The 144179-nt window shown below is 33.9% G+C and overlaps 10 protein-coding genes, 1 non-coding gene and 2 pseudogenes across 13 annotated transcripts; 8 read left to right on the forward strand and 5 right to left on the reverse strand.

Annotated features, from left to right (window-relative positions):
* Positions 1–227, forward strand: part of LOC148202201 (uncharacterized) — a 3402-nt pseudogene extending 3175 nt beyond the window's left edge.
* A 13929-nt stretch (positions 228–14156) lies between these two features.
* On the forward strand, positions 14157–14510 carry LOC124823865 (bZIP transcription factor 44-like). Its single transcript, XM_047296172.2, has one exon. It carries the CDS (start codon positions 14172–14174, stop codon positions 14508–14510), a length of 339 nt encoding a protein of 112 aa, XP_047152128.1. The 5' UTR covers positions 14157–14171.
* Positions 14511–16380: 1870 nt separating this feature from the next.
* Positions 16381–18648, forward strand: LOC124823867 (CASP-like protein 4B1). Its single transcript, XM_047296176.2, has 3 exons — positions 16381–16763; positions 17495–17630; positions 18252–18648. Exons 1-3 carry the CDS (start codon positions 16492–16494, stop codon positions 18441–18443), a joined length of 600 nt encoding a protein of 199 aa, XP_047152132.1. The 5' UTR covers positions 16381–16491; the 3' UTR covers positions 18444–18648.
* Positions 18649–19019: 371 nt separating this feature from the next.
* LOC124823866 (putative WRKY transcription factor 26) lies at positions 19020–22079 on the reverse strand. Of its 2 annotated transcripts, none has more exons than XM_047296175.2 (5): positions 21639–22079; positions 21382–21543; positions 20232–20860; positions 19958–20119; positions 19020–19860 (listed from the first exon to the last, which is right to left on the reverse strand). In XM_047296175.2, the coding sequence occupies exons 1-5, from the start codon at positions 21846–21848 to the stop codon at positions 19407–19409; spliced, it is 1617 nt and encodes a 538-aa protein (XP_047152131.1). In that variant the 5' UTR covers positions 21849–22079; the 3' UTR covers positions 19020–19406. The 2 variants fall into 2 exon arrangements, with proteins under 2 accessions (XP_047152131.1, XP_047152129.1); XM_047296173.2 differs by having other exon boundaries at positions 20232–20863; positions 21639–22074.
* Positions 22080–22909: 830 nt separating this feature from the next.
* On the forward strand, positions 22910–22981 carry TRNAQ-UUG (transfer RNA glutamine (anticodon UUG)). The gene has a single exon. It is a non-coding gene; the product is annotated as a tRNA-Gln (tRNA).
* A 7875-nt stretch (positions 22982–30856) lies between these two features.
* Positions 30857–31357, reverse strand: LOC148202202 (uncharacterized). The gene has a single exon (XM_088109556.1). The coding sequence runs from the start codon at positions 31355–31357 to the stop codon at positions 30857–30859; it is 501 nt and encodes a 166-aa protein (XP_087965682.1).
* A 5706-nt stretch (positions 31358–37063) lies between these two features.
* Positions 37064–39079, forward strand: LOC124848763 (putative GDP-L-fucose synthase 2). Of its 2 annotated transcripts, none has more exons than XM_047326539.2 (3): positions 37064–37274; positions 37427–37512; positions 37959–39079. In XM_047326539.2, the coding sequence occupies exons 2-3, from the start codon at positions 37491–37493 to the stop codon at positions 38915–38917; spliced, it is 981 nt and encodes a 326-aa protein (XP_047182495.1). In that variant the 5' UTR covers positions 37064–37274; positions 37427–37490; the 3' UTR covers positions 38918–39079. The 2 variants fall into 2 exon arrangements, with proteins under 2 accessions (XP_047182495.1, XP_047182497.1); XM_047326541.2 differs by having other exon boundaries at positions 37962–39079.
* Positions 39080–41963: 2884 nt separating this feature from the next.
* Positions 41964–44926, reverse strand: LOC124848764 (uncharacterized). Its single transcript, XM_047326543.2, has 5 exons — positions 44768–44926; positions 44408–44612; positions 43753–43822; positions 43570–43657; positions 41964–42253 (listed from the first exon to the last, which is right to left on the reverse strand). Exons 2-4 carry the CDS (start codon positions 44570–44572, stop codon positions 43608–43610), a joined length of 285 nt encoding a protein of 94 aa, XP_047182499.1. The 5' UTR covers positions 44573–44612; positions 44768–44926; the 3' UTR covers positions 41964–42253; positions 43570–43607.
* Positions 44927–46665: 1739 nt separating this feature from the next.
* Positions 46666–53499, reverse strand: SCAR2 (SCAR homolog 2). Its single transcript, XM_047326538.2, has 9 exons — positions 53192–53499; positions 51601–51764; positions 51370–51493; positions 51122–51251; positions 50918–50979; positions 47650–50803; positions 47476–47562; positions 47273–47380; positions 46666–47177 (listed from the first exon to the last, which is right to left on the reverse strand). Exons 1-9 carry the CDS (start codon positions 53344–53346, stop codon positions 47124–47126), a joined length of 4038 nt encoding a protein of 1345 aa, XP_047182494.1. The 5' UTR covers positions 53347–53499; the 3' UTR covers positions 46666–47123.
* A 5037-nt stretch (positions 53500–58536) lies between these two features.
* LOC148202203 (uncharacterized) lies at positions 58537–70409 on the reverse strand. The gene is made up of 9 exons (XM_088109557.1): positions 70266–70409; positions 60252–60324; positions 59850–59928; positions 59471–59554; positions 59229–59390; positions 59047–59151; positions 58902–58977; positions 58717–58811; positions 58537–58633 (listed from the first exon to the last, which is right to left on the reverse strand). Exons 1-9 carry the CDS (start codon positions 70407–70409, stop codon positions 58537–58539), a joined length of 915 nt encoding a protein of 304 aa, XP_087965683.1.
* Positions 70410–98552: 28143 nt separating this feature from the next.
* Positions 98553–100113, forward strand: SDR2 (NAD(P)-binding Rossmann-fold superfamily protein). The gene is made up of 2 exons (XM_047320512.2): positions 98553–98692; positions 99081–100113. The coding sequence occupies exons 1-2, from the start codon at positions 98613–98615 to the stop codon at positions 99898–99900; spliced, it is 900 nt and encodes a 299-aa protein (XP_047176468.1). The 5' UTR covers positions 98553–98612; the 3' UTR covers positions 99901–100113.
* A 6382-nt stretch (positions 100114–106495) lies between these two features.
* On the forward strand, positions 106496–107400 carry LOC148202204 (uncharacterized; annotated as a pseudogene).
* Positions 107401–120279: 12879 nt separating this feature from the next.
* LOC148202205 (uncharacterized) lies at positions 120280–121431 on the forward strand. The gene has a single exon (XM_088109145.1). The coding sequence runs from the start codon at positions 120280–120282 to the stop codon at positions 121429–121431; it is 1152 nt and encodes a 383-aa protein (XP_087965271.1).
* Positions 121432–144179: the final 22748 nt, after the last annotated feature.

Here is a 144179-nt window from a genome sequence, read left to right on the forward strand (position 1 = left end):
TACTGTTGTTCAATTCCAGATTCAAACTGTTTCGAGGTAAGTTAAAATCTAAATGGTCTGGTCCTTTTGTTATTAAGGCAGTCAAGCCTTATGGTGCTGTAGAATTGATGGATCCAACTTCTGAGGATCAAAATAGAAGTTGGATTGTGAATGGTCAAAGATTGAAACATTATTTGGGTGGTGAGGTTGAACACCTCACCACAGTTATTCATTTATCTGAACCATGAATTTTCTGGATCAAGCTAGTGACGTTAAAGAAGCGCTTGCTAGGAGGAACCCTAACAAATGTATGTTTTTGTGTTTGTTTGTTTGTTTTTGTTTCTGTCATATTAAGTTTGAGTGTGGAGAGGAATGTTGATGCAGCTTGATAATTGATCTCTAACGCTCCAGTCGCACAGTGCACAGCTGAGGTGCGCTTAGCGACCAGAGTAGTTTAAAAATCAGTGATTTGCTCGCACAGCGCATTCCATGTCATAAACATAGAGAAAAAGATATTCGCACAGCGCACCACATGCACTTAGCTTCCAAAAATTCAATTTTATCTCTGTAATGTAATTCGCATAGCGCATTGAAAAAGCAAAGCAAGCAAAATCATTGGAGCAAATTGGGAGAAATTGAGCCATTAATTCGCATAGCAAACACCTTGCGCTATGCTAGCAAAAGTTTGAAAGAGCTCTCTGTCAAAATATTTTTTGCGAAATTTTCTGCAGAGCGAGCCAAAATATAAGAGGGGCTTTTATATCCTTATTCGCACAGAGCACAACTAAGGTGCACACTGCGAAAGGAGTTGGAAAAAAATATTAAAATAAGGAGGACTGGTCAGAAAAAGAAATAATAGAATAATAAACATGGTCATTCGCACAACACACAATTGAGGTGCGCTTAGCGACTGACCTCCAAAATTCAAAAAAATTACAAAAAATTCAAAATGATTCTTGCAAACTTGGTTTCCCAGCTCTGGTGACAGCTTTGTGTAAAGCGAGTGGCGTAGCTGGGGTGTCAGATATCACTCTTAAACTACAACCCCTCCCCCCCTCAACAAGAAATTTTTTTATCGTAATTGCACCAACATGGTGGAGTTGTCTGCTATGCATGCCCCTCCTCCAATTCCCCCTCCACGCAGAAATATTAAAGCAGCCAGACCTCCCTCAACTCCCTTCGTACATTCAGCAGACATGTTCACTAGCTACATGCAGTAGATTCTAGCTAGATAGGAAGACATCCGGGACTGGTGCACCAGTATGAGGCAGGGCCAGGTGTCCTTACAGGACAACATGTATCACCTTTCACTTGGCATACCTAATTTACCTGAAGATTCACTGATGATTGGAGCCTAGTTTGCAACGCATACTCCATGGCCTGAGGGTAGGCCAGAGTCTAGGTGGGGGAGTGCTTACCCAACAGCACCAGAGCCAGAGCAGAAGGAGGATATGATGGTAGGTGATGGTGATGAGGAGGAAGAGAAGCCTGATCTGAGATGGACATAACCTAGTCACCAGACACAGGAGAGCCAATGGAGATCAAGACGAGATGGGTCTTGGTAGTTGATGGACAGAGAGTCATGCTGATTTATGTTTATTGTGATTTTGTTATTTCAGTTCATTTGTTCTATGTGGGAACTATGCTTAGTTGAATTATGTTTAATGTGTTAGTTGTGAAGAAATGTGACTTTGTGATTTAATGGTTATGCATTATTGGATTAAATGATGTGATTCTTGAAGATGATGACATGTTTGTTTGTGGTTGCTATGTGCTTCAGAATTTTTATCTGTGTGTATGAATATGACCAGATCTGCGAGTGTTGAGAGCATGTGTTGATTGAGAGATTATGAGTTGTCTAGATATGGAATTGACTTTTGCAGGATTTTGATTCTATGTACTTACACACACACTTTTTGGTTAAGGATGAGAAAGGCATTGTTGTTATTATTGTACAGCTACTTAGCCAGATAGCCAACCTTGATACATTATGCTACATTTGTGAACCCTCTTTGAGCCTTGATTTCTTTCTTCCACCTTGATCCTATTATGTTATCCTACCTTACACCTAAGAAGAGAACATGTATTATGCTTTAAAAGAGGTTAATGTTGAATTCAAGTTTGAGGGAAGAAAAGATGAGATAGAAAAAAAAATTTAAGTGTAATTGAACTGAAAAAAGAAGGTTGAGTTGTGAAAGAAAATGGTATGGAATGAATGGTATATATTGGTATTTGATGACTGCTTTGGAAAGTGAAGCATGTACAGATGTTCTCTACGCAAAGTGGTGTCTTTGAATCCAAGAAAAACCATGATTCTTTTTCTACCTAAGCCAAGCCATAACCTAAAAAGACCTTTTGACTTAAACAATAGTGTGTGAAGTGTGTGAATTAAATGAAATGCAAAAGTTGATGAAGTTCTATGACAACTCTACTGTCATGTGAGGACAAACACTTGAGTGGTGAGTAATGTTAAATGTTGATCTGGTCGTTCATATTCTATCAACAGGTGATTTTTTGAGTGATGCACCATGTCATACTTGTTTGAAATCTTTGGGAATGCATGTGATTTTTTCTTATGTGCAAAGTCATTTTATCAAAATGTCAAATGTCTGTTGTGATGTTCGTTTTCTTTTGTGATTTCATGAGGGCATGAAATAGTTCAAGTTTAGGGGAGTTGATAAGTGTGAAAAAAGAGTTGTTTTTAAACTTATAAATGAGCTCAATCTTGTAATTATTCATGTTGTTTCTCATTGAAAAGTTGTAATAGGTAGTAGAACGTTATGTTAAACATTGTACAGGAAAGGTTGCATTATTTGGACTGTTGTTAGCTAATTCTTGCAAAGCGCAAGCCATAACTTGCACAGCCAGAAGAAAGACATTCGCACAACGCACCAGCACTATGCGCTAGCGAATAGCATCAGTTAAAGAACCAACAATTAAGAAATTCACACAGCGCATACATACATGTGCGCTGCGCGAATTAATTAAGTTAGGTTGCCTTAAAAGATGTGGCAGAAAGACAGAAACGATCTTCTGACACAACTAAAGCACGAAAAATTTTGGAGACGTTTAGAAGACTCTTCAAGGCATCAAGACTTCACTTTCTGCAAGGAATTGTTGTAAAGAGTACGTTTAGATGTCTAGGAGAGGCTAGTTTTTCTGTTCATTGGAATTGGTTTATGACAATACATTAATATAATTTTCCTGTGCAATATATGTGATTGTTCTTGTGCTTTTCTTGACTTGCTTATAATTATACGGAAGTATAATTATCATTAAACGTTCTTTTTTACTGGACAGTATTTTTAGAACAGAAACGTAAGAAAAGTAACTAAAAGGAACTATGCTAGGAATAGCTTCTATGATTTTGGTCATTCTCAACATCTGAAATTAATGCAAAGTTATTTGTTAAATTAATTAAGGAATTAATAATTTAATAGATAATTTTAAAACTTGTTTTAAGGAATTAAATCAAGATATGCTTGTGTGAATTCTTGAATAGAAAACGTATTTTGTTCAGGATATTACTGTAATGTTAGTCAAAGACCAATTCCAGTGATCTCTATTCTAATTTTACAATCTTAAATTTTTACATTGTTAATTTCATGCTATTTTCCATAGTTGAAATCAAATGTTGTTATCAGTAATTGAGTTTGATAAATAAACATGAAAGAATAACATGACTCAAATTCCCTTGGAAGAACGATACTTTACTTATTTGTTGAGATTGTTCATAGGGGAGCACTGGTTTAGTTGAACCTACAATCTTAGAGATTATTGTTTTTTATGATGACAACATAATTAATAACACATGTACTGTTTATGCGTTACATGTTCTATTGCTTACATGCTATATGTTTTAATCAATGTGTAAATCTGTTTAAAGCATTGAGAACATGATTGTGTTGATACATTGCATTTCACTACTATATAATTGATTTTATTGGTGAATGCATGTCTGATGTTTTATAGAAGGAAAACCACAAGCACTTATTTTGAACTTTTAATTGTGTGGCAAAATAGCAGTTTTACGTCGACTTCATTATGAAGTGAGTCGATTAAAACTTGTGGCTTTGCAAAAACCATTTTCAAAGTGTGCTGTGAGATTTTCAAAGTGAAAGGTTTTCAGAACTGTATTTAACTGTGTTACATAGTCAATTACATGCAACGTGCATTCGACTAGTTTTGAAATTCTGTTAATGTTTATATTAAATGGTACAACGGCTATACTTTTAAATAGGCTTAATTACCTACTTAGTCCCCATGTTAGGAGGTAATTTTCTGTTTAGTACCCGGTTTTAAAAATGTAGGCATTTGGTACCTATGTTTTGAAATTTGTATCAATTCAATCCTATCCGTTATATTATAAGTAACGACGTTAACTGTTTAGTACCCGGTTTTAAAAATGTAGGCATTTGGTACCTATGTTTTGAAATTTGTATCAATTCAATCCTATCCGTTATATTGTAAGTGAAGATAATGTTGATGAAAGGGATACTACAATTGGGTGGCAAAGGAGAAAGATTATGAGATTGTGCTTCTAATGCCATTGTATTTAATGAAGAAGATGGTTATATTAGAATGTAATTTTCATCCGCATTACAATTAGAGGTTTACGACAACTACAGGGTCAAGCTCCATCAACACTTCAACAAAATTAAAACATAACACATACAAAGACGATATTAATCAACCCCATCAAACATAACATCCAGATTAAGACCTTTTCCCTTCTCTGACAAACCAAAAGTGATTTTTCCAAATTCATAATCTTTCTCCTTTGCCACCCAATTGTAGTATCCCTTTCATCAACATTATCTTCACTTACAATATAACGGATAGGATTGAATTGATACAAATTTCAAAACATAGGTACCAAATGCCTACATTTTTAAAACCGGGTACTAAACAGTTAACGCCGTTACTTACAATATAACGGATAGGATTGAATTGATACAAATTTCAAAACATAGGTACCAAATGCCTACATTTTTAAAACCGGGTACTAAATAGAAAATTACCTCCTAACATGGGGACTAAGTAGGTAATTAAGCCCTTTTAAATATGTTGACCAAGCATTAAATGTGATTCGACTGCATTAATTGTACATTCAATTAACTGCATTAATTGCTGCTAACTGCTATAACAGAATTGTTATATTTGACTACATTAGTAGCTAAGTCGATTAAAATGCGTCTTAATTGTGAAAATCTATAAATTGACGTGAACTCTATAAGAACTTTTATGAATCTAACAGTATGTGATATCTTTTGCAGAAAGTGTGTTCTTACAGAAAGAGAGAAAGAGCTCCAAGAAACAACAAGTGACCGTGGTGATTATCTACTTGTGGATTCTTGAAGAGCAAGTTAACTGCACTCACAAAGGCTGATCATATCCGCACATTGGGTGTAATTGAGAGATCAGAGGCTACAATCTTGTAAAGATTGGATTGAGGTTCCCTGTTGTGATTACAGGAAGAAGAGCGTGTTGCGTTCTTGACTTTGAGGGTGGCTCAAAGAGTTTAGACTGCAGTTGAGGGGATTCTTGCTGCTAGTCTGTTTATATATGCCTATATTTTGATTAGAGGGTTAGAGAAGTGTTTTATATTTTTGATGTGAGGTCGCTATAAAAATCTTGTTGTAAAACCCTTGATCATTATAGTGCACTGGCTTCCTGTGGTTGGAAGGACACTGGATGTAAGCTTGGCCGAACCAATATAAAAAATCAGCGTTTAATCTTTCTATCCCTACACTCTTTTATTCAGTCGACTTCATACTGTACTAAATCGATTTAATTTCCGCTGTATAAACAAATCTTTCTGTTTGCGTTTCAAGAAACCTTTTAAAGGCATCCACTTTGTGAAAAAGATTTAAAGAAAACATTGTTTTTACATTTCACCAATTCACCCCTCTCTTGGTGTGAGAAATTAAGTCATTCTATTTTCAACAATTGGCACCAGAGCTGGTTTTCATAAGATATTTGAAAAAGAAGTTGATTATCTTTTTCCTTAAATCGACTGATCCTGCCTGAAAAATTGCTTTAAATTTTCAAACCTTTGGTGAAGGTGCATCCACAAATAGACCACCACTATTTGCTGGAGAAAAATATGCTTTCTGGAAAATTAGGATGTAAATCTTTCTTGAATCCGTGGATAAAGGAGTTTAGGATGCAACTCTAAACGGTCCATTTGAGCCAACTCATGTTGTCAATGGAAAAAGTGTTTTGAAAAACTTTTTTGAGTGGACTCAAGATGAGAACCAAAGAGCTCAATATGATGTTAAGGGTAGAAATGTTATTGCTTCTGCACTAACCATGGATTAATTTTTCAGGATATCAATATGCAAGACTGCCAAGGAAACGTGGGAGGTTCTTGAGGTGACACATGAAGGAACAGATGAAGTAAAAAGGGCCAGAAAGAATTCTCTTGTACAAGGGTATGAGTTATTCAGAATGAAGGTTAGTGAGACGATCTATGAGGTAGAGAAACGATTCACACACATAGTCAATCACCCCATGGCTCTCGAGAAAGTGTTTGATAAAGAAGAAATCAACATAAAGATCTTGAAAAGCCTCAATAGAAGCTGGCAATAGAAAGTCACTGCTATATCTGAATCAAGAGATCTTACAAGCATGAATATGGCAACCTTGTTCGGCAAGTTGAGAGAACATGAATTGGAGCTTGGAAGGCTAAAGGAGGAAGAAGAAATTGAAGAGAAGAAATCAATTGCTCTAAAAGCCACAAGCAAGAAAGCTTCAAAAATTCATGAATCTGAAACTGATTCAGATGCAAATATACCAGAAAAAGAAATGATGAATATAATGGTAAGAAAATTTGGCAGATTCATGAAAAATAAAAATTCTACAACTAACAATGCAGGTTTCTCAAGAGGAGGAAAGAAGAATTCAAGAAGCAACACTGTTCAATGTTATGAATGTGGAAAGGATGGTCATATCAAGCCTGACTGTCCAGACTTGAAGAACAAGCAGAAAGAATTCTCCAAGTATCCTCAAGACAAGAACAGGAAGAAAAGGAAAGCTTATATTGCTTGGGAAAGTAGTGATGAAAATTCTTCCAGTGATGAAGATTGTGATTGTGAAGAAGAATCAAATATATGCTTCATGGCAGGCTCTGCACAATCAGACTATGATAGTGATGAAGAATTTGAAAATGAACCAATAGAAGTCAAGTACCACATGCTACTGGATGCATTTCAAGAGGTTCATGCATAGGCCATGCGACTTCAGCACAAGGTCAATCGATTATCATCTGAGAGAAGAGATTATGAATACAGAATTGATAATCTTGTGCAAGACAATGAAAAGCTTGAAAAAGATCTTGAAGAAGCTCTAAAATCTGTAAAGACTGAAGTACAAGTTATTGAGAAAGAGTGTGATAGTTGTTCTCTACATGTTGAGAAAATTGAGTACTTAACCAGCACATTGGAAAAATTCACTCAAGGTAAAGAAAATATTGATGTTGTGTTGAGATCATCTGGAAGAGCTATATACAGACAAGGTATTGGTTATAAGGCTAAAAGTAATAGGATAAACTCAAAGAAATTTATTTATCAGAGTAAACCTACTACTAATGCATGTTTTTACTGTAATACACTTGGTCACACAGTAAGAAACTGCTATTTTAGAAATGTTGGTGTTCCAAAGGGAAAGTACAAATGGGTTCCCAAGGAACAACTTCCTGCTACTAACAAGACAGGACCCAAATTCAAATGGGTACCAGCGTCAAAACCTTTTAACTATTGTACAGGAAAGGAGAAGTAGTTGTTGTAGCAGTGCACAACTCAAGGATGAGCTAACTTGATGATATAAAATTTGTTGAGTATCTACAAGCGGTAACAATCACTTTCACATTGCATCATGCATAATATTTGTTTGAATGATTGGTTGATGAATGTATGATTGTTGATTGATTGATTAGATTGTTTTCTGTAAAAATAAATTTTACGACTTTTAATCGATTTGATTAAGTATTAAATCGATTACATTTTGTTGTATGAATGTTTCTGTTTTGTGAAAACCTTTTGTCATACAGTAGTCAACTTTGTAAATAATGAAATCGATTAGATATTTCTGTTAAATGGGCTTTCTCTATTTTGAAAATTTAAATGGGTTTGAGGTGTAATTGTGTCTTTCGTGCCTATATATATGCATACCATGACTATAGTTGTAATATGCAAAATCCTTGCTTCTGTCAAAGAGTCTCTACATTATTTACCAAGTTTTGGCAAGATGGCCGCCTCATCTTCTCACCCAAGGAAGCGCTCTGCATCTTCTAGAAGAGAAGCTGATCTTTTTGGGTGGTTCAGCGATGACGATTAATGCACTGATTTCATATGCTAGTGGGGGTACAAGGAAGTGATCAGGCACAAATGCATGAGTATTCTATATTTTCGTAATGAAGGTTTCGTGTTTCAAGAATGGTTGGAGAAAGCTGGTCTAACCAAATTTGTTGAACTCCAAGGGGATTGCTATCCAAACCTAGTGAAGGTTTTCTATTCAAATCTGAAAAAGGAAGGTAATTGTCTCACGTCTAGAGTAAAGGGTGTGGAGATAAGTACTGATTATTCCATCTGGAAGTATGTAGCTAGATTTCAACAAGGACGACTGAATGCACATCGGGGATACCAAGATTCTACAAAACTGATATCTACAACAACTTCTTGAATAATCCTGACATGGTAGGGAAATATGAATCCTTTGATATTAAGAATTTATGCAAAGATGAATGCATATGTGCATGCATGATCAACTGGATTCTACTTCCAAGGGGTGAGGATCGTTCCATACTGAATGGTGAAGATGTGTATCTACTTTACGCATTGCAAACTAGTACTCAAACGGATTGGTCTTTAGTAATAAGTGATTATATGTTAAAGTGTGAAAAACAAAAGGAGTATCATCTACCATATGGTGTCTTTATCAGCAGAATCTTAAGAATGCAGAATGTGGATATCACAAATGAAAAGACTATTTGTTGCAACAAGAAGAACATTTTGGAAAGATTGTTCTTAGATTATGTGGGATTCAGAAAAGTTAAAGAAGGTTGGGTTTTCAAGGATGAATATATTCCCAGCACTGAAGAAATGAATCCTCAAAATGTTGACTTGTCAAGATATAAGTTCAAGCCTGAAACAAAATTTGAAGAATTTGTGGATGAAAGATTGAAAATATTGGATGAGAAAATGTTGATGCTTCAAAGATCATTCACTGAGCTGCATCGGAAGATGGACTATGCACTGAGAATAAATGCTTTTGGAGATACTTATGTAGATGATTCTGACAGTGCGAAGAACAATGTTGATAAAAAGATTGGGGAGTCCTCTAAAACAGAATAGGGGTCTTGTGTTTACAGTCTAGTGTCATGTGTTTTAGTTTGTTTGCTTAAATGTTTTGAGTATGTCTTTTGTAGTAGGCTTTATAAGTCGTTATCTTTGTTGTGTTCATCTGATTGTAATCATATTTCATATCAATGAAATTAGAATTATTTCTATATTGAGTACCTGATCATGTCTGATTTAAGTCGATTGTGTGGTGTATGAAGTTGATTGATTTACTATGTATCATTGTACTCATACATTTACATACAAAGAATTTACCTGTAATAATTCATGTATTAAAATGATTCTAAAATGCTTGATCTGGAAAGATCTTGAAAGGTTTTGCAGGAACATTGCTTCTGGATTAACTACTGGAGATACAATTCAAATGGAATGCAATGAAGTCGATTGCAACAGTGGATCAATCGATTACTGATTAACAGGGGTTATAAATTCCATGATTTGGAATTTGGTTATTCTGCTTATTGATCATAGACTGTTGATTGTTCCATTTTCAATATATCTTTGTTTTATTATTGATTGAAATTACTTGAGATAATATTGAGATTGTTGATTGATATTGTATATATGCTACATTGATGTGTTTGAACTATTTCTAATTTGATACAATACTGCCACTTGCCCATACATGTTATGAAATTTTCTGTGAAAACTGCATTGTGCATTTGGATTTTGATTATAAAACATGCATAATGGTAGGGGGAGCATTGCATAGGATTTTAGATAATTTCACATGCCTACACTCTAGGGGGAGATTATATCTTTATCATGTGATTATCTGTGACAAGGGGAGCAACATTGTTTGATTAATATGATTTACTGATGCATCTCTGAATAACTGTTTGTCAGCATATCATTATCATAAGGCATACCTTTTTTGCTAATGCACAAAGGGGGAGAATGCTGGGAGAATACTCTGATAATGTTGGGAGAATACTCTGATATACTCTGATATATTTTGATATATTACTCTGATATACTCTGATATATTTTCTTTGCTCTGATATGTTCTGATATGAATTTATATATATTTTTTGAGCTGAATCAAATGAGTATATCTCAAAATGTTTGCTCTGATACATTTTGATCATTTGTTAATCATTTGCATTGATACATTTTGACATTATATGATTTGATTTGTACAACATGGTTGTTTATTAATCATGGTTGTGCATCATCAAAAAAGGGGGAGATTGTTGAGATTGTTGATAGGGGAGCACTGGTTTAGTTGAACCTACAATCTCAGAGATTATTGTTTTTTATGATGACAACATAATTAATAACACATGTACTGTTTATGCGTTACATGTTCTATTGCTTACATGCTATATGTTTTAATCAATGTGTAAATCTGTTTAAAGCATTGAGAACGTGATTGTGTTGATACATTGCATTTCACTGTGCTATATAATTGATTTTATTGGTGAATGCATGTCTGATGTTTTATAGAAGGAAAACCACAAGCACTTATTTTGAACTTTTAATTGTGTGGCAAAATAGCAGTTTTAAGTCGACTTCATTATGAAGTGAGTCGATTAAAACTCGTGGCTTTGCACAAACCATTTTCAAAGTGTGCTGTGAGATTTTCAAAGTGAAAGGTTTTCAGAACTGTGTTTAACTGTGTTACATAGTCGATTACATGCAACGTGCATTCGACTAGTTTTGAAATTTTGTTAATGTTTGTATTAAATGGTACAACAGCTATATTTTTAAATATGCTGACCAAGCATTAAATGTCATTCGACTGCATTAATTGTACATTCAATTAACTGCATTGATTGCTCCTAACTGTTATAACAGAATTGTTATATTCGACTGCATTAGTAGCTAACTCAATTAAAATGCGTCTTAATTGTGAAAATCTATAAATTAATGCGAACTTGATTTCTGTAAGAACTTTTGTGAATCTAACCGTTTGTGATATCTTTTGCAGAAAGTGTATTCTTACAGAAAAAGAGAAAGAGCTCTAAGAAATGAATGTGGTGATCATCTACTTGTGGATTCTTGAAGAGCAAGTTAACTACACTCACAAAGGCTGATCATATCTACACATTGGGTGTAACTGAGAGATCAGAGGCTACAATCATGTAAAGATTGGATTGAGGTTCCCTGTTGTGATTACAAGAAGAAGAGTGTGTTGCGTTCTTGACTTTGAGGGTGGCTCAAAGGGTTTAGACTATAGGAGAGGGGATTCTTACTGCTAGTATGTTTGTATATGCCTATATTTTGATTAGATGGTTAGAGAGGTGTTTTATATTTTTGACCTGAGGTCGCTATAAAAACCTTGTTGTAAAAACTTTGATCATTATAGTGCATTGGCTTCTTGTGGTTGGAAGGACAATGGATGTAGGCTTGGCCGAACCAGTATAAAAACTCAGCCTTTGATCTTTCTATCCCTACACTCGTTTATTCAATCGACTCCATACTGTACTAAATCGATTTAATTTCCACTGCATAAACAAATCTTTTTCTTTGCGTTTCAAGAAAGCTTTTAAAGGCATCCACTTTGCAAAAAAGATTTAAAGAAAACATTGTTTTTACATTTCACCAATTCACCCCCCTTCTTGGTGTGAGAAATTAAGCCATTCTATTTTCAACATTATTCACTATATTACTTGTAACGATTTGGTATAGTTTCCAAAAAGTTATCATTCATCATTTTCTTCTAAGACCGAATTAATTGTTCATGTAATGTAAATTTTACCATAATGGATAATAGTATAAGAGTGAAGTTGTATTTGATACTCTGCATTCACTTTAACTTATTTTTTGGTATATTAACATGTGGATGTATTTAAATGAGTTTATACCTTTTTCATGTTAAAAAAAGAAAGTCCATGAGTTGGCCTTAATCCATAGGACTTTGCAGATATTTGGCCTATGGGCTTTTTTAATAAAAGATTTTTTTAATCCTGTGAATTTTTTTGACTTCAATCCATGTGAGTTAGAACCAAATCCTATGAGAGCTTATTTAACACGTCTAGCTACTTGTTACCATCCTTGTTCCATTATAACACAATTATTGGATGATTTTGTATAAGAAATAACTATATGGATTAAGATTATTTTTATCTTTAATCATTTTTACCTCAAGATATATTACTATCATAACCACTTTGTGATCTCAAATACAAATAAAATTATTCATATTCAGTAAACTTAAAAAAGAGTAAAGTTTTTAGCTTTGAAAGTTAAACAGAATTTTGTAAAAAGGGTTAGTAAATCTGAATAGTTGGGAGAAAATTGGTGAGTCAAATAGCAGACAAAAAGATTTTACTTTTATTGAGGGAACGGCGGCTTGTAAAAATAGGACCCGTTATTGGATTGTGTTGGTGTGTGATTATTTGGTGCAAATGTCAGAAATCTAATGTTATGAAACAACCTAAATATTCAATGTCTATCTTCAATTATTTATTAGACCGTTTTGTTTGAGGAGCTTTAGGTTGTTTTTCACTTCTGAAATTGGTTAAATAATTATAGACGTTTCTTTTTTATTTGTTTATATGCCTAAAGATTTCTTGTTGGCTTGAGTTACCTAAAGAGATAAGTTAAGGGAGAATACATCACTTTAATTAATAATAGAAAATATTTGGCTAAAATATTGTGAGTAGTTTAGCATTAAATATATATATATATATATATATATAAACTGTCATTTAATTTATGTTCTTCCATGTATGTTTAAGATCAAAGTTTTAGTTATTTTAGTAAAGTGTATCTTCATAAGCAAAAAGGGTTCTATGGTGTATTTAATTTAGTTATTTTACCCTTCTCATGTTTTCATTTCCTTCATTGGACAGATAACAACAAATATCATTTGTTAATAGAAAATCTTAATTTAAAGAAATTATAATTTCTCATTGAAGCTATATAAGTAATATTATTATCATACTCAATGCTTTAACATCATGAAATGTTATTTAATGAATACTTGTATTTTAATGTTAAAATAATGCTAAAATTATTTTTTATTTAAGGTTTAATGTCTCTGTAGGTCCTTATTTTGACCCAGAATCTCAATTAAGTCCATTTTCTTTTTGCCGTCTCAATTGGGTCCCCATTTTTGTAAAATTGTAACAATTAAAGGCCTACTGTCAAATTGGACAAACGGCCGTTTAATTGTTCGTTACGTGGCATGGGCAGTGTTTTCAGTAATCACAGGTGGAATTAAAAAAAGAGTTTTGTATTAAAAAGTACGAGGTTAAATGAGCTTTAGGGAAAGGGCACAGTGGAAAAACTCATTATGATTCCCATCTCACACTGACTTTCTATCAAACACCTTCTCTTCAACCTCGCCATGTTTATCATCCCAAACCCCACATAACAAATCTCACCCCTTTCTATTTTTCAGCACCAAAGCTTGAAACTTTACGAAATTAGGTTGGAGAATTTTGACTCATTTTTTTCCTTCTTCTCTCCAGGAAGTAGATATTAGAAGCGCAAATTAAATGTCCAACATCTTGTTGTTGATGTTTGAGATTCATGTATTTGATTCTCAGTGAGCTCTTCTTTTCCGGGTGTATGATCAATTCCACTGTTAGGCGCAGGACCCATTTAGTTCAATCCTTCTCAGTTGCCTTCCTCTATTGGTTGTACTACGTTTCATGATTTCTACCTCTTTCTCGCTATATCACTTATTATATATCATATAAATCTATAATGTCTACTGCTATATTTCTATTTTCATTATCATCATCGTCGCCGTCGTCGTCATAAAGTAATAATTTTTCGAGTCTGTTCGTGTCTAGTGTTTGGGTCCTGCGAACTGTGTTAACTAAGAAGGGTTGTGTTGTATTGTATTGTAATATTGTGTTGTGTTTTCATGTGTCTCATACCATGACTTCCTCAAGCGGAACATGTTCGGGTTCATCCTCTCTGCTTCAGAACTCGAGTTCTGAGGAGGACTTGCAAGCGGTAATGGATCAGAGAAAGAGGAAGAGAATGACATCGAATTGCGAATCTGCACGGCGATCTCGCATGAGGAAGCAGAAGCACTTGGACGATCTGGTTACCCAAGTGGCTCAGCTGAGAAAGGAGAATCAGCAGATACTCACCACCGTCAACATCACCACGCAGCAGTTCTTGAGCGTTGAGGCTGAGAACTCGGTGCTCCGGGCTCAGGTGGGTGAGCTGAGCCATCGGTTAGAGTCTCTGAATAAGATCATCGAACTCTAGTTGTGTGTGAGAAAGAGAAGGGAAGACCAATTACTGAAGTGGGAATCATAATGAGTTTTCCCACTATGCCCTTTCCCTAAAGCTGATTTAACTTCATACTTTTTTAATTTTTAATTCCACCTGTGATTACTGAAAACACTGCCCATGCCACGTAATAAACAATTAAACGGTCGTTTGTCCAATTTGATGGTAGGCCTTTAATTGTTACAATTTTACAAAAATTGGGACCCAATTGAGACGGCAAAAAGAAAAGGGACTTAATTAAGATTCTGGGCCAAAATAAGGACCTGAGACATTAAACATTTATTTAAATACTTTCTTCTTCTTTCTCTTTTAGCTTTCACATGTTATATGTGTCGAATTGAAAAACCTCAATGAATTAAAAGATAATTTATTAATATTTTCGTTAATATATATATATATATATATATATATATATATATATATATATATATATATATATATATATATATATATTAAATATTCTCATTTTCAACCTTTCATCTGATTTTACATTAACAACCGAATATTCGTGCATATTGATTATCCCTAAACAAATCTTTCTTTTATGAGATGTGTCTCTAACTATTCCAATTCTTTCTCTTTTAATTAATATACTAAAAACAAAGATTAAAGGTAAAGAAAAGTAAAACAATGTTATCAAACTCACTATCTATTTTTCTTTATTCCCTTCTATTATTATGAATACGTAAGATAATTAAAGTATTCAAAATATTGTATTTTTAAAATATAATTGAGTGTAAAAAATGAATATAAAAAAGAAGAAATAAGAAAATTTATACGTTATAATTTATTATTATTTTAATTTAAATAATTAATTATATTTTGTAAATATTTGTTTGGCTTAACATTTATGGAAAATGGAGATAATACATTCTTTTTTATTTCACTTTTTTTCCATAGAAAGAATAAATTAAAAAATAATTTGTTTAAACAAAGATTGAAAAATGATGATATGCGTAGTTATACGAGTCATACATTTTAAACGTGAAAAAAATAAACCATAGTCAATTAAAATAATTGTATTCATTACATTGTTAATTTATTATTATTTTGATTTTAATAATTAATTATATTTTGTAAATATTTTTTTGGCTTAACATTTGTGGAAAATGGAGATAATACATTCTTTTTTATTTAACTTTTTTGCCATAAAAAGAATAAAGTAAAAAATAATTTGTTTAAACAAAGATTGAAAATGATGATTGTAAGAGATTATGCGTAGTTATAGGAGTCATACATTAATTTTAAACGTGAAAAAATAAATCATAGTCAATTAAAATAATTATATTCATTACATTGTTACAAATTATGATTCTTATTTTGATAACAGATCTATTTTTTTATGATAAGAAAGAGAGATAATCATTTACATATATTAATAAAGAGAAGTGAGAATTTAATACTTTTTAACATAACTATTTTCAATTGAGAAATTATTAATCTTTTGAGTTCTTAATATAGAATAAATGAAAGATTAAGATCGAGAATAATTCATAAATTGATCTCATAAGCTGTTTTTTTCATATAATTTATTAATTAAGCAAAAGTGAGACACAATTTGTATTTAAATAAACTAAATTTAATTCATGATGAATTAGAGTGTATTTAGATGAATAAAAAATTATATAGAAATTAACTTTCCAATGTAGTTATCTCATTGCCACGCTGGCACTCCCAATCATGCATCATTGCCATCATCGCAACATTGCTGTGGCAGCTATATCATTCCTTTTTTTGGATACTCTCGCTCCTTCAACCAATGCCATCACGCCACGTCATCTTCGCTACTAATAACGCGCGCGTGAGCTCAGACCACTCTGTTCCCCCGAAACTTCGATAACTTCCATAACGATTTTACCAACATTGCCACCTTACATTAGCAAACACAAAAACACCAGACCACGCTGTTTTCTTTCACTTCAATTCTTTCAAATCCCAATCCAAAACCAAACACAAGATGTCAAATCCCGACGGAAATTCGTCGCCAAAGATACATGTTCAGTCTCCCCCTGTGGCGCCTTCTGCGCCCACTGAGAGCCAACGGACGTCGGCTACCGGCGGCGGTGGAATAGCCGGAATCCTGCGGCGGTGGAAGAGGGAGGACTTGATGAAGAGAGGGTCATTAGCACTGCGAGGGATCGCTCTGTTTCTCTCTTTGATTTCATTCATTGTCATGGCCAGCAATAAACACGGCGATTGGAGAGATTTCGACAAATATGAAGAGTACAGGTAGAAATCTGACACCCGGTTTTTGGAATTTTGGATTAAGAACCATTGGTATTGGTCAAGATTTGTTTTTTTTTTTTAATGTTGATCTGAGAATTGAGATGTGAGATAAAACTATTCGTTGGTCTGAGTTGTTAGGATAGTTTATTGGTTTTGAGACAGATAAATGTTAGAAATATAATGTGTTAAATAAACAAGAAGGGTTGGTCTAACCAAAATGACTGGTCTCTCGTGGAGTGAAACAAACCAAGGCTCGAATTTCCACTGATAGAGGTTTTCACATCTTGTGTGTGAATTGTTATCTCCTAAAGGGAAAAACATTGAGAAACCAACAAAATTATGAGTTTAATTTTATTTAACACCAGGAATCAATACACTTTAGAGAGCATTGAATATGTGAATTAGCTGTCAGAACTTGTTCTAGCTTAATGTATTGTCTCAGATTCAAACTCTAAATGTGCAGTTATGTTAAAAAGTTTCAAAACCCTTGTCACTCCTAATAATGAATTTTGTCACAACAACTCAAGCAAGGTTATTTCTCACAACCACAAGGATATAATACATGTGGTTTCTTCTTTTTTAAATTACACTTTAAATAAATTCTATATAAAATGTGTGATCTTTATCATGACAATTATAATTGATTGAATCACAATACAAAACTTCAGTTTTAGATACATAGATAGTGGATTCACGATAGTGATGAAGTTGAATTGTGATTTGGAGAATGACAGGTACTTGCTAGCTATAGCGATTTTGTCTAGTTTGTACACTGGAGGCCAAGCGTTCCGTCAAATTCATGAACTTTCCACTGCAAAACAATTGCTTAAGCCAAAAATGGCAGCTATCATTGACTTTTCTGGTGATCAGGTTTGATATCATTTTTCTCTAATTTCGTCGATCCAGCTTTTTTTATTATCGTATGTCTGGTTCTATGGCTTGTGAGGAGTCACTAATCAAAGTCGGTGTGTTTAAGTTTAAGTTGAATCAAAATTTGTTGCGTCCTTTGAGGCTGAATGGCTGAGAGCTATCACCAGTTTTAAAAGATTGGGTTGGAAACTTTTTACTTCTTTCAGAAGTTACCTCTACGGAAATCGTGAAAATGAAAGAATATCTGATAGGACTCCTAATAAGGATGGGCTGTTAATCAACATGAAACAATTATAGAGGGAGCAAGGCCCAAAATATGGAATGTTTAAAATGAAATGTTTTTATAAGAATGCAGTGACGTTTTAAATGCTTCAATAATGCAATCACATGGGAGATTTTTATTGGCCTTAGTTTTGGACAAGTTAATGAGTCCAACTGATGGCAACACCATATAATATTCAGATGATCTATCAGTTGGTAGAGGCTTCAGTTTGAATGACTCAAAGCTTTAAAGTATATTTGTTTATTCAAAATCACAACCTTTATGATTGGCTATGATATGCGAAATATTTGCCCTTTGAAGGACTACAAATCTTAATTGCATAACGTTTTTTGTTGCAGATTGTTGCATATCTTTTGATGTCATCTGCTTCTTCAGCAGTTCCATTGACAAATAGAATGAGGGAAGGGTCTGACAATATATTTACAGATGCTTCAGCTGCAGCCATTAGCATGTCTATTTTTGCCTTTTTGTCTCTAGCAGCATCAGCCCTTATTTCTGGCTACAAACTATCAACTCAACCTTATATCTGAAGGCGGAACTGTGCAAAACTCTCCCTATTATTGTTTCACACTTTCATACTTCTATACAAATCACATTTTTCTGTAAAGATGAGAAAGGAACTCAGACCTCACCTCTCTGGCTCTGTTCACATGTTAAACAGTGAGATCTGATATTGATTTAATATACCAATACATGTAATGTTTAATCTCTTTTGTATTGGAGACTGTTTATTGACCAGTTTGGCCAAAAAAGGAAAAACCAATGTGGGGAATGCATTATTCTTGCCTGAGTCTGAGACACAGGCAATAGAAGTCAGAACTGAAGTGCATTTTGTTTCCATAGCAATAAAAGACTTGACTTGCTAAAATGTTAGATTTCAACTTTCAAAATTTGGACACTAGTTTAATACAAAATTCTCTGCCGTGAAAATTTTCTGAACTGCCTCTTCTTTTCTACTTAAATAAGAAGTTACTAAACATTTCATTATCATCAAAATTTGCATCAAGGACTATGTTTTGTTTTGAGGGCAATAAGGACTTTGAATTGAATATTTATCAAAGTCTGAGATGGCGTTGTAAAATATGGAAATTCTGGACCTCCTGATATTCATCAGTCATCACAAATCATTTAATATAAACAAGAAGTAGAGACTGCATAGTGGAAATTGCCAGCACAAGCATTCTTACAAGATTAATTAAAGAAGATTCTTCCAAGAAAACCTTTTCCCCTAAAATACAACAAAAGAATAATAGAATTCATTCGTCAAATCATATGATAAAGATCAAAGTTTCTATTGGGAGATGAACTTGGTAGACAGGTAGTATAGCAACAATTTGCTGTCACTATGGCTGTAGTTCCACTCACTAATCTAAATGAGGTAACCAAGAAAACAATTGGGAATTCTTTGTCCATATTCTGCTGTGATGAGTAACTAAAATCCTACATGCTATACAATAACATATCCAGGATAATATTAATAAGTAGGGCAAAATTCAGAAGTCCTTTGACAGAAATGACTGAAGGAAGGAGTCATCCTTTCTCTCATCCTTGGCATTTGAGTATGTAGCATGTGAGTACGGTGCATGATCCGTGTATGAACTCATTGATTTGTTGAGAGCCGATTGGCCAAAATTTCCAGGGTTCTGGAACTTGTCCAGTGCAAAAGATTCCTGATTTCTGGTTGCTGGAAGTTTGGTATTATTGTAGAGAGAATTTTTGAAACCTGATGAGTTGGAATAACAGTTCACTGCAGAGGGTCTTATAGGAGCCGATATGCTGCTGTTCACAGGATTTCTGTTCATGTTATAACTTGCGCTACCACGTGCAGCAGGCACATCATGGTTGTGTTTCCCTTCATAGGTTGTGATCACAGCTTTGATATCATGCGCAGCTCTCTCAACATGTTTTCTCACTGAACAACCAGGGGCAGTGCATTTGTAATAGCTCCTGCACATGGAATGTGAACAAGTTATGGTATTGATGACAATGAACTGTAACGCATAGAAGCATTGACTAAAGGTCTTTGTTCTCTTCAGTTAATTACCTTGCATTTGGATTTCCTTTCACTACTTTCTGTCCATATTTCCTCCACCTAAAGCCATCATCAAGTATATCAATTTCGCTTGTGGTTTGAACTACAACTCTAGGCTCTCTCACAGTTCTACTCCCTGAGGCGGAATAGTCATCATTTTCATTATCTCCTTTCCTGAAACAAAGTGAATCAGAATTAGTTATATTATATTTCAGACCAAGTAAACTCTGCATTTTCATTCTAAAGTAGTGAATCAGGCCATTAGATTGTCGTTTATCGATCTTACCATCTTTTTGCCTCTGGTCCAAGGTTATCTTCATCTCCCCCAGAATAACTGGTTTGGGATGTTTGTTCAAACTCCTCCTCTCCTACAGAAGCTGAAGAATCTTCCTTCATGGAGAAATGATCCATTTGTGGATTGCCTAGGGTCACCACTGATTGATCAGAAATCCCAGAGTTTGTGCAAGATGAAGAAGGTTGATGAATTGATTGAGAGCTTGTTCTTCTAGTAGACTGTGGTTTTGGGTGGTTATGATGGCCCTTGTACACTATTTCAGTAATTTGGCCATCCAAAGACTTCTCAACTTTCTTCTTCACAGAGCAATTTGGATGTGTGCATTTGTAATAACTACGAGGATTTTCACTCCCTTTCACTTGTTTCTGTCCATATTTTCTCCAGTTGAATCCGTCTTCCGATCTCTTTTGTTCTCTAACAGACTGAGATGCATTGGCGTAATTAAAACGACCAGACCCAGGAACTGAATTGCTTTGTAATTCTGATTTGTGCGATGCCATTTCTGCGGAAAAGCTCTGAATCGGAGGGTATTCAGATTTTGTTGCTGTCCTCTCAGATGAATAATCAGTTTGCTTTGAAGGTTCATTGAATTTCCACATATCTTGCTTCTTAAGAGGTTCCTGCTGCTCAAGTAAAACAGGTAGTTAGAATACAAATCCAAATACACGACAAGAATAACATGTTTCAAGTCATCAATAAATCAAATATTGTTTACTGTGATTATGCAGCTTGATTATATCATTACTATGGAGTTTATTGTTTGTCAAAACATAGAAACATACATTGACATACTTTTGGCTTAGAATTTTTCAACTTGGAATATGCTATGCAAGTTCTTTTTTAACCGTTCAAACCGTGTTTATGCCAACAAAAATAAAATAGGGAGATAAGATTAACAAAGAAGAAGAATATAATACAAAGGACCATTAAAAACAAGTAAACAATAAACTGACCCCACAAAGCGATCCGAGACAAAAAGAAAAACTATGAAGCTAACATTAGAAACGAGTCCAAATGTCTAAACAGAAAAGAGAACAACAACCAGCCTGCAAGTGTATTTGATGATCAAAGATTAACCAAAAAGACACAGAAAATAACACTTGTTTAAGTGAAATAGTGACAAAAAGACAACAGTGCTCACCACTTGAAGCATGCCTGAGGAAGATTGAATTTGGGTTTGGAAAGAGAAGTCCGAGTAGTTTTTCTCATCCTCTTTGTCACGTTGTTGTTCTTCTTCTCCTGAACCGTTCCTCCAGTTGAAGGTCTGCGCAGCCAAAGCCTCAGTAGTAGGAGATGCAAAAATCTAAAAACCACACACATAACACCAAAGAAAACCCCACAATTAGTGATGAAACCAAACCAGAGCAGATTATTTACATGAGAAAGCTTGTAACTTACATTTGGAGAAGGCAAAAACAAAGAAGAGTTGAAGAACTCGGATGGGCTGAAAGCAGATGAAAAGGGCAAGTAAGAAGAAGGGGAAGGGGGAGAGGGAGAGAGAGGTAGAGAAGGAGGTTGAGCAGACTTGAATTTTGGAACATCAAGTCCAAGTTGATGATGTTTAAATTCAGAAGTTCCCCAGTTACTATTATGATCACCCATGGTCATGTTACTATAGTATTGTTGTTTGTTACAATTGTTGGAAAGAAGGTGAGTGAAAGATATCTTCTTGAGGGAAGAAAAGGTTGGTAGGTTTTTAGTTTGTATTGGAAAAACAGAAAGTGGTGTGTGGCATGATATAAGGAGAGGAGACAGAAGTTAATAGTGATAATATAGGAGGGAATTGGTGCAAGATTTTTTGGCAAAGCTTGAAATCACCAGAAAAAAGTCTTGGAAGGTGCTTCTAGGAAGGTGAAGAAATGTTTGACCGTGGAAAGCTCAATTGGGTCAAGACTTGTGGGTTTGACTGGGTTGCCTCAGCCTGCCAGCTACTTGCTACCACCCTTGTTCCATTATAACACAATTATTGGATGATTTTGTATATATAAGAAGAAATAACTATATGGATTAAGATTATTTTTATCTTTAATCATTTTTATCTCAAGATATATTACTATCATAACCACTTTCTGATCTCAAATACACATAAAAATATTCATATTCAGGAAACTTAAACAAGAGTAAAGTTTTTAGCTTTGAAAGTTAAACAGATTTTTGTAAAAAGGGTTAGTAAATCTTAATAGTTGGGAGAAAATTAGTGAGTCAAATAGCAGACAAAAAGATTTTACTTTTATTGAGGGAACGGCGGCTTGTAAAAATAGGATCTGTTATTGGATTGTGTTGGTGTGTGATTATTTGGTGCAAATGTCAGAAATCTAATGTTATGAAACAACCTAAATATTCAATGTCTATCTTCAATTATTTATTGGACCGTTTTGTTTGAGGAGCCTTAGGTTGTTTTTCACTTCCGAAATTGGTTAAATAATTATAGACGTTTCTTTTTTAGTTGTTTATATGCCTAAAGATTTCTTGTTGGCTTGAGTTACCCAAAGAGATAAGGGAGAATACATCACTTTAATTAATAATAGAAAATATTTGGCTAAAATATTGTAAGTAGTTCAGCATTAAAATATATATATATAAACTGTCATTTAATTTATGTTCTTTCATGTATGTTTAAGATCGAAGTTTAAGTTATTTTAGTAAAGTGTATCTTCATAAGCAAAAATGGTTCTATGGTGTAGTGGTTAGCACTCTGGACTTTGAATCCAGCGACCTGGGTTCGACTCCCGGTAGGACCTTTTTGTTTCTCATCATTAAAATTTTGACAATCTTAATGTGTAATTTTCTACATCCCAAAAAGTTAGAATTAAACACCATTCTCTCTTAGATGGTGTTGTCCATTAAAATATTAACAAAAACTTCAAAATTAAATCATATATATCTCATATGAACAGTCATCCAAAATATAATGAAAATAATTTTTTTTCTAAGTTTATCTTCTAAACTTATAGAAAAATTTGTCTGTGTGATCGTTGTATAGATTTATATAGGATATTTTATAAAGAATATCTATGATATTTTTCTAAAAAATATGTATTAAGTATGTCTGTCATATTAATACTAATACTTAACATATCTCAAATCACTTCTTCAGTCCATATTCAGTCTTTACATGTTAGAATAAGTTTATCAAAATACTTCAATAATAAAAGTATTATAATATTTTAATTTTAATTAATAAAAAAAAGTAATATAAAATAATATCTTAATTACTTATTTTAATTAAAATCACATATTGTATTGTCTTGCATAAATGACAGTCCAACTGCTCATGCTGGTATACATCAAAGAGATTAATTGATTGAGATAAATGGTATTGATCATGTATATATATTTTTCTTCTTGTTATCATCTAATTTTCTGTAGTTTATCATTGAAAACCATTTATTATATGATTTTTTCAAAGGTGCTAGTAATGTTAATACTGAATAGATTAAATTGAGGTAGAAAAAGGTATTATGGAAAATATCATATCTTAGTTTGAGGCATAATATAACACTATCCCGAGTCTCTTCCTAAAGTCCTCAAAACAGTTTTCTGGTTTGCATGCTTCATAATTTTTCAGCTGCTGTCACTGTCAGACTTAATCAGGAGATAGAGATGCAATCTCTCAGGTGAAGCAGGTGTGATTTTCTTTGTTTGAAAATATTTGGATTGTGCAGGTGAGAGGCTTGTTGGCATTGACAGTGAAACTGCAGCACAAAGGCTTAAAGGGAATATTAATACTGTTACAGTAAAGGTTCATCGTGTAACTGTCATACTTCCTTAATATAAGCTTTATTTGTAACAGTGAGCTAGGCCTTGGAATCGGATACTCCGTGAGGCTGTAATCGGTTACTCAAAATTTAGATTAAACTAAATTCTTTTTTTCAGCAGAAAAGATTAAAATATAAGAAGCACATGGGATTGTTTCATATGGTAATTAACTGGTAATAGTTTATTTCTCGTGTGAAATTGACTTTCCCTTAAAGTAATGACTTGAGAAGGGTTGAAAAAGCCCAAAGACTATAAAGACTTAGATCAATAACTAAAAGAAACCAAATTTTAGTCAAAAAGTCAACCTAGCAGAAAAATTATTTTTCTGAGCTAATCAAAATAATACTGAATTTAAAAATAAATAAAAATCATAAACCTTAAAAACCAGTCTGAATTGAAAGAAAAAGTTTATAGTAGAAAGAATTAATGAGGTAGAAAAAAAAAGCTTTTTTTTTAATAATGGAAAGAAGAAAGCAATAGAAAAAGGAGAGTAGAGTGGAAGGAAGAAGAATAAATAAGAGTTGCTGCATCCTACCGTCTCACATGTAATACTTTTCTTTCCACTTTCTTACTTTTTTTAATTTCTTTTTCTACGAACACATCACCAATTAATGAAAATCCGAGGCCACATAAACAAAAATAACCATGAGTTTTTCATCCGCTATCTTACACAGTTTCAAGCATATAGGAAAACAGTCTTTTAAATAAATTAGTTCTCTGAAATATGAAATCACTCAAAAGTTTATTTTGAAAAAGATATAAGCGTGACAATTTTATTATATATTTTAAGAAATGAAGAAACCATAAAATAACTAAATATGACCTAGTTAAAACACAAAACATCCTAACATAAAAGATAAAAGAGTTAAATATATTTTTAGTCCTTAAAATGTAATAATTTAGAAAATTTAGTTTTAAAGAGTTGGTATAGTGTTTAAATAATGAGACCATGTTATTTTAAATATTAAAATTATAAATAAAAATTTCTTTAAAGGTCTCATTACTTAAAACACAAATTATTTTTCTAAAATTTATTCTCTAAGTCTCCATTACTTTCTCTCTTAAAGTTCTAACCACTAAATCATTGTTTTGAAGATTAAGAAATGTCAAGGTGATCACAACAGCAAGATCTTTATTTCTATCTGATTATTTTTCTCAAAAGAGTAAGTTAGTTTCTACTCTTCTTTTTTGAACTATATCTTTTTTCTTGCATGTGAGCAATCTTTTGTCCCATGTGTCTTTCTATCATTCTAGTATGTTCCCAACTGATAACTGATTTTAACTAGGTACTCGATCATGATTATGTGGTGTGTAGGTGTAGATAGAACTTTTTAAGTTGGGGATGGAGTTTTAGGTCCTTTCGAGCTGTTTTAGCTTCTATTATCTAAGGGAAGCTAATGTTTTTTCTCTAAAGTCTTTTTAAGTTTGATAATTTGTTGTTATGTGTTTTAATTGAAGTAAAATTGATTTGGTATGGTTTATAGCTTGCGAAAATACAATTGTATGGTAGTATGAGTACTTGAAAATAAATTATATGTGTTATTTGAGTTGGAAGAGTATTACTAAGAATGATGGTTAATTGCTACTTATTTTGGTCACTTGAGATAATATGTTAAGGTTATAATTAGTTTGAATCTGCTATTGCATCTTGATGTAGTCAGTAGGTAGAGTTTTATGTATTTTAGAGATTTTGACAAGTGAAAATATGTCTGACAGGTAGATGAAAAGTTCTTTTTTTCCACCTTATAGACGTCTGATCCCGTCACCCCGACGTCTGTATACGATTATAGACGTCGGTGCCCCTCCTAACGGACGTGTATATGTCTGACAAGTAGATGAAAAGTTCTTTTTTTCCACCATATAGACGTCGGATCCCGCCATCTGACGTCTAAATGGCTTGATAGGGTAGGTGAAAAGTTGTTTTGGACGTCATATTAGTGAGGGTCTCGACGTCTAGGCGAGAATAGACGTCGGTTCCCTAGGTGCCCGACGTCTTGTTTGCTGTTAAATCAAAAATCAAACTTGCGGTTGCGCGCACTTCATCAACTTGTTTCTCGCCTTTTCTCTCCGCAGCATTGCATTTTTCAGGTGCGTTTTTGTCTCTTTTGAATCTTTTAAACATACTTTTACTCCGATTAAATTAGTCTTTGATTGATTATCTTCCATTTGAACCGATTAAAATGAGTTTTTGTTGTGTTTTGGTGCAGTTTTTCTCGTGTCTTTGGGTAGCGTAGTAGCATATTCTCCCTTTGCTAGTTTCCTCGTAAGAAAAGCTTGCGTCTTTTGGATGTCTTATAGCGTTTCAACCCAACACCGAACCTGGGTCCTTGCCTAGTTCTCAAGTCACCGTATTCATTTTCATTGTCGGTTGGAATGGAACTAGGCGGACACAGATTCGGTTTTCGATTGAAATGCCATAAGAGGTCCAAAAGACGCAACATTTTCTATGACAAAACTAGCAAAGGAAGAAGGTGTTACTACGCTACCTAAAGACACGAGCTGCAGTAGACATCGGTTAATGCTATATCCGACGTCTATAGAGCCCTTAGACGTCGGTTAATGCTATATCCAACGTCTATAGAGCCCTTAGACGTTGGTTAATGCATGTCTGACGTCTATAAAGACGTCGTGTAATCAATTCTTTAATTTTCAATTGAATGAAAAACACACACAGGATCTTGAATTTTCATGATACTCACTATTCTCTCATACACAATGGAAAAGAACTTACCTGGATCCATTGTATAGTTTCTTCCTGTCAACGTTCTCCCTTCTCTTACTCCTCTTTAATGCTTTCTTGATGATATAGAAATTTTGAGGGATGTCACAGTTTCTTTTCTTTTCAGAGAACGTAACATTTCTTTCTCTCTTTCCAGAAACTTAATCTGTCAACCGTAGTCCAACTTTTTCCCTCTTTTATGATATTTAATCAATTTAATAAAATACCAAAATGTCCTTTTTGAAGTGAGAAGAGAGGGATTAATTTTAATAACTCTAAAATAATCCCTATAACTTTAATACATTATATTCTAATAATCATCACATTAGAATCTGTGCATCAAAGTTATACTTTAAATTACATGAACCAATCTTAAATATTAATATAATTTAACATTCTCCCACTTGGTTCATGTGATGACTTGAAGATCTAAAACTAAACTTTAAGTGTGCATCATTCATTAGAATTATCAAGTCATCATCCTTATATGAATTGAAATGATCGGATCATGGCGGGCAAAAGTCATGAACGACAAGATTCCTTCCATGTATCACATGATCAAACCAACTCAACATAACTTTAATCAATCTTTTAACTTTCATGTCTCTAAAAGAGATATAACATGTTACCACAATCAATAATACATGTATATAACTTAATGTGGATAACAATAGAATAAAGAGAAACATAACTTTAATTGAATTCACAAGTGTCATGACAATACAAGCATATAACTATACATATCCGTATAGATAGATAACATCATTATGTTAATATTGACTTATCCATAATGCATATACTTTCAACATGGCAAATAAACTTTTTGGGCGGTAGTCCTTTAGTTAACGGATATGCTATCATCAAATCCGTACCAATATGCTCAATTAACACTCTACGTTTCTGCAGTTCTTCTTTAACCGACAAGCATTTCAAATCCATGTGTTTAGCACCCTTTGAGTACTTGTCATTTTTAGAGAAGAAGACGGCTGCGGAATTATCACAATAAATCCTTATCGGCCTAGCAATACTGTCAATAATGCCAAGCCTCGATACAAAGTTCTACAACCATAAAGCATGAATCGTGGCCTCAAAGCATGCCACGAATTCAGCTTCCATGGTGGAAGTAGCAATGACTAATTTTTTGCACTTTTCCAAGAAATTGCTCCTCCAGCTAATAGATAAACATAACCAAATGTGGATTTTCTTGAATCCACACATCCAGCATAGTCTGAATCAGAGTAGCCAACCATCTCAAGATGATCTGACTTTCTGTAGGTAAGCATGTATTCTTTGGTATCTTGTAAATACCTAAGAACTTTCTTTGCAGCTTTCTAGTGATCCATTCCGGGATTACTTTGATATCGGCCTAACATTCCAACAGCAAAACTAATATCTAGCCGAGTACAAGTTTGAGCATACATCAAACTCCCAACCACTGACGCATAAGGAATAGACTCCATGACCTTTCGTTCCAAATCATTCTTGGGACATTGCATTTGACTAAACTTGTCTCCTTTTTGAATTGGAACTATTCCAGGAGAACATTTTTCCATTCTGAATCCCTCTAACACTTTGTTAATATAGCCTTTTTGAGACAAACTTAACAATCCTTGTGATCTATCACAGAATATTTCTATTCCTATCACATAAGATGCCTCATTCATATATTTCATTTCAAAGTTGCTAGAGAGAAACTTCTTTACATCATGTAACATACCAACATCATTAGCAGCAAGAAGAATATCGTCAACATATAGAACCAATATAACAAACTTACTACCATTGATCTTCATATATATATACACCGGTCAACGATGTTCTCTATAAAACCATATGAAGTTATGATATCATTAAATTTTAGATACCATTGTCGGGAAGCTTGTTTCAGTCCATATATTGATTTCTTCAATTTACACACCAAATTTTCTTTTCCTGTTATTGTGAAACCTTCTGATTGGTCCATATAAACTTCCTCTTCTAAGTCACCATTCAGAAAAGCGGTCTTTGCATCCATTTGGTGAAGCTCTAAATCATAATGAGCCATCGAAGCCAAAACAATTCTCAAAGAGTCCTTCTTAGAAACAAGAGAGAAGGTCTCTTTGTAGTCAATACCTTCCTTTTGAGTGAAACCTTTGGCGAATAATCTAGCTTTATACCTTTCAATATTGCCTTTTGAGTCATGTTTAATCTTAAAGACCCATTTACAACCGACTCTTTTTGAACCCTTAGGCAATTCAACTAGATCACATACTTTATTGTCATCCATTGATTTCAATTCTTCTTTCATAGCATTCAAGCAATTCTCTGAATTATTACTTTCCATGGCTTGTGTGAAAAAAACTGGATCCTCATCAATGCTTAAGTCACATTCATGTTCAAAAGAGTAAACCACATAATAATTCGAAATAGCAGGTCTTTTCTCCCTTACAGACCTTCTTAATGCTGCTTCTTGTGGTTCCTCTATCAATTGCTCATTTATGACTTGCTCATTTGTGACTTGCTCATTGTCAATTGGCTCAACATTTATATGTTCATTTTGTGGGATTGGAACATTAACTTGTTGTCTCTGCTTGTTGTGTGACTGTGATACAACAATAGGGATAACAACTTCAGAAGAGACATTAGATGTAGAAACACTATCAGTATGCTCTTGAATATCCACTATTCGTGATTCCTCACTCCCACTAAATTGACCATTTTCGATGAACCGAGCATTTCCAGACTCAACTATTCTTGTACTATGGTTAGGGCAATAAAATCTATATCCCTTTGATTTTTCAGGATAACCGATGAAGTAACCACTAATGGTTCTTGCATCAAGTTTCTTTTCATGTGGATTATATAACCTTACCTCTGCCGGACAACCCCAAACATGAAGATGTCTCAAACTGGGTTTCCTTCCAGTCCATAGTTCATAAGGAGTTTTAGAAACTGCTTTGCTAGGAACCCTGTTAACCAGATACACAACAATCTTTAATGAATACATCCACAAAGATAAAGGAATATTACTATGACTTAACATACTTCTAACCATATACATAAGAGTACGATTCCGCCTTTCTGCTACATCATTTTGTTGTGGTGTACCGGGCATTGTATACTGTGCACATATACCCCGACTTTCAAGAAACTTTGCAAATGGACCTGGACATTGTCCACTCTCATCAATTTTACCATAATATTCACCACCTCTATCAGATCTCACCACTTTTACTTTTCTATCTAATTATCTTTCCACCTCATTTATGAACACCTCAAGGGCATTCACTGATTGAGATTTTTCATGTAATAGATATATATAACAATAACGTGAGAAATCATCAATAAAGGAGATAAAATATTTTTCACCACTCCAGGATTTAATGTCAAAAGGACCACAAATATCAGTGTGTATTAACTCAAGAAGTTGACTACTTCTTGTGGCGGGATATTTTGATATGTGTTTTGTTTATTTACCTTTAATACAATCAATACATACATCCCAGTCATCAAAATCCAATTGAGATAAAATTTCATTTTTAACTAACCTCAACATCCTTTCTTTGGATATGTGACCTAATCTTTTATGCCATAAGAAAGCAGAACATTATTTTCCTGCACCACAATTTCTATCAACAACATGTTCAACATTAAACAGGGATTCAGAAAAATTAACATCAAGATTTAAACGATATAAACCATCCAATAATGTACCAGAACCATAATAGTACGAAAGTTTATACAAATGAAAAATATCATTTTCAATCTTAAAGTTAAAACCTAAATAATCCAACTTTGCAACAAAAATTAAATTCCTAGCACAACCAGGAACATAGAGACACTTTTCAAGATTCAGACAATAACCAGTGTCTAGAATCAATCTGTAAGTCCCAATTCCTTCTATCTGTGCCTTCATTCTGTTCCCCGTATATAAATACTTTTCAATTCCTTTTATGGGCTGGATTGAAAGGAATCCCTGCATAATATTAGAAACATGAGTGGTAGCTCCAGAATCCAACCACTAGGTATTATTAGGCACTTCAATTATATTTGCTTCAAAACTTACAGAAACATAAAAAGTACCTTTCTTTTCGAACCAAGATTTTCTTTTTGGACAATCTTTCTTGAAGTGACCTACTTTCTTGCAAAAGAAACATTTCTAGTCCTTCTGGATATTGCCCTTATTCACTTTCATTGGGGCTTTGTCCTTCTTGTTCTTCTTTCCTGATTTAGCTTTACTGAAGCTAGCACCTTCATGAGTTGTGAGATGAATAGAATGATCTTTCATTTTCTTCAATCTCCCTTCCTCTTGTACCAACATGGCTTTGATTTCTTGAAAGTTCCATTTATCATTAAGAGTGTTATAGTTCACTTGGAACTGGCCAAATTTAGGAGGAAGAGAATTCATGATGAACTGTACTAGAAAAGACTCATTCACCTCCATTCCCATAGACTTCAATCTTGCTGCTATATTTGCCATTCCAATTACATGGTCATGTATGGGTTGTGACCAGTCAAACTTTTTGGTAGTCAGCTCACTCATAAGAGTTCCTACAATAGACTTGTCAGTTATGTCTGATTGTGAGTACTCCTTGATCAGTTTCATGAATTCCTTTGCGTTTTCTGTTTTAGGCATAGAAGGCTTTACATTCTCTGCCATAAACATGTGCATCAAGTTTAGTGACAGCTTGTTAGACCTATGCTAAGCCTCATAAAGAGACTTCTCATCACTTGTACTAGTCTCTGTAATGGCTGTGGGCATTTCATCCATCATAATTGCCATGTCCAAGTCTAACACACCCAGTTGGAACTGGATTTGTTCTGACCAATCAGCATAATTGAGCCCATTAAACTTGACCACATTGTTGCTCAAACCTGATAAATTCATGTAAGCTGGAAATAATACACAAGCTCATACATTAATGCTTTGATAAAATTAATGGATTCAAACAAATTACTATACTAGTCATACATTCAAGTTCACCTTGGGTGACACTTAAACTGATAGGTAATCATTTAAGTCATTCATTTAAGTTCACCTTTGGGTGATACTTAAACTGACAAATTCCATATACACTTTAATAAACAATCAATCATACTTCAGTCTATATGTATGCTATCTTTGGATATACAAACATATTAACTAAGTACATGAAATGTCTCACTTTAATGTCATTAATTATAAATAATGGTTCACCTTTGGGTAATCCATAACATTCTTATATAAATGACTAGTTATTATATATATTCATAATTTTTAAAAAAATTATATCATCCATGTGGATGCACTTTTCAAATTAAAAACACTCAAAATTATGAAACTTTTAATTCACATTTGAAATTTCATTAGCGCAATAGTAAAAGTGCTTTAATGTGAGAATATGGGCACAACCATAAAGTTGCTTTTTGGCAAAATTAAATTCTCCACTTGCGGCTTCCAAAAGAAATTCACGTTACAGTGAATATTCTTTTACTTTCATCAATAAAAGCAATTGAAATCATAAAACCCTGCGACTTTAATTTTCTTTCATGCAGGATTTAATCTGGTTACTGCGCAAGGAATTTCAATTTTAACATAAGGCAACTTTAATGAACTTTAATGTGTTATGCAGAGATCAAATCCACATTAATGTAATAATCAAATAATAAAAAAAAAATAACTTGCTGCTTCCAAGATAAATGAAATTCACGTTACAGTGAATTCAAAAACAATCATGCAACATTATCAATACATTTGCTCTACTGCTTTTCCAATTGGCTTTCTTTTTCAATTCAATTAGAATTGACATTTACGGCATCCACTGGATGATTTCATGTAATTATGACAACCAAAAAAGAATAAAATCTTGATCGCGACTTCCTTTTCAAATTCACAAAGGAATTCAACTTTCATTTGTGCCAATCAAAACAAACGATTAATAGCATAAACAGTAAAATTAAACATCTGAAAATTTAAAATCCCTAATTTTATAATTCAAAAATTAGGGTTTCACAAAATTGAGAAAATTACCATTCATGGAGAATCATAAAATTCAGAACCTGACTCTGATACCACTTGTAATCAATTCTTTAATTTTCAATTGAATGAAAAACATACACAGGATCTTGAATTTTCATGATACACACTATTCTCTCATACACAATGGAAAAGAACTTACCTAGATCCATTGTATAGTTTCTTCCTGTCAATGTTTTCCCTTCTCTTACTCCTCTTTAATGCTTTCTTGATGATATAGAAATTCTGAGGGATGTCACCGTTTCTTTTCTTTTCAGAGGACGTAACCTTTTTTTCTCTCTTTCCAGAAACTTAATCTGTCAACCGTAGTCCAACTTTTTCCCTCTTTTATGATATTTAATCAATTTAATAAAATACCAAAATGCCCTTTTTGAAGTGAGAAGAGAGGGATTAATTTTAATAACTCTAAAATAATCCCTATAACTTTAATACATTATATTCTAATAATCATCACATAGGTGTTTGACGAATTAACCTTGTGTGGTAGTTTGGATGGTAAGTTGTTTCACCACATATGCTTAGGTCCCCCAAGAGTTTGACACCAGTATATGTATTTAAATGGTCAAGTCTAGAGTCGAGCTATATATATTTTGGTTTTGATGGATTTTGAGAGTGGAATTGTTGTATTTCTGACTTGATTAAATTGCATGTGCTTGTTTGTTTGATTGATTCTTTCTCTTTGGCAATGATCACTTGATTGATGTGAGCAGAGGAGAATATTTTAGTGGAGCAGGTGTTGGGTGATGAGGGTGCTGATGCGTAGATAGCTATAATAGCTTTGTTTACTACCACTATTTGAAGAACCTTTAGTTTATTTGTAGATATTTTTAGCATAAGATATTTTATATATAAAGTTTGAATTATGGTTATATTTTGGATAATTGTAATTGTATTTTATATATCTTCTTTTAGTTAGTTGTTCTTGTTTATTGATGATGTAATCATTCTCTAATAGTATTAAAACTATAAATTTTAGGATGTTATAACTTTCATGTAAAATTAGAATTCATCTGTGTTCAAAACTTAAATGTATTTTGGTCTCTAAATTTAAAAAAATGAATGGAGATGACCATTTTAATCCAATTATATTATATTTATTTAATGTCTCAAATATGTTTCCCAAATCACATTGAAGTAGGAACGTATAAAGCAATGTAAACAACTCAAATGTTAAAATGAAATGTGTTTAACATGTCAAAAATATTTAACGTAATATGGTTAAAAGGATTATATCTATTCATTTTTAAAGTCTGGGAACCAAAATGTATCTAGTTTGTAACATAAACGAATTCTAATTTTTCATCAAATTCATGGACTAAAAACATATTTAACCTGAAATAAAAAAAATAGTATCTTATTTTTAACAATATATACTACCTGAATCACAAGTTTGTTGGGTTAACATTGTTGTGTTAATAATCATATTTAATGTAGTTTGTTTTAGAGTTTAGAATTTCGTCATAGTCTTGTTATTCTAAAGTATCTTCAAGAATTAAGAAAGAAAAGTACATTTAAATTACTCTTAGTTTCGACTCTTAAATAATGTGAGACTAGTACGTATAGTAGAACAAACCCTATTCAAGATCTAATGGGAATGAAAGTTTATCTTCAAAACCATTTTTCATTCCACTCACTTAAGGATTAAGGGTAGAGTGTTCCTTTTTTAAACCACTTTTCTTATTTCCACAAGAGAGCAAGAGTTCATATTTGGAACATTTTTTCAATTTTCACAAACGGTGTCAATTATCACATATAACCTCAAGTGGGTTGAGAAAACATTGTTATGGTCAACCATTTGAGGTATTAACCGTTTGGAAGTCAAAGTTCTAATATTGTTTTGTTCTTAAAATGTGTCTCACATTAAAGGAGAAAAATCCATGTATTTAAATAGTCTTTGACCTCAACTACTAAACAAGGTAAGACTATTGAATAAAACTTTTAAGATGTCTCCTAGATGCATTTTAAGGACAAAAGTATGATGACGACCTAGATTATAAAGTAAACAATACTTCAAATGTGATGATTTTAAACATAGAACAAAGTCACTAGTACAAAAACATTGTATAACATCGGTGTTTTTCTGCCTTTCACGTCGAATTCGAGGTCGACATCATATCGGGAGACGTTAAATTGATGTCAAACATAGAACAATTCGACGCAAAACAAATTAATATCAAATTTTGTCAATATTCGACGTTAATAATTTTTTTGTCTTTTTTAATTAATTGTGATCCTTTTTTATAATTCTACGAGACCTAAAAAGCAAAAAAAGAATAAATTTCAGTTTTTTATATTTTATAAAGCATGAATTATGAACGTGTAGTGTAGTATTAACAACAAACAACAATGACAAATAACAAACAAATTCAATCAAACAACAACAACAAACAGGTTCAACCAAACAACACCAACAAACAAGTTCAACAACAAAAACAACAAACAAGTTCAACAAATAAGTTCTTCAAAACGAAAACGAAAACTAACCTTCAAAAGGTGGGTTCGTCTAAATAAAGTGTTGTCCCAGTGAGAGAGAAAGCAAAATGCGCCTATGAAGGACAAGAACACAAAAATAATCGGTCAAAACAAACGAAAATCATAGATAAAGTAGTTAATTAACATGCATTTGTAACAAATGAAAGAAAGATTACATGTGATGGTTGTCGAACTTCGTTCTAGAAAAGCTTGAGCAGAGAAGACGGTCGTGCGCTAAAATAAAGTCAATGAATTTTCAATCTCCCGCTCAAATTTTTATTGAATTCGCTAACCTTTTAACGTCTAACGTTGGGACATTTGATGTTTTATATCCTTTTGACGTCTAATTTTAGGGAATTCAACATCATACGTAAATACATTTTCACCTTCGCGCCAAACATTTTCACCTTCGCGCCAAACATTTTCGCAAAATTTACCCAATATAACAAATTTGACGTCGAATTACAATTCTAAACGACGTCTAATAATTACATTTATTTACAAAAATGTCACCAGTCATTGTTAAGGTTGACTATTCAGTGGTTGAACATTAAACGTGTGACGTTATACGCTGTGTTTGCACTAGTGAGTTATCTAAATAGACTTTAAGTCATGCCATTGACAATATTGATAAAAGAGAAAAAAAATTCTAAAGATCAACCCTTATTAAAATAATGGAAATTTATGGACAATTTAAGTATAGATTGTTTTAAAATATTTTAAAAATCAAATTATGGAGAAGCTTTCAATTTCAAAAGAGAGGTCATTTATTTTTTCTTGCTTTTAATAGTTTTTTTAAATGATTTCATTCTCTACCTAATAAATATATGAAATATTTGATTGCATCAACATTTTCTTAAAATGCTTAAGTATTCATAGTGTTAAATGGAGCCTAAAATAATGCATATAATAAATTATCAAATATTATTTAATTAAAATTACAATGAAATATATGAATGTCATGTGTTATATTTTTAATGAAAATCTTAAACATTTAATTACTTATGTATTGTAAAATACATAATAATAACAGACATAATATTATTTTTAGAGAACTCGATGAAGTATTTTAAACATGAGTTTACAGGACAACAATTAATTCAGATTTTGAGTATTATATACCAAATCTATTAGACAAATTTCTTAGTAAATATTTATGAGAAAATAATTTTTTGATAAATTAAAAATAATTTAGAAATAAATTGATTTCAAACTTTTATTCCTAATTTGTAGGGAAAAGATATACAAATTTATGATTTGTCATGAGATGGGAAGGAAGCTAACTTAGTTGTCACGACATAACATAACCTTTTTATTTGTAAATTTCTCAACAATTGTTGCCGCTCAAGTACGCACCAATATTTAAAGAATGTACTCTATTTACTCAAACAAAAAATAAAAATATATATATTCAAAACTAGCTTCATTATTGGTATAAAAAACTTTTCATTATGAATAAACTAAATATTAATCTAAATATACTTTAAAAAAAATGGCTTTCAGTTATATATGAATCTATAACTTGATTAACGATAAAATATATTGTGTTTTGTCATTAAAAAAATCAATTTTTTTAATATAGTTTTGTCATATAATTAATGGATAATTTTTGTCTCAAATATGTATTTCTTTTAATTTGTATGAATGGAAAACTATTTATTTGAAGAGATTTCTTGAATGGATTCAATACCACACACAAGGATAGTATGATTCATCCAAAATTATTTAAAAGTAATAAATGAATTTTAATTAAATAATGAACGAGATTTTATAAATTTATAATTTTAATAATCTTTAATTAATCATAGAAAATGTGTAATTATAATTAATAACATTTTCTCCATTAGAGAGATAATGTTCTTATATATAGATGGCGAAAACTGAAGAGACCAACATAGAGTGAGTCACACGAGGGAAAAAGGACCAATTTCTGATTTGATCCCTCCAGAATCTCGCAGATCTGAGATTACCGCCGACGGAATCCGATTCGCCGGAACCAACTCTACCGTGGGTCGGTTTCTCAGGTGTCACTGCACTGTCATTAGTATTATCCCCTTAATCAGAGCTTTTCTTTCGCTTCAAATTCGAGGTAAAGTTTCGATTTTTGTTGCGGCCCTCGTTTTGTTTCGTCGTTTTAGAAATGGGTTTCAGATTTAAGACCCTAATTAGTGTTACTGTGTAAATTTGGCGTTTTTTCCCCTCTGTACTTATTTATTTGTTAATGTCGTTGGCTCGTTTCAGGTTTGATTTGAAGTTGTAAGGGGGAATAGCTTAGTTGTTTGTAAATCAGCCAACACAGACAAGCATGGGAAGCCAGGACAATAATAGTTATTCTCTTCTTCACTCACGTCTTCTATCTGTTTGATTGTTTAGAAAATTGTTCATTGGAACTTCATGAGATGAGTCTCAACTTCAATTGAATGTCTAAATTCTTAGATGAGCAGTGCTACATACCCTGAAAATTTTGTTAGGATTCAACTAGAATTTCACTGATTGCCGGCTCATTCTAGCGAAACAAATTAGTTATGAGATAAATTGTCATACATTGATAGGGTAACGATATATACGGGGCTAATCAGTCAGAAATCATTCTGGATCTGACTTTTAAAATAGTTATTATAAGATTCAACAAACTTATCATACGTTGAGAATCCGTGGTTAGATGAAAGTGTATGGGCATTCTACTAATTGAATTCGAAAAGGATGAGTAAGTTATTTTGTTTTTCTTTGATTTTTTAAAAGTGTTCCTGATTTTCTTTTGGTCTATTTTCAGCAGCATTGTCATCAAACTCATTTCTACCTCACAAATCCTCCAAGGTGTTTGTTGCTGGTCACCGGGGTCTTGTTGGCGCGGCCATTGTCCGCAAGCTGACCCAAGTTGGATTCACTAATTTAGTCCTGCGTACTCATGCTGAGCTTGATCTCACTCGACAATCTGATGTTGAGGCCTTCTTTGTCTCCGAGAAACCTGAATTTGTCATTGTAGCTGCAGCCAAAGTTGGTGGCATCCATGCCAACAACACCTACCCTGCTGATTTCATTGCCATCAACCTCCAAATCCAGACCAATGTCATCGATTCTGCTTATCGCAATGGTACCAAGAAACTATTGTTTTTGGGTTCTTCTTGCATTTACCCCAAATTTGCTCCCCAACCGATTCCAGAAGATGCTTTGCTTACTGGACCATTGGAGCCTACAAATGAATGGTACGCCATTGCCAAGATTGCTGGGATCAAAATGTGCCAGGCTTACAGAATTCAGTACAAGTGGGATGCAATTTCGGGAATGCCCACCAACTTGTATGGACCATACGACAACTTCCACCCTGAGAATTCACATGTGTTACCAGCTCTGATGAGAAGGTTTCATGAGGCAAAGGTCAAAGGAGCGAAAGAGGTGGTGGTATGGGGCACAGGGAGTCCATTGAGGGAGTTCATGCATGTTGATGATTTGGCTGATGCAGTTGTTTTCATGATGGAAAAGTACAGTGGACTGGAACATTTGAATGTAGGGAGTGGAAAGGAAGTTACTATTAAGGAATTGGCTGAGTTGATGAAAGAAGTGGTGGGGTTTGAGGGAGATCTTGTTTGGGATTCTACTAAGCCTGATGGTACTCCAAGGAAGCTCATGGATAGCTCAAAACTTGCAAGCCTGGGTTGGACACCAAAAGTCTCTCTTAAGGATGGTCTTGCTGATACCTACAAATGGTACTTGGAAAATGTCAATCTATGATTCACCTGGTTAAGCACAATGTGCCATGTCAAATTTTACAGTTACCTGTCATTTCACCGTGTAGAATTTTTTGGTTTAAAGAATAATTATCCAGAGAACAGTACTTCACTAATTTTTATGTAACAGTAATGTGGAATGAAATTTCAGTGTTTATTTTTGTTACTTTCAAGAGATCATGAGATTAAAAATTATTGTTACAAAGTAGAATCTTCGAACAGAGTTGTAATTTCACAGTCATTTTTGTTTTAAATATATATATCCATTAGTAATTTGTCGAGCACTATCTCTTGCACACACCATGTTATTCAAAACTGGTTGTGAAATAAGTGTTATAAGTATTTCATAGTAGCATAAATGGTAGTGCTCCTTCAAGATTCTAAAATACTTTCCTTTGCTTAAATCTACTGTATTTCATCAGTTGAATGCTTTGACATGAATGATCATGTTCAGCCATGTAATTCAAAACATAAAAATAGTGCTTCGGACCATTTTTATTTTTTCAAAAAAAGGTGTTAGATGAAAATATTTTAGACTTTAAACGTTGTGTGAAGTCACTAATGGATGAAGATTTTAAAGAATCAAAGTACACATTTTCTTTATATTATACTCTCCCAGTTGGAGAAATTTATTGAGAATTATAAAATTTTGTAAGTTTTATTTCTATAAAATTTATTGAAGCATATTCATGATTTTATAATTTTGAGCAAGTTTTAAATAATATCAATGAAGAACATGTTAGACAAAAAAACGAAAGCTTTTGCCTATAATTTTTACACAAATGGCACATTGTTACTAATATAGCTGTACACTTTATTGTGTTATGCCAAATTATGCTCTTAAGGATCCAAATTCTGACTTTTTTGGTGGTTTAAAAACCACTTGTTGTTTAGTACTGAATTCTGGTATGATATTTATTTGTTTTTAAAAAAATGAATTTGAAAATAATTTATACGATAAATGTTGATTAAAACCTTTTAAATTATTAAAAAATTTATTTATATTTTCTTAAAAATGAAAATATAAGAAAAAAAGATTAATTTTTTTTATAATTTTTTGTTTAATTAAAATTTTAATTTGAATAATGATTTATATAGAATTAAATAAAACAGAAATTGAAGAAAAGTCAGAAAATTAAATAAGTTATTGAATGAGTATGTAAAGAAATAAAATAAAAATTTAAAAAAATACTAAAATTAAGTTAATTTTACTTAATAACATTATCATGTTGAAATTTATGACAATATTGATTATGTTATATGTAATTGTTAATTTTTCCAATTTGTTACATATTTTACTTATTTAAATTAGAAAAATGTATTTAACTGTTTTTTAAAAAAGAATGTCCTAAAAAAATTTAAGTGATTGCTAATACATGAGTTAAATATAATTTTAATATTTATATTTTTTAAGTATACTTTATTTTTAAAATTAAATATACTTTTTGACAGAGAATATTTTTGTATGTAAAAAGCGAAAACATATAACAAATCGAGAAAGTATTAACCATATAACTAATACAATCAATATTCTCAGTAATTTCAACACAATAACATTATTAAGTAAAACTAACTTAAAAAATTAATATTTTTTAAATTTCAAATTTATTTGTTTAAACATTGGTTCATTAATTTATTCTTTTTACTTTTCTCCAATTTCTGTTCTATTTAATTTGATAAAATCATTATTGTATTAAAAATTTCAGTTAAACACAAAACTGCACACACTTAACTATTAATTTGTACAAAATTTATTTCTTAACATTTTCAATATTTTTTAACATAAATAAATTTTCTAATGCTTCAGATAATTTTAACCAATATTTATTATATAAATTATTTAAAAATTTCATTTTCTGTTTTCTTAAATGAAAACAGCAGACAAAAATTGATTTCTTCAAAACCGAAATTCAACTGGTTTTATGAAGATGATATTGACATTCAGACCCAGTATTGAGGTTTCTAATTTTTGCCTAATATATTAAAGTGTGCTATTCTTGTACATAAATGAAATAGCTTTAGTCTTATTTGCAGGAGTGATAATTGGACTTAAACCTTAATAGGTGTTTGAATTTGTTCAAAGCTAGTGTGGACTTAAATGAGATTTTAAAACTATGTTAAATATCTACTAAGTTAGGCTTTTGACTTTGCAACTGTTAAGATGTTTACCCAACTATTCTATTTTCAAAATCAACATACTCTATTGCTTTAAACCTCCTATTTTGTATTTCCATTTATAACATACTATGCTATGGGTGTGGATTCTTCTGTTAAGTGTACACATTTAATATTTTTATTTTATCCTTAATTATATTTTAAAATTAAAGAAATAAAAATAAATCGGCCAGATGTTAAAAGTAATTACGCCCTTTATTCAACTAACTTGTAAAACTTCCTTGTATTAATTTCTTCACAAGTTTCTTTTCTTTAACTACTATTGAACTAATTTTAATATATTGAAATTTTTATTTTACTTTTCATTTTTAGTGTGTATAGAATAAGAAAATCATTCAAATAAAAAACATAAATGTAAATCCACGAGTCCTGAATTCTTCCCCAAGGACAATTATTGCTAAGAGCTAGAATAACAATGTGATAAGATATCCAGACATAGGAGATTAACTAAAAGACAACATAGAATAAGACAAAAGCAATAAAATGGTACAACTCTTTTTCAAAATTATTAAAATGGGTAGATTTCAAAATAGTTATGAAAATAGACAAGTTGTGACAAACACAACTTCTACATTACTTTAATTGAAAACATTTTTAAATTAAAATTATATCAGTTAACTCAACTTTAATTTGATATATTTTAAATTGAAAAAGTTGACCCGACTTTAGTTCAGGTCATGTAAAATATAAACTTATAACATGACTTTAACTTTAAAATGTTTTGAATTAAAATCGTGTTACCTTAACACAACTACGTACTTACTTTTGTAATTATTTTACAAATATGTCCCATTTAGGTGATTTTTTTTAAAAAAAAATTGCACCAAAATGGTGCTTTTGCCCGCAGAATAGAGCATGCCATGAAACTAGACAAATTAACATCATTTGGAAGCGAGAAACTGCATTCCAGATTAAAAATGTATGAAAAAACATATACACGTTCCTCTTCTATTTGGCATGATATGGTGACATATAAAGGAAAGTTAAAACACCCTCAATCATCAAGTAACAGTTTTCTCAAAAGGGTAATAATGTTTGCTTTTCTTTTACCTTTAATTAAAAAAGGTGTAGCATATCATACACAGATCAGAAAGCAAAATAAAATTCTGGAGGTCACAAGAACATATATGATGGTGGTTATGAAGAAGCATGATGCCACACACACCTACAAAACAAATATATCAATCAAGAAACCACAGTTTAATACGTCAATCAAGAATTTCTCTTATAATATGAAGCACTACAATACAAAGACTAAGCAGTTAACACTTCCAAAACATCCATTAGTTCAATGGCTCAGACCATTTATACTACTTTGTGGTGCCACATTAGTTTCTGTTCTAGCCAAAGTTCTTGAGACAGCTTAAGCTAGAAGCATTCAATTTGTGTTGTTTATATTGTTTATAGTGATAGTGTAGTATATTTATAGACCTAGAAACAGTTTATATTCACCCTATTATTTGAGTAATGGGGCAGTAGGTCTTGTCAAGCATGATGAAACAAAGTAGGGTTTCCTACCCTAAATGAGTCTCATGCAATACAGAGACCCAAATATATCCAACCTCTTGTGCTCGTCCTATAACCAAGACTCATTATCCCAGACGGACCATAGACCTTTAGGCTCGAGCCATTCAAGACAAAGATCCTATGTATACTTGGTTTTGGGCGAGTTAATCTTAAGGATTATAAGGCTAAAGTTTTTTAAGTCATAAACACATCAATTAACAACTGGATTGCAGCTGACTAGTTTATTTTAACGAGAAATTGGGAGATAAAATCATTTTAAAAAGAAATGACATGATGTTCCAAACAACATGTTGAGAAAATCAAACATACTTCTCTATGTCAAGATTACAATATACATAAACTTCTTGAAGGGCACACTAGACACGATATGGACACACTTTGACATGTGTAGTCTCCAAAACGTAGGATACAAGGACACGGATCTATATATTAGATCGCTATGAATTATTTAATTTAACAACCATTATTTATATAGTCAAAATCATCTATAAACAATATTAGTCAAATATAATGTTATAAACCTATTGTCACCTAATACAATCCAATCCATCTATCTAATATCCAAAAAGTGAAAAGTAGTGATCATATAAATTTGTTCCTTATTTCTATAATCATGATACAAACTTATGCAATAAGTTTACAAGTTTATGGGCTTTTAGAAAATTATTGTATTTGTCCTTATTAACATTGTGTTAGAGTCATGTCAAAATTATGTCAGAGACACATATAACATTGTGTTGCTATCGCCAACACATGTCGGACACAGAAACACACCATTTGTGAGGCGGAGCTTCATGATAAAACACACGACGATAGAAATAGGAAGAAATAAGGCACACATTTCAAAAGCCCAAGGCCTAAGTTTTTCTATTAGATAATAAACGTGGCCTTAAAAGTGTAAAATAAAATCACGAACAACATGAAGTAAGTGCTCAGAGATGAGGATAAAATCACCTTTCAGAATTTTGGACATGAAATCAAATTTAGCGTGTTCAAGAATCATTTTCCAAATCGTCAGACTCCGAATCACTTGCATTATAACCTATAAAAAATGCACCAAAACCAAAAAGGGTCACACTAAATTACAATAGAAAACATAGATAATATTCTGCTAGCATAGAACAAGGGAGGATTTACCTGGAGGTTTACGGCCAACTCTCCAGACTGAAGATCTGACCCTCGAGGCTTTAGTCAGCCAAAGTCTTCCCTTCATTCCCAAACTAATAACATCAGCCTTGGAAACAAAAGAGAATGACGAAACAAGTACATCTACATTCCACACATTATTTATAATTTTTATTGTTCTTTATATTTGATCAATGGTCCATATAATCCATATTTTGCGCAATAAACTCTTTACATACATATTTGCAGCCACTTCTGTGTACTGCACATTAAAACAACAAAATTGGAAAACACAAAAGATTGAGTTTCAACTCTATTAAAGAAGAAAACCTGACCTCACAAGCTAAAAAGACTCCTCAAATTGATAGAACTTCTCATATTGCTACTCTAGACATATGTGCATAGGAATATAAGCATTATAAAGGTGTGTACGTTAAAATATACATGATTTAGGATCATAGAAAGAACTAAAATGCTTACTTGCATTAAAAAACAGTATAAGTTGCCGAAACAAAACTCCAGCTCTGATTGAATTACAAAACCCCCAAAAACTATGGCGTTTGCCACAAACAAACCCCGAAAACAAAACTCCAATCCAATGAAAGTTCATTGAAGCAGACTGAATGCAAGGAAAACAGCAAAAACCAAGAAAGTCAAAGAAACACACCTTCTGACCATCTTTGGGAATACCATAGCCATGATAGTACATCTGACCCACCAAGACCTGCATGTTTATATCACCTGCCTTAGCCTCCTTGAGAGTGTCCTTGAACCACCGCTTCGCACAATCTGCCACTACATCCGACAGTGGTACACGCCCCGTGCTCTCCATGCCTCTGCTTCAAAGATGGGGTTTTCTTCTTCCTTCGTATCTAGAACAAAAAGAAAAGCAAAAAACCAAAAGGGTTTCGGGAAAAGGGGTCAACTCCCACAATTCTTTTGAAAATGGAAACGAGGGGGGTATCCTTAGGATTGAACTGGAACACCAAGAGAATCAGAATTGCAAAAGGTCAAATAAAGTTGGTACCTTTTATGCTGTTGGCAGTGGTGTGTGAAGATGATGGAAAAAGAATTAAGAAGGGTTTTTGAAGTTTGCAGAAAAGAAAGAGAGAGAAAGACAGCTACCAGGCGGCGTTCGGAGCTGTTTTCTCTCCAACAATATTTTTGTTACTTGTTTACTGTTTTATATTTTAACATAAAATCACTTATTAATAATAATTAAGAACACAAATTGAAATTTCTACTATACAATCCAAGTCTTTTCTTTTTTAGCATAAAAATATAATACTATTAATTTTCTATATTTTTAAAATTAGATAATGAAAGTGTTTGGGACGTGATCAAATGGCTGAATTCTATTGTATTATTTGAAGTCCAAATGTTGGGTATATCACAATTACCTATGACACATAATGTAAGTAATTTATTTTTTATATAAACTTTTATTTTTAGGTTGCATAAGTTTTTATTAATATTGACTTAATTATGATTCAATTATTTAATTATGATTCAATTATGAGTAATTAAGCTTTAACATTAAGTTGTCAACGATCAATCTAATTGAAGGTTTGATAGTCTATTCGATGGTCATTCAAGCTTGATTATATGATTCAATGTTTAACTTATCTGATCTAGTGCATGGTCGGTTAACCTATTTGATGACTGGTCGGACTCGTATTATTTGAAGTTCAAATGTTAGGTATTTTTATGTTAAAATTATATATGACAGATATCAATTAATGCAAGTAACATGCTTTCTTATATCAAACTTTTATTTTTAGGTTTTGTGGATTTTTTATTATCATCGACCTAATTATGATTCAATTGTGAGTAGTTAAATTTTAATATTAAGTTGATCGGTTAAGACTAATTTATTCTGGTTTTGTTCATACAGTCCAATTAAAGGTCGGACAGTTTGCTCGATGGTCATCCAAGCTCGATGGCTAACTATGAGTCAATGCATGACTTATCTAACCTAGTGCATGGTCGGTCAACCTATTTGGTGACTGGCCAGATTCATTGTCCTACTCACCTAGTCGGTGATTGGTTATTTAGGATGATACATGGCTGACTGTCTTGTTTGGTGACTGGTTGATTTTGGTAACTTGTACTTCGGACGGTGGAACTCTATCCATATTGGTATATGATCAATCAACCTGTTTAGTGTTTGGTTAGACTCATTCATTTGTACTTTAGACTGTGAGATAACCATCAAACTGATACACCATCGACAAACTTATCAATAATGACCAAACTTATTGATTCACTATTCAAATTATAAGTTATCATCCTAGGACTAACCAGACAATCATAAGAAAAAGTAATCATAAAAGAAAGTAATGTATTTTATTTTATATTTCACTTTAAAATGATAAACACTAATGATTTCATAATATTGTAAAATAAAATTAAATATTGAGTGACATTACACATGCATATAAAATATAGTATGAAGGTATCTTCAATAGCCTGATAGTAACCGTAATGATATTTTGACACTTAAAATAATTTTATTATGATCTTTTACTACTTTTTACTGTTTTCTTTTACAAATAAAAAATTTACCTGACCATTTTACCTTTATATAAGTATAAGTAATGAAATAGATGTTAAATAATTATTTCATAATATTAAAAGTAAAGTATTTTTGACATATATTACTTTTAGCTCAAAACTGAGACTATCAATTTTTATGTAAGTAACCTTGCATAGAGTGATCACATGATCTTATTATGCATATACTTGACATTGACATTTTGGTAATGTGGTAAATTTTCCAACTGCCACGTCTTATTTTATTATATAATTTTCGTTTATTTTCTTCTAATAAAAATATTTCATATTTTATTTTATTTTTCTTCCTTTCCTTCTCTGATGCACCCACTATTCTAAACAAAAGAAATTTTATTTACATTAACAAATACATAACCAGTAAATTCTCTCTCTCTATATATATTGTGTATATTGTATTTAAGACAGATACATGAGCTACATGGCATGAGACAATTATGATAAAACCACTACATAACGGATTACAAAATCGATTAACCAAAACCTTATAGGAAGAACAACACAAATATACACGTTCTTATACGAGGAGAAAATCGAATTGTTGATCTTGTTGTTTGACACTGCGTTGCATGCTGAGCCTGAATCTGAGTGAAGTGAATTTCACCTTCGAAAAAAGCTCTGAAATTGATGCTACGCCATATGCCTTCTACATTGTTCATGCATCTAGGTGTGCATTGGGAGGACTAGGGAACATGTGCTCTCTATGAATATAGTGCACGATAAAGAATCTTCTGTAGGACTGTATCACGTAGCTTTCCTATTCCTTACATGGGAGAAAAACTCGTTACAAAAGTTTTCATTCTGTGGCAAATTCAAGAATCACTCCAACTATCTGCATCATCATCTTCATCACTTCCGGTCAATGCCTAATTCAATAATTAACATTAGCTTAGTTAGTTGATGCTGGGAGGAGGGGCCGAGGAGCAAACCCTTGTTACAGTAAACAGAGTGAGAGACAGACCTGACGAATTGCATTTGCTTTTTCCAGGATGGCAGCAACCCTCAAGTTCGTTTTCGGACCCCCGATGCTGGGTGGTCGGTTCACCGCTGCAGGCCTCAAGTTGAAGGACTGACAAAAAATTGTAGATGTATATTTAAAATTTAAAATGTATACAAAAGGGTACGATCAGCATGAACAATTACATAAAACTTGCTAGCTCTAACCTTCGTTCTTATCATTTCTAACAGTGAGTCTCTTTCATCTCCCTTTGCTGCTCTGGGGGGCATAACCCGTTCAGTGACCTTCCTCAGCTGCAGTAATCAAAGGCAGTGTGTCATGCATGGATTTTAAGACCACATAAAGGGTACATTATATGAGAACGAGAAAACTATCATTACCCGGCTTTTGTCAAGAGCAGCTACAGGGTCAATTACAGGATCTTGGGGAAGAACACGCTTATTCTTTGGTTTTCCATATGGCATGTCAGTCTGACCAGATGTATCCAAAGGAAACGCCATTTCTCCCTCTGAAGGCGGCATACTGTGCTTTGACTGCCCAATTCCTGGACTGGGAGGCGACAAGGGTGAGATTGAAGTATCTTCTTCCATCCTCCCTTCCAGATTCATTGAAGACTGCTTTGAAATTTTAACTTCTAAACCGTTCTCTTCCATTAACTGAGTTTCTGCTGGTTTCTCTTTCGGAGAAAGGGGCCCATCTGGGTAAACAGGACATTCTTCATGTAGCACCAAATGCAATTCTCCAGGTCTACCCGTTTTAACTTCTAAGCTGCCACCTTCCGTTAACTGACTTGGAGATCGTGTTGGTTTTTCTTGCTGAAAAATAGAATCAGCCCCAGAAATAGCATGCACAGCAGGCAGCATTGATGTGTGTGGACTTGAATTCAATGCTTTTTCTCCCTCAGAGTGAACAACATAGCCAAGTCGAGGCCTGTCCCGTAATGCTAAGAAAGGGTTTTGTATCTGGCTTTGCTCTGGTACCAGGAAACTCTGTTGGCCACTTGCTTCATTTAACATTACAGGAAATTGAAATGGAATAGCAACAGCATGCTCTGAAATTCCCACAGAAACCCCAGAAGAATTTTGATGCTTATTGCTTTGCATACCCATGACAGATAAAAATAGATTCTGAGATGGCCGGGTCTCTTTTTCAAAAGTAGATAAACCAAATTGAGACTTATCATCAGGTGTATTTGGCTGTACCGGTTGGAGTGAGGCTAGACTTGCTTCTTCTCTCTGTGTAACTAGGGAAGCATGTTGAATCTTAACCGATCTCCATTGCATTGGAGGCAGAGGGGGCATAGGAGGCATCTCCTCAAGATTGTTTTTAGTTGCCTTGTGTAAGAAGCCAGAGATAAGTGGTGCTAATGGATCCATGACATGTTTTGTTGGGTTAATTGGTTGATCAGATGACCTTTGAGGATCTAGCTCCAAACAAACAGGCACTGCTTTCAGGTCATAGATCGAAGAGCTATATTGGATTTTCTCAAGAGATGAATGCCGAATATTATTCCACATTCCAGAATCAGGAGGATCGCATGGAACTGATCCGTTCATGTCTGATGGAAATTCAGTAGAAGCAATATCTACGTGATCCACTACCTTCTGGGCTGCTAATTCTGTCAAAGATTCTCTACTATCCGCCTCACTAACTATCATTTCTTCCTCATGAGGATCTGCAAATATAGAAAGAGATTCTTCCAACTTTGTAAGATTACTCATTGGAGATGGTATTATATCTGAAGACGGATGTTCACTATTGCCATCATCTTCAACTAGATCCAAACTGCAGGTGGATACACTTATTTCTTGGCCACCCAATATACTTGGCACCTGTTCAAAATTTCCTTGTTGATCAAGATGCAGAACTTCAATTTCTGGTAAATCTGGTTTGTATCCGTGTGTAAAATCTAAGCCTAGCTCCTTTGTAAAACTACACTTTGGTTTAGTCTTCGCAGCAGGAACCAGATCTTCTGAGTTCAATTGGGTAGCTATAATATCGTCCTCAGATTTTAAATCTCGGCCATCAAGCAACAGCTTAGTGCTTGGATTCAGGTCTACTTCCACAGATGGGCAAATTGGATCCTCCCCATGAATATCAATATATTCACTACCCAACATTTCAGAAGAGTTTTCGTTAAGAGATTCTTCCTGAATAATTTCAATCTCAGAATGATCACCACATTCACTTTCATTAGCTAAGTTCAATTCATTAGAAACTTGGAACAGAGCATTATAATGGACATAAGGATCACAGACATTCACATTGTTCGATGGATTGTTATCAAAGGAAACCACTGGGCAAGCATCATCTCTTATTGGGTAGAGAGCCTCAGGTTTGGTCACTATAGATTCAACAAGACACTCCTTTTCTTCATCTTCTTCTATTCTTAAATGAAGTTCAGCAGGGCCGGATGGTGTTTCAGCCGATTGACTCTGTGCAGGTAAGGATGCTGGTGAGGCAGCTCCAAGATCATAAGACATTAATGAATGTCCAGAATCTATCAGGCCAGAAGAGACTGGTATACAATCAGAAATCGCTTCACCCCGAACATGGGCATCATCATTCATGACAAACTCACGACAATAAGTCGTTTGCCACTCAAAAGTTGGGAGAAGCTGGTTGGATGGCATATCTTCAATCTGTGATGTGGAGTTTTCCATAGATTGAAAATCTGAAAACTGCACTTGTGATTGGGAATGTTCTACATTTCTAACTCTTGTGAATGAACAATTATCATCGGATTCCCAGGAGGTTCCAGTTGAAGGAAAATCTAACAGACCATGTGCTTCATTATGCTCTCCAATTCTATCTTGTTCAGAAGAACTATTTTCTTCAGAAGTTGAAGAGTCTCCAAATGATTGAGAATCTGAAAACTGAGCTTGCATTTGAGGCTCTTCTTTTCCATTTGAATCAGTTAAGTTTTGAATATTTAATAAGCTTTTCATAGGTCCATACTCATTATCTGTTTCCAATTCAGACTCCATGGTAGCTAATGCATCCATATAATCATCAACCTCGCTAGTCACATCATCAGAGTGGTGGCTAACTAAGCTACATTCTCTTTTCTTTAGTTCATCAAGTACCAATTCTTCTTCATCAATTACATTGGGATAATTCGAAGACATTTCCTCTGTTACACCACCAGAGATTTGTTCATTCATCTCCACCATATATCCACCTGTCTCCCTATACATTTCTGTGTATGGGTTCAGTTCTAGTTTCTGCTCATTTGGTGTTGAACGCAAGTTTTCATTTCCCAAAGACCTATTCAACGGAGCAATGCTACTGATTTCAAGAGTTTTAATCCCACTTTCACTATCATCTAACACCAATTTCCCTGGCTGTGGAATGATTGAAGTTTCACATACCAGTTTATGATCAGGAGAGTGGATTTCCAGAATTTTCCCCATGTAACTTTTCCCAGTTTTTTCAACTGCAGATCCATTCAACTGTTTCGTTTTCAACTTTACCAGACGAGCAGGGTCCCTACAAGCATTCTCAATACGCTCCTCGAGAAATAACTCATGCAGTCTGCAATAATGGAAATGGATCGAATTTTGAGTTACTAAATATCCATTTAAAGACCTTGCATTTCTAAAACCAGAAGAATAATTAATGCACCAAAATAAAATTATTGGAGCTCACTTTGTATGCGATGGTACGACTTCTGGGGTTTCACCATTCTTCAGTCGTGTTCCTTTCTTTTGCTGGGTACAACAAAAAACTACATATAATATGTATCAAGGTTGCCGATATTCAATTTTGCATGGCATAAATTGTTTTCCGTGCTATTTAAATCAATTGTTCAGAAATTTGTGATATTAAGTTGTAGAATCAGCTGTTTAGTACCTCAATTTTACGAATTTTCTTTTCCCTTTGAACTTCTGCTGTTGCTGATCCAGAGGAAGCAGACTTCACTGTAAAGAACGATGGATCAGTATAACGCTTCAGACATGCCCCAGCCCCAGCAACATCAAACCTTTCAGGGCCAAAAGGAAAAACAGAAGTTTCAAATATCTATAACAAAAGTTAGGAAGTATAGAAATAAATCCTCTATTTGTGCTTAAATTTGTGTTCTAAGAATCAGGACACCATACTTGTCCAGAAGGAACAATCTTGGAGGACCACGGCTTTCTTCATATGAATCCATTATAAATCGGGGTAAGTCTCCGCGGGTAACAAGATTGTGTTCAGACCGAAGATTAGGATGCCATTCAATTCCTGAAATGCAGAATCATGTTAAAATTTGTCAAGGGAACATTATCACCAATAGGTGAAATATTGCAGACACAAACAATAATAAAAAAGACTCTACTGATTAATATAACCTTCATTTGTATAAGTTGATGAATGATGAGTTTGTGTCAAAAAAACTTTCTCAAGTGCTGGAACTTCAGCCTCAAGCTGTTGAACACGCGATATAAGACTGCGACCTCTTGCAGCAGTAGCAATTACCTCTTCATGCAAGTCATGGAACATCTCAGCAGCAAATCTAACAAAAAAGTGCAGTTAAATGCAGAAAAATTAAAATAGTAGCAGAAAGAATTATATTTTAAAATGTTAAATATTGACGCGGGACACACTACAAAATGGAATTAAGATTCTAATAACGGATTGCGAGGGACAGAAAATGCCAGGATTACTGCAACTCTTGTGAGATGCATAAATTTTCCTATCAGAAAATTTGAATAAAATCCACAAGATTAAGCTTCAGATTGATAATTGTTTGTTTTTATTTTTTGTTTTGAACACTAAAAATGTCTGTTCACATAGCTTCTTTTTAAAAACTATTGTTGTTTTCAAAACTGAAAAACATAACTAGCTACAGACCGTCTCTGTTTTAGCTTGTGCTTTTTTAATTCTGGGAACAAGGAAACAGTTAATTGTGTTTTGAAATAAATTTATGAAGCGGATCTGTATTTATTTTCTCACTCTCTAAAAGGTTTTCAAATTAATATTACCAAAACACAGTTTTTCAAAACTATTTTAAAAATAAAATCAAAGCACAATCAACTAGGACTTAAGCCACCTGGCTCAGTTCAGGTGATTGCTGATGGCAGATCCTAAGATTGACCTTTGATTCCTTAGCACTCACTCCTTATCCATGAAAAAAAAAACACGACATCTGTAATTCTTGTCAGCTTAAATTTTTTTACCTCCAGTGATTTAAAGAAAATCTATAAATACAAAAAAGCGTAATTCTAAAGCATAAACAGTCCAATCATATTTAAACCAAATAATTCCATTCGTCAAATCCAAAACATCGTGCCAGAAACTTAATCAAAGACTTGTAACCTACGCATCGTTCGAACACCTACATAAAAACCATCCAACATCTTTCCATCCTCAGCTCAGAAATTAAAACAATCTATGCAGGCCTGCTTTTTCTCGCTTTTCATCCTCTGAAAAAAGTGGCTACGTACAAAGCAAGAAGAACCAAAACTAATGAAAAATCAAGGAAAAAACACAGAAAAAAAGACAAATTAAAGCCAAAACGGAAACAAAATCCAGAATCTAATCCCCCGGATCGGATTCGACTATAAAACACACGACGAAAAATCAACCAACAGCCACAAAATATTTAAAAAGTAGGACAAGAAAAATCGATTCATCCACCAACTCCATCCACCGAACCAGCTAGCAAAGTTGCAAACAGACAAAAAAAGATACAAAAAAGGCAAAGAAAAGAACTATCTGAATCAAAGCTCCTTCCTCTAACAAACTCTACCGTCAACAACTAAACAATAATTAAATTTAAAATGTTTCATTAATGGAAATCTTTCTTTCTTCAAACTCAGAAACACTGATTTAAACTCGGCGCGATCAAGGAAACCTTGAGCGCAACTGCAACTGCGCAACCGCGCCTCGATGGAAGAAGCGGTTACAGAGATAGAAGTTAGAGAGAGAATGTGAACTGACTGAGCGAGGTCGCCGAGCTGGCGGAGAAAGCCTACGAGTCCTGCCATTGCAACAGCTTCCAGGAGTGCTTCGGAGTCATCGCTATCGGCGGCGCGGTACAGCTCCGGATCCGTCAGTGCGTGCGCACTCCGAATGTGGTGCCTGCAAAGTGGCATTCTCCAAGCTAGTGCAATTTCGAAACCCTGCCGTTTTTCGATCTTCTCTCCGGCAGCGACGCTGCGTTTTCCGGTGGTTTTGCAGTGGGAATGGAAGAGAAAGAGAAAGACAGAGAGTTTAGTTTTTTTTTCACATTAAAAAAATTATGAATAATTATATATAGGGTGGAATGCGTGTTAGTTAGAGACGTGAAGACGGTGACTGTGTCTGTTATGTATGGAAGTCATATATTTATTTTCTATTTATTATTTTGCTGCGAAGCAGTTAAAATACAGTTAAGATACTTTATTTATATTTCCCACTTTATTTACTCTCTTCCTAATATTTTTAGAATTTAATAATATAGTTTAATGGTGGAATAAATACATCAATAATATAAAAAGTTATTGATAATGTAACCTAAATAAATAAAAATCATCACACTGACTATATAGAAAAATCAATCTGATATTTTAAATTGCTTTTTAGAAAAATGAGGGTGATGTAATAATGCTATCACCTTTTCTGATATTTGGAAGAGCGCGCATTGTGGCGCTTATGATGCGGTAGGTAGTCTTGGATCATGTTGCTTTTGGATTTCGTTAGAATAATAATGCAATGAAGACAAATATTAATCACTTTACATTAAAATAATCATTGAATAATTAAAATTATTTTTTTAGAAAAAATTACTTTCCCATATTTTTGTAATACACTTTTATTATTAATTCTTTAACGTGCAACCTTCCCTTACTCTCCAATTAATTAATATATAATATTTAAAAAGTTTCAAATCATAAATTCAATTTATTATATATATATATATATATATAAAAAGTAAAAATGAGTGTAAATCATATTTTAAAATTTTAATTTGTAGAATTAAATTAGACTTAAACTCTATTTATTAATATAGTATCAGAATATTTTAAAGTTATTGCGCTTACTTAGAGTTGAATCTTCATCGGATGAAAAAAAATATTAAAAAAATAAATAATCACATTACTCTCTTCTATTTTTCCAATTATTATTATTTTTGTCTCAAAATAAATAATATTTGATTTAAATCATCATTTGTTTTTTTAAAATTTTAATAAGATTCTTAGATTTTGATTTGTCTCAATTGTATTTTTTTTATTGTATTTTTTTTGTTTTCTAAATGTATAACAAATAAGTTTTTTTCTATTAATTTAAGTGAAACGAGTTTGAACTTAATAAGCTATAATATTAGATTAATTACATTTTATTTGGTTTCAAAATTCACTTAAGTTAACGTGTTTAATCTACAAATTTTTAAGATGTTGTGTTTGTTCCAACATTTGAAGGTGCAGACTTTAAAAAAAGAGGTTACATTTTTTATTCTTGATTATTCAGCTGTAGTATGTTCCATTCTTATTGTTGTTTATCTTGCACATGTCTCCTCTCATGGCAGCAGTGGCTTGAGGAGGTTTGGTATAAAACTCATTTGCTACTTTAGTGATAATGTAATTTTAAGAACAACTAGAATTCCTAAAAATAAGGAGATATAGTTTAGTGATAAGGAAAGTAAAATTTATTATTTTCTCTTTTTTAAAAAAATAAAAAGAAAACCAAAAGTGGTGTTATTTTAAAGTGAGTATTTGTTGTTTTATTAAACGAAATAAGTTTGAAAAATTGATTGACTACAAAGAATAAAGAAAGGAATAAAAATATGGTGAAAATGAAAGAATATATTTAAAAATATCAAATTTAGATAAATTTATTTAAAAAGTTGAAGCATTTTATGTAACTTTTTTTAGTCAATAAGACAATTTTTTTTAAAAAAAGTTGAGTTGTAATATTTATTGCACATGGAACTTCTACTTTAAATATAAATATAGACGAAAGTTCATTAGCATTTTACTTTTTACATTTTTTTCATTCCTTTTCCTTACTAATTTTTGAAATTATTCTGAGAATTTATTCTATTATCGTTTTCTTTATTTGTGTATAGTTGATAATCTCAATTAATTAATTAAAATTATCTGTACTATAATTGTTAAACATTATAATATAATTCAATTTAGTTTATTTAAATCATTATATAGTAAATAGTCTTATCTAATTATTTTAAATTTTTGGTTAAGTATTAGAATAATTTAGTTGATAGAGTTATGTATACCGAAATTTTTGAAGGTATATGAATTAATAAAAGAGTAGTTGTATGATAGTACATTAGTGGAAGACCTTTTTAGAGTAAAAGGAGACAATGTTGGAACTTGGGTATACCTGATTGTGACTCTAATTATTATTCTGGAACTTGTCCACTTCTCATGCTCTCGACTTCTATTTGTTTTATTTACAGAGACAAGCTAGCAAACATGTTTGCCTTAACAAATACCTAAATTACAAAAATGTTGTACTTTTTTAAATAAAATATTTTCTTAATGTTTTTATATATAAAATAGCATCACTTTTAAATATGACACTTTTAATTTAAAACATCAATAATCTTTTTGAACGTAAACTTGTATACAGGTAATAAGATACTAGCTATAGTTGAGAGTTTTTATAATTTGAAAATGGATTTTTCTTTTTTGAGAAAAGAGATTCATCTAAAAAATTATTTAATGTTTAAGTTAGTAAGAAAATTAAGATTTTTGTAGATATGATAAGTAGAATGTTTATCGAGTGAAATTTTTTTAAGAATTAATAATTGTATTTATAAAATTAATATAAATCATAAATTTATACTTTTATTAAAATAATAATATAATAAATAATTATTATACTAAATTGTTAAAGATTTAATTATAATATGTGAATATAATTAAATAAACGTGTTTGGATTGTTTTATAATAAAAAAATTAAATTTTTTATTAAGGTATGTTTTTTAATATGTTTAAACTATTAGGAAGATCTATGTTTAAAGTGAGAGATAATTTATGATATAAAGGAAACTAAGTGGTTTATTAAATTTCAAATTAATATGATTACAGTAAGAGTGCGTTTGTTAAAGAAGAGCTTTTTGACAGCGTAGTTTGATCAGACATGGGAATTCGGCGTCCGTGTGGACCCAATGGGACAGTCCTAATGGAGTTATAGAAATCACTTATTCTGCATTTTTATTCTTTCCTTTTTCCGTATTCAAAGGGTTATTTATTACTCTCTTTCTCTTCGCCATATTTACAATCCCAAAATAGTTATGAAAAATAAACAACAATAAAGAATTCCTCAAGATTAGATGCAGAGATTAATCAGATTTCTAAAATATATGTCAATATAATAAATTAAGTAATACTTTCTGTACTTGTTATCTTGTGTCCCAAAATTGAGATGAAACATTTTAAAACCTAATTAACATTTTTGGTCATAATATAATTATTATGTCATAACAAGAACATTCTGACTATTGATTTATTCTTCTTTATTTATAAATATGTGGTAAGTCACTCGTATAAATTTGAGTAGTTTCTAGCACTATAATCACATTAAAACGTTTAGGTGAGTTTCTCATCTTGGTCCAATGAGGTTTTCTTTGTTAAGGATGCATCGCTTTGATGATGTCAAATGACTTATTGAATTCCATTATAGGACTGTAAACCTGAAGACTAGTTTTTGGCTGATAAATAGGATTCAAGTTAGTTACGGATGAGACATTAACGAAGTGAGAAAAATTAAAGTAAGTGGTAGTTAAGTCTTGAAGTTCATCAAAAAAGGTTTGGTGGTCAACTTGTCTAAATCAAATTAAAGTTTTTCAAAGTAAGAATGTTGAGTGTCCTATTGAGATGTGCTCATGGAAAACTTGGGTTCCTTTAATCTAAAGATAAAGAGAAGAAAAATAAAGTTGATCTAAGCGATTTAGAGTAAAATCTAACTATGTCCTTTTAAAAACAAGTTAAAATACACAGGAAGTAATTATTGAATAGAAAATTTCCAAATCTTTTTGCAAAACTTCATCTAATTAACGTGAATAGATGAAGTTTATACTTGACAGACACATTGTCAAGCAATCTTCTTAAGAATAGCATCTGATGAACAATATTAAACACATCTTAAAGTTTGACAAATGCATTGTTCGAAATTACTTTTTAAAATATGTTTTTGCTAAACTCTTCTTTTTAAGTTAAACACAAATTAATAACATGCAATCTAAAAATATGAGAGAGTAGAGGTATTTACACACGTTATTTTTATATCAATTTGTCTAATATCTCATATTATACATTCAATTCTTATAAACAATATCATGTTTCCATTAATGCATACTAAGATTCCAAGTTATAAAGAAATTATTATTTAGACCCAACCACTTTTGACTAAATGTAAATATTATTAAGAACACGATTACTCTTGGCTAAGATTGAGTATTCATTGGAACACATTCCTAACTAAAACCAAGTACTTTTTGAAATGCAACCACTCATAGTTAAACTGCAAGTATTGTTTCAACTCAAGCACTTTTGGACAAGCATTAGTTCTTTGAATCCAACCATTCTTTTCTAAACCACTTTGATTTCAAAGGGTGTGATCTAAAATATTGCAAAATTTTCTCACTAAAAGAGGTAAACTTCCTAAGATAAACACTCTTTTACATTACTCTCAAACATAAAAAATGTTTTCCTCACAAAGTAAGGCTTATGAATGTTTAATGTTACAAGAGTTTGTTCACATTCTTCAAAGAGTTATACACTAGTGCAGCGAAGGGAAACGACCGCGGTTGTTTTTTAATATACGTCGCGATTTTAGAATCGCGACATATACGGGCGAGGTAAAAAGTCTGGGACTTTAGGCCGCGGTTACAACCGCGGTAATAACGTAGGCATATGACAACGGTTCTATCTTGAACCGCGACCAAAACCCTTTTTTTTTAAATTTTCGTGTAACCTTTGGCCGCGGTTCCAACCGCGGTAATAACCTGTGGATATGACAACGGTTCCTGCTGGAACCGCGACCAAAACCTTTTTCTTAAAAAAAAAATTCGTCTAACATTTGGCCTCGGTTGTGGCTGAACCGAAGCCATAGGTAGGCTTTCTACCTCGGTTTTGGCCACAACCGCGACCCATTCTCCTGCAATTTTTTTTAATAGCAGGTCTGTTTTTATGATATCCACTATCACAAAAACAGACCTGCATATCAAACAATATCATAACAACACAGATTCAACACAATAGTCAATATTTACATCACATAATGTACAAAGTCTAATAACTATAAATCAACATGTTCTAATGTATTTTAAATCTAATAACTATGAACTATTATATAATCTAACTAAATGTTTTGCAATTGCTTTCCTCAGGAATGTAAGTGGCTTCTCAGGAATTGGAGTAGGAGTCTTAAATCTTTGCACAAGACAATTGTTATTAATTAGTGTATATGAATTCCAAATGTTGGAGAAAATCAAAATTCATTAAATTTAAATATTACCGTTTCGCAGCCTCTTGTGATATGGGCACGAATAATGTGGGTCATCCAAGACACTACATAGTATCCACACTCATATGACGCATTCTGTCGGTTACACTGCAATATATCATCACAGTTGTAAATAGTTAGTGAAAATCATTAAAACAAAACAACTATAAGAAAGTATGACTTTAGCATATGTCAAACCTTGAGAGCAATCCATGCAAGCTTTCTACTGTTAGCAATTGATCTCCCAACCAACATCATACTTGCTAAAATAGAACTATATATAAAAGAAAGGTTTTAGCATTCATTTATATAACAATGAAAGTCCAAACATTGAGGTTCTTACCAATCAACTGCTTGTCTCAGATGTTTGGGAGGAGACTTGTGCAATGAGCAGAACCACAAAGCATAACTCTCATGTACAGAAATAACAAGTAGCTGCCAATGGCGCATGAAATTCATAATAACTTAATTATTATATATTAAAATCACATATGGAACTTTATTATGTTAACAAAGTTCACTTACCCAGATATATAAGGAATAAAACTTATATTCTTCCCGCTTGCAAATATGCTTGTGAGATATGTTGTGATCTCATCAAAATCATTTGTTTCGTGAATGACTTGGGGATCAATGAACCCATAGACATCATTGTACCCCAAGTTGTTACTGACACCAAACATGCACCTGAAATCAAAAATTACCTTTGATATAAGTATACTTGATATATAAATCAATTTTATATAAATAATTGATCATAGACTTACATCATCCATAGCTGAACTAATGTAATATTCAACACTTCTGTTCTCGACGCAAGCTCTCTAACATCATATTCTGACTTATATATTCTACAAAATTACAATACAAAAAAAAGTATTCATCATTTAACGACAAATTAAGGTTAATTCAATTCAATCATACAATCATTAAATAAAAAAACATTGAAATAATCACATATATTCAACATAAAAATAACATTGTAAAATAAAAAAATTAAACTTTAAAATCATACCATCATACAAAATTATACAATCATACAAAATTATTCAATGATACAAAATTATATAATCATTCAATCACATATTCAATCATACAAAATTATACAATCTTATAAAAGTAAAATTTAAACATTAATATAAGAACCTGATAGTGTGAAAAGCCAATAATGATGAACAACTCGCGATCAAAACGCTAGAAAATTCAACTCTAAAAAAATTCAAACCTGCAAAAATATACAAACAAATATTAGTTTTAGAAATAAAAACAAACATCAAAACGCAATTTACCTCTAAGGGGAAGAACTGAAAAAACCAAATCAAAAAGACGTTTCGAACAATTTTGATTGGTTAAAAATCTTCCTCAACGTTGAAAATGACCACGACACCGAACAAAAACAAGTTTAAATGGTGAAAATGGATGGAAAATGGAAGCAAAGTCGCGTGCTGGAGGAAGGAAGATGGAGGCTCTTTGAAACTGTTTGCGCGAAGGAAGACAATGACATTGTTCCTTTGCGTTTTATTCTTTTAACCTAGGCAAGGTTACTACCTCGGTTCATTGAGTAACCGAGGTAATAAAGAGGATATGGCCTCGGTTCCCCACTTAACCGAGGCCTATTCTCCTGAAAAAAAAATACATCTGAAATGACAATTTTGAAATTTTTTCAAACTTTATGCCGCAGTTCATCGCCAAACCGCGGCCTGTTCCCTGACGCTTACCTGCCCCCATTTATTGCAGGAGTGCCACGTGGGGAAAGTCAAAATTTGACAGGGGGTTTATGCCTCGGTTCATAGGGGAACCGCGATCTATTCTCTAACCTTTATGGTGTTCAGACTGCAGCAGGGAATGTCAGAATTTGACAGGGGGTTTTATGCCTCGGTTCAAAGGGAAACTGTGGCCTATTCCCTGACGGTTACCTGCCCCCATTTATTACAGGAGTGCCACGTTGGGAAAGTCAGAATTTGACAGGGGTTTTATGCCTCGCTTGTTTGGGTAACTGAGACTGTATACCACCTATGGCCGCGGTTGTAGAGGAATCGCGATATATACGTTAGCGAGAATTTCAAAAATGTCATCGTGCCAACTTATGCTTTGGTTTCTTGTCAATCGATGCATAATAGGCGCGTTAAAAAACCATACTTTTACTAGTGATATCAACATTCCTTCTCTGCAAATATGTTTTTTATATAAAGTTGAGAAGAAAATAATTGTTACAAATCCTTTGGAGTCAAGAGTTTGTTCTCTTTCTTGAAAGAGTTGTATCAGCATTCCTGCTCTAAAAAGATGTTTTTTATGTAAAGTTGAGAAGAAAATAATCATTACAAATCCTTTTGAGCCATTGTGAGACAAATTGAAGTTCTTCTTCTTGAACTATTGTTTATCCACACTCAAGCTCATGAATGCATTAAATGTTTTTTGTTTAGCATAAATGCAAGTGGCTTATTAACTCGACTTGTTTGGAATATGACATGGCTATCATGTCTACACAAGTAACATAATTGACTAATTCCATACCAATTAGATTCTTTCTTTCCTTGAAAATTTGTTTACATATGGATTAACTTTAGAAATGCTTTTTAAAAGATCTTGATGTAAGCATGTCATTGCCATAAGAATAAAATTTTCTCCAAGTATAAAATAAGCATTTATAAATCTTCAATGTCTATTATGAAATGTTTAAAACTTATTGTTTCTCACAAAATATACTCGCTTGTGTTTGCTCAAGGAAAGGCTTATAAGATAAAGTATTCTTGTTAGATGAAAAATATAAAAAAAACACTTGTGTTTCTGCTGCCATACTAATATCCTTGTTGGGCTAAATATGACATTTACATATGATGAAACTTGATGCTTTTTTTTTAATACTTTGTAGCTTGAGTACAAAATTCAAACCAACTAAGAGTCTAATGAACTTTGATCTAAATCCTAAGGTTTTCATGAAGAGGTTGTGTTACCAATGAGGAGCATTGGTTTCTTGAAGATATTATAGTTTTGATGATGTTACAAGATGAAGACTTGAAGACTCTTGTTGTAGTTTCTTTAAAAACATTTTGTAGAATCAATTGTATAGGAATAACTCTGTTTATGTAAAAACACTTAGAAGTTTTCTTGTTTAGAAGATGTTTGCACAAATAATCGATTATTTGGTGTAATAATCGATTATCATGAGCCTATTTGGAAAAGAGTTTCTTACGCAAATAATCGATTATTGCTCAAAATACTCAATTATCACTGTTAGATTTAATATTTCCCAGGTTGCGCAAATAATCGATTATCACTAATGATAATAGATTATATTAGGCAGTTGGAAGTTGTCTTTTCATTTTCTGAACCTTGGGTTATAAATAGTGTTTTCGATAGCTCTTAGGATACTGATGGAAAAATTTATGAACACCAAAATATGATGTCACAAACTTGTTTTTCAATCGGCAAGTATGACCGAATCGTTCAAGTAATAAACTTGGTAAGACCAAGTATCGTTCTTCCCAAAGGACTCACGGCCTAGTTTAGTTATGTGGTTTCTTGATTAGCTAAGACTTAAAGACGAAATATTTGGATTTTATATGCAAAAGACGAAAATTAAATATGTATGCATGAAGTTTTGATCAATGGCAAAAAGCAAAAGATAAACACTTTCAATGAAATTTATGTATGAATATGTTGTTGGGGGTCAATTTCATCTTATCCACTCTCATATATTTTAGGAATTCAACATTCAAATCATCATTGTTAATGCCACTCTCTAAAGTACCTTTCAAGAAGGCTTCTCCCTAATCACGAGTTCATACAATTCCTAGCATTCCTAATGATCAGTTCATAAGTGCAGGAGCTTAACGACAACCGATATCATATTGGGAGAAATTCCCCGGATCTAGACTTCCCCGTACGCGCCCGTATCGACAAAACCAATAATCATGCATCGAATGAGTTAAACAATGCAAGCATTAAACAAAGAGGAAAAACCCTAACTAATGATGAAAGAAAGCATAGATCTTAAATAAAAGATGTAAAAACAAATTCCATATATGAGAGCTTCAAAAGATTACATTGATTCCCCAACAAACATACAGAGTTTAGTTCACCATATTCATGGTGAACCTAGATGAATAACAATGAAAGAATGAAAGATAAAACCCTAAAAAGGTGAAGAGGAAGCCTCAGCATTCAAGATCCTCCTTCAAAGGGGTGGAAGAGAGAGTGTTTACTTCGTTCCTGCCAAAGATACCTAACCCTAGGAAACCCTAAAGCTTAAATACCATTCGTAAATTACAAATAATTAGGTCCAAGCCCATTAAAGTGCCGCTCAGCGGTAAAATACCGCCCAGCGGTAAGTGCGTGACTTGTTTTCTCCCCTCAGCGGCCATTTTGCCCCTCAGCGGATCTCCCGTAAGCTCCTGAGTGCCGCTCAGCGGTAAACTGCTGCTGAGCGGTGACTTCGGCTTCTCCTTTTGCACTTTTTGATGTCTTTTCTGATTTCATCTCTCTCCTTCTTCACTTCTTTCACTAAATTCACCTTAAAACCTGCACAAAAACACTGAAATCAAGCATAAACCTGTCCGGCTCTCTTATTTATGAAAATATGCACAAAAGCATGATTTCAAGCTAGTTTCTAAGTGTAAAGGTTGCTTTTAGTGTCAATTTTAAGCATGAAAATAACAGTTTTTCAACTGTTATCACAACCCCAAACTTAGAACTTTGCTTGTCCTCAAGCAAACAAGATGTAACTCAATCTTCAACCAATTCATATGATGGTTCACTCATTCAAAATCCTCTTTTTAGATAAGTAAAAACTTCAATCAAACTTATGACCAAGAGTTCAATCAAGATGTGCACATGCTTTAGTGTTTCACAAAGTCAGTTAATACCCAACAAATGCTCTTTTTCGTGAATAACCAATCAATTAAGTATGGATGTTCATGTGCTAATGGAATATTTCCTCACTAAGTAAAGTGTTTCACTCAACACACAAGTGTATAAGAGGTAATCACTCATTCACTCTACTATCACAATGTCACATGAATCAACTTTGCCTTCCATTTTACCACAATAAAAAACATTCACAAGCATGCATCATCACAAGGACTTTTCAATGGCTTATAATGTGGCTGGGCTAACAAGAAAATTGGTTTTTCTGGATCACAAAATCCTTGAGTTAAGAGAATCATAACAACACAATTTTTCTTATTCTTCCCAACTTGCCTTTGCATTTGCATTGAGCTTTACTTCTTTTTCTTTTCTTTTTCTTTGCCTATACTTCCTTTTTGGCTCTTAGCTCAATGCTTTTCCTTTTTCATGTTTTCCCAACAACCTCAAACTTGAACATTTAACAATACCACACAAGATCTTCTACTTAACTCAAGGTAAAGATTTTCAATCAAGGGTTTCAGTGTATGTTCAAGGCTAAAGGTTCAAAGGATAGAACACAAAGTGTTCTCTTTTAGTGGGCTAATTTTTACGAATTTGGCCAATAAAAAGGTTTCCAACAAACGGCCTTGATCATATGATGCAAAACACGCAATTGATTCAATCATAGAAAACCTGGGCAAAATCATTCATGCTTTCAAAGTAATAGCATTCAACAATGACAACTCTGGAGCTCAAAATCTCACATATAAGCTCATTCACATTTGACATACACATCCTGCTTAATTTCACAATCACAATCATGATATCCTGCATTTGTTCACAAAGCTTGTGAATCACCTGTATAAGCATTTTAATGTGCACATCATCTCAACATCAATCAATCATAAGCATCATTCAGCATTACTTATCACACAATCACAGTTAATAGCAAACCATCATAACAAACCAGGTGTTCAATAGAGTACATCAAACCCTAATCTAAAAACAAAAACAAATAAGTTCAGAAAACTTAAACCACAAAAGCATAATCATATGATAGCATTTATCAGTAAATGCTATCTCAATTCCTCATCAGTCTGAGCTGTCCTCTGTATCTTCCTCTTCCTCCTCATCTTCATCATCTTCAAATGCATCATCCTCATTAGCTTCATCTTCTTCCATATCTCTAGCTGAAGCTTCAGCTGCTCCAGCTCCTCCTCCATGCACTGGTTCCTCTGGCCAAGCTACCACATTATGGAATTCATCCATAGTCCACCTGTGGGCTGGAGGTGTATCATACATCCCCACAATCATCTCAGCCGTAGCCACCTGCCCTCTGTGAATGGACTGCAACTGAGCACCTATAAGAGACATATACATGTCCCTCATCTGGAATGGTTCTGCTTCATGTGTATCAGCAGATGTCTGGCTCTGTGCTGGCCCTCTCTCTCTACGAGCACGGCGTGGTGGAACTGGCTGAGCTGCATCCTCACCTCCACAGTACTGTCTGTAATAGGCCTCATCAATAGCTTTTCTTGGCCTCTCAAATGGTGGAGCAGAAGTGTCCACCCCGGCTATCTTGCAAAGGTGTGTGATCAAAGAAGGATGTCCTAGTGGTGCTTTGTTGTTTGAAGTATTGACGCACACACTAATCTCATCAGCTATCACCTGCCCAATATTAACATTCAAGTTTCTGATAGCACAGTAAATGAAGAATGCCCTGCTGAGAGTAATATCTTACACATGTGAACATGGCTGAATGTTGGCATGAGAAAACGCCATCCAATACTTTGCAAGAGGAGTCAAATCCGTCCTCCTAATGTTAACCACTGAGCCAGATCTATTCCTTTGGAAGTGTCCTCCAGGTATACACAATACTCTCTCCACATCCTCATAATCAGCACCTTCCTCCATGCAAAGAGCAAACTGGCACTGCTCACCAGCCCATACAGTGTCCAGGAAGTTATTAATAGAATCAGGATCATACCTGATAGCATGGCCTCTGACATAGCCCAAATAATTCTCAGCTGGATAATCACCAATCTTCTTTGCATTGGTGTAAAATTCCTTTACCACAGCTATGTTGGCAGGTGCAGGATAAGTGGCTAGCTTTCCCCAATCATTCCCTAACACTTGCTCTCCAAATTGAGGAGCAAAGTTAGGTATCATTCCAACCTTTCTCTCAATTAGAAGTCTCCTGTCCTGAACCACTTTAAAGTGCTTCTCATGTTTCCTAGAGAGGAACCTGCTAGAGTGGGGTTGCTCTGGTTCCTTTTCCTTTCTCTTGGTTGCCATGGTTTTCAATCTTTTTCCTGAAGAGGATGCCATTTCTACATTCAAAACACAAATACAAAACCACAGAACATGATGTTAATCATTAGTAAAACACAAAACACAACTCATTTCGAAGCTAAACCACCGCTGAGGGCCAGAATTTCCCCTCAGCGCCACCAGTACCACATTCCAGATCACAAAAAACCAGAAAAACCAAATCTGGCAGAGTGCCGCTCAGCGGCAGTTTACCCCTCAGCGGTAACTCTGCAGATTTTTGAAAAACCTGTTTTAAAGCTTTCCTAACTCCACCCAAATGCAATTTTCAGTTTTCCAGTTCATAATCATGCAGTTTAATCGGTTCAAACATCAAATATATCATCAAATCATGCATAGAAATCAAAACCCCTAAATATTCATGCTTTGACAATCACATTCAAATTCAAGAACCCTAGAATGAACAAAATGCATTTTACTTACTTGGGTGGAGATACTAGATGCAATGAGAATGTTCCAAGCTAGAATGCTCTCTTCCAACCCCAAACTTTGATGGCACACTAGTGAAAAATTGAGTGGAAGAGTGAAAAGATGTGGAAAACCTTAGAGAAGGTATGTGGGAGTGTTTGTGCAGAGAAAAATCTGAAAGTGTGAAAGAATACGCAGCTTAGGGTTTAAAAATACCCTAATGGGCTCGGGTCCCGCTAAGGGGAAATAAAACCCATTCTACGAGAGTACCGCTCAGCGACACTTTCGTGATGTGTTCTTCTCCTTCTTTTCTTAACCTACGTGCCTCCCATATGTGCCCCTCACTGGTTCCCTGCAATTTAATGTTTAAAATGCTTATGCAACCCTAACTAAAACAAACCAACAAAAATATTCAATCAACTGGGTTGCCTCCCAGGTAGCGCTTGTTTAACGTCACGAGCCTGACCCAAAATCCACCAATACCCTTCAGTAGGTGCAAAGTTTTCTTACCAACACCCATCAGTAGGTGTTACAGCCATAGTATCCTTCAGTAGATACTTAACCACCTAGCATCCTTCAGTAGATGCTATTTTCAACAAAATAATTACAAAAATAATGTTCACAAATTAAAAATTACAAAACTAAATCAAAAGTTTTTAAATTCACTGGGTTGCCTCCCAGCAAGCGCTCTTTTAATGTCATTAGCTTGACCCAATAAAGTTCAAGTTCCATCTTCTTTATAGTTGATGTTGTCATTCCACCAACTCCTCAGCTGTTTCCTTTGAACTGTTTTGGTCCTTCTAGAATATGGAGACTCTATCTCTATCATCTCCTTCTCTTTAAAGCCCTTCACAACCCACAACTTGTTCTTGATTCTTACAGGTGTGCCAAGTTGGAGTCTTCTTTTCTTCCAATCACTAGGAATTTCTTCTCCTCTTCCAATCTCTTCTTCCTTGGGTACCTGAAACAACAAACAATGGTTACCTGAAACCTCAAGATTTTCATCTTTACGGCTAGTCATGGGTGCATCTCGAAATGCAGCTTTATAACTAGCTTCTTCCTCCTTTGCTTGCGTCTTGTCGCAACCGGAACCGCGACGGGACGACGATCCAAATAAGAAACGGGTTTTGAAAAGAGATTTGGAGTCGCCACCATAGTTTATTTTGGAAAACTACGGAAAAACCATAAAATGATAAAGCACGGTCCACGAAAACCAAAGATTGGGTTCGAGAGTCGGTTACGCGTGGGGAAGGTGTTAGCACCCCACAACGCCTGCCCTAAGGCAGTACCTTTAACTAAATGCACGAATATGATGCGGTTTTCAAAATGTTTAATTATCCCTTAAAATAAAATTCTAAATAAACAAAACATATTTTTTAGTTTTTTGGGCCCGACAAGGATTGACCTTGCTCCTACGTATTCTCATTCAAAATGAGAAATCAGGGTTACGTAGTTCTAGTTAAGAGATTGTTTGTTGTTTGGAAAAGCAGATGTTTTTAATTTTTGGAGATTTTATGTTTTTAATATTTTCGAGAAAAAGAAGGTAATGAGTACTAGGCCAACGCGAACGGTCGCACGAGTACTTATACCTTTAAAACGGTATTTAAATATGTTTAATTATTTTTTTAAAAAAAGGAAATAAGGATATTAAGCACTAGGACGATGCGGATGATCACACGAGCACTCATACCGTTATTTACTTATTTAGGAAGACTTGAGAGTATTGAGTGCTAGGCTGATGCGGACGATCGCACGAGCACTCATACCCCCGTTTAATATTATGTAAATAAGCTTTAAACGTATTTTTGAAATTTTATTTAAGAAAAGAAGAAAAAGGTTTTTAGCACAAGGACGAAGCGAGCGGTCACACGTGCGCTTAAACCTTTAAATATTTTTGTAATAATTTTTTATAAGAAAGAAGGAGAAGAGGTTTTTAGCACAAGGACGACGCGAGCGGTCACACGTGTGCTTAAACCTTTAAACATTTTTGTAATAATTTTTATAAGAAAGAAGAAGAAGAAGTTTTCAGCACAAGGACGACGCGAGCGGTCACACGTGTGCTTAAACCTTTAAACATTTTTGTAATAATTTTTATAAGAAAGAAGAAGAAGAGGTTTTCAGCACAAGGACGACGCGAGCGGTCACACGTGTGCTTAAACCTTTAAACATTTTTGTAATAATTTTTATAAGAAAGAATAAGAAGAGGTTTTCAGCACAAGGACGACGCGAGCGGTCACACGTGTGCTTAAACCTTTAAACATTTTTGTAATAATTTTTATAAGAAAGAAGAAGAAGAGGTTTTCAGCACAAGGACGACGCGAGCGGTCACACGTGTGCTTAAACCTTTAAACATTTTTGTAATAATTTTTATAAGAAAGAAGAAGAAGAGGTTTTCAGCACAAGGACGACGCGAGCGGTCACACGTGTGCTTAAACCTTTAAAAATATTCTTGTAAATTCTTTTATTTAACCTATAAATATTATATATTTCAGGATAAGTATATGTCTAAAATAATTAGATAGAACAAAATAAGATAAGAGAATAATAAATATATAAAAAAATATAAAAATAAAATAAATAAGCAAAAGAAATCAAAGTGGCCGAACGAGCGTTCGTTGAGGATAGGACGAACGTTCACTGGTAAAGGACACTAAATGACGAGTGTTCGTCGAGAGAGTTAACGAGCGGACGTTTAAAAATGTGGGATGAATGACGAGCGTTCGTCGAGAGAGATAATGCACGGACGTTGGGATCGAAAGCTGAATGACGAACGCTCATTGAAGACATGACACTGAGAAATTGAGGCTGAGAGACGAGCGTTCGTTGGGGAGAAAATGAACGAACGTTTGGTCAGGAAGCTTAATGACGAACGCTCGTTATTGAAATGACGAACGGACGTTCATAAATGGAAGATTAAGGACGAACGCTCGTTATTGAAATGACGAACGAACGTTCATGAATGGAAGCTTAAAGACGAACGCTCGTTATTGAAATGACGAACGGACGTTCGTAAATGGAAGCTTAATGACGAACGCTCACGGTTGGAATGACGAACGGACGTTCATGAACGGAAGCTTAAAGACGAACGCTCGTTATTGAAATGACGAACGGACGTTCGTAAATGGAAGCTTAATGACGAACGCTCACGGTTGGAATGACGAACGGACGTTCATAAATGGAAGATTAAGGACGAACGCTCGTTATTGAAATGACGAACGGACGTTCATGAATGTAAGCTTAAAGACGAACGCTCGTTATTGAAATGACGAACGGACGTTCGTAAATGGAAGCTTAATGACGAACGCTCGCGGTTGGAATGACGAACGAACGTTTGGACAATGCAGCTTAATGACGAACGCTCGTTATCGAAAATGACGAACGGACGTTTGGACAATGCAGCTTAATGACGAACGCTCGTTATCGAAAATGACGAACGGACGTTTGGACAATGCAGCTTAATGACGAACGCTCGTTATCGAAAATGACGAACGGACGTTTGGACAATGCAGCTTAATGACGAACGTTCGTTATCGAAAATGACGAACGGACGTTTAGACAAGACAGCTTAAGGACGAACGTTCGTTATTGCCACGACGAACGGACGTTCTTAAGGATGAACGGACGTTCAAAAATGTAAGCTTAAGGACGAACGTTCGTTATTGAACGAACGTTTAAACAGTGTAGCTTAATGACGAACGTTCGTTATCGGAAATAACGAACAGACGTTCGTTAGGGAGATGGCTAACAAATAGTCCGTCCAAGAAATGTCCGAACGGACGTTTGAATACGAGACTAAATAACGAGCGTTCCAAAAGGGCCCAAGGTTCCCGGACGTGCGTTCATTTCTGGGCCAGGCCCAGTTGAATGGTTTCTAACCTAGAATTTCCTAGGGGTTCAGGAGGTTCATCCTCATTCACTCCTTCACGCCGGCTCGTGCCCTCTCCAGAGATCCAAGATCTCCTACTCAGCACCACTACTCACTGCCATCTCCGTCAGAGCCGGCCACCGTTGCTTCAACCAGAACACGTCTTGGGCTCGCCGGCAACGACTCGCGCTCCCATAACCACCGCCAGCCACGACACCACCGTCTCCATTCTTCTCTCTTCGAAAACCAGCGATTCTCATGTAGGGTTTTCCTCCGCCTTCATCTCCGATCCGCTCGCGTCATCACCACCCATCAACATCAACTTCACCATTACTAAAACTTCCACGACGACCACGACCACTGCCACGATAAGGCTCCCCGTGCCTATCCTCGTCTACCTCCTCGGTCACCTCCACGGCCACCGGATTCCCTCTCAACAGCCCCAGGCCACCGGGACTCAACGCCATCGCGCCATTAACCTCACCGGTGCCACTGGCGCCACTCTTCTCCTTCCCCATTCGAGGATTTTCTCGAATACCAAATGATCCCGCAACCCCACTTTTTCCTCTCTGCCTCCCCTAATTTCTTACTGTTTATTGATTGGTTTAATTGATTGATTCTCGTTAATTTGGTACTGGAAGAGATGAGTGTGTTGTGTGCATATGAACGTGAAGGGGATAATTGAATCTGTGATAATGGTATATGGGCTGGCGAGAATGGGGTGAATGGAGTTTAAGCAGTAAGCATACATGATGAATCTGGATGCACAAGTGGACAGAAACTTACCTGCTGCTATGGTTGCTGCTATCACTCTGTATCCGGTGACCTCCCCTAGCCTTTCGTTTTCTCTGCCGGTGCCAATAATGAATCTGGATGATGATTCCCCCAAATGATGGTCCCCGTGTGTGTCCTCCTTCTCCCTTTTTCTCTCCCTGATCCAACCAAAATCCTCCCCCCCAAAATCTCGGAAAATATTCTCCTGTAACCACCTTGTCCCCCTCCTTCAGACACGTCCCACATACCCTTTTTCCACGTTTTTTTTTATTTTCTCCCTTTTTTAATTTTTATTTTATTTATTACTTTTTTTTAATTTGAGTTTTAATTTTATTTTTCAATTTTTTAATTATTTTGATTAATTAACTCTATTAAAACAAATTGAAGATAAGAAAAATAGAAATTGAATTAAAAGCAAAAATCTAAATACATAAAAAATAGAATAAAACAAAAAGGTAAAAAAATAAAAAAAAAACCAATAAAAACCCATTTTTTACAACCCGGACAAAATTGAGTGTTGACACGTCTCATCTTTGAAGACATCTACCACCACTCTCTCCTCTCTGTCCTGGAGCACCACTATACCTTCATTTACATCTATGATAGCCCTGGCCGTTTTCATAAACGGTCTTCCAAGTATGATAGGTATCTTCTCGGTCTCCATCTTCATCACCACAAAGTCTGCCAAGAATTGAAGTTTGCCAACACAAACTATAATGTCCTCTACAATCCCACATGGCTCCTTTGAAGATCCATCAGCCATTACTATTTTAACCTTTGCAGGTTTCACTTTAACATTGCCGATTTGCTCCAGTAAAGAATAAGGTATCAAGTTAACACTTGAACCTAAATCAAGGAGAGCTTTCTTTACCTTTTTCTTCCCTATAGTACAAGGGATAGAAAAATTGCCTGGATCTGATGCTTTAGGAGGGAATGACTCTTTCTTAACAGTTATACACTCTTTTGCCTCATCATCTCTACGTCTCTTCTTTGTAGAGATTTCTTCATCAGATTTTGTGTAAACTGCAATTTTCTGTAGAATCTGTTCCCAAGGTGCTTCATTATCCACCATTCTGAATAATTCTGTGAAGTCCATTTGTTTCTCTTGATTTATTGGAAAAGGAAAAGTATTTTTGCTCTCTATTTCTCTTCTTTCTTTTGTTTCTCCTTCTTCTAACTCAATTATATCTTCATTCACACTCTTTACCACTTTGCACTCTTCTCTGGGGTTAACCTCAGTATTAGCCCCAAAATTTCTATTTGGCCTTTCTTCCAATTGCTTGGTAATCTGACCCATTTGAATCTCCAAATTCTTTATAGCAGCTTCAGTGCTCTTTTGAGAAGATTCAGTTTTCTATATGAATTGTTGAAGAGTTTCTTCCAACCTTGTTGATCTTTCATTAAGCATAGATAACTGTTGCCAAAAGGTTGGTTGTTGCTGCTGCTTATTATATTGATTAGCTTGCCCAGTTTGTCCTTGACCAATGCTTGGATGTGGTTTCCACCCTTGATTGTAATTCCCTTGACGGTATGGAAATTGATTAGCCATGAAATTAACATCCTCCACGGCTTCCACTGGAAAAGCACATTGACCATTGATATGATCACCTCCACATAATTCGCACAACTGGGTTTGTACCTGTGCAGCAGTTTTCAACTCTTTAGGTAATTGTGCAAGAGTTTTAGTCAGAGTCTCCAGCTGTTGAGTTAGAATTTTATTTTGAGCTAGCAAGGCATCATGCGTTTGTAATTGAAGAACCCCTTTTTGTTGCATAGGAGCTCCTCTCTCACTGTGCAGCTCATTATCACTAGTAGCCATGTTTTCTATAATTTCTGTGGCTTCCTCTAGAGTTTTCCATTTAATATTGCCTCCTGCTGAGGCGTCCAGCATCATCTTGGTTTGTGAACCAAGCCCTCCAAGGAAAGTTAAGACTACTTCCTGTTCTTCAAAGCCATGCGTGGGTATTTTTCTTAGTAGACTTTTGTATCTATCCCATGCATGCCCCAGTGATTCTTCCATGCCCTGCTTAAATGAAGATATCTCTTGCTTCCCTTTTGTCACCTTTGATTGTGGAAAGTACTTGTTCAAAAACTTTGTTACCACTGCTTCCCACTCTGTGAAACTTCCTTCTGGAAAAGAATTCAACCAAAGCTTAGCATTGCCTCCCAATGAGAAAGGAAACAAACTAAGTTTGATCGCTTCATCTGGCACCCCATTAATTTTGACTGTGTTGCAAATTTCATTGAATGTAGTAAGGTGCTCATATGGGCTTTCATGAGATAACCCATTAAATTGATCGCTTTTCACCAGTTGGATCAGTGCTGGTTTTACCTCCATATTGGCTGCATTGACTCTAGGTCTAGCTATGCTGTTAAAGTGCTGAGGTCCAGCTATATTGGTGTAATCAGCAAGAGTTCTTCTGATATTATTGTTCTCCATATTTTCTGTGCTATTGTCAGAACCTTGTGGTGATGGTTGCAACAGAGTTTCCGGAGGAGGAAAAAGTTCTCTAGATGTTCTGATTCTTCTCCTCCGTCTACTGTCTTCTAATCCTTCAAGCAGAGGTTCTGTTGTTTTCTTGCTCCTAGTTCGAATTGCTTCCTGCATACACAAGAACACAAAACCCTAGAAAAGATTTGGTTAGCACAAAAAGATATAAGAGAAGATATAAGATTCAGAAAATAAAAACAGGAAACAGAAAAACAGAAAACAGAAAAATAAAATAAAATCAAATAAAATACAAACTGAAAAATATAAACAGAAAAATAAAATAAAATAAAAAATTCGAAATTTAAAAAAAAAAAAAACAAATTTATGAACACCAAAATATGATGTCACAAACTTGTTTTTCAATCGGCAAGTATGACCGAATCGTTCAAGTAATAAACTTGGTAAGACCAAGTATCGTTCTTCCCAAAGGACTCACGGCCTAGTTTAGTTATGTGGTTTCTTGATTAGCTAAGACTTAAAGACGAAATATTTGGATTTTATATGCAAAAGACGAAAATTAAATATGTATGCATGAAGTTTTGATCAATGGCAAAAAGCAAAAGATAAACACTTTCAATGAAATTTATGTATGAATATGTTGTTGGGGGTCAATTTCATCTTATCCACTCTCATATATTTTAGGAATTCAACATTCAAATCATCATTGTTAATGCCACTCTCTAAAGTACCTTTCAAGAAGGCTTCTCCCTAATCACGAGTTCATACAATTCCTAGCATTCCTAATGATCAGTTCATAAGTGCAGGAGCTTAACGACAACCAATATCATATTGGGAGAAATTCCCCGGATCTAGACTTCCCCGTACGCGCCCGTATCGACAAAACCAATAATCATGCATCGAATGAGTTAAACAATGCAAGCATTAAACAAAGAGAAAAAACCCTAACTAATGATGAAAGAAAGCATAGATCTTAAATAAAAGATGTAAAAACAAATTCCATATATGAGAGCTTCAAAAGATTACATTGATTCCCCAACAAACATACAGAGTTTAGTTCACCATATTCATGGTGAACCTAGATGAATAACAATGAAAGAATGAAAGATAAAACCCTAAAAAGGTGAAGAGGAAGCCTCAGCATCCAAGATGTTCCTTCAAAGGGGTGGAAGAGAGAGTGTTTACTTCGTTCCTGCCAAAGATACCTAACCCTAGGAAACCCTAAAGCTTAAATACCATTCGTAAATTACAAAAAATTAGGTCCAAGCCCATTAAAGTGCCGCTCAGCGGTAAAATACCGCTCAGTGGTAAAATACCGCTCAGCGGTAAGTGCGTGACTTGTTTTCTCCCCTCAGCGGCCATTTTGCCCCTCAGCGGATCTCCCGTAAGCTCCTGAGTGCCGCTCAGCGGTAAACTACTGCTGAGCGGTGACTTCGGCTTCTCCTTTTGCACTTTTTGATATCTTTTCTGATTTCATCTCTCTTCTTCTTCACTTCTTTCACTAAATTCACCTAAAAACCTGCACAAAAACACTGAAATCAAGCATAAACCTGTCCGGCTCTCTTATTTATGAAAATATGCAGAAAAGCATGATTTCAAGCTAGTTTCTAAGTGTAAAGGTTGCTTTTAGTGTCAATTTTAAGCATGAAAATAACAGTTTTTCAACTGTTATCAGATACAACTTTTCATTTGAGAGTATTAGAGTTGTGTGCCTAAGGGAAGCTCTCTGTGAGTGAAAAGGAAACTAAGTCATTTGAGAATAGAAAATTTTTCTGAGGAAGTTCTCAAGTGTTAGTGTGCTCATATCAAGTCTTGTGAATAGGAGAAGCTTGCGCTTAGTGGGTCTAAGGTCGAAGTGGTTCTCTTCAAGTTGATTGAGCAGGTTCTTTTGTTCGTTTGTCGAAGGAAGGTGTTTTCTGTTCTTAGTCTTTATTCCATCCTATTGTAATTTGTGAACAATATTTTAGTGAAAAGTTAATCACTGTTTATAGTGATTAACTGCTGGACGTAAAACCTTTTGATTTAAACCAAGATAAAATATTTTGTGTGATCTTCTCTTACTCTGTTCTTGTTATTTTCCAACTGTTCGATAAAAATTCTAAGAGAAATACACAATTTTTAAAAGAACCATTTTTATCTTGGATATTGATCGTAACACGCTTTTCGCTCTAAAAACTCTTTCCGTTGCGCGAGACGTTGATACCTACAATTGGTATCAGAGTTTGCTTTGATAGTTTTTAAAATTTTTCAAAAATAGGCGGTCATAACCAAATGTATGCTGAGGGTGCTTCTATTGATAGACCACCTTTGTTTACGGGGGAAAATTATTCGTTTTGGAAAATAAGAATGCAAATATTTTTAGAGTCTATTAACAAGGGTATTTGGGAAGTTGTTTTGAATGGTCCTATTATTCATACTGTAAATTTGAATGGTGTAGAGCAAGAAAATCCATATTTTTCATGGACTGCTGAAGAAAATAGACGAGCTCATTTTGATATAAAAGGTCGTAATATAATATCTCTGCTTTGGTATTAGATGAATTTACAGGATTTCAGTGTGCAAAACGACTCAGGAGATGTGAGAAGTTCTTCAAGTAACCCATGAAGAAACCAACGATGTAAAGTGTGCCAGGAAGAACACCTTGATACAGGAGTATGAGATGTTCAGGATGCAACAGGGTGAAACCATTGTTGATGTGAAAAAACGCTTCACACATATCATCAATCATCATTTTGGTTTAGGTAAAAAATTTGACACTGACGAATTAAATGTTAAATTCTGAAATCTTTGAACATGACGTGGCAGCCAAAGGTTACTGTGATAACTGAGTCTCAGGACTTGACGTCCATGTCTATGGCTGTGCTTTTTGGAAAGTTGAGAGAGTAAAAACTTGAGTTGAATAGACAAAGTGTTGAGGAAGCCCAAGGAAAGAAGATAGTGTTAGCTTTCAAAATTGAAAATTCAAAAGGCAAGAGTTCAGAAAAGGATGAGGAATCTAAAAATGAAGACTCAGATGATGAAAATATGAGTCACATGATTAGAAAATTCTTCAAGTTCATGAAATCTAAAGGTAAGGAAAAAATTAAAAATGATTGGAAAAAGAAACAACGATCTTCTTTGAATTATAGGTGTTATGGTTGCGGAGAAAAAAGACATGTTAATGCAGATTATCCAAACCTCAAAAAGGGTGAAGAAAATAAGTCTTTCAAGTAAAAGAATGCTTACGTTGCTTGGGAAGAAAATGACTCAAGCTCAACTAGTTCAAGTGTTTCCATTGAAGAAGCCAACTTGTGTTTAATAGTTAATATTGATGACACTGCAAGCCAAGTAAGTTCTTCTAATTCTGAAACTTCTGAAATTGACTTGCAAAATGCTTTTCTTGAATTGCTAAATGAATCTAAAAAATTTGATGCTGCTCATAAAAATTTGAAAAATGAGTTTAAGGATTTGAGAATTAAATATGAGAAGGCATTGGATGAGGAAGTTATTTTAACAAATAAAATCTGCAATTTAGAAATGAAAGAGTCTTCAAATGTTGAACATCCCATTGAATGTCTTTCATGTAAAAGTCACATGCTTGATATTGATATTCTTGAAAATTTGCTTGAAGTAGCAACCAAAAACAATAATGTTGAAATGTCTATACCTGTTAAAAAAGTTTATAAAAATAAAAATGTTTTTAAAAGTAGGAACCAAATTAAAAGAACTCATAGGGTATAAGTTGAAAAAGAAATTGTCTTATATAGAAATTTAAATGTTCTCACATGTTTTTACCATATGAAAAAGGGGAACTCTTATAACAAATGTAGAATCAAACATTTTGATGTTCTTAATGGAAAATATGCTTGGATTTCTGTTATAAAGTAATTTGACTCTAACCTCAAAGGACCCAAATGAGGTTATGAGGACCAAAAATTTATTGTTTTGTTTTGCAAGTTAAATTTTCAAAAGGAAAAGAAAGCTCAATGGTATCCTAGTAACTTTTAAGAGTTTTGAAAATAATTTATGAATGCTAGATGTGTATTAGGTTGAAATTTTTTCCCAAATTTACGTTTTTCAGAAATTAACGTAAATAATCGATTATCAAGGGTAATAATAGATTATCTTAGTCTCAAAATATGACTTTTGACAATTTAGCTCATAAATAATCGATTATTTAAAGTGATAATTAATTATCTTAAGTTAAAATGTAAAGAAAAAAAAAACTTTTTTTTAATTTTTTTTTATGAATTTGTTTTTTATTTTAAGAAGAATATTACATTTAGGGGAGTAATATTTTTAAAGGACCTAAATTCTTTTTAAGTTAACTAATTTAGGAAGAACATAAAAATTATATGATCTTTTGAATATGATAAAAAAAGAAGGAGAATTTTTTTATTGACATCTTTAACCTCTTGATTATCCTCCAACCCTCCTTTCTAAGTCTTAATTGTATTTCTTGATTAGAGTTGAATTTCCATTTTGTAATTCATGATGTATTTTGCTCTTTCATGTTATGAAAATTTAAATTTTACTCTGTTTTGAAATGCATTTATTCTTTTGTTGAGGGGGAGCAACATTTGAGGGGGAGTATTTATTTTTACTTTTTGCTTATGATCAAAAATGGGGGAAAACTTCTAATTACTACAGTTATTACTAACATGTTTATATGTTTGTAAGTTTGAAATCTATGCAAGAAATTAGAAATGTTGAGATTGTTGATAGGGGAAGCACTGATTTAGTAGAACCTACAATCCCAGTAATATCTGAGTTTTTCATGATGACAACGCATAATTAATAACACATGTGTATTATGTGTTACATGTTCTATGCTTACATGTTATATGCGTATATGAGAACACGATTGTGTTGCTGCTATGTTGTTCATTGCATTTTACTGTATTATATATGTGATTTTATACATGAATGCATAACACATGTTTTTGGATAAGAAAAACCACAAGCACTAATGTTGGATTTTAATTGTGTGGCAAAACAACAGTTTTAAGTCGATTACATTATGGGGTGAATCGATTAAAACTCATGTCTTTGCACAAATTTTTTTTCAAGTGTGCTGTGAGAGTTTTTTAAAGAGAAAAGTTTTCAAAACTTTGCTTAACATTGTTGAATAATCGATTGCATGCAATATGTATTCGATTAAGTTTGTTACTGTTTTGAAATTTGTTAATGCTTGATATAACTATCACAACGGCTATAATTTTAAATGTGTTGACCAAGCATTAAATGCTACTCGACTACATTAATTGTGAATTCAATTAATTGCTTTGACTGCTACTAACTATTATAACTGACTTTGTGTATTCGACTGCATTAGTAGCAAAGTCGATTATATTGTGTCTGATACGATTTTATCTATATATTGACACGAATTTGATTTCTGTAAAAACTTTTATGATTCTAACATTTTCATATTCTTTTGCAGAAAAGTGTGAAGCTTACAGAAAGAGGAAAAACTCCAAGAAAGTAGTTTGACCGTGGTGATCAACTACTTGTGATTTCTTGAAGAGCAAGATTGTTGAGTTTCAAAGTTTGATCTATCTGCACATTTGGGTGTCTACTACAAGATCATGTTTTACAATCTGCTGAAGATTGGGTTGAGTTCCCTATTGTGATTACAGGAAGAATGACGTGATGCATTCTTGACTTTGAGGGTTCCTCAAAGGGGTTAGACTACAGGAGAGGAGATTCTTGCTGCTAGTCTGTTTATGTACTGCCTATATTTTGATTACAGGGTTAGAGAGGTGTTTTATATTTTTGACGTGAGGTCTTTATAAAAACCTTGTTGTAAAAACCTTGATCATTATAGTGCATTGACTTCCTATGGTTGGAAGGACACTAGATGTAGGCTTGGCCGAACTAGTATAAAAACTCAGCATTTGATCTTTCTTATCCCTACTCTTTTACATTCAATCGATTATACTTTATACTCATTCGATTAAATTTCCGCTGCATTAAAAATCTTTTAACTTGCGTTTCAAGAAAAGTATAAAGGCATCTCTTTTGGTGAAAAAGATTTTGAAAGTTTTAAATTTTATACTTCACCAATTCAACCCCCCTCTTGGTGTGAGAAATTGAGTCATTCTATTTTAACAAGAAATGCTTTTAAACAAGAGATTTTGTATCATCCTCAAAAAGGGGGAGATTGTTACCAATGAGGAGCATTGGTTTCTTAAAGATATTATAGTTTTGATGATGTTACATGCTGAAGACTTGAAGACTGTTGTTGTAGTTTGTTTAAAAGCATTTTATAGAACCAATTGTATAGGAATAACTCTATTTATGTAAAAACACTTAAAAAGTTTTCCTGTTTAGAAGATGTTTGCGCGGATAATCGATTATTTGGCGTAATAATTGATTATCATGAGCCTATTTGGAAAAGAGTTGCTCGCACAAATAATTGATTATTGCTCAGAATAATCAATTATCATTGTCAGTTTTAGTATTGCCCAGGTTGCGCAAATAATCGATTATCATTTTTTGAAAACCCCATAACAGACATAAATAATCGATTATCACTTATGATAATAGATTATATTTGGCAGTTGGGAGTTGTCTTTTCATTTTTTGAACCTTGGGTTATAAATAGTGTTTTCGACAGCTCTTAGGAAGCAACTTTTCATTTGAGAGTATTAGAGTTGTGTGCCTAAGGGAAGCTCTCTGTGAGTGAAAAGGAAACTAAGTCATTTGAGAATACAAAATTTTTCTGAGGAAGTTCTCAAGTATTAGTGTGCTCATATCAAGTCTTGTGAATAGGAGAATCTTGCGCTTAGTGGGTCTAAGGTCGAAGCGATTCTCTTCAAGTTGATTGAGCAGGTTCTTTTGTTCGTTTGTCGAAGGAAGGTGTTTTTTGTTCTTAGTCTTTATTCTATCCTATTGTAATTTGTGAACAATATTTTAGTGAAAAGTTAATCACTGTTTATAGTGATTAACGACTGATGTAGAACCTTTTGATTCAAACCAAGATAAAATATTTTGTGTGATCTTCTCTTACTCTACTCTTGTTATTTTCCAACTATGCGATAAAATATCTAAGAGAAAAACATAAATTTTGAAAGAACCATTTTTATCCTAACTATTGACCGTAACATGTTTTCCACTTTTAAAACTCTTTTCGCTAGGGGTGGGCAAAGAGTACTGTACTGCACTTAACTATAAACAATTATAGTTAACTATAACATAGTTTAAGTAAACTAAACTAAACTAAAAAATGGTTTAAAAAACTGAACTGAACTAGTTTTTGGTTCAATTACACTGCAATAGTTCAGTTAACTATTGCAAAGACGCTGGTCTCTTATTGTTAAGTGGCAAAGACATTCTTACTGTCAAGTGGCAAAGACAAGATGGTTCTCCGTTCCATCGGTGACGAGACTGTACCCTTTCCTCATCAAGAACTTGCTGAGTGCAGGGGCGTTGCCCTTCACCTACTTGGCGTCGGCCTTGAACCCTGGCGTCGCAACCTGTTTTAATGCCACGACGAGGCCCCCAATCTAGTGGTTGTGAGGACCACCCTGGAGAGAAGGTAAAACAGTGAAGTTGATTTTGTCCTCGAATTCATAAACGACATTTTCTGACTGCCCCTTCTTGGGCGGCTTCGGACCCTTCCAGTAGAAGAGCATGCCCGCCTAGGGACCGCGCAAGCTCTTATGTCGGAGGTGTAGTACCCGTGGGTGAGGTGACCACCAGAGGGTAGATCCAGCCCCATGATGCGGTCGTGGGGTTCAATTTGGTCAATGAATTTGTTGCCGCCCTAGTAGCGATTTCGACAAAGCCTTCGACAACGACGACGACGGCAGCAAACCAACGAACCTTCAACGGTAACAACCTTCAATGACGGCAGCCTTCAACGACGACAACCTTCAACAGCGACAACCTTCGACGGCGAGTGAGCCTTTGACGAACTGATTAACACACGAGGAGGCAGAAAACAAACGAGGGTCGTGGTTGAGAAAGCAAAAAGAAAAGTTAAAGTGTAGTTAACTATACTGGATATAAAATAAGTTCAGTACTTTTAAACTGAACTAGTAACCAGTTTAATTAATTTTTAGTAGAAATAGTTTAAGTTTTTTAAGTATAAAAAAGTATAGATAAACTATAGTTTAAATTTTTTAAATTAACTCTGCATAGCCCTACTTTCCACTCACGAGACGTTGATAGATATAGGTTGTTGTTTAGGAACAAATGACTGACCTTATTCGTGTTAAGTTTTAAGAAAAGGAAACATTAAAAATATTTGACATCAACGAACCAAACCCTATGACATATTAAAATATCACTTTAAACTTAAAACCTAAAAATAATGAATCTATAAATTATATATATATATATATATATATATATATATATATATATATATATATATATATATTATTCCTATTCAAGATATTCAAATTTATACTTAGTTATAAGCAATTGCATTTACATAATTTCAAAAATTACACAATTTGCTTTTTTTTTTCTCAAACTACAAAATGGTTTGTTATTAACTACAATTACTTGAAAATTAGAAAACAAATTAAATATAATTACATCTCATTTCAATTAATTTTTGGCTAATTTGGATTAAGAACTATAAAAGTATAAATACTTAAAAATTAGAAAACAAATTAAAAATAATATCATCTTATCTCAATTAAACTAGGTAAAAAGTTTCTCCTGGAGATATTATACGAAAATATAAAGAAAATTATGAATGTAATTGATGATTGCTGAATATATGAAATTATATAAATATTCCTAATACTTTAGACCTGGACTCTAAGATGTGGTAGTTGGATATACTTCGATGAAGGAATGTGTGTGCTACAAGCATAAAGATAGAATAGGTTTAAAGTTACTAAGGAGTAAAGAAAGTTAGAAATTAACTTAGACTTAAATCCAAATTAAATTTATGATTAAAGAAATCTCAAGTTTTATTTTAAGAATATATTAATGGATTAAGTTACGAGTTAAATAATTTATATTCAATGGATAAATGATAATTTATAAAATTGGTGAAATGATCCATTCAGATTAATTAATTATATTGTTTTAGAAATTTCATAAATAATTAATTATCTTGTAAAATAGTTTATTATTTTGATTCTAAAAGCTCTTATTTTGTGATGAAAAATATAACCAGTTACATTGAATAATAAATATTTAGTTCTATTTTTTTTCTATATAAATAAGTTCCTTAATTTTCAAGATTTTTTACTTAGTTTCTCTTATGAAATAAATGAAAAACCAAAAATACAAAATAGTTTATTCAACTATAAATAGTGAGAAAAAAAAACACACACACACAAAAAAAAAACATAAGAATAGTGCATACGTATTCTTTCTAAAAAAAATTATGAGTGTAAAAATTTAATTTTTCAAGGTTGTATAAAAAGACATGCGTAAGAAAAGATAAAGTTTTAAAAATAAATCTCAATATTCCAAAAGAAATTAATCTTTAACACTTGATTGGGAAAAACCTAGGTTAACAAAAAATAAATTTTCTCCTAAGATTGTCACTAAACTCTTTGTTTATTAATTTGTTTCTTTCTTATGTTCTATCAACAGTTAGCATATTGAAGCATATCTAATAGGACTTTTAAGGAAACGTTCTAATTCTGTAAGTTAGCATCTGAGAAAGTGCTTTTGAACTGTGGAACTCCCTTTTTGCTACTTTGCCCCCACAAACTCTCCCATGACATTATTAAAGCTTATGCAGTTTAAAACCATTTGTAAAAGCTATAAGCTATGATTTTATTAAGTTTAATGCTTAAAAAGACGTGACATGATCCAATTTTCAATTGAATGCTTTTGGAGCACTACTCCATCAAAATAGTGGGTCTTTTAATAATACGTTAGGAGAAGCCTTAATCACTGCAGAGAGAGATAGAGAGAGAAAGGTGTCCCATTTTTAATACGTAATAAAATTAAGCTCAACAGAATCAACAAGATGTTGCACTCCTCTCTTAATTGCATGCTTTCCTCACTCAACATTTTGCTGTAACACATAACATAAATGATTACATGTGTTAACGGATAAATATATAAAAATGTTGAAATTTTATATTAATTAGAGATAAAATTAATATATAATATACATTTAGTTACAAACTTTATCTGATAAATCAACTTTATATAATTGAGTTAAATTTAAAGTTTTCTTCATTATGATGATATCACTCATTAATATTTAGTCTTATGTACAAAATGTATCTATCTCGATGTAAATGATGTGTGATAGAAGTCTCATATTGGTTAAAGATAAAATCAATTTAGAGTACATGTATAAGTATAAACCTCATCTTACAAACTAATTTTTTGATATTAATTTAGAGTTAAAGTTTATTTCTTAACTATAAATGAAATCTAATTTATATAAGAGATCAACGTTACTTTCGATCTAAAATAAGAAATTTATTTATATTCTTCTTTACAAAGTGTTATACCTTTTTATTTCTACTAAATGCAACTTTGAGTCAAATTTAAATTTCTAACAAACTTAACAAATAATATTTAACGTGAAATATCATATTTACATTTATGTTAAACATTATGGAAGTATGTACAAGTCCTTTGAGATATGGGTCTCTTACTTGATGAGTGAGAATTGATCTATAGCTTAAATATATAAAGTTGTGACTTAAAGTATGACTTTACTTGTATATAGAATAGTCGAATGAAAAAGAGTGATTTGCAATGAATTGAAAGTTTAAAAACGTTCCAAGAAAATATGAACTCTTTTTCATTTTCTGCCTTTAATGGGAAGTGGAAAATATAACCATGTATATTGTATGTATTGAAATGGAAGTGCATATATACAATGATGTAAACTTTGCTTGAAAGGTTTGGGAAGTGGGGGTAAGCAATTGTGGAACTCTTTTCAATTTTAAGATGAAGATGAACTTCAACCAACGTTTTAGATGAATGCACAAACACATCATGAAGATATGAAGATGTTGGTTGATTAATTAATATGTGGGGGGATTCAGTTGGCACCTTTATTTCTTGTTAAGCTAACTCTATTGTTTTGGTTAGTTTCTTCTTTGACTCACATACATCTAATATATAGTAACTGCTTCTTCTGTCCCACAAATCCCTGGTTGGTGACCTTCAATGTCGTCTTTTCACCTTCCTAAGACTCATTTGGCACATTTTTGGACCCACCAAATGAACCACTCTTGTTATGTGTTACATTCACATCATGGTCCAAGTTTTTCAACTCTAAAATCACAAAATGTTACAGCTTTAAGTTGGTGAAGTATATGTAACCAAGTAACATGTTACTACATAGGAAAAACATTGTATGAAAAAGGTCACATCAGGCATGGCTGAAGTAAGAGGTCAAAACCCAAAAGCAGACTGAGTTGGTTTAAATTTGGTAGCAAGAAAACAAGATGATGAGTTTGATATTTAAAGTAAACACTAAAAACTTAGTTTATCTTGGTCACTGTTCTGGCAACACTCAATTATTTCTTTGAGTTCACTCTTCGTTAGCTTCTTCAAACCACAAAATTACTTCTAGTAATCAGTGCAAATGAGAAAACTACAACATATTCTAGAAACTCATGTACTGAAAAATGCATTCAAGAAATTAATTGTCGAAAACGAAATCCCAAAAGGGTTGTTTTTTCATCTTTTATTATGGTTTTTTTTTCCCTTTCACACATCTAGCACAAATATTTTTTTATTGATCTAGACTTTTCTTCAAAGGATTCGGGCCTACGATCATGTCAAGGGTTTTTCTTTCTGCACCCCATATAATTTCTTCTTGCACTCCATCGATATGTGAATTTTCGGATTTTACTTTTTTGAAAACACGAGACCCATTCTGGAAATAATTTTTCGGAAATGTCTTTCCAGAACAACCACTCACCCTCGGATCAAAATTTCCAGAAGTTTATATTTATGTGATGGAATACAGAAAGAAAGCTTTTTCTCATATGGATTACACAATTTGAGGGTAAAGCGAGAATTTTAGTACTTATAGGGATCCGGGAGAAAAAGGCGGAAGGTACAGAAAGAAATCCCGAAAATGGTGTCTTCGTTGTCCGGTTTTAAACCTAAGCCCATCTGAAAATACCTCCGTAAAGCCCATGCATTTGCTAGGCCCGGTGTTTTTCCTTTAAAATTACAGCTTAAAATTTAGTCGGCAAAAATGAACAAATTGTTTTTTCTTTGGACAATGTAGGAAAAGTAAATGTAATAATTACAGGCCCGTGGTCCTGGAAGAGTTTTAAATGAAGGAGATTTTGAAAAACAAGAGTGATGGAAAGGTGGTGGTGAGACCACATGAAACACGACACTTTATAAAAATGTATTTTTGCACTTAAAAGTGGTCGTCATACGATGTCTTTACCTTCGTCGTGTTTTATGTTCTTGTACTCGTGCTTGACCACAATGTTTCTTCTTTATTCCTCTTCCCCTCAAGTTTTGGTCTTAGAATCCTTACAAATTAAAGCAAAAAGCATTTTAAATGAGAGAATAAGGAGTAGTTTGACGTGCTTAGTGCAAAGTTGGGATCTTAATTATGGCATGAAGATAATGCACTACCAAATAACAAAGCCAATCTGCCGACTTCATTCTATATATTTCTACTTCCTTTCGTTATCGTGTTTGCCTTTCTATATGAAGACACGGTTGGGACCAGAAGCGCAATACAGTGGCAGCGAATGGGAAACATTTTACAATGTAACTCCCATTAATGGTTTATATGGACCCTCTCCTTTTCCTTTTCGACTCACCATATTTTTCAAGATGCACTACTTTTATATGAAATTTTTCATAAAAGGAGGGTTTTTCATATATTTATCCATCTAATTCAATCACATAAAATTAGTTTATGTACTGAATGGTCATATGAATATATAGTGGGGTCAATCGGATGAAGCCATTAAGAAGAAACGACCGGTTGAATAAGTTGATGTCTACACGTTATGTAAAAGGGGAGACTGAACACACGACTTCCAAAAAATAACTATTCTTAAACATCACTTCTAATCAAGAATTACTAGTAAGCATTACTTATTAGGCAATGAACCATGATTGGACCGTGATTAGAAATTCACTAATTTAAGACCCATATTGAAACCTTACTAGGCAATGAGTCGTGATTGGACTGTGATTAGGGTTTCACTAGTCTTAGACCCATATCGAAACTTATAAGTAGAGGTCAAAAGAAAGGAGGTAGGTAATTGTATTTATTACCCCAATCGGATCAACCACTGACTTGAGCGTCAGAGTGCCTTTGATAAATACACCTAGGCAGTTTGAAGCATACACAAGGAAAGATTTTGATTAAAAACGTTCAAAAGTATCTAAAGTGAACTTGGAATAAAGTATGAAAGAATGTTTTTTTGGAGATTCTCTACACCCGGTTTGTAAGGTGAAGTTTCTATCTATTTATATATTTTTAGTCAATATGAAACTTTAACTTAAAAATTGATATAATTTTTAATTTAAAATCTTCAAATAATAAGTTTATAATTTTTTTTATACCGTGTTTAATTTTATTAATTTTATTCCATTAATGGTTTATGATCTATTTCCCTTATTTATTTTATTTTATTTTGGATTCACCAGATTTTCCACGATACACAATTATTTCATTTTATCAAAATTGCTTTATTTCTAATTTTACAACCGTTATTGAAGGACATGCACGAGTGTTTGTCGATTGTCTTGGTTAGGATTTCGGTAACTTTATTAGTTAATTTACTAAAACATATTCAATGTTGAATTGAGTTAACTAGAATTTAGACAAATTTATTATTCAATTTATTAAAAGAAATATGTGATTAAGTTGAGTTTTGTTGACAAATATCACACCGTTTTTATTTCTAATATCATTCTACTAGCAGAAAAATAAATAAACAAAAAATTATACAAAACAAATTCAATAATTGTCTAAAAATAACAAAAAACATAACATCATGGTCAAATTTGTATAACACAAAAAAGTACTTTTAATCCTTTGACTTTTGATCCCAAATATTTACGCTGTCTAAAACAAAAATTTAATTATACATCACACCACTTTATTACAAAAATATAAAAAAAATCAAACAAACTTCAAAACAAGAAATACTGTGTATCTTAAATCCATTATATAATTTGTATCATCTATTCTAAGACATATCCAAATAATGAGACTTACAAAATATATTTTCATCGACTAACAATTTTTTTCACTTCTTATATTAAACTCTACACAAGACAATTCACTTTGGAATGGATTGAATTTATTAAATCAAGGTTAAGTTTTGAAAAATATTTATCATTTTGTTATGAAATAATAATGTTTAATTATTAACCTAATTAAAAAATATAATTATTACAAAAATTAATTTTAAGTTTGAAGTGTCACATCCCAATATTATACTTCATGCAGGTATAAAATTAAGACGTCAACATAGATGATAATAGAAAACAGTTAGAATAATAAAATAACAAATAAGGTTCTAAGAAATTAAAATTTAAGGATTACAGTAATCCGGAATGTAGAAGAAATTTTAAAACGTTGAATACTAAAGTACTTCAAAATACAAGAACTGGAATTGTTCAGATACATGGAAAGCTATGGAATTCCTAGAGAGACTAAGAAGTTGCTTCCTCATTCCCTTCCAGGACATTCTCCACTGAGGCCTCATTCTCCTCTGTTCACATCCAAGTGGATGATCATTGCAAAAGAAAAAGCATACAACAAACACAAACACAAACAAGCAAGGGTGAGCTAATTATATAAAATCATGCAACTCAATTTAAGCATATACATATAAGAAATAACTCACACCAATTAATTTCAGAAATACAACCTAAGCATGTTAATTTCTAGACTTGACTCGTCCGGACTTTAAAATGATAGTCGGGCTATGGCGAGTCTTGCACCCGTGGTGACTTATGAAACTTGGGTTCCCCACCCTGCCACACTCACGAGGTTAGTCCGTTTCGCGCCTTGAGGCATACTGGGAGCCCCCAAGACTAAGGACCTCCTGCTACTCCTCACCACATGGTCCAACCTCTCTAAGTGAGTATGATTGACCATTGGAGCGTCAGAATGACTCCCAAGGCTGAGCCCCTACTTTTCATTTTAAAACACTAAGAATCTCACCAAGAGATTCTACATTTGAAACTACCATAAGCAACCATGAAATCCTGTTTCAGTCTTTCCCAATTCACACACCTTTGAATTATAATCAAACCACATATTTAAGCCTTAAATATCAAATCATATATAACAGAACATGCTCCACAACCAATTTCAATCATCTCTAATAGATGATATTGTCATGTTATCACCAAACAGTAATATATACCAAACAGTAAGATAAAGATCATGGATTATATGTAAAAATAATAATAGCATAATCTCTAAAAAACTAAAACAATTTTATCACTGCAAATTTAATATACTAAATGAAATAATAAATAAAAAAAAAGAAAACAACTTGCACCTTATTCTTTTGATAGATTCATAAAAATATAATACATATATATAAATACATATATATTACGTTACCTATGTATATTATATATATTACGTTAATTATAATATATTATATATATAACGTTACCTATCTATATTTTATATATATATATATATATATATATATATATATATATATATATATTACGTTACTATAAATATTTATATTTATAATATTAAACTAATATATATATATATATATATATATATATATATATATATATATAAGGGTTAAATATGTTTTTAGTCCCTAAACTATTGGTCGTTTCTGGTTTTCGTCCCTCTTCCAAAGTAAGGTACAATTTGGTCCTCATTCTTTAGAAAAACGTTCGTTTTAGTCCTCAAAATTTTGTTTTTAGTCTTCGTTTTAGTCCTCAAAACGTTCGTTTTTTCGACTAAAACGAACGTTTTTCAAAGATTGAGGACTAAAGTGTACCTTACTTTGGAAGAGGGACGAAAACCAGAAACGGTCAATAGTTTAGGGACTAAAAACATATTTAACCCTATATATAATCTATACATTATATAATATAATATATTATCATACGTATTATCTCTAAATAACTTACAATGTTCCCTTAATTATGAATCTGCTTGCTAAATTTTTCATTATCACAAAATACTTGTTCTCCACTTCACATCGCTACCCAATTGGTCACCGGAGAGGGTTCAGATGTCTGAACGCATCAGACTCACCTTCGGCGCTAGCACATATGACTAGTCACAACTGACTGAACCAGGCCAGGGCTGCTCTATGATCAGGGATATGCCAACTCAGATTTTTAAGTCCCCTCTATCCTACCAACAAAGAAAGGCTCTCAACCAATTTTTTTAATTAATTTATTTAAGTTACCTAAACTAATCTGTTGTGCTCTAAACCTCAATTGCCAATTTTTATTTTTTATTTTTTTATATATGTATATTATTTCCTCTCACGGTAATCTAAAACAATGTCTGTATACTTACTTACTACCCATATCAATGCCATTACAGAATCTTACTCCAAACCCTCAAACCAAAACAATTTCAGCCAACCAACTCATTCGAAACAGATTAAAATAATCATATCACAACATGCATACATTTACAAATCAGATTCAAGCAATAAATTCAGAGAAAAATAATTAGCTCCCCTCACCTGGTGGGTTGCTCAACACAGTTCACAGATGCTCTAACAGTACCCCCTACACCGTGCGAAACTGTACAGAACCTATAAATCACCAAATAGGTGCTAGACTTTAGCTCTTCGAGTCGGAATAAACCGAGAATGAAAGACAAAATCACACAGGGCACAGGAAATCAGAAAATGGTACAACCTAGAACAAGAACAGGAAAGAGGGAAAATCTACTTACCCGCTGAAACGCAAAACCAATCGGATGGTTTTGTAGCTCTTGACTCCAGGAACAAGAAAACACCACCAAATTAGGATTCAATCGGTGGAAATGGCTGGAAACCTAGAGAGAAGTCAGAGCACTTGAGTTAGGGCAAGATTTCTGTTCTAGAGAGAGAGGAATATGTGAAATGAAATCTGACTTGCAAGGAAAGAGCCCATCCCAAGGTTTAAGTGTCCTTGGGTCAATGGGTCTGGCTTGTTAAATTAGGGCCCAATGGCTTTATAAAATCTTCAGACTATTACATTCTCCCCAACAAGAAAATTTTCGGCCTCGAAAATTAAGTCTTACCGGTAATTAGATGAGGATAAGACCTCTGCATCTCTTCCTCCAATTCCCAAGTGGAGTCGCCCGTTCTTTCGTCCCAGATAACCTTGACAAGTCTGACTGCCTTGCCTTGAGGCCGCTTGGTTTGGTGTTCCTCTACCCTCACTGGTTGCACCTCGACAGATAAGTCTTCCCTCACTTGGACGTCTTCAACCTCCAACACATGAGTCGGATCGGGCACATATTTCCTAAGCTGGGAGACATGAAATACAGGATGAAGATTAGCCAGCTGAGGTGGCATGGCTATCTCATAGGCTACTGGTCCGATACGCCGCAGGATCTGATAAGGACCGAGGTACTTAGGGGACAATTTCCTCGCTCGAATAGCTCTTCCAACACCAGTGGTAGGAGTAACTCGGAGAAAGACATGATCTCCGATTGCAAACTCTAAGGGTTTTCGCCTCTGATCTGCATATGATTTCTGCCGGCTTTGAGATGCTTTCATTCTTTCCTGGATCAGTCTCACCTTCTCTGTGGTTTGCTGCACTAATTCTGGTCCTGTCAATACTGACTCTCCATCCTGAAACCAACAGAGAGGTGTTCTGCAGCGTCTACCATACAAAGCTTCGAATGGAGCCATACCAATACTGGCTTGATAGCTGTTGTTATAAGTAAATTCCACTAACGGTAACACCTCATCCCAAGCTCCCAGATGATCCAGTATACATGTTCTCAACAAGTCTTCTAAGGACTGGATCGTTCTCTCGGATTGGCCATCTGTTTGAGGATGGTAGGCTGAGCTCATCTGCAATCTGCTACCCATCTCACTCTGGAGTGTTTGCCAAAATCTAGAGGTGAACCGCGGATCCCTGTCTGATATGATGCTAGAAGGCACTCCATGCAATCTTACTATCTCCTTAATATATAGTTGCGCCAGTTTTGCCATGGACATCCTTAAGTCAATTGCCAAGAAGTGAGCACTCTTGGTCAATCTATCCACTATCACCCATATGGCATCATGTTTCCTGAAAGTGCGTGGTAAATGGGTAACAAAGTCCATAGCTATGCTATCCCATTTCCACTCCGGAATCTCCAAAGGCTGCAATAAACCTCCAGGTCTCTGATGCTTTACTTTGGCCTTTTGACAAGTAAGGCAAGAAGCAACAAATTGGGCCACATCTCTCTTCATACCCGACCACCAGAAGGACTTCTTAAGGTCCTGGTACATTTTAGTCATACCTGGATGTATACTAAAACGACTTCGGTGTCCTTCTTCAAGTATCAATCTCTTTAATTCCCCATCATTGGGGACGCATGTCCTTCCCTTGAATCGCAAGAGACCATCCGTCCCTGTGTTGAAATCCTTCCCCTTCTCTGTACCAATCAAGGCTGTGGATGTCTGAAGCTCAGGATCTAACAACTGCCCTTCTCTAATGCGTTCTATCAAGTTACTAGACACAACCAATTTACTGCATCTGATGCTGTCATCCTCCAATTCAACCTGTAGCTTCAAATCTCTGAAACTTTCCACCAATTCAAGCTCTCTAACCATCAATGATGAGATATGCACCGTCTTTCTGCTGAGGGCATCTGCCACCACATTCGCCTTTCCAGGGTGGTATAGGAGTTCAAAATCATAGTCCTTGAGGAACTCCATCCATCTCCTTTGCCTCATGTTAAGCTCTTTCTGATCAAAGAGGTACTTCAAACTTTTGTGGTCGCTGAACACTTGGAATTGGGCCCCATATAGATAATACCTCCAAATTTTCAAAGCAAAGACGACTGCAGCTAACTCCAAGTCGTGAGTGGGATAATTCTTCTCATGCACTTTAAGTTGTCTTGAGGCATAGGCAACCACTCTTCTTTCTTGCATCAGTACGCACCCTAGACCTTGGTGAGAGGCATCGCAATAGACCTCAAAAGGTCTACCAGTGTCTGGAATTACTAGCACTGGGGCGCTTGTCAACCTTTCCTTAAGCTCTTGAAAACTTGTTTCACATCTTTCAGTCCATACAAAGGGCTGATCCTTCCTGGTCAACTGAGTCAATGGGGATACTATCCTGGAGAAGTTTTCAATGAAGCGGCGATAGTAACCCGCCAATCCCACAAAACTCCTGATCTCAGTGACTGTCTTTGGCCTCTCCCATTCCATTACAGCTTGAACTTTGGCTGGATCAACAACAATACCACCAGCCGATATAACATGCCCTAGGAAACGGACCTCTTCCATCCAGAACTCGCACTTAGACAGCTTGGCATACAACTTTCTCTCTCTCAACACCCCAAGCACTGTCCTCAAGTGACCTTCATGGTCTTCCCGAGTCTTAGAATAGATTAGAATGTCATCAATGAATACAATCACAAATCTATCTAAGAACGGTCTGAAAATCCGGTTCATGTAGTCCATGAAGATAGCAGACGCATTGGTTACGCCAAAAGGCATAACTACATACTCGTAGTGGCCATATCTGGACCTGAAAGCTGTCTTCTGAACATCATCTGCTTTCACCAAGATTTGGTGATACCCTGATCTCAAATCTATTTTGGAGAACATTGTAGCTCCATGCAGCTGGTCCATCAGATCATCTATTCTCGGCAATGGGTACTTGTTTTTAATTGTCAGCTTATTTAATTTTCGGTAGTCAACACACAATCTAGAAGTGTCATCCTTCTTCTTCACCAATAGTACTGGCGCACCCCATGTTGACACACTGGGTCTGATAAATTGTTTCTCAAAAAGTTCTTCGATCTGTTTCCTCAATTCTGTTAGCTCCGCGGGAGCCATACGGTAAGGAGCTATAGACACTGGTCCTGCACCTGACACCAGGTCTATAGAGAATTCTACCTCACGGGGAGGAGGTAGACCAGGGACTTCCTCGGGGAAGACGTCTAAGAACTCATTCACCACCTGCAAATCCATTCTCTGGTCCCCTGGAACTGAGGAATTCAAGTCTTGAGTCGCATCTATGTGAGTCATAATTAGGAAACAACTCGCGCCTTCCCAAATGTCTTGCCCAAGTACGCTGAGAGACAAGGACATGTATTCATCTTCCTCAGGAAAGATAAGCTTCTTTCCTCCGCAATCTAGAAGGATACAATTGGCAGCTAACCAATCCATTCCTAGAATGACCTCTAGCCCCTGTAAAGGTAGACAAATAAGGTTCACTCTGAACCTTCGCCCCTCAACTTCTATAGGACATCTGGAACACACCGTAGACGTCCTGACTAGCCCAGCTGCCGGTGTAGAAACCACCAGGTCACACTGGAGCTCTCTGACCACTAGACCAAGCCTCTCCACACAAGACTTAGACACAAAAGAATGTGTCTCCCCCGAATCAAATAAAGTCACACATGAAGCTCCAAATAACAAGCACGTGCTGACAATCAAGTTACCTGCACTGACTGCCTCAGCTCCTGTCAGAGCGTATACTCTCCCTGCTGCCTGTGGCCTGACGCCACCCCTCTGAATAGCTCTGCCCGCTGGACGTGGTGGTGGTCCTGTCCTCCTAACAGTAGGACAATCTCTAGCATAGTGGTCGTCCTGCCTACAGAGGTTACACCTCTTGTACCCTATCAACTGAGGGCACACAGACTGAAGGTGTGGTCCTCCACATATATAACACCGAACAGGGCTGCTAAAACTGGGATGCCCCTACTGCACCGAAGGCTGAGAGGAGGAACTCCTGGACCCAGAAGACGTGGGCCTAGAAAAAGGGGTCGTCCTAGAGCTGGATCCCCCTCTAGATATTGCGGGTCCGCCAACCCTCAGTGGTTGGACTCGCTGGCCCTGTGACACTTCGGGCTCTGCCTATGTGTTCTCCATGTCTCGGGCCATCTCTACCAAAGTAGAGAACTCTCGGATGCGTAATCCTTTTACCATCAGCTTCACATCCTTCCTCAAACCGTTCTCGAATTTGCGGCATTACCACTCCTCACTTACTTGTACAGTGCTGAAGCGGAGAAGGTGTTTAAAACGGTCAGCATATTCTGACACCGACTTGTTTCCTTGAGCCAACTCCAGGAATTCTACCTCCTTAGCGAATCTGACGCTATCAGGGAAGTACTCCGTGTAAAACTTGGTCCTGAACAACTCCCAAGTAATAGGAGTCTCACGCCTCTCTAGGATCATCTTCACACTGTTCCACCAGTGGCCAGCTTCCCCTGTCAATAGATACTGAGTGTAGGCCAACTTCTTGTCATCCGGGCATCCTTTTGCCTCAAATATGCGTTCCATGTCTTGGAACCAATGATCCGCTTCATCCGGGCTGCACTTGCCAGTGAACCTGGCTGGATGGTGCTGGAGAAAGCTCTCCAAGGTCCACTCCTGAGTTGGAGCAACAGATGAGGAAGCACCCTGAGTAGGTACACCCCTGGCCAACATATCCATCAGCTGCCTCTGGGTGTGGTCAGATTCCGTCCTTGCATTCTCGGCAGATATCCTGGCATTTTCAGCGGCTATCCTAGCGGCTTCTAGGTTTTGAAGGGCAACCGTGTTTTGTTGCACCAGAGCAGTGTTTTGCTGCTGAAGAGCCTCAAGTACAGCCTCCAGTCTTGCATTGGACTCAGAGGGCTCATTTTGAGGAGGTGGAGGAGGTGGAAGCCTGGGCGCCATTATTCTGTTTCACACAAAAAGAACAGAACATCAATCGAATCAAAAAGAGCTAGACACGCTAAGAGTATAAGGGCAATAGCATGGCACACACGGAACCTAAGAGTTGTTCCTAAGAAAGAAACTGCTCTGATACCACTAATGTGACATCCCAATATTATACTTCATGCAGGTATAAAATTAAGACGTCAACATAGATGATAATAGAAAACAGTTAGAATAATAAAATAGCAAATAAGGTTCTAAGAAATTAAAATTTAAGGATTACAGTAATCCGGAATGTAGAAGAAATTTTAAAACGTGGAATACTAAAGTACTTCAAAATACAAGAACTGGAATTGTTCAGATACATGGAAAGCTATGGAATTCCTAGAGAGACTAAGAAGTTGCTTCCTCATTCCCCTCCAGGACATTCTCCACTGAGGCCTCATTCTCCTCTGCTCACATCCAAGTGGATGATCATTGCAAAAGAAAAAGCATGCAACAAACACAAACACAAACAAGCAAGGGTGAGCTAATTATATAAAATCATGCAACTCAATTTAAGCATATACATATAAGAAATAACTCACACCAATTAATTTCAGAAATACAACCTAAGCATGTTAATTTCTAGACTTGCTTTGTCCGGACTTTAAAATGATAGTCGGGCTATGGCGAGTCTTGCACCCGTGGTGACTTATGAAACTTGGGTTCCCCACCCTGCCACACTCACGAGGTTAGTCCGTTTCGCGCCTTGAGGCATACTGGGAGCCCCCAAGACTAAGGACCTCCTGCTACTCCTCACCACATGGTCCAACCTCTCTAAGTGAGTATGATTGACCATTGGAGCGTCAGAATGACTCTCAAGGCTGAGCCCCTACTTTTCATTTTAAAACACTAAGAATCTCACCAAGAGATTCTACATTTGAAACTACCATAAGCAACCATGAAATCCTGTTTCAGTCTTTCCCAATTCACACACCTTTGAATTATAATCAAACCACATATTTAAGCCTTAAATATCAAATCATATATAACAGAACATGCTCCACAACCAATTTCAATCATCTCTAATAGATGATATTGTCATGTTATCACCAAACAGTAATATATACCAAACAGTAAGATAAAGATCATGGATTATATGTAAAAATAATAATAGCATAATCTCTAAAAAACTAAAACAATTTTATCACTGCAAATTTAATATACTGAATGAAATAATAAATAAAAAAAAAAGAAAACAACTTGCACCTTATTCTTTTGATAGATTCATAAAAATATAATACATATATATAAATACATATATATTACGTTACCTATGTATATTATATATATTACGTTAATTATAATATATTATATATATAACGTTACCTATCTATATTATATATATATATATATATATATATATATATATATATTACGTTACTATAAATATTTATATTTATAATATTAAACTAATATATATATATATATATATATAATCTATACATTATATAATATAATATATTATCATACGTATTATCTCTAAATAACTTACAATGTTCCCTTAATTATGAATCTGCTTGCTAAATTTTTCATTATCACAAAATACTTGTTCTCCACTTCACATCGCTACCCAATTGGTCACCGGAGAGGGTTCAGATGTCTGAACGCATCAGACTCACCTTCGGCGCTAGCACATATGACTAGTCACAACTGACTGAACCAGGCCAGGGCTGCTCTATGATCAGGGATATGCCAACTCAGATTTTTAAGTCCCCTCTATCCTACCAACAAAGAAAGGCTCTCAACCAATTTTTTTAATTAATTTATTTAAGTTACCTAAACTAATCTGTTGTGCTCTAAACCTCAATTGCCAATTTTTATTTTTATTTTTTTATATATGTATATTATTTCCTCTCACGGTAATCTAAAACAATGTCTGTATACTTACTTACTACCCATATCAATGCCATTACAGAATCTTACTCCAAACCCTCAAACCAAAACAATTTCAGCCAACCAACTCATTCGAAACAGATTAAAATAATCATATCACAACATGCATACATTTAAAAATCAGATTCAAGCAATAAATTCAGAGAAAAATAATTAGCTCCCCTCACCTGGTGGGTTGCTCAACACAGTTCACAGATGCTCTAACCGTACCCCCTACACCGTGCGAAACTGTACAGAACCTATAAATCACCAAATAGGTGCTAGACTTTAGCTCTTCGAGTCGGAATAAACCGAGAATGAAAGACAAAATCACACAGGGCACAGGAAATCAGAAAATGGTACAACCTAGAACAAGAACAGGAAAGAGGGAAAATCTACTTACCCGCTGAAACGCAAAACCAATCGGATGGTTTTGTAGCTCTTGACTCCAGGAACAAGAAAACACCACCAAATTAGGATTCAATCGGTGGAGATGGCTGGAAACCTAGAGAGAAGTCAGAGCACTTGAGTTAGGGCAAGGTTTCTGTTCTAGAGAGAGAGGAATATGTAAAATGAAATCTGACTTGCAAGGAAAGAGCCCATCCCAAGGTTCAAGTGTCCTTGGGTCAATGGGTCTGGCTTGTTAAATTAGGGCCCAATGGCTTTATAAAATCTTCAGACTATTACATGAAGTCCTACTAAATTTATTTAAACTAATTCAAAACGTAATTTATTAATAATATAATATAATAGCTAGTTTCAAGGTAATAATTTATATAAAAGTAAGTTAATTTGAGATAAATTTAATTTAATCAAATTATAAATGAAAATTAATTTAATTTAATTAAATGAAATCGAGTCAAAGTTGAATAATTAGATAACTTAAACTCATAACTTAAAGTCAACATCACCAAACTAATGTGATTCATGTTAACATTTATTTAATACAGGTTTTTAACTACTTACGTTTCTTAAGCTATGATATTAATTGCTGGATACATAGTTCTGACCGACAATATTATATTATTTTAAAATTAATTGATCCAAGTTAATAGTAAGATTTGATGGTAATCCAACAATATATATTTATATACAATAAATTTTATATAACTTTTTTATTAATATATATTCGGTGAAGAGTTGGTTTTAAGTAATTTTTTATTTATTCCTGGAAAACGAGAAAGAGAATAAATATTTTCTTGATTGGTGGGTTAAAAAATATATAGTCCTAAATATTGTTTAGTAAACTTACACTCCCAAATTTTAAGACTAAAAAGAATAAATATCTTTGTATTTTTGGAAATAAAAATGATTGCCTGCAATAATAACACATTCCTCACATTTATCTATTTTTCTTTTATACTTTACTTTTAATTTGTTAATTAAATAAAATTTATTTTTGTGAAATATCACCCTACATGATGATGGAATAGTTCTCTTTACTATAATATTCCTTAAAAATATAGTAGTAGATTTGTATGTACACGTGTTTATCTATCTATCTATATATATATATATCGGTTTGCACTTGAAACACCAATCATTTTGCAAAACCCTCTGCTACCTCTGTTTTTCTCTGACCTTTGCTCTCTTTCCATTCTCAACTCTCAACCATGATTGTCATGTCTGAGAAACCCCTTCAACCAGTTACTCCACAGGTTTCAGAAACCACCCTTTGTCCTTCTTCTAAGAGGTATTCAACTTTGTGCTTCAATGGTTTCTCTCTATAGCTTACACTTTCCAAATCATTTTTTTTTTGGCAAATGAAAAGTCTCTTCCACCCATCATTCGCTAGTTTGCAATCTTCAATCCTCTTCAGCTCGTTGAACTTCTAAGGAGAAACTATACATTATCTTTAGCACGGTCTAATGCTTTTGTAACATTGAATTAATGTTATTTTTGTTATTCAAATCTATTTAAAGAAGTAATATCTGTCAATAAAAGTTGTATGATCTGAGGTGTGGGTTGAATTTCTGACAGTGCATTTCTTTAGTCATGCTAGATATTATCAACATAAAAATCAAGAACCTTGCAAGTTATTGTTATTTTTTGCCTGTTAAATGTTTGATATTATACTTCAGGTTGGAAGGCAAAATTGCTATTGTAACTGGGGGTGCTAGGGGGATAGGTGAAGCAACTGTGAGAGTTTTTGTGAAGCATGGTGCAAAGGTGGTGATTGCTGATGTTGAGGATGCAGCTGGAGCCATGCTTGCAGAGACACTGTCTCCATCAGCCACCTATGTCCACTGCGATGTTAGCTTGGAGAAAGAGGTTGAGAACTTGGTGAGTTTCACAGTTTCTCGCTATGGACACCTTGACATCATGTTCAACAATGCTGGGGTGCTAGGGAACCAGTCCAAGAACAAGAGCATTGTGAACTTTGATCCTGATGAGTTTAACAGAGTGATGTGTGTGAATGTGAGGGGAGTGGCTCTGGGAATGAAGCATGCTGCAAGGGTGATGATTCCAAGAGGAGTAGGGTGCATAATCTCAACTTGCAGTGTTGCAGGGGTCATGGGGGGCCTGGGACCACATGCTTACACAGCCTCAAAGCATGCCATAGTTGGTCTTACAAAGAACACTTCTTGTGAGTTGGGGAAGTATGGGATAAGAGTGAATTGCATTTCACCATTTGGAGTGGCTACTTCCATGCTGGTGAATGCATGGAGGTCTTGTGAAGAGGAAGAGGACATCAATTTTGGGGTGCCCTTGCCAGAGGAGGTGGAGAAGATGGAGGAGTTTGTTAGAAGTCTTGCCAACTTGAGAGGAACAACTTTGAGGGCAGTGGACATAGCTGAGGCTGCACTTTATCTTGCTAGTGATGAATCTAAGTATGTCAGTGGCCACAATCTTGTTGTGGATGGTGGAGTCACTTCCTCAAGAAATTGTATTGGATTGTAACTTCAATTTCTTGGTTTATTCATGTTCCTTGTTTTTCTTCATAGTTGGTAGCTGCCGGTGTAGGATCATGCAAATGTGTCAAGCTTGTGCAATGATTCTCAATCAATAATTCTTCAGTATGCACACTTGCAGTTATTCTGAACACTGATTAAGTCAAGGATTTTTTCTCAACTCGGTCTACTATGGTTGAATATATGTTATTTTGATTGTAAATGAAGCCTTTTGAATATACCAAAATATCACTAATTTTGGGTGCGATATTGTTTTTTCCTAGTATGTGGGGTTCTTGAAGATTCACTCAGTAATTAGTAGTTTGAGTTTAAGTTCTGCATACATAAACATACAATTATATTAAATGATTACAAAAATTATTATTTGATGATGTATCTTTCATGAAAGATGATTATAGAGAAGATACAACACTAACTATTACATGATACATAACATTAATGAAATATGAGTTTAACACAAAATAAAAAATTAATACTACCTTTTACTCCTTGAAATAATAAATTTGTAAATTTTCATCAATATGTATTACTCAACCAAAACTTAATAAATTTTATCAAAGTTAAACAAAATTATATATACTAGGGTGCAATGATCTTGTAACAAAAGTAATCAAGCATTAAAGAGGGAGCAATAATATTAATTAGGTGGCATCCACTACACTTGCTTTCTCATGAGATTGGAGAGGGTGATTATAGTAAGATGTATGATTTATGAGCTTCATTAGTTTATGTTGAATCACCCAATATGTAGTTCAGAAACTACAACCAAGTTGATGAAAATGCAGAGTATTCTGATGAACAATCATACACTAACATTATTTTTGGCATTTTAAATATTGGAGAAGATCCAAATAGAGGTTTGTGTGAGGGTCACGTAGCCCTTTGTCTAAGGGCACTGTATTTGGTTGACCTTAAGAATCCCATAGTGTGGGAATCAAACACAACTTGTTATTAGAAAATGAGATACGACAGCGAAGAAAGCAGGGGATTGTGGGGTTTTAAAAATTCTGAAGCTCAATATCTTGTTCAAGATAATCATGACTCGTATCTTGTTTTGGTTTTGGACCCTAATGTTCCTAGACTAACTACTTTATATTCAATCGTGATTTCTAAGTTATAACACAGATTTCAAAATCATCAAGGTCTTGAAGACTGGGAAATGTCTGAAATATTCAACATCGATGCATTTTATGAGGCACCAAATAATCTTTTATTAATAATATTTCAATATTAACATAATGGTTTTCCATATATAAATCCCAATTACAACAAATACTTTAGAGTTTATTCAAACTTTAGTATATTTTTTTTTTCAGAGAGGTTTTTGACGTATGTTGTAGAAATGAAAAATATTAGTTTTTGTATGTGTCATAGTTGTTTATTTACCTTCTAAATCTTATTTAAACTGAAGTTGAGGTTTTGGGTCCCAATGAATAATTTTTAAATATGATTCCAACTTTTGAGTGCTTCGCTATCAAATTGTTAAATATTGTACAAGAAGAGGGGACAAAACCCACTTACAACTTGAACAAATTATTCACATTTTGTGGGATTAGCATAATATTGTTGGGAAGCTAGTGTATTGATTGCACAACTTCTAAATTAATAGGTATTATGTGAGATGATTAGTGGAATTAGGTAGCTTGAGAAGACTTTACATGCAAAATAAGTGTTCTACAACACAACCTGCTTGTAAAAAGGCTTTATTGTCTTTAATGTCCAATCAATCAAACAATAAATTTCTTAAAATGATGCAATGTATTTATTTCTTATATGTTTATGATTTGTAGCAACCACCAACCATAGGTCTTTGCCGATTTTTCTGCATTTTTTCTTTCAACAAGATATTGTTAAGTATATATATACGTCCAGCTTACTCAAATTTTATGAAATTTTAATGAAATTTAAATCTGGTTAAAGTTTATTTAGTGGTAATTAGTGAGATAATATTGCTGGGTTAATATGTATACAAAATTATCAACACTTAATCATGCTTTCTGGTTGCTGTATTCAAAATATTGGAAATTTGAGGAAAACGCTAACACACATAACGTGTGTATCAACTGACAAATATAAGCGTATTGGATACGTCGGCAAAAGAGACCACTTAACTCAAATTTTTCAACTTTTGCATTGTTGTTATCCATTAAAAAAATATTTTTTTTAAGTTTGATTTTTATTTTAATTCATATTTTCTAATTTTTTGTAATTTACCTTAAATTTGGGTGTTATAGACTCTAATTCATGAATAAGAGGAAAATTCAATTTTATTTTTCACACAAACGCGTTCACATTAAATAAATGGATTTGGGAGACAGAGTAAATGAATTTGAGGGTAAATTGATTGTTATTTTTTGGTTTGGTTTAAACCATCATATAGTCCTCATATTTTTAGGACATGCCATTCTTGATAATTTCAGTGGCTGATGTGTTTTAGGTCATTGTACTAAGCTTTAACAACCCCCAACTCTGACTGCAAGACTCTGACCTCAGTTTCTTTTTCATCCTTGTGGTGGATGATTATGTTTAGCTCATTAAGTGACTCTTCTGTCTCCCTCTTCAACAATTTAATTATTGCCAACAATTCATTTCTTTCCACAATTCCTTTATGTAAAAGTGTCTCAAATTCCTCTGCTGATTTCTTCATAATTTCCAAATCAATTTTTAAATTTTCCTTATCTTCTACTTACTCAAGTAAGCATGACATCTCCATGGTTTTCCTGCTTCATCTAACTCATCTTTGTCTCTACTGTACATCTCTATTTCACCATAGAGGTATACTATTTTCTTCTCCAATTAGTATGTCTCCTTGGCTTTGGCGTGATCCTTAACCAGATCCTCCAATGCTTTCTGTTCTTCATCATCATCATCCGATTCGCATTTAGAGAGGTTTATCTTTTTCTCTACTAAAATTTTATCACGATTGTTTGCATAGGAATGGTTACACATATGAATTTTTTTCTGTTCCAACATTTCATCGAGCTCCTACATAGCAAGAACCAGTTCAACATTAGATTCTTGCATCTTCTTTAATTGTAACCTGAGATTTGCATTAAGGTCTTTCACTGAATTTTAAAGTAACTTTACCTCTAGATCACAACTCTTTTTCGTGAAAAAAAAAAGAAAATAAGAAAGTGAATACTAACATGCAAAACAACATCACAATGAGAAATCCTGATGGGAAGAGAAACAAAAGAGGGCTTTGTGGTCTCCACATAATCGGCAAAGCCTCAACTGATTATCTTCGTCTTTTATCCAATTCGCATTTAAATCTCTTTCACGGTGTTTGTCTTGTGTCCAAAATCTCTAATTCTCTTTCGAAATCCCTCTTTCTGTAAACTCTATGTAGTTGAAATCCCTAATCTGAACTACATAAAATCCCTAATTTATTTTGCTACCCACATTGACCAATTAAATAATGTCATGTCAAAAACTATTACATCATCATAATTTAAATCTTAATTCCACGTAATATAAACATTCAGATCAACATGTTTATTGTGCAACACGTCAGCAACTCTTCACGCGGTTTCTGACCACTTAATGGAAAGTGCTTAATTGTTACGAATTTACAAAATTTAGGACCCAATTGAGATCGTTTTAAACAAAAGGACTAACTTGATATTCCTCAACAAATATGAGAAGCATTAGAGGATTTAAACCTTATTTTGTTTTTAACGGATTTGGAGGTGAGTGAGAGTGAAATTGGTAAAAAATAGTGTAAGATTTAACCAATGTGACAGATAAAAAAATGGTTTAATTGGTAGAAATTGAAGATTATCAAAATGTCCTTAATAGTAAAAGTAATATAAACAATAATTGTTAATAATATATATAATTGTTAAAATTATTATAAGGAGAGAAAAAAATAATTTTTTTTAAAATAAAAAATATTTACATTTGAGTAAACACCAAACCAAAACTACAACAACTCCATTGGAATGAACAATGAAGCTTGGAATCGGTTACACCTGTGTTTGAACCAAATACGCCTACGGTGTAACCAAATACGTCATGCTCATAACCAAATACGACTTCTTCATGATTTTTTACATAAGGTGGAATCAATTCCCCGTCCTTTGGAATCGAATACGGTTTGTGTCTTCGTATTCAGCCTCGAGCTCCATTGGTTCAAAGTTCAGCTTCTTCAACATTCACTACTTCAATCCTCATCCATGATTGCACCATGTGCCTTCACAATGTTGGAACAACCGATACCGATTTTGCGCAACGGAAATATTAAAACAGAGTACGATACGAATTGTTAAAAGCAAAGAACTTGTTCGGTCAATTTAAAATATGGTTCCTTTAATTTTCTTATAAACTTTTTATCAAACAGTTGATGAGCAGAAAATATAAGAGTGTAAGGAGTAGAAAAAATCACACAACTGATTTTTATCCTGGTTCGAATCAAAAGATTCTACGTCTAGTCGTTAATCACTATAATTAGTGATTAACTTTTCCACTAAAATATTTTTTGTACATATTACAAGATTTCAAATAAAGATTAAGAAACAATAACACCTTTCGTTTGACAAACGAACGAAAGAATGCAACAAGAACCTTCCTTCGACAAACGAACCAGAAGAGCTTCCTTCGACAAACGAACCGAAAACAACAACTCTTCCAACTTGAAGAGAACCGCTCAGACCTTTGATACACAGAGCGTAAGCTTCTCCTATTCACAATACTTGACAAGAGCAAGAACTAGCACTTGAGAACTTCCTCAGATTTCACTATATTCTCAAATTCGCAAAGTTGTCTTTTGAAGGTTCTAACAAAGAGATTTATAACCTACTGGTCTGAAAATGAAAAGACGCATTCCAACTTCTAGTGATAATCGATTATTGTAAGTAATAATCGATTATATGCGAGACATGGACCAGTTAGGATATTTAACTCGTCAATCGGTCGGCTCGAGTTCTTCACCTTCTGCCACTCGGTTTTTGATTCGTCACAGCCTCGTGTCGTTCGATTCAACCCCTTATCACCTTCTGCCGTTCGGCTCGGTTCCTCAGCTTTCCAACGTTCGATGCTAACTACTCGGTCTCGGTCATTCCTTACTTGGTCTCACAGCTCTCCACCGCTCGACTTGATTCCTTACTGCCTTTCATCGTTCGGTTCGATCACTCACAACCTTATACCGTTCGGTTATCTTCTTATCTCATACAACTTTCCACCGCTCGGCTTAATTCTCGTATACCTTCCAACACTTCATTTTATTCTAGTTTGGACTTAATATCGTTACGCTTCTTTACAGAGCCGTTCGGTCCGTAACTGTGCTCGACTTGTGTTCGACACCATTTGGTTATTAACTTTTCGGCATGTGTTTAGCCTGTGTTCAACTTCAACCTGTTAGTGATTATTCGGTCTTTTAGTTTTGTTCAGCCTTCAACTTGTCTTTTAGTTGTGTTCGGCTTCCACCTATTAATCTACTATACGTCGTTCAACCTTTTTTATATGACCGTTCGGTCTTCAATTGATGATGACCATTCGGTTTTGAACAGTGGTCACCCTTTAACTACTGTACGTTGTTCAACTTTCAACTTTTATATGTCGTTCGGTCTTTTAGCTGTGTTCGGCCATGAACAGTGTTCGACCTTGTTCTGATTGTAGCCGTTCGGTTTTTAATCGCGTTCGGTCATTGTTTGTTAGAGATCATTCGATCTTCAACTGTTATACGCTGTTCGATTTGCATCTAGGCTCTTGTTCCCTTTCCTCGTGGACCAACATACAAGAATGCTTTTAAGCTTAATGCAACAAGGGTCTTCATATTCTTCACTTTGTAGCATCATCAAAATCATTGTCTTCAACACACCAACGCTTCTCATTGGTAACACACACACCATGTCAACAAAATGAATGGAAAAAGATATGCAATTGTATATTTATTTGTAACGGTTATTCTCTTAATTAGGATAATTATCTGTAGTAAATGTATATATGATAGTTTAGCTTATTTAGTGGGCTGAAAATCAGCTTGACAGATTGTAATCATTTGTATTTATATGAAAATTCTCTAGCAAGAGTAGAGACAGTTTTTTTGGCTCAATCTTCTCTGAGTTTAACATGGTATCAGTCCTAGTTACGATCCCAAAACCTAGTTTGTGTTTTTTCAGCCTTGTCCTAGATTCATGATCATGCTTCATGATTCTTCTTGGTTATTTTTTTTTCTCGTTTCCTGTTTCCCTAGCTCGATGACTTCCGAAAAATATGATGTCTTATACATTTGCCTTAATGAAAAAAACTACTCAACTTGGGCATTCCAATTCCAGATCTTTGTCACCGGAAAAGACTTGTGGGGTGATGTTGATGGCAGCATTCCTGCCCCTAACAAAGACCAAGAGACGGTTGCTCATGCCAAATGGGCAGTCAAAGATGCTCAAGTCATGACTTGGATCCTTGGTTCCGTTGATTCGAACATTGTCCTGAATCTTCGCCCTTACAAGACTGCAACCACAATGTGGTCTTACCTGAAGAAAATTTATAGTCAAAATAATGCAGCTCGCCGATTCCAGCTTGAGCACAACATCGCTATATTTAAACAAGATAGTCTCTCCATCTCTGATTTTTACTCTCAATTCATGAATCTTTGAGCTGAATACACTGATATAGTTTATGCAAACTTGCCTTTTGAAGGTCTAAGTTCCGTACAAACAATCCATGATATTACTAAACGTGACCAATTTCTTATGAAATTGTGATCTGACTTTGAAGGTATCTGGTCCAATCTCATGCATAGAGATCCTGTGCCATCGTTGGATGCATGTCTCAATGATTTGTTACGTGAAGAACAACGTCTTCTTACACAGTCCATCATTGAAGAACAAAGATTATCTACTGTTCCAGTAGCATATGTGGCACAAGGGAAGTCACGCCGCCATGTCATGAGTACTATTCAATGTTTTAGTTGCAAGCGATTTGGCCACTATGCTTCAACCTATCCAAAAAAATCTGCAACTACTGCAAAAAGGATGATCATATTATTAAGGAATGCCCAATAAGGCCACCACGACGACCTGCAACAACTTTTACAACCACAACTGATTCTTCTGTTACGAACAGTTCTGCCAATTCAGCACCTGTCCATCAAAATGCTACTACTGATGTTTCAACTTTGACCCTTGAAATGGTTCAACAAATGATCATTTCAGCTTTTTCTGCTTTGGGATTCTGAGGTAACTCCTCTTCACCATAGTACTTTGATTCCGGGGCCAACCACATGACCAACAATACTCGATTCCTTACTAATATTAAAAAAATATTTGGGGAATCTCAAGATACATACTGCTGGTGAAAATCAATTGCCTATAACAGAAACTGGTGATATTTCTTCATTTCTAACAAATGTCTTTGTTGCTCCTGGTCTCACTAGTAATCTCATTTTTGTTGGTCAATTAGTCGACAATGATTGTCGAGTTCAATTCTCACAGTCTGGTTGTCTTGTGCAGGATCAACACTCGGGGAAGATAATCGCGAAGGGGCCTAAAGTTGGACATCTTTTTCCCATCAATTTCTCGCTGTCTCAAAGTCTTTCTTTGCTTTTAGGCTGTGTTCGCATGAACGGAATTTACTGTTCATGCGAATTACAGAGCGATGAATTAAGCATGCCGTGGTGTTCGTTTGAGACGATTAGCGAGGAAAAGCGCGGACGGATTTGCAGGATACATCCCTTTTTCATCACCCGCGAAAGTGAGAAGATTTGCGCTGATTTTGACTGAAATGTCCAGTGTGCCCCTAACTTTATATTAAATTCCAATGTCAATCCTATGGAAATGAAAAGCAGTGCATCACATAACCGATTATGGTTAAGGGTAACTGATTACATGTATCAAACAAATCCAAAACAGTGAAGTATTTACTTTTGCACTGTGCATGCACGAGAAAGCAACTTGGCGTGGGGGCGTGGCACTGAAATATTCCTGAGCTACTACTAATAGTTGATAAGCTTCAAACAGCCATTGAACAGGAAAGATTCCTGCATCCACACAGTTACAGTGCAGAAGTGCCATTGACCCGTTGGTGAGAATTCAAACGTGGTTGGTTGTGGGTAGCTGATGTTATTTATTGAGTGGTAAGAAGCTTAATAAATTGGTTGGCAGTGTTGTAAGCTGTGTGCAAAGAGAGAGTGGTTCGGTGTAAGCTCAGACGACGACAAAGAGAAGAAGGTTTTCTTGAGAAGAAGAACAGCAAGTGGATAGGTCAGTAACATACCATTCTGGTTTATCATAGGAGATTTAGTTTGTTTTGATTTGCAGGTTGTATAGGAGGAGGAAGAAGCATGATCTGCGTGTTGGTGGAATGCAGGAGGTGGTTGTTGAAGATGAAGAAAGTCCAAGGGCGTGTTGGAGAAGATGGTGAACAGTGCACTAGATCCGCGTAATCGGTTACAGGCTGGGTGTTGCGGTTACAGAGAACTGAAGAAATGCATGCATTTCTGTAATCGGTTACGTGAAGTGGTAACCGATTACAGAGCTTCCCTGGTGGCTATTTTCTTACTGGTGCACGTTGAGGGGCTTCAAGAGTTGGGTGTTGAGGGGCTTCAAGAGCTGGGTGCAGAGAGGTGGTTGTGCACGTTGAGGGGCTTCAAGAGTTGGGTGTTGAGGGGCTTCAAGAGCTGGGTGCAGAGAGGTGGTTGTGCACGTTGAGGGGCTTCAAGAGCTGGGTGTTGAGGGGCTTCAAGAGCTGGGTGCAGAGAGGTGGTTGTGGATGGGTGATGATTCGGAACATGCATGTTACAATGTTCTCAGGCAGTCTGCATCATGAAAGGGTTGAGGGGACATATGGTTATATGTTAACCAGTTTCCAGAAACAAGAAAGTAAAGGTAAAGTGGTGTATGTTGGTCAGTGGAGGGCACCAGAGCTGCTATAATGGATGGAAGAGTGTTCACTTTGGTGGTTGTTGCGCGAAGTGGGAGAGAGACGTTGGTCCATGGTGGGTGAAATCTTATTAAGTCTAACGGTGTGTTTTTGATGCAGGTGTTCACTGTGCATGGACGTAGTGTGATCGTGGTGGACGCGTGAAGTTTATCGAAAGTGGTAAGGTTAATGTGATTTTGAAAATTGACTGTCGAAGCATTGAAAAAATGGGGGTGTTAACTAAATATTTGTAGGTTTGATTCCAAGTTACCATCTCAAGCTAAAATTGGTTGTCTGATTTGTCTAATTGTGGCACTCATTTGTGAAAATATCTTGCTGAAACCATATTGAAGTGTGCATAAAGTGAAGAAGGTCTTCAACAGGTAAGTGTTTTACATGATTTTTTATGTATTATATATATGTTAATGATTGAATCAGTGGTGGTGGTTATGTGTACATTTACAAGTTTGAATGTATGAATGATATATATTATGGTCATTTATATTACTCTGTGTTATTTAGTATATGAATGTGTTAATTTTTCAAACCTGGATATCATTTGTTATATGTATATGTATGTATTAAAAAAAAGTATTAGAAGTTGATGTTGTGTGATGGTAGTTATTGTTGTTTATTTATAATGTACATTTGAATGTATTAATGTATATATGAATTATGTTTAATGAATATTGTGGAGTTGCATGATTTTGATTTAAGTAAATATAGATGGAAGAACATATAGATTTATCATATTTGGACCGCGAAGATGTAGATGATGATGTGGTTGGTGTAGACTTCAAGATTATTGGAATGATACGTCAACACTTACAAATAACCACATCACTAGCGGCAATCACAATGTTATGCATTGTTGGACACGCATTGAGTATCTTGAATATGTACTCCACTGATTCCAGTAGTGTAAGCAATTACCTACCTGATAGAGACCGTCGTAGGGAGCAGTTAATGTCATATCTTGCGCATACTCATCGGTGCCGCGACATTATTAGGATGGGTCCAGAGGCATTTATTAATCTTTGTGAGAGAGTAAGATCAACTGGGTTAGTCAAGGATGCAATTCGGTCGACCGTGGAGGAACAAGTTGCTGAATTTCTTCATATAATTGGTCATAATGTTAAGAATCGTAGTGTGACCTTTTTCTTTCATCGATCAGGATCGACGGTTAGCAATCACTTTCACAATGTGTTGGACGCTATCTTAAGTTTAGAATCAGAATTTCTAATACAACCATCAGGAAATGAGGTTCATCAACATGTGTTGAACAACAATCGATTTTATCCGTACTTTAAGGTAGTGATTTCATTACATCTGTTAATGTTATTTGAACAAGGATGATAACAAATTCTGAGACATATGATGAGTTAATATTTTTATGTTTAGGATTGTTTGGGGGCCATAGACGGTACTCATGTTAGGGTAAGGGTTCCAAGTTCTGAAGCTCCGAGATTTCGAGGAAGAAAAGATTGGCCAACACAAAATGTCTTTGCGGCGTGTGATTTTGACATGAAATTCACCTACGTTCTTGCTGGATGGGAAGGCACTGCATCCGATTCAAGAATATTAAAAAATGCTCTTATCGAGATGATCCATTGGTTATCCCCCAAGGTCAGTGTGTAAACAATCGATGTCCATGAAGTTATTTAGTAGTGACTAATTACCTTTGTATGTGGAAAATTGTAGGAAAATACTACCTGGGTGATGCAGGTTTCATGTTGAAAAGCACAATTTTGACTCCATATAGAGGCGTAAGATATCACTTAAAAGAATATACACGCAGAGGACCACAAAATGCACGGGAGTTGTTTAATCATCGGCACTCGTCGTTGAGAAATGTAATTGAAAGAACTTTTGGTGTGTTGAAAAAAAGATTCCCTATCATTGGAAGTGGCACTGAACCACACTATGGATTGGAGACGATGACTAATATCATACTAGCTTGTTGTATATTACACAACTTCCTTCGGGGCGTGGATAACGATGACTCCTTACTCGATGAAGTTGATAACTAGTTGAATGAAAGGGAAGAACATGATGGGACTTCATCTCAAGTTAGAGAAGAGGACCATAGGATTGTATAGCTGATCAAATGTGGCGTGATTACCAAGCATCGTAGTTATTGTATTTGATTGTATTGTATTTTAATTTATTTTTATCTGTATGAGAAGAACATATTATTAAGGATGTTTTATGTTAACTTGAAAAATATTTCTTGACTCTTTAGGTATAAAATGAATAGGGGTAAGGCAGCCGCCATTCCGTCCTCTGGTCCTACTAGAGAGTTCATGAAGTGGACAGAGGACATGGACGCACGTCTACTACACTGCATGATCGAGGAATCAAGAATGGGTAATAGGGTTGACGGAAGCTGGACAACCCAGGCATATACTAACATAGTTGATCATCTTCATAGCGCTGGGTATGTCGCAGTTACCAAAAATAATGTCAAAAATCGTCAGAAAGTGTTAAAGGATAAATGGCGTGAGGTGCATGACTTGTTTTCTGGATTGAGTGGATTTGCTTGGAATCCAGTAAGTATGACATTTCATGCTAAGGACGAAGTCTGGCTTGACCTGATTCAGGTATTTATAAAAATACTTATTTTTTATGTGGATCCTTAATATACATAATATGAAGCAGTGTGTTTATTGTCTTTGTTGTTGCAGTCGCGGCCAGCTGCGGCGAAGTGGAGAGTTAACAATATAAAACACTACGATTTAATGGTCGAGTTATGGGCAGCTGATCGAGCTATTGGGAGTGGTGTTCAAACTGCTCGTCAAGCTCAAAGACAACGTGTTGGTCCTCATGTCAGTGTTGATTTGAATCAAAATATTGAGTACATTCCAGAAAAGTCTCAGTGGACAGGTGATAACAGTTGAAAAACTGTTATTTTCATGCTTAAAATTGATACTAAAAGCAACCTTTATACTTAGAAACTAGCTTGAAATCATGCTTTTCTTCATATTTTTAGAAATAAGAGAGCTGGACAGGTTTATGCTTGATTTCAGTGTTTTTGTGCAAGTTTTAAGGTGAATTTGGTGAAAGAAGTGAAGAAGGAAAGAGATGAAATCAGAAAAGACATCAAAAAGTGCAAAAGGAGAAGCCGAAGTCACCGCTCAGCGGCAGTTTACCGCTGAGCGGCACTCAAGCACTCACGGGAGATCCGCTGAGGGGCAAAATGGCCGCTGAGGGGAGAAAGCAAGACACGCACTTACCGCTGAGCGGTATTTTACCGCTGAGCGGCACTTTAATGGGCTTGGACCTAATTTTTTATAATTTACGAATGGTATTTAAGCTTTAGGGTTTCCTAGGGTTAGGTATCTTTGGCTGGAACGAAGCAAACACTCTCTCTTCCACCCCTTTGAAGGAGGATCTTGGATGCTGAGGCTTCCTCTTCACCTTTTTAGGGTTTATTCTTTCATTCTTTCATTGTAATTCATCTAGGTTCACCATGAATATGGTGAACTAAACTCTGTATGTTTGTTGGGGAATCAATGTAATCTTGTGAAACTCTCATATATGGAATCTGTTTTTACATCTTTTAATTAAGACTTATGCTTTCTTTCATCATTAGTTAGGGTTTTTCCTCTTTGCTTAATGCTTGCATTGTTTAACTCATTCGATGCATGATTATTGGTTTTGTCGATACGGGCACGTACGGGGAAGTCTAGATCCGGGGAATTTCTCCCAATATGATATTGGTTGTCGTTAAGCTCCTGCACTTATGAACTGATCATTAGGAATGCTAGGAATTGTATGAACTCGTGATTAGGGAGAAGCCTTCTAGAAAGGTACTTTAGAGAGTGGCATTAACAATGATGATTTGAATGTTGAATTCCTAAAATATATGAGAGTGGATAAGATGAAATTGACCCCCAACAACATATTCATACATAAATTTCATTGAAAGTGTTTATCTTTTGCTTTTTGCCATTGATCAAAACTTCATGCATACATGTTTATTTTCTGTCTTGCATATTAAACTCCAAATATTTCGTCTTTAAGTCTTAGTTAATCAAACAATCACACAACTAAACTAGGCCGTGAGTCCTTTGGGAAGAAGGATACTTGGTCTTACCAAGTTTATTACTTGAACGATTCGGTCACACTTGCCGATTGAAAACAAGTTTGTGACATCATATTTTGGTGTTCATAAATTTGTCCATCAAGTTTTTGGCGCCGTTGCCGGGGACTCGTGGTTTAACTGGTTAATTTGAGTGATTATTGATTATCTTTGACTTATTTTTTTTATTTTTAATTTAAATTTCGAATTTTTTTTATTTTATTTTATTTTTCTTTTTATATTTTTCAGTTTGTATTTTATTTGATTTTATTTTATTTTATTTTTTTGTTTTCTGTTTTTCTGTTTTCTGTTTTTATTTTCTGAATCTTATATCTTCTCTTATATCTTTTTGTGCTAACCAAATCTTTTCTAGGGTTTTGTGTTCTTGTGTATGCAGGAGGCAATTCGAACTAGGAGCAAGAAAACAACAGAACCTCTGCTTGAAGGATTAGAAGACAGTAGACGGAGGAGAAGAATCAGAACATCTAGAGAACTTTTCCCTCCTCCGGAAACTCTGTTACAACCATCACCACAAGGTTCTGTTCATAGCACAGAAAATATGGAGAACAATAATATCAGAAGAACTCTTGTTGATTACACCAATATAGCTGGACCTCAGCACTTTAACAGCATAGCTAGACCTAGAGTCAATGCAGCCAATATGGAGGTCAAACCAGCACGGATCCAACTGGTGAAGAGCAATCAATTTAATGGGTTATCTCATGAAAGCCCATATGAGCACCTTACTACATTTAATGAAATTTGCAACACAGTCAAAATCAATGGGGTGCCAGATGAAGCGATCAAACTTAGTTTGTTTCCTTTCTCATTGGGAGGCAATGCTAAGCTTTGATTGAATTCTTTTCCAGAAGGAAGTTTCACAGAGTGGGAAGCAGTAGTAACAAAGTTTTTGAACAAGTACTTTCCACAATCAAAGGTGACAAAAGGCAAGCAAGAGATATCTTCATTTAAGCAGGGCATGGAAGAATCACTGGGGCATGCATGGGATAGATACAAAAGTCTACTAAGAAAAACACCCACGCATGGCTTTGAAGAACAAGAAGTAGTCTTAACTTTCCTTGGAGGGCTTGGTTCACAAACCAAGATGATGCTTGATGCCTCAGCAGGAGGCAATATTAAATGGAAAACTCCAGAGGAAGCCACAGAAATTATAGAAAACATGGCTACTAGTGATAATGAGCTGCACAGTGAGAGAGGAGCTCCTATGCAACAAAAAGGGGTTCTTCAATTACAGACACATGATGCCTTGCTAGCTCAAAATAAAATTCTAACTCAACAGTTGGAGACTCTGACTAAAACTCTTGCACAATTACCTAAAGAGTTGAAAACTGCTGCATAGGTACAAACCCAGTTGTGCGAATTATGTGGAGGTGATCATATCAATGGTCAATGTGCTTTTCCAGTGGAAGCCGTGGAGGATGTTAATTTCATGGCTAATCAATTTCCATACCGTCAAGGGAATTACAATCAAGGGTGGAAACCACATCCAAGCATTGGTCAAGGACAAATTGGGCAAGCTAATGAATATAATAAGCAACAGCAGCAACCAACCTTTTGGCAACAGTTATCTATGCTTAATGAAAGATCAACAAGGTTGGAAGAAACTCTTCAGCAATTCATACAGAAAACTGAATCTTCTCAAAAGAGCACTGAAGCTGCTATAAAGAATTTGGAGATTCAAATGGGTCAGATTACCAAGCAATTGGAAGAAAGGCCAAATAGAAATTTTGGGGCTAATACTGAGGTTAACCCCATAGAAGAGTGCAAAGTGGTAAAGAGTGTGAATGAAGAGATAATTGAGTTAGAAGAAGGAGAAATAGAAGAAAGAAGAGAAATAGAGAGCAAAAATACTTTTCCTTTTCCAATAAATCAAGAGAAACAAATGGACTTCACAGAATTATTCAGAATGGTGGATAATGAAGCACCTTGGGAACAGATTCTACAGAAAATTGCAGTTTACACAAAATCTGATGAAGAAATCTCTACAAAGAAGAGACGTAGAGATGATGAGGCAAAAGAGTGTATAACTGTTAAAAAAGAGTCATTCCCTCCTAAAGCAACAGATCCAGGCAGTTTTTCTATCCCTTGTACTATAGGGAAGAAAAAGGTAAAGAAAGCTCTTCTTGATTTAGGTTCAAGTGTTAACTTGATACCTTATTCTTTACTGGAGCAAATCGGCAATGTTAAAGTGAAACCTGCAAAGGTTAAAATAGTAATGGCCGATGGATCTTCAAAGGAGCCATGTGGGATTGTAGAGGACATTATAGTTTGTGTTGGCAAACTTCAGTTCTTGGCAGACTTTGTGGTGATGAAGATGGAGACCGAGAAGATACCTATCATACTTGGAAGACCGTTTATGAAAACGGCCAGGGCTATCATAGATGTAAATGAAGGTATAGTGGTGCTCCAGGACAGAGAGGAGAGAGTGGTGGTAGATGTCTTCAAAGATGAGACGCAAGCAAAGGAGGAAGAAGCTAGTTATAAAGCTGCATTTCGAGATGCACCCATGACTAGCCGTAAAGATGAAAATCTTGAGGTTTCAGGTAACCATTGTTTGTTGTTTCAGGTACCCCAGGAAGAAGAGATTGGAAGAGGAGAAGAAATTCCTAGAGACTGGAAGAAAAGAAGACTCCAACTTGGCACACCTGTAAGAATCAAGAACAAGTTGTGGGTTGTGAAGGGCTTTAAAGAGAAGGAGATGATAGAGATAGAGTCTCCATATTCTAGAAGGACCAAAATAGTTCAAAGGAAACAGCTGAGGAGTTGGTGGAATGACAACATCAACTATAAAGAAGATGGAACTTGAACTTTAGTGGGTCAAGCTAATGACATTAAAAGAGCGCTTGCTGGGAGGCAACCCAGTGGATTTAAAGACTTTTGATTTGGTTTTGTAATTTTTAATTTGTGAACATTATTTTTGTAATTATTTTGTTGGAGATAGCATCTACTGGATGGATGCTAGGTGGTTAAGTATCTACTGAAGGATACTATGTTTGTAACACCTACTGATGGGTGTTGGTAAGAAAATTTTGCACCTACTGATGGGTGTTGGTGGATTTTGGGTCAGGCTAGTGACGTTAAACAAGCGCTACCTGGGAGGCAACCCAGTTGATTGAATATTTCTGTTTGTTTATTTTAGTTAGGGTTTGCATAAGCATTTTAAACATTGAATTGCAGGGAACCAATGAGGGGCATGTCTGGGAGGCACGTAGGTTAAGAAAAGAAGGAGAAGAACACATCACGAAAGTGCCGTTGAGCGGTACTCTCGCAGATTGGGTTTTAGTTCCCCTTAGCGGAACCCGAGCCCATTAGGGTATTTTTAAACCCTAAGCTGCGTATTCTTTCACACTTTCAGATTTTTCTCTGCACAAACACTCCCACATACCTTCTCCAAGGTTTTCCACATCTTTTCACTCTTCCACTCACTATTTCACTAGTGTGCCATCAAAGTTTGGGGTTGGAAGAGAGCACTCTAGCTTGGAAGCATTCTCATTGCATCTAGTATCTCCACCCAAGTAAGTAAAATGCATTTTGTTCATTCTAGGGTTCTTGAATTTGAATGTGATTGTCAAAGCATGAATATTTAGGGGTTTTGATTTCTATGCATGATTTGATGATATATTTGATGTTTGAACCGATTAAACTGCATGATTATGAGCTGGAAAACTGAAAATTGCATTTGGGTGGAGTTAGGAAAGCTTTAAAATAGGTTTTTCAAAAATCTGCAGAGTTACCGCTGAGGGGTAAACTGCCGCTGAGCGGCACTCTGCCAGATTTGGTTTTTCTGGTTTTTTGTGATCTGGAATGTGGTAATGGTGGCGCTGAGGGGAAATTCTGGCCCTCAGCGGTGGTTTAGCTTCGAAAGGAGTTGTGTTTTGTGTTTTACTAATGATTAACATCATGTTCTGTGGTTTTGTATTTGTGTTTTGAATGTAGAAATGGCATCCTCTTCAGGAAAAAGATTGAAAACCATGGCAACCAAGAGAAAGGAAGAGGAACCAGTGCATGGAGGAGGAGCTGGAGCAGCTGAAGCTTCAGCTAGAGAGATGGAAGAAGATGAAGCTGATGATGATGATGCATTTGAAGATGATGAAGATGAGGAGGAAGAGGAAGATACAGAGGACAGCTCATACTGATGAGGAGCTGAGATAGCATTTACTGATAAATGTTATCATATGATTATGCTTTTGTGGTTTAAGTTTTCTGAACTTATTTGTTTTTGTTTTTAGATTAGGGTTTGATGTACTCTGTTGAAAACCTGATTTCTTGTGATGGTTTGCTATTAACTGTGATTGTATGATAAGTAATGCTGAAGGATGCTTATTGATTGATTGATGTTGAGATGATGTGCACATTAAAATGCTTATACAGGTGATTCACGAGCTTTGTGAACAAATGCATGATATTATGATTGTGATTGTGAAATTAAGCAGGATGTGTATGTCAAATGTGAATGAGCTTATATGTGAGGTTTTGAGCTCCAGAGTTGTTATTGTTGAATGCTATTACTTTGAAAGCATGAATGATTTTGCCCAGGTTTTCTATGATTGAATCAATTGCTTGTTTTGCATCATATGATCAAGGCCGTTTGTTGGAAACCTTTTTATTGGCCAAATTTGTAAAAATTAGCCCACTAAAAGAGAACACTTTGTGTTCAATCCTTTTGAACCCTTAGCCTTGAACATACACTGAAACCTTTGATTGAAAAATCTTTACCTTGAGTTAAGTAGAAGATCTTGTGTGGTATTGTTAAATGTTCAAGTTTGGGGTTGTTGGGAAAACATGAAAAGCATTGAGCTAAGAGCTAAAAAGTAAGAATATGCAAAGAAAAAGAAAAGAAAAGAAAAAGAAGCAAAGCTCAATGCAAAGGCAAAAGAAAGTTGGGAATGAATAAGATGATTGTGTTGTTATGATTCTCTTAACTCAAGGATTTTGTGATCCAGAAAAACCAATTTTCTTGTTAGCCCAGCCACATTATAAGCCATTGAAAAGTCCTTGTGATGATGCATGCTTGTGAATGTTTTTGATTGTGGTAAAATGAAAGGCAAAGTTGATTCAGGTGACATTGTGATAGTAGAGTGAATGAGTGATTACCTTTTATACACTTGTGTGTTGAGTGAAATACTTTACCTAGTGAGGAAATATTCCATTAGCACATGAACATCCATGCTTAATTGATTGGTCATTCATGAAAAAGAGCATTTGTTGGGTATTAACTGATTTTGTGAAACACTAAAACATGTGCACATCTTGATTGAAATCTTGATCATAAGTTTGATTGATGTTTTTACTTATCTTGAAAAGAAGATTTTTGAATGAAGTGAACCATCATATGAATTGGTTTAAAGATGGAGTTACATCTTGTTTGCTTGAGGACAAGCAAAGTTCTAAGTTTGGGGTTGTGATAACAGTTGAAAAACTGTTATTTTCATGCTTAAAATTGATACTAAAAGCAACCTTTATACTTAGAAACTAGCTTGAAATCATGCTTTTCTTCATATTTTTAGAAATAAGAGAGCTGGACAGGTTTATGCTTGATTTCAGTGTTTTTGTGCAAGTTTTAAGGTGAATTTGGTGAAAGAAGTGAAGAAGGAGAGAGATGAAATCAGAAAAGACATCAAAAAGTGCAAAAGGAGAAGCCGAAGTCACCGCTCAGCGGCAGTTTACCGCTGAGCGGCACTCAGGCACTCACGGGAGATCCGCTGAGGGGCAAAATGGCCGCTGAGGGGAGAAAGCAAGACACGCACTTACCGCTGAGCGGTATTTTACCGCTGAGCGGCACTTTAATGGGCTTGGACCTAATTTTTTATAATTTACGAATGGTATTTAAGCTTTAGGGTTTCCTAGGGTTAGGTATCTTTGGCTGGAACGAAGCAAACACTCTCTCTTCCACCCCTTTGAAGGAGGATCTTGGATGCTGAGGCTTCCTCTTCACCTTTTTAGGGTTTATTCTTTCATTCTTTCATTGTAATTCATCTAGGTTCACCATGAATATGGTGAACTAAACTCTGTATGTTTGTTGGGGAATCAATGTAATCTTGTGAAACTCTCATATATGGAATCTGTTTTTACATCTTTTAATTAAGACTTATGCTTTCTTTCATCATTAGTTAGGGTTTTTCCTCTTTGCTTAATGCTTGCATTGTTTAACTCATTCGATGCATGATTATTGGTTTTGTCGATACGGGCACGTACGGGGAAGTCTAGATCCGGGGAATTTCTCCCAATATGATATTGGTTGTCATTAAGCTCCTGCACTTATGAACTGATCATTAGGAATGCTAGGAATTGTATGAACTCGTGATTAGGGAGAAGCCTTCTAGAAAGGTACTTTAGAGAGTGGCATTAACAATGATGATTTGAATGTTGAATTCCTAAAATATATGAGAGTGGATAAGATGAAATTGACCCCCAACAACATATTCATACATAAATTTCATTGAAAGTGTTTATCTTTTGCTTTTTGCCATTGATCAAAACTTCATGCATACATGTTTATTTTCTGTCTTGCATATTAAACTCCAAATATTTCGTCTTTAAGTCTTAGTTAATCAAACAATCACACAACTAAACTAGGTCGTGAGTCCTTTGGGAAGAACGATACTTGGTCTTACCAAGTTTATTACTTGAACGATTCGGTCACACTTGCCGATTGAAAAACAAGTTTGTGACATCATATTTTGGTGTTCATAAATTTGTCCATCAACAGGGTACAGAGACCCAACTCCACCATCGCCTCCTCCATCTGTCGATGAATATAGTCCGGGACAGACTCAATCTGTGCCTTCCGTCCCATCTGGTGGGACTTCTTCCTCACGAGGCTCGAAAAGGAAGGCACCTATGGTGGATTCTATTGATACCCAATTTGATAAGTTGACGACTAGTCTGGATGGGTTTGCAAATGTCCTAAGCTCATCAAATGTACATTTTGGTGTAATTTCTGATGCCGCCGTGCGTCAAGTATCAGCGATGGAGGACAGAAATGAAATACTACGTTCCCAAACCGAGATTCTTCGTCGCACCCCCAATTACACATATACTGAGGCGGACATTTATGAAATGTTGATTGCTATGAACATCAGTGATGAAAATTTGCTAGAGCAGTGCTATGATTTCTTATGTCGAAACCCGACATGTACGAAGAGGTTGATGGGACTGCCACCACATAAGCGGTGGAACAAATTATGTAAAATGATATCGGGCGATGACTGTTAAGAATTTCCATATATGACTTACTAGTATTAGTATAAGGACGCAATTTTGTATTAGTGATTTAATTATGACTTATTATATTTCTATGGTGGATGTAATATTTTACTTCTATTATGTTAACGATGTAATGATTTGGTGTTATGATATCCTTTGTTGTTGTTTTAATAAATAGCTTGTTGTTGAACAAATTCTCAGATGGCATCATCATCAACAAGAAGGTCAAAAAGAACCCGTAAGGGAAAAGAAACTGTCAATGAGGCAGAAGATGCACCCCATGTTAGACCAGCTGTAGAGGAACAATTAGATCAGCGGCGTTTTTTCACTCACAGTCATCAAATGGAGAACTATGCAGCTGATTTCTATACAAGAAGTGTAATTCCTCCAAAGATAATGAATTTTGATTCATTCACCGGTTCAGGGTTATTTTTCCAACAACAGCTTCTTTTTCAAGGGTTGAGCCAATTTCTGACATTAGAGGGACCCTACTATCCGGATTTAATCAAAGTATTTTATTCAAATCTTAAGATATCTGGAAATGGATATTTGCTCACTGAGGTCAACAGGAGAAAAATTAGATTCAAACCTGCTGATTGGTTGACTGTAGCTAACTTGAAGTACGACGATCAGAAATTATGTTACTCAAATATCCCAGACGATTTTCCATATGACCGCGACATGGCATTAGCTACTATGGTTATACCAAATTTGGAGGGTGGTCAAGGTGTTTTAACCGTTGGTTGTTTGAATATCAATGATCGGCTTCTCCATTATATTATTGTGCATATGTTGACTCCACGACCAGGGAATTTTGCCAAGTTATTGCACGAAGATATTTTTATGATATGGGTGCTGAAAAATAATATACCTATCAATTGGCCTCATCACATCATGCAGCATATGCTTAAATGCAAGGTCAGTGACACAGCCCTCCCATACGGTGTCCTTATCACACACATCATGCAATATTGTGGAGTTGACGTCTCAGCCGATGCCAGCACTCAAATAGGGTCCCGACATCACTTTTCTATCAATTCTTTGAAGAGGATGAAAATTGTATATGTCAACGGTGCTTGGCAACACGATCTGGATGATGATGAAGAAGAAGACCAACCACACCCTCATCAAAACCCTGTGCAGCCTCCTCCACCTCTATCAAATGCTAACATGATAACTCAAATGTGGGAAGGAGTACAAGACTTGAGACATAGGATGCAGGGTATGGAACAAATGCAGGTGCGGGTACAACGTATTGAAGATAACTTGGCAAACCTTTCCCTAGACATGAACCGCCAATTTGCTAACCTGAATGAAAATGTGAACTCGATTCTTCACCATTTAGATGATTAAGTTCATTATATTTCCGATAATATATTTCATGACTTCAATGTTTTTATTTTCGTTTGTATGTGACTTTGAAATCTTAAATTATGTTACAATTTCCCTAAACATTTTAAAATATATTAATTTTACTACATTATAACTTTTATAATTTTTAAACAATATTTTTAACAATTATTCATAATTTTTTTTCTCTTTATAAACATTTTTACAATTAAATATAACATTACAAAATAACATTTTATAATACTTTTATAAGTAAGGGCAATTTGGTAATCTATATTTTCTACCAATTAAACTAATTTTTAAAATCTATCACATCAATCAAATCCTACACTAATTCTCATAAACTTTCCTTCCAAATCCACTCTCAATTAACCTCAAATCCACTCAAAAAAACAACAAAAAAATTACCCTCAAATCCACTCAAATCATCTCCCCCAAATCATCTCCCTCAAATACCTTCAAAAGAACACACCCTTAGTCTCTTGTAATTCTGCTATTGTTGATTACCAAGTGTGGCATAAGTGCCTTGGACATCCCAACTCAAATGTACTCCATGACATGCTCAAATATAGTTTTCTTGGAAATAAACACACCCCATCTCTTAATAATATTAATTTTGATTGCATTCCTTGTAAGCTTGGCAAAAGTAAAATTCTACCTTTCCCAACACATCAGTCGCATGAAACACAACCATTTGATATCATCCATAGAGATGTTTTAGGGGTGGCACCAGTTATGTCTCATGCTCATTAAAAATATTTTGTAACTTTTATTGATGATTATAGTCGTTTCACTTGGGTCTATTTTCTGTGCTCAAAAGATGAAGTCTTTTCCACTTTCAAATTCTTTTATGCTTATGTTCAGGCCCAATTCTCCTCCAAAATCAGGATTCTTCGCTCTGATAATGGGGGAATACACATCACACTTATTTCAGGAATTCTTGCAATCCAATGACATTTTATCTCAAAAATCATGCCCATCAACCCCCCCCCCCCAACAAAATGGGGTAGCTGAACGGAAAAATCGTCATTTGCTAGATGTTGTTCGGACTCTTTTGCTAGAGTCGCATGTGCCATCACGATTTTGGTGTGAAGCCCTTTCCACTACAGTTCATCTTATAAACAGATTGTCATCTCCTTCCATAAGTAATGAATCCCCTTTCACTTGATTATTTGGTCACCCACCCGATTACTCAACTCTTCGTATCTTCGGTTGTGCATGTTATGTCCATTTTCCTCCACAAGAACGCACCAAGTTCACTGCACAATCTGTTGAATGTGCTTTTCTTGGCTATTCTCCTCATCAAAAGGGCTTTCTATGTTATGATCCTAACCTTCGTCGGATTCGGGTCTCTCGAAATGTCGTTTTTCTAGAAAGTGTATATTTTTTGCAAACCATCATGACTCGTTCTCTTCTCCAATTTCTGTTTTGTCATTGTTTTCTAATTCTTCTACAGGTCAATCATCATCTAGACCTTTATTGACCTATCAAAGGCCAAATACTGCCACTCAACATCACCTAGCACAATCTCATGGGCTCCTTCAAGATAATTCCTTGGATGTTGATCCAGTACAAGCTCCAGAACTAGAACCAACTCCTTTACGACGCAGTTCACGCATTGGTAAGCCCCCAGAAAGGTATATATGTTCCATGACAGCAACATTATCATTTATTCCTATTCCTTCTTCTTATAAACAGGCAATGAAGAATGAATGTTGGCAAAAAGCTATTAAAAGTGAACTTCTCGCCTAGGAAGAAAATGAGACATGGGATATAGTGCCATGTCCCCCATTTGTTAAACCTTTAGGTAGAAAGTTTGTGTTCTCTATAAAACTGCATTCGGATGGCTCCATAGACCGTTATAAGGCACGACTAGTTGTGCTTGGAAATAAGCAAGAATATGGCCTATACTATGACGAGACTTTTGCTTCAATTGCCAAGATGACCACTGTGCGCACTATCCTTACTCTTGCTGCATTCAAATCTTGGCCATTACATCAAATGGATGTCAAAAATGCATTCCTCCACGGTGACCTTAAGGAGGAAGTTTACATCACACTTCTTGGTGGTATGTCGACCCTCTCCCCGAATACTGTTTGCAAATTGAAACGCTCTTTATATGGATTGAAGCAGGCCCCAAGAGTATGGTTTGAAAAGTTTCGCTCCACTCTTCTTGGTTTTTCTTTCAATCAAAGTTAGTATGATCCATCACTTTTCCTTCAACGAACTCCTAAAGGCATCGTCATACTTCTTGTTTATGTGGATGACATTGTGGTCACTAGTTCTGATCAAGATGTTATTTCTAGAATCAAACAAATGTTGCATTCAAATTTTCACATGAAAGAGCTAGGCTATCTCAATTATTTCTTGTGTTTAGAGGTGCATTACCATCCTGAAGGCATTTTCGTAAATCAGCATAAATATATTCAAGATTTGGTCCAACTAGCGGGACTCACCAATGCTACCCCTGTTGACACTCCAATGAAAGTTAATGTTAAATATAAACGACATGTAGGAGAGCTTCTTGACGATCCCACTTAATATCGAAAACTAGTTGGTAGCCGTGATATTTCTTTTATTATACACACTATTAGTAAGTTCATGCAATCTCCACAACACTTCCATTTTTCAGTAGTGCAGCGTATCATTAAATATCTCCTTGGCACCTCAAGTTGTGGTTTATTCTTTCCTGGTAATTCATCTCTTCAACTCCAAGCTTATAGTGATGCTGATTAGGCTGGTTGTCCAGACACTAGGAGATCAACTACTGGCTGGTGTATGTTCCTAGGGAATGCTCCTATTTCATGGAAATGTAAGAAACAAGATTCAGTCTCAAAGTCATCCACTAAAGCAGAATATCGCGCAATGTCTGCTACTTGTTTTGAAATAATATGGCTACGTGGTCTTCTTACAAAGCTTGGATTGTCTCAAGCACAACCCACTCCAGTGCATGTTGATAACACTAGTGTCATACAGATTGCAGTAAATCCAGTTTACCATGAACGGACGAAACACATCGAGGTCGATTGTCACTCTATCCGAGAAGCGTATGATTGTAGAGTCATCAATCTACCACATGTCTCAACATATGTTCAAATAGTTGACATTTTCACTAAATCGTTACCACGCCAGCGTCACAATTTTCTACTTGGCAAATTGATGCTTATAGATTCACCAACACTAGTTTGAGGGGGGATGTCAACAGAATAAATGACAAAAGATATGCAATTATATATTTGTTTGTAACGATTATTCTCTTAATTAGGATGATTAGCTGTAGTAAATGTATATATGGAAGTTTAGCTTATTTAGTGGGTTGAAAATCAGCTTCACAGATTGTAATCATTTGTATTTATATGAAAATTCTCTAGCAAGAGCAGAGACAGTTTTTTAGCTCAATCTTCTCCGAGTTTAACACACCAATCAACCTCAGCAACATTTCAACCACGTTGCATGCTTTTTTTTGTCTCGTTTTGAATGATAGCTGAGAGATAATATTGGTTTTCACAAAATATCAATGCAAATCTCTTTCTCTCATGCTGTGTTCGTTTTAAATGATTCATTATTTTAAATGATTCATTGTTTACACAAGATTGAGAGCATGAATTTGTTATGATATTTTGTGTTCATTTACACTAAATTGAAGGCGATGGAGAGCGCATAAATGTGAAATAAGTCATTCATCCCATCTCATATTTTATGAAGAGATTTGTGAGTGACTTTAGTCATTTGAGAAAACTACCTTTAGTTTACCTATCACATGCAACACTACGTTTTTCATTTCATGCCTTTGTTTTTGCTTCAACCAATTATTGCTATGAGATATTCATACATTACAATTTAGTTTTCTTTGTTGCACAAAAGTATTGAACATTTTTTTTATAATAAATACATTAAGAAATTTTATGATAATCTTTATTTTTTACTCATTAAAACATTTTTTTAATGTATTACATCAATCAAATTCCTCACAATCTTTTATAAACTTTACTTTCAAATTTATTCTTAACCATTTCTAAATCTCTCTCTTTAAAAAAAACAACACACATCTTATTCTTAAATTATCTGAAATCCATTAATTTCCTTTCCTTTACATCCTCTCTTTCAAATAAATCTTCCATAAATCGATACAATATTGCATGCATCTCATAAATCTTCTCTCTTGCCTTAAAACAAATTCGTTCAAACAAATAATAGTATTCTCTCTAATCCGTCTTCACAATTTCACCGTTCAATATTACCATTGAAAAGAACATATAGCGTTAAAGTGCTAGGGAAAATATGAAAAAAGTATAGTTCAAACAAAAAGATTTTGGGTTAAATGAAAAACTTTTGATAAGAATACGGTAGAAGCTTCTGCACCCTCTCAAATGTCTTGCTCCATCCCATCAAAAGTTTCTTAATATTTTTTTCCGGAACAAGAGACAAGTGATTATCTTCTGAAAAAAATAAAAATCGAATTTATTTTAATATGTTTCGGAAAGTGAAATCTGAAATGATGGGATGTCAGGAGAAATTTGATAGCTGTAAAAATATAGTACTTGCAAAAAAAGACCATAAAAAGTATTATGTGGGCAAGACTGTGATAAAGCCCAATATTATGGAAACATGTGATCAAATGTTTGAACCAAACTAATTTTCTTACAATATTTCTGCAACCTTTGACAGAGTCAAACTTAAAAAGAGACAAAGTAAAAGCTTCAGAACCAAAGGATAATAAAACTCATTAAAACATAAAATAAAAATCTAGCGGTTCTACACCGAAAACTAAATAAACAAAATTTTAGTTACAATTTTAATTCCAAAAAATTGTTTTAATCTTTGTTTTAATCATTCTTTAACACCCCAAAAATTAATTTAAAAAAAAACATGCAATGTAACACCAAAAAATTAAACATCTCACACACAAAATTATTTCATTAATAATATAAACATCGGTATTACAATCATCCATTTAGGAGTAACATAGTCCACACTGGAAATACATATTTTTTTTTTAAAACATCATTAAAACACTCCTAAATTTATTATTTTTTTTTCCTCCTTCACTTGTATTGGTTCGGACGTCGTTCCGGCATCTGCTCCCGTATAACATAAACAAAAATAAGATTTTCCGGCACAAACAAACAAGTAAGGGTAAGCTACCAGGCAAAATTCAAAGAAAAGCATTACACTATTATTATACGTAATACATTCACAATAGATTCTTGTAAGATGCAATTATCATACTAGACTCTATTATCCGAATATAATGTTGATGAAGTCTCGGGTGGTCATGCACTTATGGTGACATCTACAACACAGTTATGGCCAAATATAATATATCACATCACCCACAAGGTTAGTCCATTAACGTTTATGAACATAGACTAGGACCTCCTACTTCTCTCACCATATAACACATCCTTCTCTAATTGAGACTGGACAATTATTAGAGTTTTAGGATAACCACCAACAACAGGACCCTTAACATCAACATATACGCTAATACCACACCATTATAGAGTCTCTCCCCGAGACTCACACTATATTTCAAATGCATAATTTAATATCAAACATCATAAAATACATTGATAATAGAATTCATACAAGATAATTATAAACAAATTAACAATCATAAAATATTACTATAATTGGTCAGAGAAGAATCAAGTATTTGACAATCATAAAAAAAATCTTAATATAAAAATTCTTGGGGAAACAAGAAGTTGAATCTGGCAGAGCCGCTTAGACAACTTCTCATCCTTCCAAAAATACAATATAAATAAATAAGGAAATCAATAAAAAGTTTGGGGAAACAAGAAGTTGAATCTGGCAAGGCCGGTTAGACAACTTCTCATCCTTCCAAAAATACAATATAAATAAATAAGGAAAGCCGTAAAAAGTTTGGGAAAACAAGAAGTTGAATCTGGCAAGGCTGGTTAGACAACTTCTCATCCTTCCAAAAATACAATATAAATAAATAAGGAAAGCCGTAAAAAGTTTGGGGGAAACAAGAAGTTGAATCTGGCAAAGCCGGTTAGACAACTTCTCATCCTTCCAACAATACAAAAGAAGCAACTAATAACATACAAATAGCATAACATAATCAATATCCCATTTTACAACTATCAAACTTGGATCTCCTCACAGAAGCATGTTCTTAATAAAAATTTAGATCATATAGAAACAAAATGCTTCATATTCAAGATTTAAGATCAAACAAAAGCAAAATATTACATATTCAAGACTCAGGATAATACAAAACAAAAACTTAAGAGTAACTCCCCTTACCTCTATTCCAGACTTAATCTTCTCCTTAGAAACCGTTCTCCGAAAACTTCCAGAATTTTCCCCTTTGCAACTAGAATTCCCTCCAACTCTCTTCTCTCAAAATTTCTCTCAATTTTTGGTGCAAGTTTCAGCCTTCCTCATGCTTGCTATTTATATGCTAAGATTTGTCACTATTTAGTTTTTTTTAATAATATTTTATTATAAATAATAATTAAATCCCATTACTGAAAGTTGTTCCCCTTAACTCCACTTCAGAAAGTAGTTTTGTTTTTTTATTTATTTATTTATTTATTTATTTTTTATTTTTTAATATTTTATTAAAAATACTATTTTATAAAGAAATAATATTTTGACTTCACCACCAAAAGTGTCTTGCTCACCATTCCACTTCTGAAAGGTTCTTTGTCATTTTGCAATCATATTATATATATATATATATATATATATATATATATATATATATATATATATATATATTATATTTTATTATTATTATTATCATTATTATTATTATTATTTATTTTTTTATTTTTATTTTTTTATTGGACTTTACACATTCCAATTTTCAAAAGTATTTTAGTTCTTTAAAATTAAAAAAAAAAGTTTATAAACATTAAATTTGAGAAACTAAAATAGTTTTTTAAGAATTAATGTTTACGATTTAAGATTTAAGATTTTCTTTCATTTTTAAAATGTAGTATTTCGAAACTAAAATTATATATATTTTTAAATTTTGAGAGAAAAATATTTGTTTTCTAAATTTTAAGAACTAATTTTTATGGACTAAAAATAAATTAAAATTTAATTGATAAAACTTAAAAATTGACAATTGCAAAATTATTTAGACTATTATTTTTCTATGGAGATTAAAAAGAAAATATGTGGCAGAAATAGCTTTTTGTTAGACTTGGACTCTGGGAATTTTGGTAGTAATTTTAGGTTTCAAACGAAGATTCATTGATGAAAGATTTTTCAAGTTAAGCTGGTAAGATATGAGAATGAGGAGTTTCTCGTACTAGTGTATGTATTTATAATGACATTTTAATCTTTATAAACAAAGTCAAGTTACCAAAAAAGAAAAGTTTAGTTACTCGATTGTTTTTATTGTTATTCACTAAATTGATTGGTTTATAATGGTAATTTGAAATAGGTGGATAAATGAGTTTTACATGGATTGATTTTTTTACAACTGTTTTATAAATGATTGAACTTATATAAGTGAGTGCGGTTATCATAAATATAAGAGTATTAAAATTGTTCAAACTCATATATAAACTCAACTTACCATTGATTCAAATAAGGTTAAATTAAAAAAAATATAGTTTTTTTAATGTGTGTTGACCTATAACTCTCATTACGTTAAATTTAACGTGTGATGACCTATAACTCACTACTAAGAATTGTTTATCATTTGGTATTTTAAATTCTATAAAGTTTTTTTTAATAATATTTAAATGGTCTTGTGCTTAATTTATTTGTTTGCTCAATTGTATTGGTTGATAATTTGATTTTTACTTACTATTCATAATTGTTGTTAATGTTTAGAGAATAAAGTGTTAAAGTAAGCTAACACGACTCACTACAAATTGACTCACAATAGGTTAAGCTAAAACATAAATCAATTCAACTTGACTGAACTTTTAGTGAGATGAAAAATTTATAACTCAAACCCACTATGAATTGTTAGATTATGTGGGTTGACTCGTTTAAACAAATTTTGCTCTTCCAACTTGTTTCATATAGTTATTGCAATATAATTAAAGTATATTGACTTGACTTGTATAACAAGAATATTTATCTATTTTACTTAATATTAACCATAATTATGACAAATATAATAAATAAAATTCAAAGTATTGACTTACATAATTAGATAAATAAAAATAAACAATTCAGCATCCAAAACATACAAATTCCATTAAATAATATTATAGCTCAAAAAATTATCAAAGTCTACATAATTAAAATTAATAAATAAATATAATAATAAAAATTATTTAAACAATTATAAAGGATTGTTAGTAGTGAGTTAATATTCTACCTATCTCCAACCTAACTTAGATATCTTAAAATCTTATTCAAAATTAGAAAAAATTATAACATTTTCAATCTAACGCAATTCAAATTCAAAATGTTAGGTTGACTTACAATTTTATGCCCATTTCGATATGTTAATAACCATTGACTTTACGGGTTTTTTGTGTGTATACTTTCATGGATAAATCAATTCCTTAATAACATTTACCTTGTTTTGTTTCAAAGTTTAGTGTGTTTTTATGTTTTCTTGTATTTTAGTTATTACATGCTTGTTTTACTTCTAATATCTCTTTAAGTGTGTGAAATAAGTAAATAGAAAACAATTCTGGTGGAGGAAAACAAACTCAAACACAATAAAGCATAATTGAACAAGAAAGAATTATTTTTAGATAAATAATCACTTTAGGGCTCTAGAATCACACCCAAGGCTCCAAACATGAAGAAAAAACTCACATGTAGGGTTATACTACCATGGACAGCCCCCAAACGACTAAAAAGTCACCATTGAGTGTCAAGCTGAGTGGTTGGGTGAGTTTGCTTCTCGTTGTGTGACAATGATAGCTCAAACCTGTAGTATTGAAGTTGTTAGGCAAAACAATGGCTCGCCCAACGAGTTACAAGTTAGAGAGCTTTAATTTATTGGCCTCACTAGGTGAGAATGAAGTTGTTGGGCAAGTTTGTCAGTCTTGACACGTGAAAGGAGGTATTTAATCATGTTTTCGCGAGGGTTTTCATTAGTCCTCATTCTTACATGAATAGAATCATCGAGTATACTTGGGAGAGACACTTAGAGGCTATTTGGAGAGTTGGAAAGCTCTCCCTCTCCTCCATGGGTTTCCTCTTTCATCCATGGCAGTTTCCCCATTTTTGGGGTTGAAGAGGAAGATGAACCACAAATTGAAGGTGTTGATGTGAAGGGGAGACACAACTGGAGCATGGAGTAGCTGCCAAGAACCTTGGGAGCGGGCTTGCATCTCCTCTTTGGTTTCCATTTCTTTCTTATCTCTTTAATTTGTAAAGCCCTACGTTCTTCACCATGGAGGGTCGTTCCTATTTGTTGAGATTAGTTGTAAAACATGTAACTTTTTGTGTAATTTTGTGTTATTAATAATATATGATTTTCCAATTCATGTTAGTATTCAATTTAAACGCTTAATGCTTGATGTGGATTGGTTCCCTACTTGATTTGTGGTTCTTGATATATTGGAAAATATGACTTGAACCTAGAACTGAAATTAAATACCTAATGGAGCTTGTATTTAGAGATAGAACATGATTTATTATTAATCTTAAGACTCTTGAACTTAATGCATGATTGCTTGTTAAGGATTCAAAGGATTGGAACTTGTTAAGTTATCATGGGCTTAAAGTCACTAGGGATAGAATTTGAGTATCCTTTCTGAGTTGATTTTGACATGAATATGGAATTGAGATGATTATTAATGCATGACAATGAAGTGGTTTAACTCTAGTCTCAACAAATTGTAAATAATCTATGTTACATTTTCTTGCACACCAACTGTCTGATCAAAAATACCAAAAAGAGTTTCTTGTATTTTTATGAACTTTGTGGTATAATTGAATTAAAGTGCAAGAGTTATAGAGTGTTGCACAAATTCCTTGGGAGAAAATGATATTTATCACTTGCTACGCTGCGACCAATACACTTGTTATTGGTTTTGCAGTCAATAAGTTTTGGCGCCGTTGTCGGGGAACTTGTGTTCAAACACAAGGAAATTTGAACATTTGTGACTCTTTTAGACTATGTTATGTGTTTTCTTTTCTTTTGCTTTCTTGTATGCAATATGTTTATAAATGTTTCTGTTTTTCATTGATTTAGTTTGTGCTTAATACTTGTCTTGGGGTACGCCTTAGAATACGATCTAGTTGTTTGATGTCCTAGGAATGAGATTTCAACAACCTACCTAACAAAATCAAACCAAATAGCACAAATCACCAAGAATGGGATTGTGCATTTGACTCTCACTGTTTTGGTTCTTAATGCAAGTTTTAATGCATGCTTAGGCTAATGGATTAGGTAAGGTGTGTCAGGCTTAGATAGGCACAACAAGAGGAATCTGAGTGTTTGTACCTTAGAGAATAGGAAAAATAGTATTCATAATCATTCTGCATATTGAAATTATATTTTGATTGGTGTGCTTATGTTTGGTTGTTGTCATAATCGAAATCGCAATGGGATGACGAATTCTAAAAGAACGAGTTGAAGAAGAGGTTTTGAAGTCGCCACCATAGAGTATTCCAAAAAAATTGTAAAAAATCATAAAATAGGACATGTTATAAACAAATAAAATGTTTTGTTATTTTATGAGTCCAATAAGGATTGACTTTGTTCCTACGTAATCTCATTTAGAATGAGAAACCAGGGTTACATAGTTCTTTATTTGGAAAAACTGTTTGAAAATTTGTTCAAAGATTATTATGAATTGTTTTGGATTTTTGGAAAGTGAACCCGACAAGAGTTGACCTTGCTCCTATGTATCTCCATTAATGATGAAAAATAGGGATCACGTAGTTATCGTGAAGAACGTTTGTTTGACAATGTTGACGTTTTTGGTTTTGAAGATTTTGTACTTTTTTGGTATTTTAGGAATGGTGGAGAAAAAGAAAAGTAACAAGTATTAGGCTGATGCGAACGATCACACGAGTACTTAAACTTTTAAAATAATATTTAATTATTTTAAAAAAAAGTTATTAAGCATTAGGACGATGTAGATAATCACATGAGTGCTTATACCATCAAATTCATATTTAATTATTTAGAAAAAAAATGATTAAGCACTAGGACGATGCGGACGATCACACAAGTGGTTATACCTTCAAAGCCATATTTAATTATTTAGAGAATAAAAAGTGATTAAGTACTAGAACGATGTGAAAGACCACACAAATGCTCATATCTTTATGAATATGAAAACATCTTTATCTCTTATTTTATAATTTGTTATTTTTATAAAAAGGATAAACACATGAGATAATAAAGAGTGCAAAAACAGAAGTGTAGAAAGCTGACATAAACTCTTAAAACAAGAAATGGTGCAAATATTAAAAAAAGGGTGCAGGAAGACGTTGGGGGTTCAGACCCAGACAAAATTCAGAACATAAATATATGTAATAAGAAAATAATTTCTTTTAGAATTATTTATTTAAGGTTTTTTAAAAGAAATTTGAAAATAGATATCATGCGGGATCAAACCAATACTAAAGAAATGAGGGAATTTTCTATGACTTAAAACTTTGTGAATAGTAAAAGTAATGTCCCTAGAAGAAAATGTCAAAGTTAAGTATAAAAGAGAAACACGTACAAATATTAAGACATAACATATAATGCCCACATCAAAAGAAAAAAAATGGAAGTGACATACCTTCCAAGCTTTACAGCTCCCTAAATTTTTGGTAGTCCAACAACATCTTCTTTAGTAATTGTTGTTGGTAGAACCCCTTTTATGTAAGAATTTATTGCCCTTTATACTTTCCTTCCCTTTTTCTATGTTTCTCTATGTCCCTATTATTTTTGTGTGCCTCTCTCTATTTTTCTATCGTTTCTTTTTATTTTTTTTTATGAACACATATTGTAATATTATGATAATCTTATTTTAATTGTGAATTAATTGACAATGAACAATATAGGAAAAGAATTGGTTTTGATGACAATATATTTCAAAATCAATCAATTAAATAACATTTGAGACATTGATTATTGTCAGAAATTTTGCCTATTTTTAGGATCATATCTTTCTTCTTCTTTTTTTTAAAGAAGCTGACATAGCAAATTATAGTATAATATAAAGATATTAATTATAATTATCACTAGGAATATTGTTTCTAATTATTGGCATAATATTGATTCAAATTATTATCATATTAAAAACATACATTTATCTAGAAACCAAGATCTCAAAAATATTTTTTAGTGACGTGTCCTATGAGGGGTATGAAGAGCAAAGAGGGAATGAAGATATGTATAAAACTCTTGGACTGAGAAAATGATTAAAAAGAAACTGGGCTCATTTTTTTTTATTATTTGTTATCGTATTCTCTCTTTTGTCTAAATTAAAGTTTGAAAATTTAACGAAAATTTGTTTTGTTTATTATATTTTTTAAGGAAATTTATTATATTTAATTTATATTTTTTTCTTTTTTCTTACCCACCATTTATTTTATTATTATTCCTTATTTTTTATATTAGTTTTTTTATTATTGACTTACCCGGACGAAATTGGATGTTGACACTTGCGTTTATGTTATGCATTTTTCCTTTATGTGTTATTTTTATGTTTTTGCTTTTCAAGTTTCTTCTTTATTTTGATGTTTATGTTCCTTGTTTATATAAAAAAATTGGGCTAACTTGTTTGCTGGAGTATCTTTTGTGTGTTAGGTATTGGTGATGATGATAAGGAAAAAGACACAAGGAGCAGACAAATTTGAGAAGCAGGCTTGCTTACCCAAAAGAAAGAGTTTGCATTTTTTTTTTCATTTTTAATTCCTGTTTTGATGATAATAAGTGTGGTTTGACTTGTTTGACAAATATGATAATTGGTTTCATGATTTTGAGTGAGTTTTTCATGATTTTGAGAGCCAGTTGTGTTTGCTCATAAATTGATTTTGGAATATTGAGAATATGTTGTGATTTAGTTAAAACTTATGTTTATGGTTATTCTCGTGGATATATCGAGAATGTTGTTTTCATATTGGTATAGCTAAAAGTAATTACCTTTTTGTTGATAAGCGAAAGTTTGAAGAAAGTTTAAAGAGGCCTTTCCAAGACTCTTTCACTCATCCGACAACTCTCTCAACCAACATGACTGAATCCAGGCTCGCTTAACGAGTCTTATTTTCGTCCAACGAGAAAATCTGGGATTCGCCCAATGAACAAATTGTTCTTCTTAATGAGTTAAGAAAGTTGATTTTGAAATGAAAAGCAACATCTTACCTAGCGAGAAGTTAGGCTCATCAAAGAAAAACTACTGTTTGCTGGATATTTAAAAATTGAGTTTTGAATGAAAAATGGAAAGTTTTAGAGAGGAAATTTAACCAAAGCCCAATGATGAATACAGGAGCAAGGAAAGCTCCAAAATTACTTCATTTTTATTCTCACCACTCTTTTTTCTCATTTTTTGTGCTCTTAATGTGTAGAAGTAGCTAACTCCCATATTCATTGGATTAGATGTAATGTATCCCAATTTGATGTAGTTTTCTTGTAATATAAATTTATTTTTTGATTATTGGGTTCTTTCTTTGTGTTTCATGTACACATTAGTTATTTATACTATTTTGTGGTCTTCAACCATTGAAAATGCTTTTGAACTTATAATAAGGATTGGACAACTTAAAGGTTTGATCCTAGAGCCATAGATTCTAATCTCTTGATCATTTTATAAATATATTCCTAATGAAAATCTTGTATAAAAATAACTAAGGGATTAATATTTTCACATTGAAGTTTAGAACTTGCCTCTAAAAATTAAAAACTAGTGACCTTATGGTATGAGTGTTTTGATTATGTTAGAAACATATATTGCTTTGAGTCATTGCATTCAGTAAGTTCATGAAATCCAACTTCGGTGAACCTTTACCTCAATCAATTAATATAAGTTTAGTTTAATAGTTTTATCCACTTTTAAATTTATAATCATCATCATTGAAAAAATTGAATCAAGCAAGTTTATATTCTTAGTTTGAATAAATAAAAATACCATTTAAATAAATACACACAAATATCTTAAAAAACAATATTTAAAATTTTCAAATTATTATTTATAAGATTTGGTATTCTTGTAAAAGAATTTGATTTTTTTTTTCTCCTCCATCCTACCTAGAGTGTTAGATGTTAACCCAATGGGATGGGTGTGACTCCTAAACAACTTCACTCCCAACAATTACACTTTCTAAAATTTTTCAAAATATTTAATAAATATATTCAAAGTATCCTACAATAAATATTTTTTTTGTTCTTTTAGCAACTAATTAAAATAGAATTGTAAAGTTAATTGAGTGTCGCTAAATCGTGACTAATAATCTACACTTTACAACAAACAAGTTTATATTTACCAATTAAAACACAACTCTAAAACTAATTGGATATTACTAAATAATGACCAATATAGTACTCTTCGCAATTTATATTTATTCTTTAAAACAATTAAAAATAAATAAATTATTTAAACTTATGTACTCATTCAAGGATCTCGAAGACTTTATTATTTATTTGAATCTTATTAGTAAAAGGCCAAATAAGTTTAAGATCAAGACACAATATTTATTTGGTGTTGAGAAATGGATAATTATTACAATTTCTAAGAATCCCCCTTCTCCATCAACAACAAAAAGTATACTTAATCTACCTTCAATACATTAGTACAAAACAGACTTTTTAAGTATGTTATTTCGAGCTTTTTAAGTCTGTTTTACGACAAACTTAGATTCGGCAGACGTAAATTTTAAGTCTGTTGCTCACCAACAGACTTAGATATTTGTATATTTATAAAAAAAATGATAATAAATTTAAATCAGTTGTGACCATAACGGATTTAAATTTGTTTTTTTTTCTTTAATTTTATTTATTTAATCACGAAACCTAAACTTGAAATACAATAAACTTTTAGAACATAATATATATTTCAAATTGTTCCATGTACATAATAAAAGTTCCAAAATCAAAATAAATAAGATGTCTAACTTAAAGTGTGTACTATAAACAAAAGTCTAACTCTAAACATAATTTAAAAGAAACATGAACAACATCTAATCAAAACTTAATTTCCACGTTGGAGGAGATAACTTGTCTATTTGATATGATATTCCGGTGATGACCTTCTTTGACATTAGTAGATAACTTGTCCATTTGATATGTTATTCCGATGACCTTCTTTGATATTGGTGATGATTCATTAAACACCTAAAATAAACAATATATTATGTTTCATCTATTAAAAAAAATAAAGGAAAATGAAATAAAATCTCACTGTTAATAATGATCCACAAAATTGACAAGACAATAAAATTTTCAAAGAACAAGTGTTCAAGTTATAACTAGTTAAAAGCATGAAATAAAATACATTCATGAAAAAGTTAAGAATTTACATAAGTTAAAAAGTCAAGCATGTCTCTAAATATATCACTCAAATCCATGATTTACTGATCTTATAATCACACACGAATTTATAGATTCAAGCTGGTGAATTTGGTGCTCTGCTTCCTCACCACGCTATCATATAATTGAAAGGTTGCTACAGCGTTAGCATAAGTTATAATTGGAGACAAAGCAATATTCTATTATTCTAATCTAATCCATTCAATTATTCAAAACAAAACTTTTATATGATTTGCTGTAGGATGTATTTTATAATTAATGAAAACTTAGTAAACTTAGTATAATTATATAATATTATAATTAACGAAAACTTAGTAAATGCAGTGTTTGGAAAAATAAAAAAATGTTATTTTAGAATTACTTTAGAATTTAAAAGATGTAAATTTAAGTTTTTATTTTAGAATTATTATAAATTTAAGTCTGTTAAAAATTTTAAGAGATATAAATTTTAAGTCTGATGTGTCTTAACAGACTTAAAACATAAATTTAAATATGTTATCATATTACCAGACTTAAAAAATGTTATCATATTACCAGACTTAAAAAAATGTCTCTTATTTACAAAATTCTCACCCCATATTTTTTTAAGTCAGATTTTTTCTTAACAAACTTAAATTAACAAACTTAAATTAAGAGACTTAAAAACCTAGTACTAGTGATATTGTCTCATTTAAAGTTTTTTTTTTTTTTGTGAATTTTCAATTTTTCTAAATTTGATAATATCATGATGCTTATATTCATGATAAGCCATATGATAGAGATGACAATGGATGAAAATAACTATAGATAGTATCTATTAACTACTTATTTCTTTTAAGAAAATTCACTTTGTTACTTATAAAAAGAATATTTGTATGTGTATTTTCATATTTACCAATATGTATAGATACTTGTAAATATTTTTTATTTTTTAATTTCAACTAAAATCATTTAAAAATAATTCTTTAAAATATAAATTCAAATAAATTGGTGGAACATGCACGAAACAACTCTAGTCGATATTCTAAAGAAAGGTAACCGAAGGCATCGTGCTAAATAGAAGGCTTTAGATAAGACATTATAAAATTAAATAAAGATACACTTTATGGCCTAATAAAAAGTAGAAAATAAAAGTAATAACATCACTTTTCATTTCATAATTATCCTTGAAAATGGAAGTTATATATTTAACGTGATATTGAGAGGTTAAGAATATCTGTTCTCGCCCTAAATTTACAAATATTATTATGAGTTATCTAATGAATACATCCAGCGATCACAGGAGAGAAAAAAACTCCTGCGGAAATTTCTTCATTTCTTATACTTATAAAGCAAAGTTATACTTTTCTTTCATGTAATAAAAGTAAATTGTTATATCTCTATTTTAAGTGTGAAATATTATGAAAGTAAATTTTTATTTTAAGTGGGAAATATTTATTGAAAATAATAAGTTGAGACAATCTACACTCATTTAATATTTTTTCTATTAGAAAAAAAAGCTTTAAATAAGTGTGAAGTGTGAAAATTTAGAAAATAATATTTTAAAAGTGATAATGGTTTAAAATTAATGAGACTCAACTATTTTAATACTAAATATTTTTAATATAAATAGTTTTGCTATAAAACAAACAATCTATTTTGAAACTACTTTTATAAAGTTTTCTATTTTTTTTTGAAGTGTTATTTTTTTAAAGGATTTGGAGATGAGTGAGAATGAACTTGAAAATAAAGTTGGTGAAAGTTAATCTAGAATTTGATTGAAAGATAAAAAAAATTATTTTAATTAATAGAAAATAAAAATTACCAAAATATCCATAGTAGTAAAAATAATATAAAAAGGTATTTAGGAGTAATCTATATTTTGACAAAAATTATATGAAATAGTTGTATTAAAAAAATTAATAAATAATTAATACTACATATTTAAAAAAAACCAAGTTCAATAAATTATATTTAATAAATAATTAATATAATATATTTAAATAAAAATTTTAAATTTTTTTGTAATTCTAATTTCAATTTTTTATAAAGAAGTAAATATTCTTAATAAAATTAAGTTATACTAATAATCTGAATAAAAAATTTACAAAATAGAGAAGGGTAACTTTTTTTTTATTATTATTTGTTATTATTTTTATTATTATTAATATTACTATTTTATTATATTATTATTAATAAAATTAATAAATGAATTTTTAAGTTTAGTTAGAACTTATTCCTTCTTTATTGGAATCGAATCCATCATATTATGTCATATGTATTTTTCAATATAAATATCAAGAGATATAGTTTTATTGGATAAAATTGATTTTTTAGGATGAATATATATTCTCTCATATTTATGTTAGATAGCAAAGATGAAATTAACTATCAATCCTACATATTCGTTTCTTTCTTTTTAAATACCTTAAAATGAACACAAATAAAACCACGAATCCGTCTTCACAAATAACTGCGAATAATAAAATCTTCGAAAACTAACAGAACATAAGAGTTCTTGCACCATGTTCATCTGTTCGAAGATCAGAGACCGCTAATGTGATCCTCGCGTGAGATCTTCAAGTCTACTCGACTAGTTTCTTAAAAAAAGTAAATTAGTTTCTACTCTTTTTCTCTGGTTTCACATTTTTCAAGTGCATATAGACTTTATTTCCTTTGCATGTCTCATCTAAGCCTTCTCTCAGGTTCTTTACTAATCAATGGTCCACAATTTTTACTTGTAATTTTGACTTGATATCACAGAGCCTTTGTAGTTCATTCCATTTTGTTTCTCATTTCCAACTTAAAGTGACTTGGGAAAATGCTTTTCAAGCAATTCCAAGAGCACCATTGAACATTGTAATAGTTAGGCTACCCATCTTAGTGTGAAAGTGTGTCAATGGGCTCCAAGTGTCACTTGCACTTTCACTTAGGGCCGAGTCTCATCTTTTCATTCCATTACATTCTTTCTTTAATATTTTTTCTTGTTGTTATTTCTGTTTTACGTCTCCGTGATATCTAGGTCCGCTTATATAGATAAACCTTCTTTTGGTTTCTAGGTGCATAACATTCTTGCATTTAAAAAGTTTTTGAAAGATTTCTACCTAGACACTAAGGTAAGAAACAACCAAAGAAACTCTGGCTAAGGAAGGACAAGGTTCTTAAGCCTGTCCATTGTGACTCACCTCTCCTTCTTGGGAGCTATTTGGTTCATTTTACCTCTAGAATCTGTCTAGAAATCCTTCACCAAAATCTAAAGAGTTTGATGTCTTGTTATGATTCCTATAGGTCTTCTTCTTCATATAGGTCCTCTCAATCTTCTAGTTTTAATCCATCCATTAGTTTCAAAGAAATTAAAAGAAAACTTGATGAAGCTAGAAGAAGGACTTGTTCCTTTCATGAATTTGATCGAATTGAGGATGAGTTGTATAAACAAGCTAGGGCAAATATTCCATTCTTTGGTAAGGATATTGGTTCATTAACATACCTAGCTTAGGAAAGGGAAATTAATGACATGCATCCATTTATTGCTAGAAAAAGTAAACCTGAATCCTATTTCCATTCTAGCAATAGTGAATCTTATGTCCTTAATCTCTACACATCTAGATTTGAAATGCATGCAAGAGAGTGGTGGGATGAAAGACAATATCATGTTAGGATAGGCAGAAATTCCCCCATTCGTGATTGGTATGAAATAAAATCTTGCATGAGAAAAGAGTTTGTGCCTTCACATATTAAGAGAAACCTCCAATTCTTGAGAGATTACATTGAAGAAGGAAAAACATTTCTTGAAAGCTTAAACGACAATGGGTTCCTTCTTAGAGAACTATAATTTGAAATTAGACTTAAGGAGTTAAAAGCTAAGAAACTAGAGTTGAAGGTTAACATACTACAAAGAGATGTTGAGAGACAACAAGAGGAAATAAGACAAGACGAAGAGAAGAGAGAGAGAAGAAATAGAGAGAAGAGAAGAAGAGAGAAAAGAGCGAAAGAAGAAGAGAGAAAGGAAGAAGAGAGACAAGTAAGAGAAAGAACAGAGGTAGAAAAGAAGAAAGAAGAGGAAAATAGAGAAAAAGGGAATTTGCTACTAATGGCAAATTCAACTCTGCCAAAACTCATGGAACCTAAAAGGAAAGGTTTCCAATTCTTTACTTCTTTTCCAATTATTGTTCACTTTTCCATTATTAATTTTTATTTTAAATCAATTGCCATCCCATATTCTGTGCAATCATTTTCAAAATATAGCAATTCAAAACTTGAGTTAATGTTACCCTTGTGTAAACCAGTAACTCAAGATAAAAATCAAATAACTTGGGAATATGGAATTCTCCATTTTTTCCAAGACTAATTTTCTGAAATTCTTTTTCAAAAATACAAGACTTTTCTTTTGTCTTCTTATCTTTGTTTTCATCTTCTTCATCTTACTCATTTTTGTTATCTTTTGTAGATATATTTTTGATCCAGGAGGACAACAAAAACCAAAGTTGTGTTTCTTTCTTTCTTCCTGATTTGAGGAATAATCATTTTTAAAGAGGGAGGGAATGATGACAACCCATTTAGGGACTTCTCATCCAAAGAAGTATCAACTAAAACTATAAGACTAAAGAAAGGGAAGTAGAATAAAGATTGCTAAATCTCTTTCCTTATCTAAGTCTTAGATAGATTCTCTTTAACTAATTTCATTTTTTGTAGGATAATAAAGGTTGGAAGGATCCTAGGAAGTTGCCAAGCAAGAGGGAACAAAGGAGGCCAATAAGAGTACAAGAATTGCACATGGCGCTCAGCACACGCGTTGTGCCGCTCAACAACAGCGGGACAAACTTCTCTTATATTTGAGCACGTTTTCAATGTTTACCATATGGAACATGTGGCCAGCTGTATAGCTTTTCCTGCACACTTCTCGTAGAGCTTCATGCACATTGCTAATATGTTCAGTAACTTGCTACGCATGTTTCTCTTCATCTATAAAAGAGTAGTCAAATCCTTTGTAATGGTAACTTGAATTGAAAGAGTGTTATGCTGCTAAAATCCACCCACTACTTCTTAGAGTTCCTTGCTTGAGCTTCTTTAACTTATCTTCCTCTAGCTCCCTTCCCCGCTGGAAGGCCATCTGAGCTTGAACCTCTTCACCACACACTTCCAAACACTGCCAGACATTCCATCAGACACTTTATATGCATTGTCATCTTCTTCCTTCACTTCAATTCGCTGCCATCTCCAGATCTGAGGAGTTGTTTCTTCTTGAAGATAGAACCTGCTTCTATCAAGTCTATACCGGAGGGTCAGAAACAAAACCAACCAAGTGTTTAGGCCAAGCGATAAAAGACTAGAATGCCTGTGCCATAGTGAAAATCTCATCTGTGGTAAAGGAATTGAGGCATCTGGTATGATAATGTCATCTACTGAGACCTTCACCTCATCCTCTGATAGCTCCATACCATGAACAACAGTCGCTGTCTGAAACACTGTTCCACGAGCTACCAGCATTGTCTCGGTACCATCTAAAATGTATAGCAGACATGGACTAGCCTCGTCCATGTCATCCCTTCGGACGACTGATGCTGAACAACTTTCTTTCCCGCTTCTCCTTGTCAGAGTAAATATTAGATTATACAAATAATAAATTATTCAACAAAAATGTTTATTAATTTTACCTGTGGGAGGCACAACATGTTGCTATACTAGAGATGGTTGCGGGCACATCCCATAACTCTCAAACTGTTGCTGGAACTGGCGCATAACTTTGTCAATCACTTCTGTAGTGACTTCATCATACAATTTTGCCCTAAGCTCCACCCTAAACTTTTTTTATATCTCTTGTCAGCCTTTGTTCTTGTTCTTCGATGTATGCATATGAAGTTTGACGCGAAGAACTCCTAAAATAATCTCTAATGCCTACTCTAGTACTAGCAGCACACACTCGTCCAGGGTGCTCAGGTCGTCCAATTGCAGTGGTAAGAATATCCCGACGACCCTTTAGAGTGAAGTTACCTTGGGAGCTATGCTCAACCAAGGAATCCTGTAACATAAAAAAACCCCATTATTCTTTAAAAAGTTCAATGTAGTATGTATAATGAAACTATTATTATTTTAGGAATAGTGATAACTTACAATTCTTTCAGATATTTCTCGTGCAGTCTTAGAAGAGTAGGCGCCCGATGATCTTAAACGAGCCAACTTCCACTTCTCATGCCAAGAAGGTGGAGAAAGAGGCTAGGGGCTACCACCGTCAGATGAGTGTCTACCTTCTGCCTTTTGCTTGAGGATTTTCTCCTTAAGCTTCCTATACCCATCACGAGATAATAGGTGGGGTTTTTTTATTTATTTTGAGCACTTATTCCTTGTGCTTTGGTTCTTGTTGCCTGTCACATATAATGAATTAGTTCAAATGATATAAATTTGTTAATAAGGAATTGAATAATATCAACTATACTAACCTGTCATGCCTCTGATGTCCGACTCTCTACAAAGCGGCGTCAAGTCTCCTTATCAATGGTCTTATATTTTTCACATGGAAACTCATTTTTTTTTGGCTCCAAATACATATCTCGAGGTCAACTTAGTCTTAAAACCCCGAATTTTTCAGCAATAGATGATAAACACTTATTTCTAAATGTTGCGACATTTGGAATGTCAAATGTCGTTTACAATAAACATAATAAAGTTGTATCAATACAAAATTATCAATAAAAACAAACTGTAACTCAAATGATATTAATTAGCTTACCAATAGATCGTTCCATATAATGTTTCGTTCAACCACGAACACATGGTCAAAAGATGGAGTAAGAATATTAATCCTATCACGCCCTAATACTCCTAGGTATGATCTGAAGACATTTGCATTTGGGTCAGATGTCACACTAGTGATCACATTAACATTCATAGGTGTTCTTTCACCACTATTTCTTCTGACCATCAGCTATCCCAACATGGTGACTCCTCTAGTAGGTCTGGATGAGGGAGCCTCATCCCTTGATGAATGTGGGTGGTCAGTCATATATCTGTCAAAATAAATAACAACATGAAATATTAATAAAAGACTTAGGTAATATCATATAATTTAACAAAACATGTAATATGAGTCATATGAAATATTAATAAAAGACTTATGTAATATTAATAAAAAACTTATAGACAAATTTGCAATGCATACATAAATATATTGATTGGTCATATGTATATTCCCTCATTATGATCTGACCGAATTGCATGTACATCGTCAACTAGAGGGTAGTCATCCAAATTTGTCGTTGTTTGAAATGAATGGTTGTCAGCAATATGAATATTAATCAGATTTGTCTTCGTTAACTTCAATTTGTTTTTTGCCTTGAAGACCAATATACCAATGATCCGACACAAGATCTTTGAC

The sequence above is a fragment of the Vigna umbellata genome, chromosome 3 (genome assembly GCF_029865625.1).
Source record: "Vigna umbellata cultivar VRB3 chromosome 3, Vumbellata_1.0, whole genome shotgun sequence".
Taxonomy (NCBI): domain Eukaryota; kingdom Viridiplantae; phylum Streptophyta; class Magnoliopsida; order Fabales; family Fabaceae; genus Vigna; species Vigna umbellata.

What these genes read in the sequence shown, in the direction of transcription:
- LOC124823867 (XM_047296176.2), top strand. Translation starts at nt 16,492, where the DNA reads ATGTCAAATCCCGACGGAAATTCGTCGCCAAAGATACATGTTCAGTCT. An exon ending in GACAAATATGAAGAGTACAG is followed by an intron (nt 16,764 to 17,494) that starts GTAGAAATCTGA and finishes GGAGAATGACAG; the next exon opens with GTACTTGCTAGCTATAGCGA. An exon ending in TTGACTTTTCTGGTGATCAG is followed by an intron (nt 17,631 to 18,251) that starts GTTTGATATCAT and finishes TTTTTGTTGCAG; the next exon opens with ATTGTTGCATATCTTTTGAT.
- LOC124823865 (XM_047296172.2), top strand. Translation starts at nt 14,172, where the DNA reads ATGACTTCCTCAAGCGGAACATGTTCGGGTTCATCCTCTCTGCTTCAG.
- LOC124823866 (XM_047296173.2), bottom strand. Translation starts at nt 21,848, where the DNA reads ATGACCATGGGTGATCATAATAGTAACTGGGGAACTTCTGAATTTAAA. An exon ending in GGACCAGAGGCAAAAAGATG is followed by an intron (nt 20,120 to 20,231) that starts GTAAGATCGATA and finishes ACTTTGTTTCAG; the next exon opens with GAAAGGAGATAATGAAAATG. An exon ending in AAAGGAAATCCAAATGCAAG is followed by an intron (nt 19,861 to 19,957) that starts GTAATTAACTGA and finishes TTCCATGTGCAG; the next exon opens with GAGCTATTACAAATGCACTG.
- LOC148202202 (XM_088109556.1), bottom strand. Translation starts at nt 31,357, where the DNA reads ATGGCAGAGAATGTAAAGCCTTCTATGCCTAAAACAGAAAACGCAAAG.
- LOC148202203 (XM_088109557.1), bottom strand. Translation starts at nt 70,409, where the DNA reads ATGAGAATCGCTGGTTTTCGAAGAGAGAAGAATGGAGACGGTGGTGTC. An exon ending in CGGCTCTGACGGAGATGGCA is followed by an intron (nt 60,325 to 70,265) that starts GTGAGTAGTGGT and finishes TTTTTTTTTCAG; the next exon opens with GAGAATAGGCCTCGGTTAAG. An exon ending in ATCACAAGAGGCTGCGAAAC is followed by an intron (nt 58,634 to 58,716) that starts GGTAATATTTAA and finishes TTGTCTTGTGCA; the next exon opens with AAGATTTAAGACTCCTACTC.
- SCAR2 (XM_047326538.2), bottom strand. Translation starts at nt 53,346, where the DNA reads ATGCCACTTTGCAGGCACCACATTCGGAGTGCGCACGCACTGACGGAT. An exon ending in CAGCTCGGCGACCTCGCTCA is followed by an intron (nt 51,765 to 53,191) that starts GTCAGTTCACAT and finishes CTTTTTTGTTAG; the next exon opens with ATTTGCTGCTGAGATGTTCC. An exon ending in AAGCAAATGCAATTCGTCAG is followed by an intron (nt 47,178 to 47,272) that starts GTCTGTCTCTCA and finishes TTATTGAATTAG; the next exon opens with GCATTGACCGGAAGTGATGA.
- LOC124848764 (XM_047326543.2), bottom strand. Translation starts at nt 44,572, where the DNA reads ATGGAGAGCACGGGGCGTGTACCACTGTCGGATGTAGTGGCAGATTGT. An exon ending in TTCCCAAAGATGGTCAGAAG is followed by an intron (nt 43,823 to 44,407) that starts GTGTGTTTCTTT and finishes TTGGGAATGAAG; the next exon opens with GGAAGACTTTGGCTGACTAA. An exon ending in AGTTGGCCGTAAACCTCCAG is followed by an intron (nt 43,658 to 43,752) that starts GTAAATCCTCCC and finishes CATTTTTTATAG; the next exon opens with GTTATAATGCAAGTGATTCG.
- SDR2 (XM_047320512.2), top strand. Translation starts at nt 98,613, where the DNA reads ATGATTGTCATGTCTGAGAAACCCCTTCAACCAGTTACTCCACAGGTT. An exon ending in CTTTGTCCTTCTTCTAAGAG is followed by an intron (nt 98,693 to 99,080) that starts GTATTCAACTTT and finishes ATTATACTTCAG; the next exon opens with GTTGGAAGGCAAAATTGCTA.
- LOC148202205 (XM_088109145.1), top strand. Translation starts at nt 120,280, where the DNA reads ATGGCATCATCATCAACAAGAAGGTCAAAAAGAACCCGTAAGGGAAAA.
- LOC124848763 (XM_047326539.2), top strand. Translation starts at nt 37,491, where the DNA reads ATGGGAAGCCAGGACAATAATA. An exon ending in GGGAAGCCAGGACAATAATA is followed by an intron (nt 37,513 to 37,958) that starts GTTATTCTCTTC and finishes GTCTATTTTCAG; the next exon opens with CAGCATTGTCATCAAACTCA.